Below are 111,092 nucleotides of genomic sequence, written 5' to 3'. Positions count from 1 at the left end.
GAATCCAACCAGTCACAACATGATTTCCATGCTCACACGTGTGTTGAATAGACAAAAAGGAGTTCTGAAACTTAGTGTTTTCTAGGAGTCAGTGTCATTTCATAAGTTGTTCCTAAAAGTCAATGCACTGATATCTATTTGTGTGCACAAATTGTGGTAATTACAAGAGCAATATTCAACCTCATAGCAAATCAGTCCAACCTTAGAATATCATTCTGTCCTAAACCCCCGATGAATGAAACATCCCATCAGTTTTCAGTATGAAAATGTTGACAGCACAGATTGAAAACAAGTGTCCTTGTTTTTTTGCAAACTGGGCAATTCTGCTGTAGTTTATCACTCAGATCAGAGAGACAGCTTTCCAAGACGAATTGCTGGCTGAATGGATGTGGAGGAGAGCTGCAGCCAGCCTCGCTGTACTGAGAAGAGATGATGGGTGTGCATGAGGGAGTAGGACCAAACTGGCAGTGGTTTATGCTGACTCTCCACACATCCATCTACTACAATCTGTAGCTAATCAATCTAAAGTTAGAGACAACAAGAATAGAGAATACAGCAAACCTAAACAGTAATTGTTGTTTGCATGTGCATATAAGAGGCTGCAAGTTACATTTCACGTTTTCATGGTTGTTTATGCAAGCAGTGGATTTTAACCCCTTAAAATGTTATACCGGCAACAACCAAACCTCCAATCATATAAACATTGGACGGTTAAGTAAAAAAACAACATGTTCATATATATCATTTTAAAAAGGAGGGTGGGGCGCAGTGGAGAGCGAGGATCGGCGGTTTGATACCCGGCTTCGGCAGTCGATGTGTCCTTGGGCAAGACACTTAACCCCAAGTTGCTCCCGAAGGGACATCGAGTCCAACATCGGTGTGGACTGGATGTTGCATGAATGTTAGTTAGAGTCTGATGGGCAGCTGGCACCTTGCATGGTAGCCCTGTCATCAGTGTGTGAATGGGTGAATGATATGTAATGATATGTAATATAAGCTTTGAGCTACTGATTGTAAGTCGCTTTGGATAAAAGCGTCTGCTAAATGACTGTAATGTAACATAATGTAATGTAATAAGAGTCTACAAACAAGGAACCCAGAGAGCCTGGTCACACACAAGGCTCCTTTATCCAAATATAGTCTGCATCCAAATCAAACATGAATCACTCCTAACATGACATTTACTTGGGTCATTGAGGTTGTTTAAAACCGACTGTTTATCATACAATTGTGAAGTGAGGAGCTGCAGGGGTTATCGTCAAAACCCAAAGTCAGTCTCACTGTCAAGAGAGACTATCCCTTGAAAGTAAAAAGAACAGTGTCAGTGGCTTTGTAAACCTCTTTATATACCTTTAATTGTTGGTGATTCATTTAAGGATCGTCTCTGTGAAACTTCTATTCATTTAGATGCTAAAGCTGCCCTCCTCTCACCCCACAAGCATCAAGCCTCATTTTCATCTAAATAAGAATCGATCTTTCCTGCTGTGCACCATCCTCCCTTACTCACATCTCTCACGGTCACAACCCCACTTGTCTTCTCTGTGCATGTCCCCGTGCTCTCTAGTCTCTGCCTTGAATACAATCACAAGGAGAATTCAACATGCTCCCTGTTGGAGACCATAGCTGCAAAAGCACAGAAAGTCATTCAATCCTATTTATTGTTGGCAATGGGCAAGAAGGGTATTCTTCTTTCTGCAATCACCAGAGAAACAATATGTATGAACATTAATGAGTGAATGGTGTCCAAGAGATAGGAGTGATAGCGAACAAAGCTTTGACTGACTGGTACAATGTCAAAGCTTCGTTCTGCATCAGTGACCCAGCCAAATGCAAGAGATGGGGGTGAGTCACTGTGGGGGAGGGGCCTCCTCCTGAATGGTCAGGGGACACCACTGAAGTGAAATAGATGCAGCACCAAGAGAGTATATGTGCTGAAGATGCGCATGTAAAAAGGAATGTATAAATAAACCCGACTATAGGCAAACTGTAGCGCATAATGCTTCTGTATTCTACCATACTTAAAGTTAATGATTTCCTGTTGTACATGTCAATTTAAATTGAAAAAATGGCAGATTAATTCACAGGTTACATGATACTTTTTTGAAAATAGCACCATGTATACCAACATGGTTCTTTGCATTGTCACTTTTAAAGGTTATTTATAAAATAGTATTAATCAGACCACTTAACATTGTCCCTATATCCAATGACTTCAAATTTAAAACATTTTTTAAAAGACAAAATCCATTTGGTTTCCAAAACAATCATTATATTTGAATATTTCTGTTTATTATATGAACGAGGACCAATAACCTTGTTTTGCAAAGTTTTATGCAATGTTTTTCTGTTCCTTAACCCCTAACAGCTTGCATTCAGGTCTTAACAGTTTCAGGTTTTACAGGTAGGAATATATTTAAATAAGGCCTAACAGAAAAATCCACTCTGGCCTTTCACTAAGCTTCTCATAATATTGTATATCCAGCTACTGCCACCTGCTGGTCAAGCACACAGATTACCTGAACTAGCTTTCTTACCAGTCCTGCTTCAGATGAAGTTGTTTTATTTGACACAGAAATTATAACATTAGAGCCTATTTTATCCAATAAGAGTTGACTAAAAATACATAGCAGGGTATCATAAACAAGTCATAAAGAGTCATGGTCCATTAGATGATTGATAGCTTGTGCTTGCCTCCTGACAGAGTGACTAAGTAGTTGCAGAGGATAAAGGTGCTCCAATGAGGTTCCTGATGAGGTCAGGTGAAAGATCCTTGAATCCTGCCTCTGCCGCTGTTAGAAAAAAAAAAAAAAAAAAAAAAAATGTACCAAGATTAATGAATTTTAAATTGCCACATATTTGTTTATTCTATATCATTTTTCAAGAAAAGACATGAAAGGCAAATAAAGTAATTACCCAATCGGCCACTAGTCTCTTTCACCAATAGCTGTGACTGCTCCTTGATGGACAGAAGCTCTCTTACCATCTTACTCTGAGTGTCCATCTACACATGAAAAGGTATAACTGATTACACAACATGTTAAAGTACAGAAAAAAAAAATTCAGTACAGCTGTTAATTGTTTTTCAACAGGTCTGATGCCTTGGTAATTGAGGGGTGGTCAGTGTACTTCAAGTCCTTTAAAAGATGCTATTTACAATAGCAATAAATATTCAAAAACATTTTAATTATTAATTAATTGAATGACAGTGCTGGCAACTTAAGCAAACAAACCCACAACTGTACTGTAGTATTTTTGATTCAAAGGTTGATAAACTTTGATTGTGGGACAGAATTATGTGACATGAACTTTGTGCTGTCCACAAGGAAGCTGCCTAAAAATGAGTATCTGCTTTGTTTTATCACACTCACCAACCCCAGCTTTTATGTTTTACCACACACCACCATACACATGGTATATAGGATCAATGTAGTAATTATAAAACTTAACAGATTTCACCTTTGGCTAAAATAGCAAATTTAAACTATTGATAAGTTTATGATTTTTATATACCGCTTACAATCATTGCCATAGTGTGAAGCATGGGCTGTTGTCTACAGAGGAGACCGTGGTAGTCAGGTTTACTCTGTATGAAACGGTACTGTGAGGACTGGGCCAGGGACGTAGAGTCTAATGATACTCCTCCTTTCTGGCCCTGCTCCACTTTCCTGCAACCAATAGAGATAACATAGTTGATACACAATTGAGAGGATGATATTGACAGACACTTGCTACAGTATTCCTCAATGACAGTACACATGTTCACCTTTCCAATTCCTCTGCTTTACTCCGGTGTTTGTTCAACAGGGCCTCCCAAGACTCACTTTCAGCCTGAAGCCTAAAACACAACACGGGCTGGTAAACTAAAGAACCTCATGTGGTAGGTCACACCATCTGTGTTTTTAAGTTTGAATGTATGGTTTGCATAAATACTTTGAATGTGCTACAGTTATAGTAAGAACAACTTGCCTATTGATGCTGTTCTGGACCTTTTCCATGGCTTTTTGCACAACGGGATCACAAGAACTGTAAGCAAATAAGAGAGGGAAAATCCAGTATAAAATATTAATTTGTAGGTAAAACAAACAATCTATATAATGCATGCAGAGTATAGAATACATAAAACATCTAAAATACCTGGCTGCTCTAGCAGTGGGTTGATGACCCCCTGGTTCATCACATATGCTTTTGGCCAGGAAACCCCACTCTTTCTGCATGTGCTCAACTGCACCAAGGAAGACAGAAGAACATGGATGAAGAAATAACTTGCACTTCATATTTATATTCCAGCAATGCAGCTTAAATACAAAGCTCTGTGAAATATGGACCAAATGCAATAGTGCAAGCACTTACCTTGTTTTTGAAAAGACTCTAGCGAGGTGTTTGGCACTGACTGCAGAGAATTTTGAGTTCTTTCTAAAGCCAGCTAGAGACAAATAAGAGGCGATTAGACAGAGAAGTCTTTCATTTTGGTTCATGAGTACGTCATTAGGACATCTTAATTACAGTAGCTGGGTACTTGGGATTAAAACCATAACATCAGATACATTTCTATGCTGTGAATTTAAATGAAAGTGAATCTCATATTTGTGCTGTTATAACACAACTTTAATACGATGAATAAACAGCAGTTATTACTTGCAATCTGATAAATGTGCTTTTTTTGGTTAAGTTAAGGGAAAAAGATATTCATTTTAAAAAGTCAATACCAGAGAGATGAAAAGTCGCCTGTTGTACCTGCTTCTTTATTGATTCACATTTTGTCACAACTAATTTAACCCCTTAACTTATGACTCACCTTCATTGAAGCCTCCATCAATTTCTCAAGCCTCTCCTGCTGTGATAAGGAGGCACTTATGCTTCTGCATAAAACTACAATAGACACATAAATAGGGATTAATATTACAAAACACGCAACAATAAGTATATATAATATTTTTCAGTTACTGTGAATTCTTTACTGTTTGTTTTTTTATTGCTCATTTGCTTATTTTGAGCTTGTTTTTTTGTTTTACCATGTTTTACAATGTGTCTTGTTTGCACTATCCTCTATGCTGCTGTAACCCTGTAAATTTCCCCACTGCGGGACTATTAAAGGATTATCTTATTTTATCTTATCTTATCTTAACAACAACAACAACAACAACAACAAAACCAATGACAGTTTTTTCCTGATTATAAGGTACACAAGAAAACCAGACATCTCACCCTGGTATGGGTTGGGGAGGGCGGGGAGGGAGCGTCGGGTTATAGTGGCTCTCCTCCAGGACTTCCTCCGTGTGGTGGGGGGGACGGTGGGACTTGAAGGTCCCTCCTTGTTGTCTGTCTGCATTTCTAGTTTGTCCGTTTCTGACTGTCCTTCCGCTGCATCTGGAGCGTGTGTGGTGGTCGATGGGATGCCGGTACGGGGAGATTTGTTTGGGGGAGGCGTGCAGGGGGTGGAGGAGGAGGAGCATCTTTTCGCCTGTTTCACTGAGTCGGACTAGATGAATTGAAGAAACATAACATAACATAGAGCATGAGTAGTTCATGGGTGTACTTTAAATGTCAGTTAAAATATCTTACCTCATTCTGGGTAACGTTTACGTCATCAGCAACGGCGACACTTCCGCAACTGCAACAACATTTTGTGAATGAAAAAGCCAAATCAAGTTACTACGTAGTTTGGCTGATAGGTTCATGTTAGTAACTGTTCATCTCTGCAGTCCATAACAATAATTTGCTTAAATTCATACAGAAGTTTCGCTTCACTGCATTTTCTCAACACACTTGAACACACTTTGGTTTTAATCGGTTGTCGCAATGGTAAAATAAAAATAGGATACAAACCCTTCTTGAGCAGCTTCAGGATGTTTTTCCGCCATTTTTTTCTTTCAAATAGTTTTTCTTCACAGCGCGCGCCCAACAAGCCAAACCCCTCTGACCTAAGCACCATGGGAAATGTAGTGTGGTTGTATGACGAGCGACCGCAAACAAGGTATAAAGCTTCAGGCAAAGATCATCTGTGGGAGCTGTAGTCGCTATGTTATACATTTATACAAATATTTTCCAATGGAAAACGAATTATGCTTAAAATATGGATCGAAAATCTTCGAATTGTGTTTATGCTTTCTTGAAAACAAATGAAAGAAACCCTCAATCAGATGTTCAGTAAAACTTTATGTGACTGTCCACTATTAAGTGTAGGTCATATGACTTTTCAGGAGTTACAGGGGATTTGTATGGCAGCATGTGCAGCTTATCATTAGAAACACAAACATTTCATTTTAAGATTTTATCAATTAAAGACTGTTAAGTGGAAAATACTTCGAGTAGGAATATAATTGTATATATTTAAAAGACAATCATTCATTGAGGAAACCAAAATGCAGATTGCAATTAGTTATTTCTGTATGTGGCCTTGGGGGTTGATCCTGGCCCCAGTCCTCTATGTAGTTAATGGTTGGATTCCTAATATCTAGCTGAAGAGTTCATAAGCTGGTTCTTCAGAATTTTCCAACTGCTGTCTATTTGCCTGAATTGTTTAGTGTATCTGCAGATAGTGTAGCTCTGACATGAATACTACCTCAAATGAACCTTCTCTCACACTACTTGTCATTCATGTGTGTTTCCCTCATCAAGTCGTAATTAACCAAAGCTCACCCAAGCTTTTCAGGGAACCACACACCTTCCGTATTTTGGTATATTACATGCCATTTTCTCTTTTCTTGGGTTTTTATCATTTCAGTTGCTGTGCTTACTCTGTACATCCCCTGCTCTCCAAATTGCAGCACCAGCATTCAACTTAGAGTCATCTTACATCCAGTATGGGTATTTCCCAACCTATATACAGTATATATATTTATACACTAATCCATTTTGGTGTTTACCAAAGCTTCTTTTTGTAATCTTTCGACAGTCACTTTGAGCATATACTCCAGTTCATTGTATCCATTCCTGTAACTACGTGTTCTCGATTTAGAAAAAAAAAATAGTATACAACTGTGTGCAATATCTACAAATCATATCATGTAACTTTCGAATTTAAGGAAAAAAGGTAAAAACTGTTTCAGAGATATGTGTTGTTGAAAATATGCTCATTGATTCAGACACTTTTAGCCATGCATTAATCTTCCTATTTTTCCATTTTTAACTGCAAATCGACTTTGATGCGTCAAACTTTTGACTGTATGTATAGTTTTGTTTAGCTTTTTTCTTAATTCAAGATTGTGTTCAATAAATCATGAGGAGTCCAGTGATACGTGGTATTATATTACTAAAAGGAAGCTGGAATTATTGACATTTTGGATTTTGACACCCTTTAACAGCTCTATAGTTGTTGAATGTTTGGTACAGTCTGTGATTTAAAATGCAATGTATTGAATTTCTATTCATTGATAAAAAAAAAGCATTTTGTTTAAGATACTCTAGTTTGATCATCAAACAGAAGTTTAAGTAAGTTCATATCAAAGACTAATAGCAAACAGTTATCTGCTCTCACAACCTTTTCTTTATGTTAAATGAGACGGCCTGTTTGTTTTCGCCAGTGTCATCTATCCAATGATAAAATATGTCATTAGAAATGTCTTTCTTCTTGCAGTTACACTAAACTTCCTGATTCTTCTTTACTTACCTATGTATGGGAACAGGGTAGTTCGTGACCAGCTGAACATGCTCATCCTGTCCTTGTGCAGACACATCAGTACTTGTACTTGACAAAACACTTGGCAGACTTCATAATTTGTATCTGTAAGTCTTTATAAGTCTGTTAGAGATGTTTTTTCACTTTTTACAAAATCAAGGAGAGGAATCAAGAAAAATCAAAAACACTTTTGCAATTCTCTTGGAGAATGCCCTTCCTGTGTTCCTGTATGTTTCACTCCGGCTCGCACACAGTCTCGCATTCCACTCAATACTGCTGTCTTCATGGCCTTGTGTAGCAGCGGGGAGGGACAGATGAAGAAAGAGAGAGTAATGTAGAAAAGAAGAGTTATGAAAAAAACAGACAGAGTATTGAAAAAAAAGGGCTGATGAAAATGCAGAAGCACAGATGGTTAAGGAGGGGCGGAGCAGGACGAACGAAGGGACACACAGAGTGTTCAGTACTGCACGCCATGACTGTCTCGGCTGAGTTGTGTAAGTCACAACAGCTTTAATTCTCCTCCTCCTCCAAAGTCTTCTCTCCCTTTACAGTTTGGTTGGTAAGGGCAGCGGTCGCTGTTGGCACTGAGTTCAAGAAGGCAGCCTGAGAGTTCCTTTGCCCAGCAGGAACTGCAAGATCCGATCCACTAGCAGAGCGGCGACAAAGTCAACAACCAGAACCTGGGCAATGATTAATTTGAACTGCAAGAAAGCAAACAGGAAGCAGGTTAGATTATAGAGTACAAAATGATTAATAGGTGATTTCAATAAACAATTCATGGTAAAATAATGTCAGCTCACCTCGGTTGGAATATCTACAAGAGCAAACTGTTCGTTGAATTCTGGTGAGGAACCAGAAAGAAGTCCCACAATCGCTAAACCCGACAGAGCGATGCTCCATAGTAGGGGTCGATTCTCGCTGAGAGACTCCATGAACGGGTGACCCTTTAGGACACAACAAGACACGCTGTGAGTTCATGTATAAAGAACGCAGAGACAACAAACACTCACGGTATTAAGAATAAGTACCTTGTAGTTAATGGCAAAGGTGGCCATCTGCATGGCCATGGACATTATATACACGGTGCTGTTAATGAGGCTGGGTTCAAACTCTTTATATAGATCTGCAAACTGCTCCGCTCTGTAAAAGAGAAAGAAAAAGTAGAATGTTATTATAATGTATTAATGTAAGGTTATTAGTGTAAATATTAAACTTGTAAAGCAGAACTGCCATCTGCTTTCTCTCTCTCTGTCTTAAAGTGATTTACCTGGGCGGACTTCTAGTTTGTGCCTCTTTGTAAAGATACACCAGACTACAGAAGTGAACAGCAAACTGTAGCAGCACAGTCAACACCGTATAAAGGTTGAAGATGTTTGGTAAGGGCCGCTCTCGAGACAACGTTTTCAGTGGCTGTGTAAACAGAGGGAAAAAACATATATATATATTTAGAAAAATATTTTTCATCAAGCAAAGTAGACATGTGTCCTAGTAGAAGATAAACATCCACTAGAGATTTACATTGCTAGAAGAACAATCGATCAAAAACATGACATAAATCCTCACCTTTGATCTGGAGATGAATAGGAAGCATCCGGCCAACAGCAGGCCCTGCAGTGTCGCCTGGAAATCGCTGAACTTGACCCCCTCGAGGTAAAGTACAGACTGGCTGTAGGCGAGCACCAGGGCGTTGAGAGCGAGGATCTTGAACATCTGGAGTGTTGTCACCAGAGTGCAACGGCCTTGCTTTATTACATGGCAGACTATGGGGGGGGACCAAGAGTTTCAGTGGAGGGCAGCAGCTTCACGTCCATACCATAATTTTGACAACAGTGTCAATAGTCTGAAATCATAAACATGCGGCACTCACTGCACTGTATGGAGGAGAGTTTGGAGGTGAAGGGTGCAGCGATGGAGGCGTCACCCAGTTTCACGACTTGGACCTGATCCTCTTCAAGTTCCCGTAAGACTTGATTGATTCTCTCCTATTACAGAATGAACCCCGATGTTTAGACCAATGCACTACAACTTATTTCAACCAAAGGCCCATTTATTCTTGTTTTTGAACTGATTTTATTAACGTTTATAACTAGGGAGGAGGTAAACATGGGACTGCAGGCTAGTACGCTGCATACGTTTCACTCACTGTAAGTCCGTGGTAAACTATTCCTATAAGAATAAGGAAGTAGGCCCTTCTTGAAGATACGCACCTTTTGTGCTGCAAGCTGCTCTTCTCTCTGGGTCATCACTCTCTGCCTGGCTGCTCTAGAGCTCTGTTTTCCCCCTGAGCTGACCGGTGGTAGAGGTCGGGATTCGAATGTGGGCGCCTCTTTTTCTCTCCCCCGTTTCTTTCTTTCCGGCATGCGCTCAGGGGCGTTGGCTAACAAAGCAACACCTGAGGAAAAAAATGATCATCACTACACACTGTTGGGGTCATACATAGGTACACAAACTTTCAGTCTTTGTCATTGATGATTCTTACCTATGTGGGCGTGTTTGAGAGCTCCAACATCGTTTGTGCCATCACCACACATCAGTGTCACATAACCCAGCCCCTTTAGACTTGTGATGACAAATTCCTGAAACATAACAGGAATTGTTAGAGCTAATAGTTTTAAGTTCACCCTTAGATATTCTCCATTCTTCCATACAGTACCATCAATCTGTCATACTCAGAATAATGATTCCCTATATTTCCCAAAATGCCTTTCAACAAATCATAAAGAAATTTCCATTTGTTTGTTCCAATTATCTGCCAAAATTAGTGCTGTTCCCTAGTTCAAATACATGACTTCTGCTGTTGATTATTAGACCACTGACACTAACATCTGTCTACCTGTACTTTGTTTGTGATGGATATGACTGTATCATTTGTGAACAAAGAAGCCTTTGCACCTTGATTAAAACCACAACATCTAACACTGACTATGGATGTGTGAGATAGCTAAACATATTCTGATATCCAAATGCATTGAAGCTGTGATTCATACACCTCAACACAATGCCATGTATGTTTTATTTTTTTTGGGACCTACCTTCTGTTTTGGACTGACACGAGCAAACACCTGTATGTAAGGCAGGAGGCTGTTGAGAAGCTGGGTGTCACAGGTCAGCCTGGCTAGCCCCTCCCCTGTTACACACAAGTCAAACTGACTGACAAATGAGGAAACGGAGGGAGGGGGCAGTGGCACCCTCACACTGCCATCAATGGACTCCCACTGCCACTCAGCTGGAAAACAAAACAACATCAGAGGTAAGTGATTCTGTACTTTGGCTATGTCCTTGGTCACAACAACAACAACTGCAGATTAGATTACTAAAAGAATATTTATGTCCTTTAACTACAACCTTTATAAGGACACCGTTCTCCACTGGCAAACTTGAGTAATGCATGTAATTCTGTAAAGTGATGACTTGTCTTACCCTGACCAGGGCTTGGTTGTAATACAAGTGTGTGTTCTTTCTGGATGAAGTGAAGCTCTCTGGCTACATGGCAGGCCGTTAGAGGGTTGTCGCCTGTGATCATCACCACCTGAGAGCAAAGGGAGACGATTTAGCTCTCTTTAAACCTGTGCTGTTATGCACTAATGTATCTTGTCAGCATATTTACATGATGGGACGCCTCCTGGATCTCTCTGATGACTGCCTTGCTGTCGCTCTTGAGGGGGCAGAACACAACCATGAACCCAGCGAAATGCAGGTCACACTCCAGCGCATCGCGACTCATCTCCCGGACCTATGGGACCCAAAATGATTCATCTCAGTTTGTAACTATAACTATTCCCATCAGACCAGACTAATCAGACAGACAATCTATGATAGTTTTGAGTAAAATGAAATAATAACCTGCTGATGACTGAGGTGTCCAATCTCTTTGTAACCCAAGGCCAGCACTCTAGACCCTTCCCGAGACATTTCCTTGTGGACTTCGTCATAATTATCCGGACATTCTGCAAACTATGATCGCAGACACATTAGTGCACCATAGGATAAAAACAGATTAGGCTAGACTAGAGCATGTCTGTATTAAGGATATGTACCATTCCTCTGAGTGTCTCTGGAGCTCCCTTGACAGCTGAGATGTAGCAGAGTTCAGTGGAGCCGAGTTTCTCATAGGAGGCCAACACTGACATCCTCTTCAGGGCGCTGGCAAAGTGGAAACGCTGGTGGATCTTAAGTCCCTGGGTTTTGATGCCTCGTGCGAACACCTTTTCATCTGGTCAAAGGGACAAGAGTCAATGAGACGCACGCACGCACAAGTATTGTGCTATTTTAGAGCAAAGGTACCAAAACACTAACATCTGCCTTAAAACGCAATGCACCTTAATAACAGCATTACTTTTAGATGAACCGGTCAAATTACACCACCAAGCTGAACAGAGCAGGTTTAGAGCAACCTCAAAGATTATACTGACATTTTTAAATAAATGCTAATTTGTGGCTGTAAGTAGCACAACACATACACGAGCAAACACATTTTCTCTCACACACCTGCCACTGCACTGTGCGTTTAGCGGAAGTAATCTCCCTTTACCTTTAGTGAGGGTCCAGTCAGCAGCAGTCAGCATGGCCTTCTCCAGTGGATCTCCGACCAGCTGTCCATCATCCAGAGTGACCAGTGAGTGACAGGTGGCCACCACCCGATGTGTCTCCACTGGGATCTCAGATACAGGCATCACCTCCTTTCCCTCTCTGTCATAATTGCAAACACTAGCTGATAACCTCCACTCGAGGCAAATGTATGTAAACATTTACTAACCTTGACCATAGCAGAGTATACAGTGTGTGTGTACTTCACAAATTAGGATGTTTAAATTAGGACACTAAGGATCGTGAGCAATGTTTACCTGAGGCCTGCTACTCCTCGTACCACCAGGCTGTCACTGGTCAGTGTTCCTGTTTTGTCAAAACAGCAAACCTCCACCTTTCCTGCAAATGGTATCCTGAAGGGCTCTGTGCAGAATACATCTAAGCAGGCGGTAGAAAAAGAAGATTCAAATGAACCACTGCTGTTACAAGCTATGTATTGTAACAGTCTCTTAATATCTATTCTACACACATGCAAAGGGAGAACACACAAACATACACAGTTTAGCCAGGGCAATAAGAGACGTGTTGACTGCCAGCGAAAGCTCTATGGGGAGTTCTGGTGGAACAACCGAAGTGAGGATTAGCGTGCACTCCAGAAACAGCTTGTAGCGGTTCCTGCTGGCATCCTTGGTCCCTGAGGGAGTAAAACAAAGCACATATATAGCATTTAGATACTATACTTGTGTCCTCACCTCCAGCCATTAGCTATCACTTTGACTATAATAACGTCTGTGTAAAATAGGAATTACATCTTAATTGATTTTAAGTGCACCTCACCTTCTAACCACACATAAAGAGCTGCAGCAATGGCGAACACCAGGAGGAAGAGGATAAAGATGAAAGTCTCAAGGTTGTTTGCCGTCACTCTCTTCACACCGAAGAGGATGGTTCTTAGCAGTTTACCCTGTAGGCAAGATTACACACACAATCAGTACACTTTCAAAGCTGAGTGAACATGTTGTCAAAACTTAAGTTAAAATGCATGATTAGAAAAAAGGGAGAGTAGTAATAAAGACAAATTGAGCAACGTCCTTACCTGTGAGGTGTAGAATCCTGTTCTCAGTACGTAGGCAACACATCCATTGTCTACAGCTGCACATTAACGAGAAGATTAATGGGCTTGCATCTTGATTTGATGATGAAGATTGACAATAGATGCACTATGGAATTCATTAATTCAACTGCCAGTATATGTTATTGCTAAGTGATAAATGAAGTGAGGAATTACGGCTTACGTTTGAGTCCGGCACTGGCCTTCAAAGGGGGGCTATGTTGGACCACTTTTGTCCCTCCGGAGATGACGTGAAGTCGAGAGTCTAACTGAACGTCCAAGATCCGCTCTGGGTCCAAGTCCTCCACCGGCTCCTGCACACTCCATATTGTCAGCAGTCATTTTGACAACCCACAATAATACCATGCCTTTTAGAATAGTTAAGATTAACATTCGTAGGCCTTTAGCTCTGTAAAATATTTTGTTTTTTTATCTATTAGTTTGCCTCTAACCTTCATCTGGGGCACAGACTCTCCAGTCAGCATGGCCTCGTCCACAATGCAACGACCTCTGAGTAGCAGCACATCACAGGGTACCAAGTTGTCCTGAGGCGAACGTCCTGTGATTTTAAGAATAAACATTTTAAACACACACTGAGAGAGAAAAATCTGATGTTTGCGATGAGAAGTCATAAAAATGTTGATGGGACATTCACCTATAGAGACGATGTCACCAGGGACGAGCTCATCACTTGAAATAGGTCTCCACTTCCTGTTGCGATAAACCTGGAACAAAATTCACCAAACAAATTAGGAATGCTTTAAAAACATAGGAAATATGTTAACATTTTTTTATACCAAATTAAAAACTTGATCAAGCCTACCTGGATCATGTAGGGCTTGTTTCCCATTCGCCGGATCTCGGACATATTCCTCATTTGCTGCTGGACCAGGGAGGCTTCGAACGCCACCAGCATGAACAGTGTGAAAACACTGTAGTACCAGTACTCGTCCAGACACCACAGCCCCACACAGAACACCTGATGGAAGGAAGTCATGATTACAAGGTCAACAATATCATAACTAAAGCCACAAGAGCAGAAGAATAAAGTCATTTTTTATAGCAAAACATTCACACACACACACACACACACACATACCTGGAATACGAAAAAGGGAGCTGTGGCCCTCTCTTTGAAGAGCTCTAGGAAATCCGGCACCATCATCTCAGCACGATTGGTGCCGTAGCGCTTTTCTGCAGCTCTGAGTTCGGCCTCCTCCTGGTAGCCGCGCCAGGACTGAAAGTTGCCCATTGGGTTATTTATGGGATAAGCTATTGGAAGAAAACATTTCTTCTCTTTGTGGTCAAAAATGTAGCGGATCTTCTGAAACTCAAAAGATAAAATTCCCTCCCCATTCTCATCCTGTTGATCAGAAAAAAATGAAACAAAAGTTAAATGACGGCATTCATTCAATCAAGATAAACATTTTTCTTTGATTTTTCCTTGAACACAAGAGATTGTGTCAGGGATTGTGTCTTTAAACAAGTTCAATCATCAATGAAATGCCTTCACTGCAGGCAACCCAAACCAATAACAGGACAGGCTTGACTAGCAAGCTCAAATGGCATGTGTCAAAATATGATTTCCAGACAGAGAATGTGAGATCTGGGACATGTTTTCAGTTAAGACAACTTGAAGCATATTGAGAGAATATATGTGAACTGACCTGGTCCCTCTGTAGTGCCACAAGCTCGGCAGAACCGTTGTTTGGAGTGGGTACGACCTTGGCCAGCGTAGCCTTGTTTGGGTCTTGTTCCTGTGAATACAAATGATTGGGGACAGGGTCACACTTTGTGGCAGGTCATTGTTATTTTGGTATCACTGTGAGACTCTGGGGCCTTGTCACTCTCAAATAAGACATGCCCTAACATACAGCTGCTTGATAAAATATGAGGTTTAAGCACATTCTTAAAGAATCCTAAACATTTACTTTTGACTCTCTTATACAACTGCTGAGCAACATTTCAATTATCATCTATCACTGTAACATTACTGTGGTATCGTTTTTAATATTATGTCATGAAGCAAAAGTGAGTCTTCTAAGTTGGTGTTAAAAGCTATTACTAGTAATAAGGTTGTCTCATGAAATACTATGGAAGGCTAGTTGAAAATGACACTTTCACTTTACATTCCAATCATCAGGCAATTAATAGACACTGAATATGTGATCATATCTGTCAATATGTCTGCATGATACATATTGTTCCTCTAGTAAAACTTGCTAGAAGGAAGTGTAATGTAAATGAAAACCACAAAGGCTTATAAACACTTAAAGGCAGAATTAAAACATAGCAATGTTTTAATATGTATGAAAGTGTTTAACACAAAATAATTATGGTATCATGTCCACAAATCCCAGAGATAGTTTCAAAACTAAAAAAAATGTTGAAATCCCTGCTGATGCAGAGCTCCTGGGTTCATGCTGACCCTACCTCTTGATCTCTGTATACAAGCACTATGGAAAAACAGGGGGGCCTCTTTAGAAACATCGGTACACTCTCGCACTATTATGGTGGTTAAAACGTATGTTTACCTTAGAACAAGTGAGCCAACAGTGCGCGTGCACGGACCAATAACCAGAAAGCGCTGTGAGAACGTGCGCGATCCCGATAGCGGCTAGCGACAGGAGGCCTGCCTCCGGATACTCTGAGGCACCGTACACTCCTAACCACACGTACATCCAGCCCGGGTAGAGAACAGCCAAAAACGGGAGGACTGTGCCGTGTAGTAGCCGGGGCCTGCGCCTGTACAGCGTCACCGAGCTCACCAGCTCGTCGCCGGCGCCGCTGTCATGCTGGTTGTGGTTCTCAGAGGGGGCCATTTGCAGCTCACCCGGTCCCTGGATCCCGTCTGAATCCAGACCCCCATCTTTCTTGACGTCGTTCATTATGTTTCACGCACACCTCTGCCCCCCTCCCCTCGGTAGTCCACCGCCACCCCGTCGTGCCGTAGCCGGTAAAAATACGATCCTACACACGGAAAACGGTGCTCAGTCGAGCCTTCAGAGCCCGTTCACTGAATCGCTCGTTTTCTGACCGGAGCTTCCGCATACGTCAGCACGCAAAGAGACGCAATGGTGGCCTGGCACAGCGTGTTTAAACCAGAAAAAAACAAACATTTATTATCTGCCACGCAGTTGAATTGTGTTGTTTAGGTTGAAGTCCATGTAACACGCGAATAGAAGGGTTAATCTGATACAATTTCGTCTGCATTTATCATTTAATTCTTCAATTACACGATAAAGGGGCTACCCCTTTAATACATACTACGTCATCATAGGGGCGGAGCCAGAATGAACGATTGACACAAATCTGAACCAATACAATCAAAGAACTATTGTGGAATTTTTGTTTCCATCCAATCAGGTAGCAAAATGTGCGTATCGTGTAGTGGCCGCACAGACATGGCTCCACATGCAGAAGTGCTATAACCTTGATTGATCAGCTTCTTCGCTTGAGACAACCCAAAAGAGCAACATGTAAGACATTTAAATATTAGTTATTATCGACACTACATTAACTTATTTCTCTAGTCTAGGAAATGAGTTGTAGAATGTAGATAGGTAGATCCAGACTGTAAATAAAGACAGTCTTCTACTTTGTGAATCAGCCTGCATCCTCCACAAAACTGTTCCTGATAGACTAAGGTTGTTAGGTTAATGATCGATGGCTTATTGGACTTGTCTATAATCACTGATCGATTCACATATATCTCTCACCTCTCAGGCAGGCTGCTATGGACATCACGGCAAAGTATTGCCACAAAGAAATGGAGGCATATGGGTCATGTGTGGCCTCCAACCCATCAACATGGCAATCAAAGTGTCACGAAATGAAGATGAAGGTTGCACAGTGCACATCATCACAGTTAGGCAACATACTTGTACATTCCCTTCACATTTACCTCAGCATTTTACACCCACATTTTCAAAGCATGTATCTAACTGCTACATATCATATTTTTTTTTGCAGCCCAGTGATCCAGAAGATCAGACAGGATTGCTCTGCAGAGTTTGTGGAGTTTGAGCGCTGCCTGAGAGAAAACCAGGACAAACCTACCTCCTGCTCATTACATGTGGCTCGCTTTCTGGGCTGTGCGGAGACAGTAGACCTCAGTGGAGTGGGTAAGTCCTTGCTGGAATTGAACATACACAACTTAAGGTCCCATTAAAATGGAATACACTGAATGGTCTTTGCATGCTGTTTTTTCAGACTTGCAGCTGTTAATTCTCGACTAGTCATCTTAAAAAAGACACACTTGTTTGCATGTCTAAACAAAAGACTATTACGGCACTGTCTTTGAGAAGTATTATTTTAACACACTGATAAATTCCTTTTCTTTTTCCACTCATAGATCCGGTACCTCAGCCATCGTAGCACTCAGACATCTTCCATCATCTTCAGATTACTGATGTTTTAACAGCAGGGCAAATGGGCTGGTTTTACATTTGTCCCACCCATTTTAATGTATGAACATTGACTGTTGGGATATCTGTCTTCCTCTGTGTGAATTATTTTGTCTTTCTTTGACAAAGATAAATATGAATACAACAGTGCAACTGTGAGTGAGGCAGGTTCAATTACTGCATTGTTGTTCTCGTACTCCTCATGTAAATTTTGTGTTCATGTAAAGATAACATCTATATTTGCCTGTATGCAAGAAGTCTGTTTTTTTACAGATTTTTATTGAACCACCTCATTAAAATGTACATCAGAGTTGTATTACTCATCCGGTGTGGTCATCCTCTGTTGTTTTCTGTCGGTAATGTCTGTCCCTCCCACCGTTGCCCTCTCCAGGTCTGGGTCGGAGTCAAATATTAAACGGGAATGTACCGCTCCCACACACACTCACATGACTACTCAATGACTGAGAAATGGGGAGTCTGGGAAGAAAGGAGAAGTAGGAGGTTGTCCACTTCTAATCAGCGGGACTACTGAGAAATACAGAGGGAGGATATTGAGTTATGAGGCCTGTGACCACTAAGCAGAACGGACCTTTTCTGGTTCAATTATTAAAGCTTTGAAGGGGAGGGGGGAAATGGGTTCATTTCTTTTCAAGTGTAATACCTGCTGCTTTTACATGATTAAAGAGTAATCAGTGCATCATCATTTATTATATTAAGGACAATAAGGCAATCGCACTTCAAAGATGAAACCGCAGATTGTATTGAAGATACGGCAACATTACATTCAAAGCACATCACCTGGCAGTCACTGAACAACAAAGTAAGATAGGAACTCGCCTAATACCGCACAAATAAGTTACATTCACAAAAATATCACTGTAAAAATACCATGAGTCAGCGATCAGAGTCAAACATATAATGTCATGAAAAAATGTCACAAGCTATGGCCGATCACTGGCACCCTAACCCTAATCCTATTTTATTCTGCACCACATTGTGAGTCTGATCCTGGTGCTGCCTGCACTTGCTTTCCAACTTCGGTTTGGAGGCTATTTCTTTAGACCTACTTTGTGACACATAAATATCATGCTACAATTTAAATATTTGCTGATTATCACAGAAGAAGGTACAAAATATCTACCTAACAACATCTAATTTGAGATGTTTGAGAAACGAAATTATTACAGAAATTGACTACAACAATTAAATGAAACACAGTCAAACTCACATTTACATTTGAGAGCACATCATCATGTGCCCAGTGTTCTAACTTTTGGGCGTTGTAGTTCTATTGGTTGTCATTTACTGCACTGTTTCTAAGTGATTACATTATAAAAGAGAAGGGAAAGCAAAACAAATAATCACTTATACAACCCTGTTTCCGCATAAGGCTCTTCAAATGACCCTGTAGTGTTGTCTAAATGCAAAAAAAGATGGGTTTTTTTGGTCCATATTATACTTATCATGCATTATCAAAAACTAAGAATGTAGTATGAAAACACCATTTTACATGGTAAGTTTCTTCCTCTTTTCAATCTGCGTCCTTGAAGTCACTGGGCAAGTTCAATTGTAATACCTATCTAGCTCAATATCCTGAGTTATAGCTCAGGTCACATAAACATACACACTAACCTGAGAGCAAAAATTGTACTCCAATCCATATACAGTATTGCATACGCTGCAGTCTTCCACACACAATAACTAATCACTAGTCCTGTCGAAAAAAAAAGTTATGCAATATACTAATCTAATTAAGACTCTCAGCTGCTCATAAGGCCTGCCAAGATTCTTTATGCACCTAACATGATTGATGAATTAAATTTCAACAACCAATTTTTCATCTGCAAATGATGATATACATATTAATATGTCTGATAGGTATCTTTTGTTTGTCATTTTTTTGTCGGAAAGTGCCATGAAACGTGTTTCATTGAACATTACATAAATACAACAGGAGAAATTGAGGTCTTTTTACATATCTTGGACATTTACAGTGTTTGAATTTCCAGCATGTGATTCTTATCAAGAAAAGAGGGTTGGAACATGAAGCTAATATGCTGCAACGTTATATTATGACTACGTTTGGCTTTGTGATGATTTTTAGCCTGTGATAAAAGCTCAGAAATGTGTTTGGGTGTAGGCTGTTTCATGGAGAGCGGTCCCACAGGCATGTTGATGGACAGACTCCATTAGCTGCATCTCTGAGGTGAAATGTGGAACAGGAGTGGGAAGGGCGAGAGTTTATAAGGGTCAGGAGGTGAAGTAGGAGTTCTGCATGGAGTAGAGGCGGTCAATGGGGTTTCCCACTCGCCCTGCCAGGAGACTGCCGTCCCCTGTTGCCAAGAGGCAGTCTCCAAGGTGACCGAGGCTCCCATCGCTGTCCAGGTCATGGAACACCGTCTCTGAGTCTGTGGTGAAAAAAAGAGTGCGCGCAGCTGAAGTGGAACGGCCTTTAATTACCACCAGAGAGCACAGAAGAGTATATGAAAAAAGAAGAAAATAGGCAATAATTTCTGTCAGTCTCTGTAGTTTTATCTCACATCCCCACAACCTTTACATTTAAAAACCTCCTTCAAACATCCTATACGACTAACAATTACTGTTACTACTGACACTAACATCCTGAGTGGCCCTGTGCCCTTTAATTGTGGTTTTGATTGTAGGGAAAATAAAATAATAACAACATTTTCATTCTGAGGGGGCAGTTTCTTTTAAATTTGCAGCTTTGCCCTCCCGTCTTACCATAGGAGTGGAGCTGCTCGTTGCTCAGCTGAGGCGGTGTAAGCCCATGTCGAAATGGCTCTCCGCCGTAGATGTTTGGGTCCAGAGCGAGTAGCTGCTGACGTGGCAGAGAGGGATATCCCAGCATCCCATCCATGCCATGGGTACTAGAGCCATCTGTGTAGAGACGAGCATCCCTTTAGTCATACCATGTCATATGTTGTTCTTCTATTTTTCTCCATCGAGTGCATTCCAGTGCATTGGTACTTTAAGCTCTTACCCTCGCTGTCGTCATTGCTCTGGCGGCCTCCTCTACTCGGCCCCCGTCTGGTCCCTCCCAGCTGCTCTTGTTCCTGCTGCTGCTGCTGCTGTTGCTGCTGTCTGCGAGCTATCTTTTTCATCTGAGGCACAAAAACACTGTATAAATATTCTCTTCGTGTTGATCTTTGAGACAAAACATGTCCTTAGAAAAGGTAACAGTCTAACCTTGGCTCTCTGGTTTTGAAACCACACCTGCACAACGCGCACTGTCAGGCCAGTCTCAGCAGCCAGTGTCTCTCTCACCTGCAGAATGGAGTTTTTCAATTATAATACTTTCTTTACAGTGTCAAGCACAAGTAGGGATTAATTGATATATAGACTGACAAAGATGCCCAAAAACAATAAAGTCAAGGGAGTATTTTCTGGCACACATTTTCATTGATAAAACAAGCAGGTCCGCCCACCTTGCGGCAAGGCTTAGCAGACACTTCAAAGGAGGCCTTGAAAGCGCGGCGCTGCTGTGTGGTCAAGATGGTGCGGGGTCGTTTTGAGCGCTTGTGCTCCTTGCTATCATCACCACCTTTCCCCCCGCCGGAGCCTCCTCCACCGTCCTCATCCTCACTTTTTACTGAGCAAGGTAAGAAGACAACAAAATAGTCAGATCAGCCTGTAGGAGAAGGTTTCCTTTCATTCTTCCTTAAATGAAAAATGTGTATTTAGAACTGAGGTGACTGAGGGTTTATTCAACTGGTCCCTAGATCTGTAGGTATTGAATCTCTGAAGAACATTTATATGTCCAGAATGCACTGTAAAAAACAGTGAGTGCCTTTGCACACTATCCTCCCTGATCAGAAGACAAGACATCTCTACTAACGGTAGTACATTACATGAAAAATTAAGGATTGACATAGCAGACTTTATTTTTTCAAATAGATTCATTTGTAACAGTTTGTAAAGTGATCCAGGCAAAGCAGCCTTATAATCTACTATACCTGATTCAGTTGGTGTGGGACTAATAGCGGCCAACATTTCTCTCTCCTTCTCATAGTCCATACGGCAGAGCAGCTGGCCTTCCTTCAGTACAAACTCATCACCTCTTTGCAGCCGGCGTTCACACTCACAGCAGGTGAAGCAGCCCAGGTGGTACACCTGGCCTAGCACACGCATTATCAGCTCTGAACGTCCAATCACCTGCAGGCATGCGCTGCACTTCCTTACAAACAGCCTGGAGGAGCACAGAGAGACACATGGGCTTGTATATGAGTAATACTGACATAAACAGTAAAATATGGCATTATGGGAATTAAGGAGTGCAGAAAAAGAAAGGTGAGGTAATTAAAGATAGGGGCACAGTGAAGGAGCTCTGATACATTTACCCTGAGCGTAAATTATTCTGGAGATTAGCATAGTCTCTTAATTAAAGGTCCTATAGGCATCACACAATTCACAGAGCAACAAGGTGAACATCTGCTGAGATGTATAACAGTTGTCGGCAACCTTATATTGTGTTTTCTTTTCTCCCTCATTACAGTAGGTGGCAGTAGTTAGCTTATGATAAGAGCTGCCTGTTGAGAGTCTTTCCCTTTTAAATCCTTAAATGTGGAGATCTGTTTGATGAGGTAAACTCCCGTCTGTCCATATCCCACCCACAATCTTGAAGTACTTATTTAAACTCTATATTACACAGTCTTTCTCAGGTCTATTGCTTTTTCCCCCATGACCCCTTTCCTCCTTTTGTCCCTCCGTCTCTCCTCCTGTGAGATGTTATAACCCTTCAATTTCTGTCCTGCCTCACCATCTCCTCACATCCCCATTTCCATTCACAGGGCCTAAGTCTCTGCCATTGAATTCCTCTCAAATCCCTGCTCTTGCATGCACTTGGTTTCCTCCCCCTCCCTCCCCAGTTTCTTTTTTTTTTCTGCCAGCATTCCCAGTTCTCCCTCCCGCCCTCCCAGCCTGCCTCCCCAGTTCACTGAAACTAATAAAGACAGGATTAATTAGATTGTTGTTTAAACAGTGCGATGGCCAGACAGACGCTGTAAACTCATAACCAGGGATTGGGGATAGCATGGGGTTAATCTCTCTCCTCTCACTTATGCACACTAAAACACACTTACACACACAAACATAGACACTCACACACACACACACACACACACACACACACACACACACACACACACACACACACACACACACACACACACACACACAAATACACATGCATGCACACACACACACACATGCATGCACACGCACAGGCATGCACACAGACATACCCACCAACTGAGTATCAGTATACCTCGTCTGACATTGACTAGTAACCCACGTTCACCACAGCACCACTACCCATGATCATGCTGATGGTGTAACCTGCGATCTGGAAAAAGTACTGATATGCTTGATCACCAGAATATCTCTTTAACAGCCAGAGTTAGCAGGCAGTCAGAGCACAGGTGTAAGAAAGAGAAAGGTCAGCTGATGCAGAAATAGCACCAAGAACAAAACACAAACCTGGAGGGAAGGGAGGATGAGAGGGGAGTGAACAGGGGGAGGAAGGGACAAAGGCAGAAGTGTTGACGGTCCCTGACTGAGTGATAGGAAGGTGTTGCTGCCCAAATCTGGAGTGTAAAGAAGGAGCCAGGTCTGCACATTAGAGCTCCTAATCTGTGATTCTGTCCCAAACGCAGCTGCTACGGCTAATCTCTCTCAAATCCATCTGCCAAACGCTCCCCAAATTCCCCAAATGACAGTGTCGCTAGTTTAACATCATAACACAAACACAAGTGTCCCTATGAACAGCCCTTCACGGCTCTATTGTGACAGGACCTTGTGTTTAACTCAAGATCGCTCCACCTATTTTCTTATAGAAGCAGGGCATTGCATCTTACAGAGCTGCTTCTGCCGTAAAATATCAGCAAAAACCTAAATAACCGTAATATTTGGCATCTAATATATTCTACAAAGGAGAGCTATCCCCACCTTGCTTTGTAGCCTCACTCTCCATCCAAACAGACACTTCAACACTTCCTTTCACTGTGAAAAATCAACTGAACTGAATTGTCACAGGATTGCTTGACATAAGACCGATGATGTTGGTGGTTTAGTCCCACACTCCCTAATCGGGGTGTACACAGCACGGCAGGAATTTACTCAACATGGCAAATGAAGGCAACTTGGGGTAACTGCCACAGAGGGGGGTCTGTAAGTAGATCAGTCTAATCCCTCTAATAGAAGTATCATTCACACTGGCCCTGACCAGGGTGTAGTTTCCAATATATCACTATCATCACGTGATGGTTAAACAGACACGTGAATTAGGTAAATTTAGGTCCCACAACAAGTTTATACAAATTCACTTTTTCATGTTTTGAGCTAAATTTTATGTATGTGAATGGGTTCTTTGCACATTCGCTAAACCTTCTATTCAGATATTTTATTAAACAGATTGTCACATTTTATGCCATCTGGTTACATTTTTGTTATCTCTTTTTTTAATTTGCCATACTTGCCATACAAACAGGCATGTGTTTTTTTATTATATCTTGTGTTTACAGCAGAATACATGTAGGGTAAAATACCCCAAAAATGATTTAAGACAATCCAGTTTTTATATGCTATGCAACTACAATAAAAACCTGATTTTACAAGTGTGATTATCACTTATATAGCAGTCATATTTTGCAATAGGAATCAGTGGAAAAAATTATATTTGCATGACAATGATAGTAAAGAGAGTTTTTTTTTCATGCATTTCAATATCCGCTACAAAACGTGGAAATGAAAAATTAGAATTTAAACAGCTGAGGTGTAGAATTAAGACCAGCTGTGAACAAATCTATCAGAAAAGATATTTGGAAGAGGACTTTGCTTTGGATTTAGCATGCTTTTCTTTAATGAAGTGATGTGAGTAATATTCATGATATGTACAGAATTACAGAGAAGAGAAGTGTAAGCGCAGACAGAAGACTGTCTGATTATGAGCTTGTGATGTACTCAACATCAAGAACTTTGGCTGCGGGCACCTTTATGTTCAGCACTGTGGATTTCTGAGGGGTTACGGGGCACAACTAATTACAAGCTCACTGATTATGAGATCAAATATAGAGAGGCAGAAAAAAGGTGATGTGCTGTGACTATACTGAGTGGTTATAATCACCCTTTCCCTTCTTGCTTTATTGTAGATCCTAGGCATACAAACAGAATAACAGAATCTTCATCGTCTCCCTAAGCTGTGTCATGTGGCATTGTTTTGCCTGTGAGCTCTGACAAGCATGACATTGTGTGGACCGCAACACAATCATTCCATAAATATGTATGTGTCTTAGAGCGATTACAGTTGTTGTGCTTGCTTTCATAACTGATGAATATTTATATAGGTACCGGTTTGCTTATACTAACTCTAGGTTTGGAGTATTGCACTAGGTTTGGATTAGTAGTATGTAAGCGAGCAAATAAGAACCTTACTTTGGGCAGATTAAGGCCTCACCAAAGAGCTACCATTCTCACTCATTTTGATTCATAACCTGTAGTTTAAGATGCATTTTGGTCCCTAAACAAGGTATCCATGTACCAGCTTGTGATTCCAACATACGCTATGTGCTTAGACTGACCATGTGTGTCACACAAATGGGGGTTTATACATTCTCTTAAAAATGAAAGTACATTCAGAGATTCATGTGAGCTATGCAGAAAGAACAAATGATATGCAACAATCTTACTTTTAAGTTGCATTCTGTTTTGTATCCATTTCTTCAATGTGCGTGTAAGGGTGTTTGTGTGCGTGTGTGTGTGCGTGTGATTGTGTGGATGTGTGTGTGTGCGCACTTTCGGCGGATATTGCTCTGTGAAGCAAAATGGCTCAGAGCCAGGGTTCAGTAATCACATCATCTCCTTTTATTAAATCTCCCTGCACTGCTTCTGTGTTATTAAAATCTCCCAGCATTCCCCACGATACTCGCTACCCCTGCCACCACTCACTCACACTCACTCGCACAAATACACACATGTATATAAATATATATTTATATATATGCAGTACAGTCACAAACTCACACACACACACACACACACATACACATACATATACATACGCTCACATGCACACATAAACACAAATATGCACAGTTTGTGTAAACACAGATAAGATGCCTGGGTACAAACATCAATAAAACACTGACAGATGCTCTCATGTGTGCACCCTATCCATCCGTGCATCAATAAAGTAACATCATAAGCAGTCCTCTTGCTCTTCAAGATTTGTTAAAGCTATGTAATAGTTGTTATCTAATGGCCATGAGGGTCTGCAGAGTATGAGTACATCTTTAGAGGCAATCTGCCCAAACTTTCAGCCAATCTCACAGTTATACAGTTACATGTCATGACTCTCACTGTAAACCATTCACGCTGGTAATAAGACAAGCTCTACATGAGAGCAGCACTGACGCCTGTAATATTCAAGACCTAATATAATGTACCTGTGTAAAGTAACAACTAAAAAACCTGCATGACGTGCATGGTCTGCATGATATGTGTCTCTGGGTGTGTGCGAGCTACACCTGATGCTACCAAAAATGAATGCTATGTGTGAGGATATAAGATGTGTGTTTGTGTGCGTGAGTGAGGGGGCGTGTGTGTGTGTGTGTGTGTGTGTGTGTGTGTGTGTGTGTGTGTGTGTGTGTGTGTGTGTGTGTGTGTGTGTGTGTGTGTGTGTGTGTTAGTTTAGATAAAACAGTTAATCCCCAGGCCACCAGAACGCAATATCCTGTCTGCCCGTTTCTCATTTCCTGTCTGTCTCTGGCGGAGTGGGAAGCAGCGGGGAGGGGGTGGCGGGGGACAGCGGGACCCGTTGCCCCAGAAACAGGAGATACAGCCGCTCGATTTGAGAAAAAAAGTCTACGCCGATCTCCCTATCTCTCCCTCTCTGGTGCGACCCCCTATTCTTTCTCTCCTTTCTCCTCTCCCTCTCTGCTTTTATTATCTCAGATTTAATAAAGCCAAGGCGAGCAGCTTGTTCTGCCATGAAACATTTATTAGCTGTCTGTTATGAAATTGTTGTGGGGGAGGAAAGATGATGGGGTCTCATCTCTCATTATGCAAAAACAGTGGCAATATCACCCCCACCTTACACACATGCACCCGGACAAAAATCTGATGCTGCATTTCTTCTTAAAAAATCTCAGCCACCTTGTTTTTACCTTCTTTATCCCATTTCAAACCCTTTTTCAATCTTTGAGATTTCTCCCTGATAGTCTTTCATTTATACCATAGAATCTTGCTCTTGCTCTGCAACAGCAAAACACAAAAACTCCCCCATCACCACTTTCCTTCTTCTGGCACTCCTCCAGTCATCAACTGTTGAGCTGCAGGTTTATCCTGTGTAAGGTTCCTGGGTAGAGGGGGTGTGTGAACATTTCAGGACTACATGCATGTATCATGCGTATCTTCTCACTGGGATGTAAACGTACAGTACAGTCCTGTCAGTAAGGCAACCACAAACTTTCCTTCCACTTACAGAAAAAACTAATATTTTCCCACTTGCCTCAGATGATTCCTAGCGATGCAGATTAGTTCCGGTGTCATTTGCTCAGGTTTTGAGAATTCCTGAGATTTCTGCTGCCGCCCAAAACACTTTTACTTTTTAAAACATATAATACCATTTTTAAATGTTACAAATTCATAGCTGTGCAGGCCACAAAAGAGTAATTTGTCTTCTCTGAAAACATGGTTAAATCAAAAGTATCTGCATTGTCTGATACAACAAGAATAAGGGAGAAGGTTTTTTGTTTTTTATTTTGTTGAACTGACCTCTTAATACTGAGATAGTTTCCATATTTGGAGCTAATATTTTAAAAGTAACTCATTAATGCGGCAATTACTCATTAACCAGAGTTGAGGTTGTAGCTGGTGGGGATAAGGGCTTGTTGTTCTTCTGACTTGTCATTGCATAATTCTCTCTAATAGTATTTCCCTGCAGTCTAGTGTCAGGCCTGTCATCACAGGACAGCCACAGAATGCTGGGTAATTAGCACTGTACCCAATCAGCCTCCCCACCACCTCCTCCTCCCATTCCTATCCCGAGACACAAAGGGGCGCTGAGGGAGGGGAGGCGATTAAGAGAAAACAAGGGATAAACGGGGAGATAAACTGTTTGGTGTCATCGCTGCCATCAATCTCAACGAGAAGGAAATGAGGTTTGGAATAGAGAAATATTATTACAAAGCAGACAGTGATGAACGAGGCAGCGGATAGAGAGACAGGGAGAGAAACGGTTTGGAGGTGTTTGGAGGAGGTTTGGAGGAGAGAACGGGGGCAGAAGATGCTGTTTCTATCCTAAGTCTCTGAGCTTTAATGCCGCAAGTCTCAGAAGTTCACTCACATAAATGTACAGAAACTTGAGAGGATGCTCTGTCAGGCTGTCAGAGTTAGATTCACATATCGCTACCTGGTCAGCAGAGGGAGATTCCATTACTTTGGTGGCAGGGCCTGCCTCTCTCTGTCTGCAAAGGCAGGGTTTGTAGACTTAGATGTAGTCTCAGTGCCCTCCACCCCACAGAGTGAGCTATTAAACCCAAGGTTTACTGAATATCCACCCTGGTGACCTGTTTTTCACAGGGTTGAAGCTGCCTTTATGGGGTTTACAAGGGAGCTTGCGGGCTCCGCACAGCCAGACTACCCTCCATTCTGTCTGGGTGCAGCACTATTGACCAGGAACCACTGGCCTTATACTGCTCTGTTTGGCAAGGAACCATAATGTCGAGCCGGTGTGTAAAAGACAACGAATTTGACAAAGTGTGTGTAGGGCACGGAGGTTGATAGACAATATTCATGCTTGTCCGTCTGCTAATCAAGTGCTTTAATTATCTTATCTTCAATCAGACTGATATCCAGTCATTTTTTACTTTTTTTCCCAAATAAACATATTTTGACTTTTACGTAAACAGAATTAAATACACTAATTTAGGTCTTAATATAAAAGTTACTTATAATACTCAGACTTCCTAATGTATTAAATGTTTTCCAGCAACATTTGCACTACCCATCTTGCCGGTAAAAATGATGCATTGCACAAGCGCGTAAAAACATCCTGATGGGAATTTAGCCACAAAATGATTCCAAAGCCTAATGCTGAACATCTGGTCCATGACAGGATGGAGTTCCAGAGAATTTCTTCAGGTTTCAAAACAAAAAATAAATCCACAAGAAAAATCCACAAGATGCACTTGAGTTTATTGTGCCTTAATCCCCTCATTTCCATAACAGATTGAACCAGGGAATCTTTCAATTGAAGGCATACCTCCTGTTTTATTACATAGATAAGTGGCAGTAGAGTTAGCACTAATTTATCACAAGAAGTTTCAGGGACTGAATTTGAATTTGACTCTCAGCTGAACTTTTATTCTATAGTTAGGGTGTACTGGAATATTTGGATTAAGATGAATTATTTCCCCCTAAAAAGTTGAATGTTATGTTGAAACCTGATATTGAGCATTGCAGTCAATGAATTTAAAATAATTTTGAAGGAAAATGTCCTTTGAACACATTAAACATGCAAACGTTGAATGAACATTTTTGCCTCGAAGGCAGTTTAGTCCAGATGAATCCGGTGGGGGATGGGTCACATTTCAAAATTAGATTTGTCTTCTCATTTGAATTGATAGAAATCAACTTGCATTTATTTGTTTTACCTCAGCCGAATAGATTGATTATTTTAAAAAAATGTATTCCCGGAAACACATTTTGCATTCATTTATATTTCAACACTGTCTTTTAGGAAAACTAACTATAGTGTGGCTTTTAGCTTAAGTTGATGGAGAGTCCGGGAGAAGAGTTCTGGAGGGTGATGTAATCAAAGCAAAGGATAAATTAAAAAATATTTGGACAAGCCAGAGATACTGCATGAGGGCGAGATGGAAAATAACCCAGTATGAGCAAGAAAAGCCTGCAAGACGTTATCTTAACTGTTTCATCCACACATGCTTTAAAAGTGTACCTGACCATCAATGTGTCTCGACATCAGGCAGCTCACCTGCTTTTCCCTCTTTCAACCAGCTGGTACTAAAATGCAACCAAACTTCAAGTAGAGGGTTAAAAGAAAAATAAGCATTCCTTAATAATTGTATGAATTCCCCCCAAAAAATGTTGCTTACTGTAACAATGCACACACCTGCTCTAGATGTAAGGCGCTGATGGACAGACTGCAGGGAAAACAAGGAGACATTGTTGCTGATCCGCTGAAGGTCACAGACTGCACCGTGTGCCAAGTCTGGCACCGACTCACACAACAAGGCAACTATCCATATGCAATGTATATAGGAGACTAAATCAACACCATAGTGAATGAATGGCTGACTATTAATCTGGATCTACAATTACATCATTACACGAGGGGAGCAAATACGCGTTTTCATTCCATCAGTGAAAATTGAAAACGTTCGTGATAAGCTATTGCCTCCACGTTTCTCATTCATTTCTCCAGATAAACGTCACACAATGGGACTTTCATCAGCCAGTTCACCCATCTCTCTCTATCTCTCTCTCTCTCTTTCTCCTCCAGATGTCAGGTACAGTGGGAGAGTCTGTGCTGCTGGATGCCGTCTGACACTTTTCAAAACAATGATAACAAGCCTCAGGCTCGTCCTTCAGCTGTCTACCCCTGGAGCTCCCACTGCAGGCACACCCACTGGCCGCGGCACACACCAAACTACGAAAACACACACACACACACACACACACACACACATACATATGATATGGCCTCAAAGGTTGAATCATCAAACAAAAAACTGGATATTTTGTATTTTACGAGACAAGTATTAAATATGTAATATTGTTTTACATTATGTCCAGACAGTGTTCATTGCATATCTCTGGAGCATGAAATAGCAGAATTAAATGCTGTTCATTCAAAGGAGATTGTGGACATAAATACAATAAGAATTGTCCCATAAATCCAGGTCCATAAATATATATCTACGACACAAACTGATCTGCAAAACAAGTCATGAATTACTACAATTCTTAGCAGGGGAAATGGGGCTCATATGTTTCTCCATATAGGAACTCTGCAAAATGTGCCGAGGACCTCCAGTTAATCATTTGAAACCTTAATAGTGCCTAAAATCCCCTTAAAAGGCCTTACAGATGGATAAAACATTTCGACACACGCTCTGTCAACATCATTTAATCTATATCATTCTGTTATAGAACTTTTAACAATATCTGACATACTTTAACATCAATCCTTAAAATGTCTATCAATTGTTGACACACTGTATACTTACTTCAGCTTGACATTATTTTTTTTAAACTTTTGGGATCTTGATTCTAAATGATCTGTATGGGTTTGAGGAAAGTTTTGGCCCGTTTGTAATGCCAGACTCTCAGGGTTGCATTTTGTTAGATAAAACTGGAGGAAGCTTATTGTCATTTTCTTAAAACTTTCTGAAAGTTTGACTTAACAAGCATTAGCAGAACACTCATAAAGCCTACTTTATCATTTCCAGCTAAAGCAGTTAAAGATGCATTGATGTTTTTTGTGTGAAATGTATGTTTATTTGATCAGACTTGTGCAATTTAACAACTGACTTAGGATCATTTATAAATCTGCACTACACACTAAACCTTTCTTGACACCTACATTCATTTGCTCAGTTCTGTCAAATGCTTACTTGTTTGGTGAAGAACAGCTGTTCAGCCTGAAGAATGTACCACTGTATGATACGTGGTCAAACGTGGTTTTCTTATAGTGGGTTTCAGTTTCTTTGTGCTTTAACACGTTTAACCACATAAGCATGTAACCTTGTAAATTATGATCATATACACAGGAAATTGCTACTTTTTCAATCTCCCATACAATCAATGGAGCAAAAACAATAGTGAACCCTAGGTCAAGGTGTGTGTGTGTGTGTGTGTGTGTGTGTGTGTGTGTGTGTGTGTGTGTGTGTGTGTGTGTGTGTGTGTGTGTGTGTGTGTGTGTCTTACTTTTCATAGTCGTGCTTGCAGTACAGCAGGCGGTCCCTGCAGTAACAGGTTCCGGTGAGCGCGCTTAAACACACTGCGCACTTGACGCAGGTCTCGTGCCAGGAGCGCTCGTTCACGCGCAGCAGGAAGCGGTCGGCGATGGGAGACTCGCAGCCCGCGCACACCTCTCCCCCTCCCCTGTATTCCTGACCTACAGGGAGTATATCAGTGCGAGGATAGAGAGACAGATCCAGGGTCGAAGTTTTAAAAAAAATAACTTGGGTCATGATTCCAGGTCTCCACGATGCAAACACTCCCCATGAGGAAACGTTGACTCCCCCCCAAAAAATGTCCCTCATAGTCATCTGTAAAACGCTGTAAGGGCATATTCCTACAATATATCATATTTTGATAATACGACACAAATGTGAATGCATCATTTGGCACCGTCAGACACTACATTATCAGAGTAAACAAGTCTATGCCGAGTGTTATTACTAAATAGATAACAAAATGACCAAAAACCTAACTTTGTGAAACTATTCATCTAATCTCGTGTTTTAAAAAGTCCTTAGAGCATACATTTTATTTATCCCTAAATAGAGTTGATATGTAGCCTGCTAGAGTTGTTTATTGTATCTATTTTTTATGTTGTTTCTTTCATTCCTAATGGACTTGAAAAATGTTCTATGAGAAACATCTTACATTATATTGCGTGTGTGTGTGTGTGTGTGTGTGTGTGTGTGTGTGTGTGTGTGTGTGTGTGTGTGTGTGTGTGTAATTATATTTTAATTCATAGTTAACGCAGGAAACGGAACTTTTGTTAATTTTTTTTTTCTCCCATGGTGTCATTAAAATTATCATAATAATTTTGCCCTAATTTTGCCCCTGTGAATTCACGTAATCAACAGGGATTTTATTATACTTGGTGGATATTTTCTCCAACACACACACACACACACACACACACACACACACATTACTATAGGGATTTATATTGTGTCAATACTCAATAGCGAGGTTACAGTGAGCTTGATGATTATGGGATTTCTTCCTCGTGGTCTTCATTATATTCATACATTTTACGTTTTCGACGATGCTTAATATCCTGATAATATTTTTCTATGGTGATAATAGTTCATGTTTCAATGTGAGTTTATTTCGTTTGGGCCTGATGCAGAGAATTGTCGGTGAACTCACCAAAAGGCGTTGAGGATGGAGGCTGCTGCTGACAGGGCTGCGGGCTTTCCTCTGTTTTCATCCCTTCTCTCCTTCCCTCAGTGTGATCGCTGCAGAAAAACAAACAAAAAAATGTACATTATTTCTATATCACCAGAAATCCTGCAGTAAATCTATTTAAAAAATAAGGGAAATAATGAGGGAAAATGTAGGCCGATTCGCAGACTTGGAAAATATGTTACTATTTTTAAGTCGACATTTAAGTTACCACACTATATATCCTGAATTAGATTGAATTCGCATACACACACACACACACACACACACACACACACACACACACACACACACACACACACACACACACACACACACACACACACACACACACACACAATGATAAAAAAGGGAAATATAAAAACGAGACATGGATTTCTGATGATTTGAACAAATATCAAAATAAAAGGAATTACAAATGAGCATAAAGTTTAGCCCATTACGGAAGCATATTTTTTGTTGATATTATGTTACACTTCAGGACCCTAAATCTAGTCATCTGATTATGGAAAAAGTCAGCCTTTAAATAGAACTCAACATAGCCTATTAAACTAAAAATAAAATAAATAAATAACAAGTTTAAAAGGCAATAAAATTGTGAAAATATCAAAGCATAGTAGTCCACGTTCTAACATTTATCTATTTCTATATCTATATATATTATTTCATTTTAAATAGTCCCAGTATAATTTTGAATATTAGGATTTTGTTTGAAAATATGTATATTTACTTATATGTTTAAATTTTTCTCAAAAATTACGGTCAATAATTGAATCATTAGTTTCTGTTTGTTATTCTAATTTGTACATCTTTGTCATTAATGTGACAAATTTAAGAATTGCATAAGAGGCATTAAAAGACGACAACGGCATTTTGTTTCATAACGTTTGACACTTTGATGTAGATTATTTACTGTGGCCTTATCAGACCCCGTGGTATTTATTATATTTGGCTGGTTAAATTAATATGTACATCATAATACTTTTAGTCTATGTTCCAATTAAATTATGTTAAGATTTTTTGTTATGAAATTTGTTAAGAATCCAAATTTTAATAATACGGTTACTTTTAGGAAGCTTGGACAGTTAGCCTGTCAAATCCACTAAATAAAGAATAGTCTATTGAATATCGGGTAATTGCCCCATTGCCACAGACAATTAAGAAATGAAATAAAACAAATGAATTATGTAAATACAGCTAATCTGATTTGATGTTTTTGCCTAATTGCGGTTTGAATACATTACTGACATATTTGTGTAATGCATCGATAATTACATGTTGAGATTAACAGCCTGACACGCTCATAATGATAACCGAAATAAAAATCTTGAAAAAAATGTCATTAACTTTGCTGCAGGTCACCTGGAGCTTTAATTAAAGCAAACATGATTGCCATATCATATGAGGACCAGTAGGATCAATAAATCGGTCTATAAAGTTGACGTCAAAGCGCACTGTGAAGACTGACATTCAAAGAAACGGTGAGAAGGTTTTCTCGAGCAGAAGATCTCTGTTAGTTATGACGCTTAAGTTTAAACGGCTGTGGAAATGGCAGGACTACCGTGGTGCAATACAAAGAAAAAAAGACAGTGTTGAGTTGTTGAAGAGTCTGTTTTGGTTCAACACCTGGATGTGATTACTGATAAAACAGCTGTAAACGAATGTCATAATGCAATATTATCCACGAGGAGCACCAGACAATCCACAAAGCAACGAATCTCATACTGAGCCCCAACTTGTAATACAATCGGATCACTTCTGTTTGTTTTGATTAACAAACCAAATGAAAGATCATAATTTAACAGATAAAAAGGTCACCGTGGCTTCATTTTTTTCTTGAATTTTTAACCTGAGCATTTTTTTAAAAACACAAAATAATGTTGGATGTCCGCCAGCGGTGCTGTAGGAAAAAGAGCCACATATGAAATTCAAGCAACAACATTTAAAAAAAAAAAAAAAAAAATCACAAGTCTGTCTTCAGTGACAACCTGTTCTGGAGTTACGGAGTCCTTACCTTGAGGTGAAACACACTCCTCCTGAAATCTCGGTCGGCAACATTAAAGCCTGGAGAAACTTTCGGCCAGTGGATGAACGGACGCGTTCACAGATCGTGCACCTGTATCTCACAGTCCCGCGCGCATGTTACCTACGGTAAAAATCCAAAGACCATGATGACCCAAACTATTGTCTATTGTCTCCCCCGTTTTCTCCGCCAGTCGTGTGTGCGCTCTGACTTGTTTTGTGCGTAAAAAGGCGCAGAGGGAGGAGATGGACAGACAGGGAGGGAGGGAGGGAGAAGGTGCGGGAGATGATGAGGGGAAGATGAGCGATGATGCAGCCCTATTGATAAGGATGATCTTTTGCATTTTTTTTTTTGTTCAAGGTTGGACGGAGACTTTAAAGGGTGCAGATGATACCCATGGCATGAATATCTCTCCACATGGAAAACGGGAATCTATTGTTACCCAAATGTTTTACTATATGCTTAAAACTGCCTGATTCTGGTGAAGTATTATGAAAAGGACAAAGACAAATGAAGAGGAGAACAGTTACAGTGAACCACAATTCCATCTGGACATCAGAAAATGTTGCCCCAGTTTATATTCCCTTACAGTGAAACAGGCCTATGGATGAAAAAGGCTGATGTAGAAGGAGGAAAAGTGACATCTCAAAACATGCAATTAAAAATAAGCGGTTTATTGCCCTTCCTCTATTGTGTCTGGCATGTTTTCCACCCACACTGGGAGAACACCGCCCTCCTGTGTCAAAACAGAAAAGGTGCATGAAACATGATAACATTATATCAGTGTTAAGATGACTTCACTGTGACTCCAACAAAAGCATGTCTTTTCCATCTGGAGCATATAAAACATTAAAAAAACACAACAAATATATCAATCTTATCAATCATAGATCAACAATATTATCTTAAAAATACAACACTTGATGGCATTTGTATTTAGCTGCATCTCTTTGTAGTTTGTTGAGCACAAAAACTTAAACTTGATACTTATATGCTAGTTTGCAACGCTTAACCTGCAACTTCAAACCACCTGGTTGTTACATTCAAATACATAATATATACATTAAAAAACGAACTGCTGAACACCTCTCTCGCCTGTTGTGGATATTAGAAAGCTAAATGGTCAATGGATCATAATCTTAAAGAACATTAATAATAAGTAAGCGTCAAGTCTAAACTTTTCAAACGTGTGTCTTTAAAGAGTGACTCAAATATGAGGTTGAAGCATTTAATTTGAAGGTAACTGAACTTTCACCAGTCCTTTTTTGAAGACAGTTACATTTTTGGGCATAGATATGTGTGTGTAAAATATGAAAGCATTTCATTAATAAAAAATGGCATTTATCTTGATAGTCTTTACACACAATAAAGGAGATATAAACTATTCTACATCTTCCAGCGTGTGTGAATGTATTTCAGTGAACTGTCTGGAGATTTCTATCTCTCCTCAGACAAACAGCTGCTCGTCTTTCTCTGAGTGGCTGCGTCTCAGCTTCAGGCCAGACAGGATCTTCTGTGATGGTGAGGTCAGCTTGCGCTCAACAGGAAGTGTATTTGATGATTGACCGAGAATCTGTCCAGCACGCTGTCTGTTATTGGACGGATTTATGCTTTGACTCCCAGATGCCCCCTCCTGAGGAGACTCCTGTGTTGTACTGGAGGATGTCGTAGTTAAAGATGATGTAAACATTGAGTCCAGTCCCAGCATGTACTGTACAACCTCGCGTGGACTCAGTGGGACGTCCGCTGTATTCTCTGCAGTGGCCTGGTGCGGCTGGAGGGTGTTCTCAAAGTGGACGCCTACGTTTTGGGAAAGTCTCTGTGTCCCTGGTTCTGGAGAAGAGCTGCGGCTGCTGTCTGCGCTCCCTGGACATCCTGTTGCTGGGGCCTCGGGCTGTCTGGCTGCACAACCTGGGTTGGGGGGTCGGATTCCTGGGTTTTGATGCCGGTAATACTTCACAGGCTGTCTGGTGAAGCGATAGTGTGGCTGGGTCCCCAAATCGGAGTCTGGTTCCCCCATCGGCTCACCCTGAGGACCGCTTGATGCCCCTCTCATAGCCAGGACTGAGGCAGAAGAGGGAGAGCAAGCATGTGATTCATAAACATTATACAAAAGGCTTATTGATGAAGATACATTTAGCTTTCCCAGCATATTGTTTTCAAGGGTTCAAACAAAAAACCTTAACTTGGCAATATTTAGCGAAACCTTCAAGGGAAAGTTCACCCTAAATTCAAAAACTCATATATTTCCTTTTACCTGTAGTGCTTATTATAAATCTTGATTTTTTTTCTTTTTTGGCTTCATGGCTCTCAAAGCGCCAAAAAAAGATATGTTTGAAAAACTCAACAGCAATGTCTCTTTCAAGTAATCATGACCCGGTTACTGAAGATAATCCACAGTCTTCCTAAATCCTCGAGAAGTTTAATTTAGGAACTATGGTTAAAAAAAATAATCATGATTTCTAAGTTAAAAACTAATTCTACTATTCTGCATTTGAGGTTGATATATTCAAGTGTTCGGTTGTGAATAGAAGCTCTGCTTAGTTTTGTAACCACAGAAAAGAAAGCACCTAATAGCTACAGAGAGAGCAAAGCAAGCGAAGAAGAGATAAAACAACAACACACCCTTGAAGTACTCAGCACCCACTTTATCTGGTGCTAAGGAAGATACTGAGTAACCATAAGCTAGAAAAAACCAGCTGTCTGTGAGGAATAAAGTAAACAACAAGATCTCCAGAAGGATTAATTAAAACATGTCCTCAAGCAGCAAACATACAAGACGACACGATGATCTATAACTCATTACACCAACAACTAAAAAAGAAGCCCAACATCTACAAACTACATACGACATCAACACAAATACTTAAACTCTATCATGTTGTTGTTCACCTGTTCCTGTCAGGCGTAGCTGCTCTATCACTACGTCCCGCCTACCTGCTCTCTCATTGGCCTCAGGGCTGAGCTGGTCCACTGCCTCATTGGATGAAGACTTGTCAGATACATAACCCTCGCTTGACTCTCTCTTGATTGTTCGACTCTGTTGGAATGACACAAGTTGAGTGGTTGATTTCTGCAAGTGTTTACAGACCACGTCTAAACCTCAAATACTGCAGCATTACAGTATGTGAAAATGATTATTACTGGGGAATGCCATTTATTACTGGAAGATTCTGAACCTTTATATATTAGGAATAATTTTAAACAATGTCAAGGACATTTTAAATTATGAGATTAAGAAGCCCCCAGTATTTTACACCTTTTTAACCCACCTACCAACTGAAGGATAGCTGATTTTATGTTTGTGTCTCTAATCTGGTACGGCCACTGTAAATGTCCACTTTTAGTAAACTATTTTCTGTTTATAAGCAATAGTAGTGAAATGTCCAGATAGTATAGCTTGACAGAAGGTTATGCAGGAGACCAGAGAGCAAGATAAATTCAGCACCAGCAGCAGCAGCAGAGTGTTAATCCTGACAGAATTAACATGAGGTTAAGGTGCCAGGTGCTAATGCTCTTAAAACAACAAGTAAACTAATCACGAAAAGTAGCTCATGACCAAACTCAGTCTAACCTATGTGTATGCCAAGCAACAACTTCTCATCCTTTATAAACTGCAGTAGCAGTCAAATGTTTCTATAAAGAGATTTTGCATTTATGAGGCCAGTCAAAATCCTGCACCCTCGAACACAGCATCAAACACTAAGTCTGTGTCTGATCTGAATGTTTTTGCCACTGCGGTACTTACTTCTAGTGAGCGTGGCCGCTCTCTGGAGGAGGTTTCATGTTCCGAGCTGGTGTAAACTTCCCCATCGAGGGCACTGGAAGCTTTGGGAGGGGTTTCTGGGAGAGGTGCAGTGGGGGCTGGGGGAGGGGGCGTACTGGGCCTCCGCTGAAGGCCGAAAACCTTGTCGTGGTGTGTGATGAGGAACTCCACAAGTACAGCCTGGTAGCTGGTTTCCAGCAGGGCGACCATGGACATGTCCGTGGACACAAGAGGGCGCAATAGTGTCGGCCCAAACACAATACCCAAGTTGCTCGCTGACATTTTGTTCTCGTAGTTCTCTGAAACTCTGTAAAGACAGACAGCAGACGCATTCAGCATTTTTTTGTTTTAAACTCCTTGATTAATTTAACGGGAGGGTCTGTTAATCTGCAGCATGCTCACTTTTGCAGGTGAGATATCATGTGCCGCAAGGTGATGTAGTAATATGGAGGGAGTTTATGTAGTAGCTTTTGCAGGCTGAGAATGATGTCCATTGTCTCGTTAGTGTCTGGCTCCCTTTCGTTCATGTGCTGAATGGTCTTCCCCATCGTGATGAAGTTATTGTACAGGTCAAAGGTTAGTAAGGGCTCTGGGAGCTGGAAGAGAGTCAGGAATAAAAAAAGTTACTGACACAGGTCTGACACTAACGTCTCTTATAAAAAGCCTTGTTTATTCAGTGTCGTTCACTTGGCAATGACTCCTGTACCTCCTTGAAGAAGTGCTTAAGGATGGAGGTGATGTCATGCGGGGAATGTTCAGAGAGGTCCACCTGCTCTTTATGTATCTCAAAGGACTGACAGAGCTTCTGGATGCGGGGTTTGGACCCGCTCACACGATACACCCCCTTTAGAGGAAAACAAAAAGCAGAAAACTGTTATCAAACCGCAACTCCTACTTGTCTTTATTCTACATTTCTTGCGTTGTGATGGTTTATAATACCTGGACCGAGAGAGCCCGGCTCTCTATCTCAGACGTGCAGAGCAGAACCACAAAGGGCGCATCGCCCAGCCCGTCATGAGGCAGCAGAGAGAGGTCCACTCCGAACACAGTCCCCTTCCTGTTCTCACACTCCAGCTGATACACCTCCATGCACTTCCTGTGCAAAGCCAGCCCACACTGAAGGTGGGACAGGAACAGAACAGAGGACTTTAATGATCTGGCTCAGCACCATTCACATTCTGCTGTTCTTCTTAAAAAATACCGTTACTTTAAATATCTCCTATTTCATACCTCCTCACATTCGACCCCATTGACAACAATGTAGTTCTCACACTGCTTGCATTTGACCATCTTGCTCTTCAACTTCTTGAGTCGGTGTGTCAGCGCAGCTCGTGAAATCGTGCGCACCTTGACGGGCTGACTATCAATGCATTCTGTAGGTAAAAGGAGAGGATAAAATGATGTTTTTCAATTCTCATGGCATAGATTGGGGTTATAGAGGTATAAAAAAAGGGAATAACAAACCTGATTCTGACGCCATATCCCGTTCGTCCATGTCGTCTGATGACACTGTCAAAGTGGATGCGGTTTTAGGCAGCCTCCAATTAGTGTGAGCTTCAATTATGCAGGGCAGAGACACAGTAGACGGGTAAGCAAACTTGTTTATAATTTGAATATTTTCATATGCATGTGAGAATAAAGTTGCAGAAAACAAATGCAGGGTTGTTCTTACCAGGGCTGGACAGAGATTCCAAACTGCCTCCAAAACTCTCACTGTCACTGTACCCTGTTCTTCCTGAAGTGCACCAAAACACATAAGAAAACAAAAATGTAATCAAAGCGCATGATTGTTCTAATAATGGTATAATTATGGGGAGTCCTTACTGCCATCGCTGTGTTGTCTTAAGATATCATCTGTCGGTGAAGAGTCCGGCAGAGAGCCGAGAGGGAAGCTGGTTTTTCGCTTGTTTCTTACGAATACAAAGGATTGTGACAATCATTTTAATGAATAAAGTAGAAGTAGAAGTGTATACAAAGTGTACACATAGTGGATATGAAGCTATTTTAATTAAGGTAAGGTTTTAAGTGAGGTAAGTTTGGCATACCCTTTGGACTGAGGAACATACTCCTGGAAGGTAAAGGTCTGGAGAGGTTGTTCGGGGCGACGCTTGCTGAGGACGTAGAGCAGGTAGGGCTCGCCGGGCTCCAGTGACCTGCATGTCAACTCCAGGTTGTGATAGCCGAGGGGGACGGTCTCTGTCTGCTGCCGCTGGTAGTAAAACATGTTGACTGTGGCCTGATGCAGGAAGGAGACATGCTAATTTATCAACAAATAGTTGCACGAGTGTAATAAATATGTTCAGAGTACTGCTTTGCCTATGGATTTCCTTTCAAATCTTCATCAAGGCTAGAAGTGGTAACCTCAACACAAAATAAAAATGTTGTTTTTAATGTAGTAAAACATGACTGATGTGTAGAAAGTCTACACATCACTTTTTATTCCATTATAGAGGAAAAGTGAGAAACAATAATGCACTGCTTGGAATAGATATATATTCAAACAAATTAACGCACTTATTGGTGCAGAATTGGATGTGGAGACATGGTTTACTTTCATCTTATAACAAATGTGCAAATATGTGTCATTTTATTTAACTTTATTTAACTAGGTTTACACAGTGGCCAAATTCATTACAGTTTACTTTGTGACTAAAACAAATGCATGACATCACGTTTACATGTTCAATGTTTGTACCATAACCACATTTAACTATTTATACTTAGGAACCGCTGCAGTGGTTACCAAATCTAGAAACAAGATGACAGGAAGATGGATGCTTAGCTTCCTGGATTTCATACCAACCTCTTTGAGCACAGTGTCTCCCTGACAGATGAGCTTGCGAATGTGGGAAATAATTTTCTCTTTGACCTTTACTAGTTCACCCTGGTGGAACTTGGCGTCAGTCATACACTGTCTGTACAGAAGCTCTGCCTCCATCACCTGGATGAGACAGAGAGAAAATATGAGATTTGCTAAATTACCAAAAATCTATATCATGTATCTTCAATTGTATAGCTTAATGTCATTGACACACTATGAGCCAAATTATAATATCCAGTATTTTTTCTGTGGTAAAATGTACTAGAACTAAATGTCTACATATTTTATTAATGTAGTGCATGAAGGAGAGCTTCACCTTAGTCTTGGCATCATCCTTGGACTTCCGCCTCTTATCCAGTGTTTTGGTTCCAGCTGTGTCGTCTACAGCTTTAGCAGAGACTGCTTTAGCCTTTTCCAGCTCATCACAGCGCTGGAAGTACTGCTGACGAGCCTTTTTAAAAGCCGTCACTACTTCGTTCTGTGAACACGCGAGGGGGACACACGGAGGAAAAAAGAATCAGATGATTTTGTTCTTATCGTGCGAGCCATGTGCAGTCTAATATCTTTTAAAGCATAAACCAACACAGTCATAACAGACTGATACATTTCTCACGGAGGGAAATATCTTTGCTTTAGATGCTTGCTCAGGCATCCAGGCTGTTGGAATGTGTTAAATTTGAGTAAATTAGTTTTGACAGTGTAATAACCTGAGCACATCTTCAGACATAAACAAGACTCCTGATTCACTTACCATCCTCCTTTGTTCTCTTGCCCACTGCTCCTTAAACTCTCTGCGCCACTTGTCGATCTCATTCTTCTTGGCAGCCAAGGCCTTTGGGACAGAGATACTGAATTAAACACAACGTCACGGCTACATACCTGCCTCTAAAAGACAGAGGGAATTTACTAAAACTCCTTTTATACGTGTGTGTGTGTGCGTACTTCCATACCTGGTGACAGCGGTGGTGTATCTGTTCTGACGTCTTTCTAGAAGCCACACTGTTCTTGATGTCTTGCTCTAGCGCCATTGTGTAGATGTACTGCAGGGGCATCATTTCCTACAAAGGCAAGGATAACTTTAGACAGCTTTCCGATAGTAAATATAGCTAAGAGAGGTAAAATGTTACAAAAGCATTTTCTTTGGTACACATTCAATAAACACGGCTGTACCTGCTGCCCCACGTTGGCTTTTGCTCCTTCAGCTGTCTTAATTACATTTTTTGAAAATTCTTGTTCTGTCAACAAAAAACAAGTATTTCATCAGTTTAAATTACTCACAAGATACAATACATCAAGACAAGACAAGTATAATTATTGCTATTAGTGTGTAGCCTCAATATTATGCTTTAAGTGATATAAAATAGCTTAATAACAGTTTAATAAAATAATAACAGCTTTGGTCTCTTTTGATAGCAGCAAGAACTACAGAAGGAAATTTGTTTTCAATGTTTACGTCTGGATCTGTGAAATGGTCTCTAGATAACCAGAGTGCTCTGAAACCAGCTCCTAATCTGATTCTAGCAGATCTCTGAACGGTTCTTGTAATTGCCTGCTCTTTTTTTTTTTTTTTTTTTTTTAAATGGACAGCTTTCTGTTGCTATTAGGGATCTCACAGTGTTGTTCTAATATGTGTAATCCACAGTAGTTTGGCCTGAGCTCCACCCAACATTACTCATCTGTGGTTATTGCCTAACAAGGTGCTCACACAGCTGAGCAAGACTCTCCTGTTTTGTTTTGTTGCCAGTAGACTTTCATGCTAAGCACCTCAGTTTGGACACTGGGCACCTGCGCAGGCAGATATGAGGATAATCAGTGTCTATGGACTCCACATGCACCCCGTCACCTTTATTACCCTGCTTTGCCCTGTTAATCTGCCCTCTAATCCTGTCTCTCTCTCTGTGCACAGTGTGTAGTTCACCGAGGTTACTTCACCTCCCGTAGATGCCCTCACAAAGTGAAGTAATACAGACGGACCATGTTATTGCAGGGTACAACATGGTGTTTTTACCACACAAATCAGCCCTTTAAACCCTCTCACAAGCATCAACCATTGGTTCTTTATTGATGTACAGTATAACGCTCTGCTCTGCTCTACTGAGGACTGCTGACTACTGTCGCAGTGTCTATATATATCTGACTTTTCCATGAATATGTGGGTGTCTTGAGCCCATGCTGGTGCTTATTATAGTTTCAAATTGAATCAATCCACAACACCTCTTACTCATAAGATATCATTTGAAAAAAGCTGCAGGTACTTATACAAAATGAAAAATCCCACACTTAAAATAAATGTATGGTGATATTTTTCTTAAACAAGTGACAGCATAGTGAATAAGAGGAATTCCCATGCACTGGATTCTCTGTTGTACAGGCAGTCTATTTGCATTTTATAAGCACTGCATCAAATTTGTTTTTGTGTGCAGTATATATTCAGATGCATTAACATGATAGGCGCAGATGCCTCGATAGAGACACCACAGGCATGTTATGACAATCATTTGCATGTCACGCTACTGTTTCCTTATATCAGCAGCATGCGCACTTACCCAAGCCGATTCTCTTCTCCATCCAGGCCAGGAGGTCTTTGGCGTAGCGGCACCACATCTTGGTGTACTGCAGCGCCGTCTCCACTCCATTGTCACACCGACAAAGAGCCAGGTCTGCGTCCTGGGCTGAGAGGGAGTACATCAGCATCACTTCAGGCTGCGCACACTTGGGGCTGGACCCAGGGATCACACAGTGTCCATTGGGTTACACACCACGGTTTGTCAGTCCTGGAGGACTCAAACAGCCACCAGCTTCAAAGAAACACCTGTCTACTCTAAGGTGAAAGCCCCCGGGCTACTAGACCTTCTCAGACAATAAAAAAGATTATAAAAAAAACAGATGTCCCTTAAAAAAAGGTATTCACAAACCCAAAACAGGAAGCAATGACTGGGTTCCAGTAGGTTTCAGCACATTTAGCATGAAAGCACATGTTGGCAGAATCTCATAAATCAAGCTCAAGTCTTCCAGTAGACACATATGTGTTGTGACCTGAGAGAGGAAGCTTTCTATGAACCAAAGACAAACGGCTTTAGCAAAATAACTTCCCTCCTCTCCCCCTCTTCCTCTCTCTGCCTGGCCCCTCCCTCTCACACCTGTTCACTTCTAGTCAGCTACAAAGAGTTGAGCCTAGCGGTGAGGACAAAGTCACCAACACCACTCAGTACCAGTCTGCAGTATCAGACATCGTCATGTCACCGCTCTACTGTGGTCAGGCGGGCAGGGCGTTGATATGACAACCACTGCGGTTCTTCCTCCCTGACGCACACCAACACAGGGCAGACTATCTATGCCTGACAATCACATGGCCTCTCGCCTCACGCAGCTTTCTCTTTTCCTCTTTCTCTCTGTGTTCCACTTCAAAACATTTGCGAATGAATGTCAAAATCTTTTAGAACACATCTTGATTTTCTTGTGTAGCCAAAAAGGTTAGAGCAACAGATGCCCCTCAGGAACTTCTTCCTACGATCCACATTGCAGTTCCAAGTATTTAGCTATGTTTTTTAATTGAGCAAGCCTGCACTGCCAGGAACTTTGCACGAATGCCAAATCCAGTAAGAGTGGAGTAAAATTCCAAGCAGGGTTATCTTTTTCTTCCCTGTCTTCAAGCTAAATCTACAAGGAAGTACAGGCAATTCCTGGAGAATGGTGGAATCGCAGCCAGATTGCGTGCCAAGGTTGACCTCTCTTAGCCTTTCCTCTCTGTATTTTGTTTCAGGAAGAGCTCCGAGTAGATTCCGTGCTGCGCAATGGCTATGGCCTCCTACATTTGGATTGGGGATTATCCACGTCAGGTCCAGATTGCAGAGTGACAGGCTTTAGAGGAGCATCGAGTGAGGTTTACCTCCTGGTGTGTGACCCAGGAGGAGGGGGGGATCCAATCCCAACCAATGGAAACACATGAAACCAGATTGCCAAAGAGCATGTTCCAGTAATGTGCTTAGTGAGAATTGATTATTGTTTGATTCAATTATATCAAATGAACCCATAAACAAATTACCTGGTATTTTTGTAGATTGATAGCAGTAATTACATTTAACAGGATACAGCATTAGTGACTGCATTCGACAGGGTCAGACAGAGTTGGACTTGAAGCCAAAAGAAGATCTTAAAGAGACATTTACGGTGAGAAATGAGAATAAATGTTTCTACTTTTTTTTTTTTTTTTATGTGTGCTTTAAACACCATCTGTCGCTGTACTTCCTAATCTCTTACTTTGTGCTGTGACCTGTAGTTGGAGTCAATCTGAGGTTGGAGTGTTTGGCAGAGACAGTCTAGTCCTTTTCCTCTGTCTCCCCTGTATTTACTGCAATAGCCTGCTTAATACGGAAACTTCCTTCTTTCGGTAGATCCCTCTGTCTTCTGCTTGTGTCTGAGGTTAAAAACTGAGAGCAGCTGTCTCCTACTATAATCCCGTCACTTCATCCTAATCTTGTTATAGCGAGACAATTACAACTAACTGCTATTTTAAGAAAAACAAGTAAAGATTAATGAAAATAATCTATTAATGGTCACAACTGACATCATCACATGTGATCTGCTGTTGAGATAAGCTGGTAAACAAACCAGTGACCTTAACCACAACAGTCACTCTTTAATTCACTGACTGGTGATTAAATACAATATAGATAGTGATTCCAAGTTAATAGAGCTTTACAGTTTATATCCACTCCACACTGTTTTCATTCTCTCTCCCTATCACACAAATCATACCTGGTTGGTTTCCATCCTCGTCATTGGCCTCAGCACGAATCTGTTGACAAAAAGCATTTTCACAAAGGCTCTTACTCTTTTATGGCATCACTGATTCCCCCTCCCCTCAGCCTAAACACAGCTACAGTATTCTGTAAGTGGTTGTCTAAAAAAAACACTGTTTCTGGTGTAAGTGAGATCAGTAATTTTAACAAGAAAACCTATATTAGTAACAGACAGAAGAATTTCTTGTGTATTGAGTATTGGTTCCTTACAGACACTTCCTGTGGCTCTGTGAGATCTCCGCTTCCTGTGAAGGTGGACTCTGTGATGGACTGTGAGTCAATGTCTGCCAGCAGATCCTCCCCTGCACTGAATATAGGAATATTGTATTAGGAGACAAACATGCACAGCCTCGCAAAAAAAAGCTCAGGATTCGTTGAGGAACATACTACATGCAAACACTTCCTGCAGCTATCTGCTAGACAGATGAAGGAGACACACAAATGCCTTATGTCAATTTAAGGTACATATATTAGTACACTTTTGCCAATTTACTTTACTGCACTTGTACTTTAGTAGTCAATGCCACTTCACAGCAAGGGTGATGAGGTTTGGGCAGATGTGCAACAAAAGGAGGAGTTTACAGTGGTTTCAGTGGTTGTCACAAAACTGGATTAAGATAGACATGACATTACAAAAATCTTGTTGCCAGTGCATGGAATAATCATTGTGTCTTTGAATTGACAAAAGGATCAGAACAGTTTCATCCTACATGGTTTCCTATGAGCAACCAAGCATATAGCATCCTCGAATGACGCCTCACTAACCGCTGTGCTTTTTTCCGTCACAGTATTCAGATCAAAGAGAACAAGCTGCAGCAAGACAAGACCAACGCACGTGGAGCACCATTTTCATTTGTAAATGTATAATACTTACAAAGATAAATCAAGATTATCAAAGTCTCTGAAGATCTCACTGTATCGCTTGGTTTCAGATTTATGAGGCACCTTCTTCACATCTGAAATGAGAAATTGGAAACGCTTAGATTCATGAAGTAATAACATCTTTTAAGTCATACATAACACCATTGTGGATTTGAAGTCCTGAAATGTGATCTTCCCCACCAAACACAGGCTACACAGACATGCTGGAACCATCTCTAAACCGAAGCAAATATTATATTTCTATAAACAGAAGTTTGAGAATTTTAAGGCCAAACAAGAGACTTTAAAAGCTTGTATGTAGAAACTAAATTAGCATTTAGTTCTGCATATGCGAACAGACTGCACATCCCCAAAATTATCTTTTCATTCTTTTACAACGCGACAAAAAACAACAACAGATAAACGAAGGTTGGAATGATGAATAAGACACGTAGCTCTGACCTCCTTTCTCCTGATGCCTTGACATGTTGGTGATGTGGTTATTGAGGTATACATTATTGTACCTTTGCACTATTTCCTAGCTGCTCAACATTAGGCATCAGCTAAACGTCTAATGTACAACCAAACAATATACTTTGAGAGAAAAACATAAGAAAACATGCAATAAGAAATCAGACTTAGTTCCTCTCCCAAAGTTATATCTTACTGCATTTCCTTTACATTTCTGAGAAACACAGCTCTTGGACTGAATGTGAGCTAAATTATAATGCAGAACAACATGGTACGTTTTGATTATGAAGCCCCAACCTTTTGGACTCCAACTTTGTAACTGACGTGTCACCTTTGGGCTTACCAAAAGTTAAAAACTGATGATTTACAACAAATGAAACAAACGAGAAAAAGCAGTCTTGCTCTCTCACACGTCTCCATTTTGGTAACCACATCCTGCTTGCAATTTGTGTCATGTCCCATAATGAACAGAGTCCTTGTTTTTCACACCAGCAATGTTTCAGTGTTAGAGTGACACTTTAGCGCTTCGTTTTCAGTAAAACCAGAATACAGCATCAAATTCTTCTTAATCCGAGACACATTTTTGAACGTTTTTGTTTGCTGCAATATATTGTTTTTACATTCATGAATTTAAGTTGCATTGTGAAAAGTTCTAGGAACTTACGAGCATAAAGCAAAACTTTCTACTTAGATGAGAAGTTTCACCAACCATCAAATCAGTCTCAATGATGATCTTAAATTAATATTTTAATCAGATTTTTTTTTTGCAAAGATTAAAGACAGCCGTGTCATGTCAAATAAAAATACAGAAGTCACACAAAAAAGACAGAACAAGAAATGTGTCAAAACAGCGAGAGTTCAGGAAGTCACCATTCCTCCTCTTACTAGGAGGATGCTACACAGCATTAACAAAGGCGTATCTAGGCACATTGTGCATACAACCACATGCAACACCCATGTCAAAATGGCACTACAGCAATGTCAGCAAATTTCAAATCAGCGCACAGCAGGAGAATATTCATCCATCTAAAAAACAATCCTAACAAGTGAAGAAACTAAAAAAAAATGTAAGTACATATAGCATGATGAGTAACGTCTCCTATGTATGAGGTGAAAGGCGACACTTTCGCCAAAATAAAATCACATTCTTTGTACTCACCTGTGACTTGAGATAAATCCTTGTTTGGCACTTGATCTTCTTCCATTTCTACACTATCACCACAGGAGCTGAACCCTATCAACACCACTCACACATCATCTGCCTGTAAGGTCACACGGCAATGCACAATAAAGAACAGTTCAGTTCAGTTGAGGAGAGGGGTGGGGAGCAGGAAATCTGCACTGCAATGTCTACACACACACACACACACACACACACACACACACTGACACACAGATTATTAGCATGCAGCTCTGAGCCTGCTGCCTTTTTTGCTCACAAAATGATCTTCCTCTGGTAGAGTGGAGGTTGGCCAATCTTCACCACCATGGGAAGAGGAAGTGTATCTTGCTGTCACTGTAGGCCCCACCTACGCTCTCACACCACAACGTAGTGAGAAGGTGCCACTGTGCTACTTGATTCTGTTGTTTTAGTAAAAAAACAGTATAAAAAAGTATTGCCTATTGAAGTTGAAGTGCAAACAGGTTGGATATCATGTATGTATTGACAGATTACAGATGTGTGACATTCATAACAGACATTTCACCTTGATAGGTATTAATGTAACAAAACAGCTAATACTTCATCTGTAATACATCAGAATACATAATAAAATCAAGTTTGTCTTCACATAATCAACAGAGGAGTTCATACTCCACAATTAAATTGTTCTGTATTGGGTTGTTTGTTGTTGCCTCATAGCTTCACAGTTGAAGCAGAGTGTTAGTAAAACGATGACACCTTGAGGGTTAAGAAAGTAAAAACAAGTGAGAGAGGGATGAACATGCTCACAGTTGTAAAAGATCAGTAACTGTAACAGAAGCATCCTATTTAAAATACCAAACCTCTTTTCTGTGACAAAATGCTAATTTCTTCTTAAGAACAAAGTTATGAGTGAAGTGGGCCCTCCTGTCTTTTGTCTGTTCAAACTATTTGGGCAAATTGCTAACCGTGAAGTTAAAGTTGCAAAGACGTTAACAGAGAACATTTGGTTACACCAGCATGATAATATGCAAGTCACAGTAATCACAAATTCAACTTTTTTATTTTTTTAAATATATATTTTTATTTTTTGGTGGCACAATGGGCCACTATCATTTTCGTGCAAGATCCATGGGTTACCGGCTCCCATTAATACTAAAAAATAAACTTCCATTGGCAAATAAGTGTAGCAATGTCAATCAAAACCAAAACAGAATAAATACGTGCTCTGTAAAAAGTACCTTTATACAGATTTTATGTTGTTTATATCTTCTTTTGCAGGGGCCTTTTATCAGGTCTTAGTCACCTAATTTTCTTAGATTCAGGTTTAACTGAAAGTGATTAAGGGGTGGAGACTAATGTGTGTTTGGATGTGGTTGGGTGGGTTCTTTTCGAGGGAACTTAAAGGGCATTTATGACCATGTTACTCCCAAGCCACCAAGTTTGAGGCGTGTACGGTGGTTTTTCCCATCTATAACCATGTCAACAGCGGGTTTGGCGGCATTACCGTAGTCTGGAAACATTCCCAAAGTGGCTACAAGGGTCACGGGTATAATGAACAGCATTGGTATATACTCTACAGCAGTCTGTAAATCTGTAATTCTGAGTTTACTTCAACTGTTTTTTGTTGCTTTGGTAAAGCTCTACTGCAAGCGTCTGTGAGTGTTGGCTAATGATTATTCAAAACACAGCAATATGAAGTACAAAAGGACAAAATACTAAAGATCAAAGCAAAAGACATGCAGATGTTTCTCCTCTTGGACAAACAAATTAACAATGATTATGGTTTGATTCAAGACATGAATGTCTGCGAAAGTCTTGATTTTGCATTTGTCATATTGAGATATTAAGAGAGAAAAAAGCATTTCACAGTGTAAACTCAAATAAGGACAAAGTTAACTGCTCGATGACTGAAATGTTACAGTCCAATTGCATTCTTTGCTAATAGGATCATTTCTGTATGACAGACAGAAGTTGGGTACTGCAAATGCCACTCAAAATGGCAAGTCTAGTGCCTTTATAAAGTAAAAACTACAAAACAGATAACACAACAGAAAACTCGAGACGCCTGACCTGTTCCCTTTTTAACTCGTCATATCTGGTTAAATTAAATCCTTCTACAAACTCTGATGTCACATCCCCTCGATGTGATGCAAAATCAAAAGTATCGAAGATGAAGCATGATTGTAAAAAAAACAAAAAAAAAACAAACAAAAAAAAACTAAGGTGGTTTGTAAAATATTGAGAGGCTCTCATTCAGTTCCTCTCATAGCTCTTCCCGTGCTGCGCTGTCCAAAGGCGACTGGAGCACATCTGAGTTCTGGGCCTCAGTGCTGATCTCAGCCTGCTCTCCAGTTTTTCCCGAGCGCTCTCTGTCCCAGTCTGTACGGACCTTTTCGTTGTCCCACACTGTGGAGGTCTCAGTGTCGCTGATGTAGCCATGATCGCCCGTGTAGTGAGTCGGATACACAAGAAGAGGCTCGGCTGAGAATGCCTTCAGGTCCCTGGTTTCAAACTGATCCATATAATCGGACCTGTGGAACAGATGATAATGTCACGACAAAACAAAGAAAAAACTAAACTCCTGGGCAGAAATTCATGCAATGAGCGTGTACTTACACAGGGTGTTTATTGTACATGATCGGAAGAAACTCGTCCACCGGCAAAATCCTCTTAAGTGGTTCTGCTTTCAAAAGCTTCTCTGCACCTTGTAAGGATATCATATAACCCAGTGTCCAATATGAATAGTCTGCTTCCACTAAGTTGTGTATATTAGGCACAGCTTTCTCAGGATGATCCACTTGCATTCTCTTCCGACCGATGTAACTGGAAGAGAGAAATAGAACGGGGGAGTGAGAAGCAATTGCAAACTTTCAAATCAAGGACTTGAGCAGGAAAGCACAAACTCACATGAGATCCCAGTCCAGGCCTTCATCCTCCACCTCCCTCATCAAGTTCATCAAGCGTCGTTTGAAGAAGATCTCGAAGCGCAGGTCGTCCTCAATCACCAGGGAGGTTTTCAGGCGTCGCTCTGCAACCTAAGGGCCAGACACGGATTTATCAAACACTCACGCATCTGTGTGGTTCACAAACATTTAAAAATGCTTGGCTTCTGGGGTTCACCTCTTTCCAGATGTTATAGTGGGAAAGGAAGCATCCCAGCTCTCCCTTCGTCAGTGGGCGACCGTGATAGGGGTCATTATATCCGGGGAGCATGTGGATGCCCATAGCATGAATTTCACTGATATTTGTTGCTCTGAAATGGAGAGATATAACTAATGTGACCAAATGGTAACGAAAAAAGGGCAAATATGCGATAGGACCAAGTACTTAATAAATGCGAAGAATATTTAGACAGAGTGAACGTACTTTCCGTCTACAGCTGCAGTGACCTTACAAGTGATCCCCTGCTCGTATAGTGCCCTCATCATACGTTCTCTGCGGTCGGTCCGCCTCTGCAGGTTTATCATGAACACCTGCACACAGTGGTCAGCCGGTCAATGGGATTTCAATTACAGGTTTCTAACAGCAGCGGTAGGATTTCAGCACACAAGTGGATAGAGGGCCATTTTTGCAGAATCCATCTTCACATCACTCGATACTCACCTCATCAAAGCCCAGTTTGTCGGGTTGTTTTTTAGGTACAGGTACGTATTTGGAAGGCATCACTGGGGGTTTTCGCACTACACGGTGAGAGGGAAGATGGATGCACAAATGGTGTAAATGATATATAGAGAACCCATGCTGATAGTTATCATTCGATGAAGAAGCAGGAAGTAGAATAAAGACTTCAAGCTCATGAAAAAAAAAGAGAGTCAGATGCAGAAGTAAAGCAGTCAGTCCGCATGCAAGCTACTCACCATTAACCTCCAGCAAGGAGTGCAAGAAGCTGTCAGCTTCGTCTTGCAAAGTATTGTGGGATCGCAGCGGCACAGGGAAGTAACCATAGTTCTCCTTATTACATACAAACATTTGAACATCTGTAGAGAGCAGAGGGTGCAGATGTTTTGTCAATGTGCCGTCACTACATTTAGGTCGTAAACGTTAAAAAAGAAATGTCTAGATTTAAGAATTGAATTGTAAAATACCTGCCATCCGAGCGGAGTACGCAAACACAATGATGTCATCAAAAGCCCAGCTGTATTCTGGGTGTGGCGGGTGAAAGGCCAGCTCCCTGGACGCCTCTTTCCTGAGGTCTATCAGGAAAGTGGAGTGGACCATGGGAACTGCAAAACAGCCCTTGCGCAAATGCTTTCTTATGGGCATGTAGGCAGCAGTGCGCTTATAGTAACCCTGAAGAAGCCGAGAGGATTTAAGAGTATTCAATAATAAACTTTTAGAAAACACTCAATACACACAAGCATGTACAGCCAATGATCAAACACAATACCTGGGAGGTCATTCCACACCAGAAGTTTGAATAGGCTGCACGGGATTCAAGCATCGGTGCGATGATGGTCTTGTTCTCGTTCATGAGCTTCCAGACCACATCGGGGTTGGTGAGGAGGTTATCACAGTCCGCCAACTACACAAGGAGAAGGAGAATAAACTGTAAAATATGTTTGTGGATAGTCAAAGAAGGGTTGCAAACCATAAAGTGACTCTTCAAAAGAAATGCTGAGCTGGTCATAAAGGGTTAAATGGAGCACTGAAACTGAGAGGTTAAACAAAACCTACAGACTAATCCTTTCATTTCTGTTTTCAGGGGTGACTGCTGAGAGAGTTTCCAAACTTTGCAGCACAAAATTACTGCAATTCTGGATGCACTTTGCTTCAAAATTATACCCCACTGAAGTTCGACAATGTGGGCTGTGGAATACTAACACTGCAGTTTAAAATATGGTTGGTGTTGAGTCAAGCTTAGTCTCAGTGTAAGAATCCAAACGAACCAGAGCAGATAAACTTTAACCATAAGAAGCCAACAAATGTAACTGTGTTCATTTTTTTTGGGGGGGGGTCAACCCCCTTCCTGGTGCTTAAATTACCAATGTGCTACTTCATTTAACTTGACTCTATACTTATCCCATACTTCTCAAATAGAACAATTAAGATCTGGGCAGAAGCATTGGCTCGGTGTTTAAAATGGAAAATCTTTCAGTCATTGTGCTTTCTTTTTGTGCCAGTAAAGAGTAGTTTAGCTGACCTACCATATAGTAGTCTGCCCACATCTCACGAGCTGACTCCAGCGATACTTGCCGCAGCTTCATAATGTGCTCATAACGGAGGTCCGTCCATTGCTTCGGACCGTCTTCATTCTGATAACGTCTACAAAAGACAGTTGGATACGAATCAGACTGATTTTAATCAGCTTTGTGAGCCCTTTAAGCAAACACAAAATTTCACCAGAAACTCTAGTAAGTAACCAACTCGGGTTTCTCTTGTGGCCTCCACTCCACATAATGGTAAAGGCTCTGCATCTTGACAAGCCAGTCCCGCAGAATGGCTGTGGTGTTGTCCTTGTTGTGATCAGTCGCTACCCTGTCAATAAACAACACGTGTAAATGATTAGAATGATTTCACATCGATGGGGTTGAACATTATCAACAAGTGAAACCAGTGATATTGGCTGAACGGGGGAATAAGTGTCAGACTGGATCCGAACTGAGACAAGAGTTGAAAGACAATACCATGAGTCAAATGACAAAAGCCCAGTGTTCACTTTGTGTAAGCTCATTGTCTGCAGCTGTGGGAACTGACACGAGTGTTAATGATACCAACATCACGGTAGGTGACATAATTCAGGGTAGAATATCACCCTTTAAGGAAAAAGGGATATAATAGCATATTAAATACCAGCATTACAGAAGTGAAACTCTTGTCTGCAATAGCTTAAACAGAAGGAAATGATTCAAACTGGCTGAGGCCATGTGCAAGACAACTGTATGAGAGTTAGATAACTTGCATGCTTGATCTAATTCTGGAGAGGAATGAATTCATGCCACATGTAAATCTTAGAGTCAACACTTCCGCCTGAATCTCTCTATCAGGAGAGAGAAAAACAAAGCTGGAAAACGACATCCACTGCCTTCCTTTCTTTAGGTCGACAGTCTTTGCTGTAATGCAGATTTTTTTTTATGCAGCTAAGCTGGGGTTCTGTTGACGGATTTCACATGGATACGTGAGAACACAGCAGCTCCTTGTTAAACCTTTCCATCCCTCACTCCTGGCGTCCATCCGTACAAATTCTCAAACTTTGCATTACACCGACTCTTCCTCCTCATGTTTAGTTAAAATAAACATTTGTGAAAAGCACGTACCTTTGATGTTTTAAACATACATCTACAAGCGATGTTTCCCTTACATCTAGTCTGTCGTTGCTCTTTTAGAGCAGAAATGCAGGGCTAATTGCAGGCGCCAAAGATTTTAAATGACACTTTAGCTGATTCGGATCCTGAGGCTTTGGCATACTTACAAGCTGCTGCAAAATGAGTAGAAGTTTACAGCCTCTCGCAGCTGTTTGCATTTCACAGATGTAGTTTAAACAGAACATTTCAAAACAAAACTGTCCTTATTTACCATATTTACAGTGGAGTATTTATGACGACCAAACAAAAAAAAAGGGAGCAATCCAACTATTCCACTTGTATAAAGCCCCAAAATAAGGGGGCGTGAAGAACATACCTCTCTGAGCCCTCCAGGCAGTCATGCAAACTGCTCTGAGCTGAGGGTATAAGCACGGGTGGGCTGTTGGAGCATGTCATTATGTGAGAAACAACCTCCTTTCACTTTGCCTGAGTGTGGCAGACAGACGTTTAATGATCTATGAAGCCCTTTGCACTCCCCACAAGAAAGCTACCTATGAATGTTAAGTTTGTCACAAATAACAGATTGGGTGGAACTGCTTTAGCCCTGGAAAAATGGTCGACAGGAAAAAGCTACAAGTGGGGCCACAACAGAGCATGACAGTGCTATGAAACTATCTTTTAGTCTCCATAATTAACACTCGGCACACAGAGTGAATATTCAAGATGCCATTTCCCACCCTGCACACAGCTACGTGGGCAAATTGTCCCATTTAATTATTTTCTCAACACAACCTTCAAAAAGGATGAACATGAATTACACAGACTGTCCTTAAGAGGGCTAGAACAGAATGCAGGAAGGGGCTGGAACCTAATAAGATGGAGATCCGTGGCCTATGAGATGAATGTGGTCACTGACATGATGATCATGCAGTCAATCAGTCAACTAGCAAATCAGGAAAGGGATGCGTGCTGGAGGCGAAGAAAAACACAGAAGTAGCCTGAAGGTATGCGCGTGTGTTAATGGAAAGTGCATGCACAACAAAAAGACACTTTGTGAAGAATTTCTGTGAAATCATACAGCTCCCCTCGCGGCCAGATCAGTCCCCTCCCCATCCACGTATACAGATCAATGCATGGCCCCTCTGATGAGCAGAGGGGCCAGATGTGCTCACCTCTGTCCAAACTGGCAACCTAGAAGCTGTTATAACGGTAGAAATGTTCACGCGTGGGTCTGAAGTCGGCGTCGGCTCCTCCTTGTTGTTTTTTCCTGCTTGTTTTAGATTTGACACTTTTTTGAACCAGCAACGCAACATTGTAACCATTAGTACCCCGTCATGCCCTGCAGGTCCACCCCCCATTTTGACTCAGCACAGTAGTCAGGAATGCACCGTTTCACTTTAAAGAAGAAACCTTCGTGAAATATATATATATATATATTTTTTTTTAAATCTTAGCAAGCAACATAGACGTTCATTTCACCTTATTAGCTGCTTACTAGCATGCGGCAAAACAAACACGTCCTTGTATTAACTTACCATAAAGCCATTCGGTCCTTGGGATAGTTGAGGCGTTCAATGGTACCGAGGAAATACGGTAAAGAGTGCTCCGAGTTTCGGCAGATGAGAGCGAGGAAGACCCGGGGTGCGAGGAGCGGAGACTCGGGGCTCCAGCGCTCCTCCGCAAAGTATGCCCGAGCAGGAGGAGCGCAGCCGGACAGCAGCAGGGCAAGCAGGGCGGCGGGGAGCCAGGCGAGCCCGTGCATGGCCACAATATATTAATGAAATAATTCAAAATGAAAAAAAAATAGGTAGGTGGCTCGTGATGAGACAGTGAAATGGAAAAGTTGGTCTCTCTCTACTTCGCGCGGTCAGCACCGCCGAGCGAAATCTGTGTGACAACACCGCAAAGTTGTGCTTTAAAGGGGTGAGATGGGATCTTAAAGGGGATGGACTTGTGAGCAAGACGGCACAGTGACCACAAAAGGCAAATGTTCAATTAACATTTTATTTTTCTACATTTCTAATAAATAAAAGTGTTAAAGATGGTTCCAAAATAAGTGCTGATTTTCAGCGTCAAAGCTGAGACTTTATTGGATATTTTAATAAACGATGTGAAGGCAACTCAGAGCTGAGAATCAGAACAAAGACTTTTACAGTATATTGATATAACAGCTTTGTCAAATTGGCCGACTGTGTTGTGTTTTCAGAATATATATATATATATATATATATATATATATATATGATGGAGATAGCAAGATGTCTCCCACCTCACTATAAAGTATATTCTCAGTTTATGTTGCTGCACATTTCAACCTTCCTCATCACACTTTTGTATGCTGCAAACATGACTCTCTTCTAATGTCAAACTCTGCACATACTGTACATTATTCTGAACAGTGAAGGTCAGATATCCAACTGAACTAACAATAAGCAAAACACATTTTTGAGTTAAGAGGGACTTTACTTGAATAAAGCTAAACCTCACCTGACACTTTCACAGTAACCAGAATCCAATAAGTGTTAAATCTTATACTGGTAATTACACCTGTTTCCTCAATTTTTTTCTTGTTCATCTCCCTATCCTATATCTCATGATCTTACCTACGTAAACCAATCACACTTTCATGTAAAAGTAGGAATGTTCTGCACTATTTTCCAGTTTCTTCAACCAGTTTTTCCACACCTTTGTTGACTTCCTGCCCTCGTTTGGCAGATGGAAAGCTCTAGAGTTTGGCCCCTGAGTCTAGCCTCTCTACCTGGATCGTTAGGGAGGCAGCTGCGGGGTCATCAACAAGCCAGAACAGCTCGCCGTTGGTCGGGGCAACACGGGCCGCTGGAAACGCCGGACCCTCTCTGCCCTCCAGCACTTCCTGTAAGAAAATGGTAACTGTGTTACGATATAACAACATTGTTACATAACACAGTAGTATGACCATATTTCTACTGGGTCAGTGGGTCATAAAACTGCTGATTTTTTTGTTCATTTTAAATCCTGACATGGTTTTCTACTAGTCCCTGAGAATCTGAGTGATGTAATTGGACCTGCAGAGCCTATGTGAATTTCTGTGATATAGTGCATAGTTTTTTTTTCTCTATCTCATATTCTGTGGGCTTTGTGTATAAACATGTCTTCTTCTGAAATTAAATATTATTGCCATGGAAACAGGAGAGTTTTAAGATTATGAATGTGTGATGTATTCAGTAAAAGACTCTAAATTTTACCTTCAAAACTGGTGCTTTGCTTCCTCCCGTTGATACAAAAGCCACACAGCGTGCAGAGTTCACCACTGGGAAGGTCATAGTTACGCGCTGTGGCGGTGGTTTGGGAGAGTTGCTGATGGGGGCCACAATCTTCTCGGTTTCCTGAATATAGGGTACCAAAAACCCAATCATCTATCATGTGGAATGTATATAGTCGCCGAAAAAAGTACGAAAGTGAGAACCACAATCAAATACTACAGTGAGACTGCAAGACACGATATAATACGATGGAGAATGTCGCAAAGATGTGTAACATGAGATAAGCTTGCAGACCACAAGATTGAAGTTGTGCTAACCAAAACCTATCATTGATCTATACATGGTCATGGGAGTGTCTTGAAAGTATAAAAAAACACACATTGTTCTTCTAGACTAGCAAAATCAGGCACCACATCAAAGATTAAACCCCAAAATGCCTCCAGACCTAACTTAGCAAGGCTGACTGGATAAAATTAAAATAATGTGTTTCACTGTGTAAATAATATATTTCCATAACTAAGGGGTATGATTTACAGAAACATTTGCAGATTGCCTAGAACCTTGGATTTGAATAACCAGTGTCAAATTGAAAGACATTCCTAAAATAGAGTTACACTGTACATCACGGTTCATTAATTTATCACCTATTATAAATGTATTCCAAACGAAACTTTGATCCCAGATTGGTTTAATAAACATAATATTCTCAAGTCTGAGAATCAGAGAAGGGGTCACTCAAAAAATGACTTTGACAGATATACAGGCAGGCATTAAAAATGTTCCCCGTATAATGTCTGTCAGACTCACTAAAGTATGGCCCTCACCTCAAGGAGAGGGTGGTCTGGGAAGAGGGAACAGGTGTGTCCATCGGGCCCCATGCCCAGCAGTAACAGGTCAAACACTGGGAAGCTGTCACCTGGGAAGGCCTGAGTGTTTTACAAGAAGCAAAATATTAAAATCTCAAAGAAGATACATGGGCAACTTTAGGGCCAGAGCTGATCACAGAACAGTAAAGATGTCTGCACCTCCTTCAGTTTACGGGTATAATCCTCTGCACACTCGTTGACTGGCAGAGAGGAATCGATGGTTAAGACCCCGCTGTCAGGGAGGTTGACCTTGGAAAAGAACTGACTCTGGAAAAGAAGCATAGGGTCATATTTGAAGTTTAATAGATTACCATACATTCATGACACCAGGACACTCCTGAACGGGTACCTTGTACAGCCCGTAGGTGCTCTCGGGGTCATCGAAGGGAACCAGTCGCTCGTCACAGAAACCAACCACCCACTTGCTGCAGTCCAGCTCTGGCAGAGCGAGCAGCTCTTTGCTGAGCATGGACGCAAGGCTTCCTCCAGAGAGGCCCAGGGTGAACCTGCCACGAGAGGTGATGGCCTTCTCAGCCCGAGAGGTCACCAGTTGGGCCAGCACGGGGCCGAGCTCCCCTGAGGAGGGGAAGACCACCACTCTTCTGCCAGCCATGAGCGAGCCGTCTGACTTAAGGAGTTACTGGGTTGTGCAAAAGACAGAAAAACAGGTTTGAGCAATATACGAGGAAGTCCATTACAACACTGTTTTGCAAGTCATCATGATGTGTCTGTCACAATGATCCATATGAACTTGTTTTATTTATTAAGGCCCTACTTTTAGTAATATTTTGACTAATGTTAGCTTCATAATGTAATGTAATGTAACTAGACTGGGACTGTGCAAGGACTAGATCCTAAAGCTATAAACTAAAAGCTAAAAGCTGAGTCTACATGACAGTGTATTGGCTGATATCGGTAATATGCATGAGAATCGATGCTCGTTTCTTAAACAGATTTAACATTTAAACTCTTAAACTACAGCTTTCCGAAAAAAAAAGAAGTGTCCTTACTTCGTGCTGAATCCAAACAGCGGATTGTCATGAGGAGGATTTTCAGTCGGCAAATGTAATTCGGCGCACTAACCCACTTCCTGGTGGTCGAATTCTAACCAGCCAATCAGATTCAGTTTTTAGGCCGCACTGCATTCTGGTCAGTGTGGTCTTTGGCTACGAAGCTACAGCGAACTAGACATTCAGTTTATAACACGCGATTAACCAAAGATTTTAGGGGATTAAACACAACACCAAAGTGTGCTGTATAAGTCAATAAATAGGCTGTGTCATTAATATTGATAGATATTTAAGTTTTTCAAACGGCTGCTGTGCGTCCTCCCAGCCGCTAGGTGGCGGTACTGTATCCCTTTCAACCACTTGAGTTTTGAAGAAACACTCGCCTATCTTGGGGGCATGCACGCACAGCCCTTCTCTTGCATTACGCTGTAACTATATTTAACAGTGAAGATAAGCCCTCTTGACTGCATCAACTTGCCTGTGTGCATCTCGCTCCCTAAAGAAAGAACAAAACATGTCGACAGTCTTCTCTTTCCAGACGCAGCTCGTCTCCATCATGGACGCGTTGTCCAAAACAGCTGTAATGGAAATAAGCAAACTGGTCGAGATCGAGTCGAAGATGCTGAAAATTGAGATAACTCGAGGGAGGAACGAGAATGCATCGCTCACAGAAAAACTGCAGCTGATGGAGAAATTGCTGTACATGGCACAGGGGCAGACAGCAGGACGCGGCAGCAGCCAGCTCGGTGGTGAGGGACGGACCAGAGGACGGGATACTGGACCCTGACAGGACAAGACCTGCCATTAAAGGGTAGGCAGTGTGTTTGTGTTTTTGAAAGCACCATAAATAGAAAGCGACACGCTGCCTGGTGTGTTTAATCTGAGTCTATCGCATTGCAGTGAAAGTCCATGGGAAAGCACGAGTATCTCCACTGAGATGAGCAAATGGCATCATCTTCAAGGTGAAGAGCATGCCATAGCTGAAGTGAGTCCTGCACTGATCACGTTATTTCACCACATTAGTGCTGTGTCCTTTCATTTGTAACAGGTGTTATTCGTATACTGTTCTCCCACTAGCTCCCAAACCCACTGAAAGACCAGGCAGAACTCATAGTGGTAAAAGAAGAGCCGTCAGAGGTGGACAACAGTGACTGTGAACCACATAGAACAAGTGAAAACAGTGAGTGTCAAATTAAGGTTTGGTGTCGCAGCAATGAATACAACTCAGACAATTCAGAACAATAACTTTCTGTGTTTATTTTTTTGTTGAACTGCTATTGCCAAGGTACTTTGATATGTGGTGTAGGGATAATGATCTTAAAGATTTGAAACTCCAGTAACACTTGTAGTTAACTTTCAGACTGTTGTGGCCTTCATCAGGTTAGTTATTAGGATCAATAATGTTTATAATTCTAACATGTTCATATGCTGTCAACAGGAAGGGAAGCATTTACGGACACCCAGAACAGTTCAGAAGTGATGCAGTGTCCCAAACCCGTCGCAGAGCACCTGCAGCCTCTGTTTACTGGTGACTTTTTGACCACGAGCAGCCAGTTGTCTCTCGCTGGGCCAGGGAGGAGGGAAACACAGTGGAATCCACAGCTCGCACCTGCACACACAAACCAAGCGGCCGGGAAAAGCCTGGTTCAAAACGTTACCTCCCAAAGCTTGAGCGTGCTCAGGAATATGAAGCTTCACAACTTGAGGAACTCAGCTGCTAAGAGGTTCGGCTGCTTGCAGTGTGGCAAGAGCTTCAGATGCTTCAGCCAGCTGGAAATACACCAGAGGAGTCACACGGGAGAGAAACCATTCAGGTGCACGCTGTGTGGGAAGAGATACGCTCAAAAAGGACATTTGTACACACACCAGCGCACACACACCGGGGAGAAGCCCTACCGCTGTCCTATTTGTGGAAAGGGCTTTATTCAGAAATGCACTCTCGATATGCATCAGCGCACACACACCGGAGAAAAACCTTTTGTTTGCATCAAATGTGGCAAGGGCTTTACCAAGAACTGCAACCTGAAGAAACACCTCGCCGTACATATGGACCCTAGTTTTAACATGTATGGTAGTGAATCCAGTGTGCCGACATTTAGTGGGACGTTCATAAACGGAACAACCTGAAACAGTTGGTCAAATGTAACTTCTACTGCTGTTCTACTGCTGAAGTATTTTGTGCACAATAAAATTATCTTTGCTCCAGATTTGAGTGTGTATCACCTGCTTCTGATGTTCAAATGGGATGAAATCTATGTCGATATATATTTTATGCTGCTTACCTTTTATTTACCAGTATCTAAGTACCAGCCAATCCCCTTGATATTCTGCTATAATAATAATAATAATAATAATAATAATAATAATACATAGGTTACAGTATAAAAACACAACACTGTGAACTGACCCTGATGACTGCACTTAAACAATAAAACGTGTTTCATTGATAGCTGTTGAAACCTAATAAGTAGAAAACAGCCCAAGTTGCAGTAATCTAGAGGGCAGAAAATGGGTTGACAATCAACTACCAACATAACAAAAATCTCATTGAGCAAGGCACTACTCCAGATGAGCCGCCCATGAGTCAGAGCAGAAATCTTCCTCACTGGGATCACTGACACAAAGGAGAAATCTTTGACTTTATTAGGACGCATGAGTAAATCTCAGCCACAGGCATTGTGTGATAAAGAGGAAACAAGCTTTGATTCACTGTTTAGAACTTGGGATTGGTCTTTAGACTAGCCTTACTTGATTTGATCACTTGAAACTTGTAGCCTGAAAAACACAATGGTTTGTTTCCATACATCCCTGATTACTAAGATCAAGCTCTTGTGACATGATATGGTTGATAACTACTTAAGATATATTTATTTTGATAAAATTGTTGTGGTATTCAACAGAATTCCTTGTATTATATATTTTCTGCATCAACAATTGTGTGCATAACATCAGGAGATACGACTTGTCTGCTATATTGTTAATAATAATAATAATAATGCTAATTGTGATGATGTGTACGTATTGATCAATAACCATTAAACTGCAATCAAGAGGTGAAAGTAAAGGGTGTTACAGTTCCACAATGTGACCACTGCAGGGCAGTTAACACAAAACGACATAACTGATATTTAATAAGCTCTATTAATAAAAAATTTCAGAACTGGGGATGGTTATAATGTATAATAACGACACTAACAATGAGTTTTACATGTTGATTTTAATAATAGTAATGCTGATACAGTTGTTATTGTGTGTTACCCACCAATTGCATAGACTATGAAGTTCCTCCTTGTGTCCACTGGAGGGCAGTAAAGATTCCTAAACAGTCACTGGTAAATACACTTCAGCATTGGGGCGTGTCAACAGATGGTCTCATTTATTATTAAAGATACACAATAGACGTAACATTAATTAAAACATATCCCTTTATTTCCCATTGAAGAAATAAATCGTTTTTAATGTCTCACACGGTCAAAAATCGACTTTTCATTCCGTGCTGCATTCAGGTGCCCTTCCCAAACGTCGGTACGCGAGCATCCCGTTTTCCCACAATCCCTTGCGGCACAGCAATACCGAACTGTCTCCAGCCGTATCACGTATTTCATCGAGGAGCACACCGCTGCTACGTTGATAATCTTGCCACAATTTCCCCCCCAAAAAAACATCCAGCCTCCCCCCGTCGAGATGATGTGCGACACCACGAACCGAAGTTTCCGGGCGCAGCTGGCCGCCGTGCTGGATAACCTGACGAAGGCGGCTCTGGTGGAAATAAGCAACCTCGCCGACGAGTGCTCCTCCGTCCTTCACACCGAGATATCGCTGCACAAAACGGAGAACGAGGCGCTGAAGAAGAGGTGCTACTTGCTGGAGGTCCAGCTGAGAGCGGCGAGGGAGGTGCAGACGTCGTATTCGGCTCACGTCAACAGTGTGAGCCGCCGACACCCCGCAGGTCAGGACTGTCCAAAATCTGTGGTTATCCCAACTGGTTATATGTGTCAGTGTCATAGCAGGCTATTAGCTTTAGTCCAGACAACAGCCACCTCACCCCATCTTTATTTTTAGATGATGACCATATTTAGGAAGTCCCTATTTCACATTTACTTCTTCTTCCAGAGCAGCAGCAGCTCGCTCCGGCCATCGAGGGAGTGTTTGGGAAGGACTGGTGCATGGATCTGTGGAGAGAAGACAAACCCCCCTCTCAAAGGAAGGAGACAGTGGAGCCAGCTGCTATGACGAGCATGGAGGCACAGGTCAGTCAATCAACTTGTTTTTTTTATTTAGGTTTTTCTCCATTTATCTCCCACAACCACAAGGTTGGTGGTTCGAACCCCTCTGCAGTCATCATACCGAGACACCTAACCCCAAGTTGCTCCCCGGGCGCTTTTTAGCAGCCCACTGGGGTTATATGCAGAGAACTGTAATTTCCCCATTGTGGGACTAATAAAGGATTGATTATTATTATTATTATTATGCAATCTGACAGATCCTTTGTCACGTGTCTTGTTTACAGGCGATAGACTTGATAGAGAGCGAGCCTGATCTCATCTTTGTCAAGGAGGAGATTTATGATGATCATCCCATTGGCCAGCAGTTGAGGCTCACAGATAATAGAAAAAGTAAGTTTGGATGGATTCAAAAAAAAGAAACAAGATTAAATCACTGTGATCCAGATGGTTTTTGCGATTTAACCGCATTTATTGTCTTTTGACAGTTGTGGGGATTTTTGACGAGGACAGCATGCTTCATAGATCTGTTGACGAGCTGCAGCTTCACTCCGGGGAGTTAAACAGCTTCCCCATGGCGGCTGACAGTCAAACCCAACAACGCGCACATCCATCAATCATGGACAAGTTGATAGATGACGCCACGATGAGCACTCTGGTCGACAACACGAATCTTCCCTTGGCCACAGCTGGATACTCAGACTACACGAACAACATCCACGTGGACGCAAACAAAGATCTCAGCATTCAGTCGAAGCCCAACAAACGGTTTGAGTGCTTGTTCTGCGGGAAAATATTCAACTATCTGAGCAGTTTAAAAGTGCACATCAGGCGACACTCAGGCGAGAAACCGTTCAGCTGCTCAGTTTGCGGGAAGAGGTTTGCGCAGAAAACCTACCTGAAGCTGCACCAGCGCGTGCACTCCGGAGAGAAGCCGTACAGCTGCACGGACTGCGGCAAAAGTTTCTCCCAGAAAAGCTCTCTGAACATACATCTGCGAACACACACGGGCGAAAAGCCTTATAGCTGCGTGGATTGTGGGAAATGTTACGCATACAAGTACGGTTTAAACCACCACCAGTGTTTTAATTGAGAAGAAACTGATCACAAATACTACTTCAAACGCACTCTTTATTGCTCAAAGGGGCTCAAAATGCCAATATGTCCATGCGAAACTCAAATGTGGATGGAAAATGTAGATTTAAAATACTCCTATTTATATGAAAGAAAATTATGGTTAATGGTGCTGCTGTAAAATCTAGTTTGATGTGTTTTTTTGTTTTATTGTTGAGAGAAATGCTGCAGCAGCCTAACAAGGGTACAGAGAACATCTGTCCTCTCTAGTGTACCATTTTAATTATTTGATTTCTTAGCATTTAAAATGAGTTTCACATTATTATTGACAAGTGTCATAGATCAGATGAGATATATCTGCTGCCTACATTAAATGTGAGGCGCTCATCCAAACTATGACAGAAAAACTTTTATTTTATTATGTATTTTATACATTGCATGTTGTCATAAGGTTGGGGTAACATATTATATACCTCAGTGTCAGATTATGCCAAAATAATTACAAGTGCTCCATTGTTTGCACACATGTAGCAAAAACCTTCAAAACTACCTCTTCACAACAATGTAGAAGTAAAGCGACTCGCTCGTTTGCTTCACTGACCGAGTCTCACTGCTGTCTCACATTTCACACGTCATGCCTCATTCTTTGATATTTAAAGAAGGAAAGATCTCTTTGAAAACACACGACTGTCTGAAGTGTTGATGTGTGTTCGTTAGATAATATTCAAATGAGTTCCGCAAGTGTTACTGTTTTAAATAAATGTAATTGTCAGAGTGCATCACATTTGTAGAATGGTATGTTGTCAATGTACAGTCAAGCCAAATTTCTTTTTTTCTCTAAATGTGAACCATTTCTGTTTGAGGAATTATATTTTATTCTGTACTGAACTGTCATACTAACACCTGTCCTATGACCCATCTGAACAGACCCACTGAGTGAGTTATCCCTGCCCAAGAAAGAAATCTGTTAGAAGTTCTCCTCCCTCTTCACTCAGAGCTGCATGCCCCTTACAGAGCCCCATCAAATAATGCATTGTTCAGATTGTCAAAGTTGAATATGTAAAGGCTCGACTGACAAAAACAGATTTAAGTTTCAGGTTAGATCAGACACAAAAATAATACAAAAAAAAAAAAAAAAAAAAAAAAGATTTCTATCAAATAAAAGTTTAATCGATAAACATTCATGTGTTTTATTGTAAGGACAGATTATGATATTAAAACTACACTTCACTACCGTGCGGACTACAAGTCTTTGAAAACATAAAATTAACTGCCCTTACACTAATAGATGAAGTAGCACATGGTGCATTCAAATAAAGAAAGCTATTTTCAGACGAGTTTTAAGCCCTGAATATGTCTCTTGGCTACGGGATCTCACTATTTCTGTGTGCCATCAAATGATGGTTGAGGTTGACCTTTTGCGTGAATGTCTTCCCACATTTAACACAGCGGAACGGTCTCTCTCCAGTATGGATACGGAGGTGACATTTCAGATTGCCTTTCTGGGTGAACCCTTTCCCACATAAGCTGCACCGGTGTGGTTTCTCTCCTGTGTGGACGACAGAGTGAATCCTCAGAGCCGATGAATTCGCAAAGGTCTTCCCGCACAGCCGACATGATTGACTGACACTCGGAGAGGAAACTCGAGACAAGCAGGTGTGCGAGTTGAACCTGTACCTGTAATGGAATTGTCGCTTACAAATGTTGCAAAAGTTGGACTTGTGGCACTTCATGTGGTGTGTTAGAGTGCCCTTGTGGTAGAATGTCATGCCACATATTTGACATGGGAACTTGTCTTTGTTTGGGTCTCTTTCTGTTTCTACATTAAGCGTATTAAAGTCGTCATGGGAATCCAGAGCAGTGCTGCTTTCAGAGCTGTTAGCAGGTAACGTCTGCTGTTTGTTGTGGCTGGGCCCATCTTCAGCGTTCACTGTTGGCTCTTGTTGACTTACTTCAACAAATTCTACAACATCACCATCATCATCCTCATCTTCAATGGGAATGGTATGAGTGCTGAAGCCCTCCTCTGTGTCACTGATGGATATGGTCGGTTCCTCATTACCACCAACCTGTTCTCCTTCCTGAGCAACTGACAGGCTGCAGCCGGCCGAGTGACCGACTGACAGCTGCTCTGGATCCTCAGCAATGCTTTCTTCATGTTCTATTGCATAAAAAAAAAAAAAAAAAAAAAAGTCAAACAATCAAAATGCATCTAAAGCTGATTAATCTGTGTTGTGTAAACTCTTTCCATATTCCAACCGTCCTCCGTTGTCTAACCTTCTGTACTAAGCGTTTCCTGCTGGCAGCTGCTGGCGGCATCCTCCACATACTCCTCCTCTTTGATCTGAGACACAGTATTCTGGTTGATCAGGGTCGTCACAGACTGCTAAAATAGAAAAAAGTCCAAATGTTACAAGGCCATTAATCAGGGCAACATTTTCTATGAGAGCAATTCTTTACCAGACTAGAGCTGATATGATTAGTGGAGAAGACGATGGGTGGAAAATGAATGGGCAGTGATTTTGATAATTGATTATTTCTTTATTTCAATGAAAAATGTAAAACCTCTCTGGTTTATGTTCCTCGATTATTGTGATTGGCTGCCCCTATCTTTATTAGTTTAAATATCTTTAGCTTTTGGACTGGTGGTTGGACAAAATCTTGAAAACATCATGTTTGGATTTGGGATATTGTGAGGGGCTTTTAACTTTTAGACATAAATCAAAGTTGTAGGATTTCTCCACTTTTATAATATAAATAATTGTTGGATGCAACCCTTGATGTGTTTACTAGCACATTCATATTCCATTTTGAACTTTAACAACATGGTTCAGACATTTATCAGGACATCTACACACTCCCTCCCTCATCACGTTTTTTTTATTGCAATATTATGAACATAGATATGTATTTATAATAATAACACATTTTATTTGTATAGTTCTTTAAAAAAGGTACTCAAAGGCATTTTAAAGGGTAAGAAACAATAAAATAAATAATAGAAACAGAAATAAACAAACCAAAAAAAGACACAAATAACTATGTATGTATGTTAATGTATTCTGAAGTGTGTATAATTCACATTTATCCTGCTCTGCTGTATGATGGCCTCCTGTTAACACAGCTGTGTATTGCCATACAGATGGTGCTTAATAGCTCTGTAAACAATCCTCTAACCTCCTCAGAGGACTGTGCTGGTGGTGCTGGTGGTGCTGAGTGTCTCTCGTGATCGTACGGGTCTCTGTCTTTCCACAGATCAATACACCAATCTTTTCCAAAGATCCCCTCTATGGAGGGCGACCCCGTCTTCACTGAGGAGAAGTCAAACAATAAAAAAAATACATATATATTAGCAAACACAAAAAAACAAAACAACGCAGACAACTTTTTCAAATCAGCCGCTGCTGTCACCGTGAAACACCAGTACCGTGAGCGTCCCCGTCTCTGTGGCGGACAGTTTCAACACCTACGCTGCGATAACTTTTACACAAACCGGGGGCGTCGCTCCTCTCGCCCTCCAGACTCTTGACTTTCTCCACCAGGGCGGAATTCGCCGCCAGGAGCTGAGACAAACCCCGCCGGAGCTCAGCCACGTCCCCGTCCACCAGCTCGCAGACCTGGCTCAGGGCGGACCTGGCCATTGTCTCCATGATGGAGGACAGCTTTGCGTGAAACGAGCGGCGGTCCGCCATTGTTAGTTCTGGTCGTCACAACCCTCCTCACCAGCTAGTTGGTATGAATACAATACAAGAGGCTTCACTGTGACGTCCTTTTGAAGCGGGACCTAAATAAACGCTGCACCCGTGACGCGTTTCCGGCGGAAGCATCCGGTCAGCTGCTCGGCATTACAAGGCTTCCTGGTTCGCCGGTGAAACAGATGTGTTTTCCGCGAATACATGATCATAAATGCAGACTGCTGCTTTTTTATTTTTATTTTTTTTAATTTATTAAATAGAGAATCGACGCAGATTTCATTAGACCGGTGATCCGGTGCAGAAGCAGCTCCGACCATGAACAACGAAAAGGACTTCTCGCCCCTGACGCCCAACATCGTCCGGGCTCTGAATGACAAACTGTACGAGAAGAGGAAAGTCGCAGCTCTGGAAATAGAGAAACTGGTGCGAGAGTTTGTGGCTCAGAACAACTCGACTCAGATCAGACACGTCATCCAGATCCTGGCCTCGGAGTTTGCCCTCTCCCAGCACCCCCACAGCCGCAAGGGGGTCTCATCGGGCTGGCAGCTTGCTCCATCGCCCTCGGCAAGGACTCCGGTCTGTATCTGAAGGAGCTTATTGAGCCTGTGCTCACGTGCTTCAATGACTCAGACAGCCGTTTGCGCTACTATGCCTGTGAGGCCCTGTATAATATAGTGAAGGTGGCCAGGGGAGCCGTGCTGCCCCACTTCAACCTGCTCTTCGATGGTCTCAGCAAGCTTGCAGCAGACCCGGACCCCAATGTGAAAAGCGGATCGGAACTCCTGGACAGACTGCTGAAAGACATTGTGACAGAAAGTAACAAGTTTGACCTGGTGGCGTTTGTCCCCCTGCTCAGAGAGAGAATATACTCCAATAATCAGTATGCTCGGCAGTTTATCATTTCCTGGATCCACGTTCTGGAGTCTGTGCCGGACATCAACCTGTTGGACTACCTCCCCGAGATCCTGGACGGGCTCTTCCAGATCCTGGGAGACAACAGCAAGGAGATCCGTAGAACGTGTGAGGTGGTGCTCGGAGAGTTTCTGAAGGAGATCAAGAAGACCCCCTCCAGCGTGAAATTTGCCGAGATGGCCAACATCCTGGTCATCCACTGCCAGGTCGCAGACGAAACAAAGCTCACAAACGACCTGATCCAGCTGACGGCCATGACCTGGATGAGAGAGTTCATCCAGCTTGCGGGCAGAGTGGTTCTCCCTTACTCCTCTGGCATCCTGACTGCGGTGCTGCCTTGCCTTTCCTACGATGACCGGAAGAAGAACACCAAAGAAGCAGCCAGTGCCTGCAATCACAGTCTGATGAAGCTGGTGACTCCCGAGGATGATGAGGAAGAGGAAGAGGAGAAAAGCGGAAGTACGGGGTCGCCGTCCCGGGAAGACGGCCAGCCTAAGACGGAGGTAGACGGCAATGACATGCTGAACGCATCACAGGAATCTGTTGGTTTCAGCAATATCAGCTTCTTCACTCCAGCCAGTGCCGAAAGGCCTCAGGTAAATCTGGACCTTGACGGCATCGTCCAGGTGTTGGACCGGCACCTCCACGACTCCTCCACTGGCATGATGACCCGTATAGCTGTGCTGAAATGGCTCTACCACCTGTACATCAAGACGCCACGCAAAATGTTCCGCCACACGGACAGCCTGTTTCCTATGCTGCTGAAAACGCTGTCCGACGAGTCGGATGAGGTGATACTGAAAGATCTGGAGGTGTTGGCCGAGATAGCGTCGTCTCCCGCCGGCCAAACAGACCAAGGCGGCTCCTGCGACAGCACAGACCACAAACTGGAGCTAAAGGTCCCAGAGAGCGCCAAGACAGGACAGCAGCCCAGCACGGGCTCCAAAACGGCGGACTCGTCCCCGTCAACACCAAGTATGAACTCCTATTTCTACAAGTTCATGATCAACCTGCTGAAACGCTTCAGTCTGGAGAGGAAACTCCTGGAGAACAGGGGGGCTTTCATCATCAGGCAGCTCTGTCTGCTGCTTCACGCAGAGAACATCTTCCACTCCATGGCCGACATCCTGCTGAAGGAGGAGGACCTCAAGTTTGGCTCCACCATGGTTCAGACGCTCAACACCATCCTGCTCACCTCGGCGGAGCTCTTCCAGCTACGCAACCAGCTGAAGGACCTGCGCACTCAGGAGAGCTGTGCTCTGTTCTGCTGCCTGTACCGTTCCTGGTGCCACAATCCCGTCGCCACCGTGTCGCTCTGCTTCCTCACGCAGAACTACAAACACGCCTACGATCTCATCCAGAAGTTCGGAGATCTGGAGGTGACGGTGGACTTCCTGATGGAGGTGGACAAGCTGGTGCAGCTCATCGAAAGCCCCATTTTCACCTACCTGCGCCTGCAGCTCCTAGACGTGGAGAACAACCCCTACCTGATAAAGGCCCTGTATGGGCTGCTGATGCTGCTGCCACAGAGCCAGGCCTTCCAGCTGCTCTCCCACCGCCTGCGGTGTGTCCCCAACCCGGAGCTCATGAGGACTGTGGACGAGTCCAAGTACATGGACTCGAAACAGCAAGTCTCCAAACGTGCCTCTCACTCTCAGGTGGATTACAACGAGCTGCTGCAGCATTTTGACCGCGTTCAGAGCAAACACCTGGAGGTCCGACACCAGCGCTCGGGACGGGCCTCCGATCACCCCGACAGGAAGCTGATGTGAAGTCAATGTGCCATAGTGACCTCTGATCCTTGAGGACAGCGAGAGAAGGGTGAAAGACAAATGTTAAGGACAAGAACTATATATATAGATATAGTTGTTATGTAAAAGATTATTAAGTTAATGTTGAAACCAAAAAGTATTAAGTATGATTAAAAACTTAACAGAGCACTGAATATGAATGGACAAGAAACAATGATTCGTTTGTAAATTGAGAATTTTATGTAACATACAGTGGAAAAACATTTTAATACAGAAAACACAGATTATACACATCCTAATTAATAGTTTCTGTGAAGATTTGGAGAATGTACATACAATCTCCTACATCAGAACTGTTTGTGTTGATAATATAGCCATATCCTAAATTTCCATCATGCCCTGTGAACAGCTGAGATTATTATTTAGTTCACAATGTTTCAAGTGAATCTGACACTCATTTCACGTCCATGTGAACCACAGTATTTTCACGATGTATCATGTGGAGCAGTGTGAATAGAGCGTGCGTTCGGGGTTGCCTTAATCTCTTGTCAGTCAGAAAGTAAATCTCACATGTAGCGTATTGAGCCGGCTCAGCTGAGACTCTAAACTTTGGAAGCCATGGATGATTGAACTATTATGTTAATTCTGGGTAGGACCATGTTGTTATGTTTTATTTCTTTGTTAAGAGATCAGAAATGTCACCTTACACACCTTCATCTTTTAATTATACTTCTTTCTTCAGTAAATATATATTTTTCATTGTACAGTTCCTCTCTGCATTCTTGAAAAGATGCACACTTGTTATTGCTGTGTGGAAATCAATAAAGTGGAACCGTGTGATTAAAAGGTGTGTTTTATTTCCCTCAATGATATACAAAACTTGTCATTAGAAGTACTGGTTAAACATGTGTGAGGGCAGAAGAAAAGTAGCAGACACATAACTGCTAATGGTCTTTAGCCCAGTCTGTGTTACATTCTGCAGCCTTTTGAAAACTCAAATGTCCATTTTTAAAATCAATTTTTACTTTCAAAATTGTGTAAATGCACTCTTAACTTTGCCTTAAGGTTTCTATTGGGATCATGAGCATGTAACACAGACAGGACTATATTGAAAATGAAGGGGATCTGCTTTAGAATATGCAACAGTTCTAATTATTTTTAAACCATACAGTAGGCCATGCACATTTTGAATGGTACAGACAAATACATACAGTAGATATTATGTAAATTAAAAGTAATTGTATTAAAAAAAAGCAGTTATAGTAACTGAAAATAATCCTTTCCCTTAAGGACACAGCATAAAAAAAATAAAAAAAGTTAAAATCTAATTTTAAGATATAAATAATTCAACTTTACAAGAGTTCCTGCTTTGTTATCCAGATTTTTAGCAGCATGGTTTGACACATGGGTGAGTTGAAAGCCTGCCTTTAATGTGTGTGCTGATTTATGATGAAACTGGAGGAGCCGGGTCTCTCTTTCTCTCCTGCAGCAGGGCCGTATGCAGATGAACACCAATGGTACATAATGTACTTTCAGAGGGAATATAGGTTTAAGGGTGGAGATCCCCATCAGTGCTGCATTGAATTTCACAGATGGAGGTCGACAACTCGAGTCAGGCTGTGGAAGACTTCTGCTGCGCTGTGTGTGGGGTTATCTTCCTGGATTCAGTGGTCCTCTGCTGCATCGCTTGTGATCACAGCTTTTGCAACTGTTGTTTGGAGCACTTCTGGATACAACATGGGACTAAAGAGTGTCCCCTCTGCTTTAAAGAGAGCCCCAGACTTCCACATAAAACATGTGGAGCCCACGGAGAGAGACCGTTTCTCCTCTGTGTGGCTGATCTGGAGCCTGTATGCTCTATGTGCCACACAACAGGCCTGCATATGACTCACATAGTATATCCCATAAAGGAGGCATTCAAAGATCGTAAGGTAAGCTGGGAAAAATAATCTATTCTGTTTAAAAAGGAGTTAAGAATACATTTGATAGGTACATCTTCACTATGCATTAACTACTTAAACAAAAAATGATCATAAGCATACACAATGATTATTCCCAGTCAGATGGGAAATTGAATATAGAACTAGAAAACCTGTACAGTCTTGCAAAGAAAAAAATGTGACAGAAGATTTCAGTTTCACAGCTAAGGACTCCCTGCTGCTACTCCCAATGGGCTCAGTAGACTGTGCACTGTAGTAAAATGTCTGTCAGCCTCATTATTTATGTGTTTGTCTCTGGATCTCACACGCACGCGTGTGTGCGCATGTGTGTGTGTGTGTGTGAACCCACACAGCCAAAAAGATCCATCTGTCTTTTCCCCCAATTAGTTTAGTCGCTATTTAGAAACTGTTTTCTGTTTAATAAAACTGTTCAACAAATGACTAATTTAAAGATTAAAACAGCTGAATAATTTAACCAAATTAAAACAGCTACAAATTCATCTACTTTAACCAGAACAGCTTTTCAACCATAACTTTAAATTACATTATTGAACTTGTTATAAAATATTAAAACACATGAACTGACCTTAAATAAGAGAAGAAATAGCTGTCATCTGTCCAGTGACCAAATGCAAAGCCACTCTGGCAGCTTCAAGTAGCTAATGCATGTTAATTAGGAGGTTCACAACTCACAATCGTTGGCAATCGGATCAGAAAGCAAAGTATTTTCTCCAAAACTCAATTTATAAACTTCAGCGAGCACAAGACACACATGGGCTGTTATATCTGAAACAAACAAATACAAGAACCTAACATAATTAGTTAAATTAATCTCATATGTTTATCTTAAGGATAAATAAAGTTCTCAGTTAACTACCATGGACGTAGGACAAGAATTAAAGAGTAAGTAACTCCTCTTACCAGAACTGACGCTCCATGTGAAGGTGAAAAAGAGTGAGAGGGAGTGTAACCTTTGAAAAAGGAGAGATCAGGTGAACTTAATTGGCTGAATGAGGTGTGACAAAGGGTGAAAACAAGAGCCAATCAGTGATGAGGAAAGGAGAAGAAATTCAGTGAGGCAGGTGAGGAGAGGAAGTGGAAAAAAATTAAAGAAAATAGGGATCTTTGCTACAGTTTGCTTGCTACAGATACAGTACACACTCTAACAACTGTCCTACCTAAAGCTGACTGAATACTAACGTAGAATGTGTGAGATTCAAATGCTAAGATACAGTGAATTTAATGCAAGAGCTGGAGCAGCACTGGTCTACACAGCATTTTGTAATGAGGGGAGTATTCACTTTCTTTTTCTACGTATATACACACACACTCTTGCCCTATTTTTGGCACTGTGGCACTCATTCAAGTAAACTAATAACAAAATACTTGAATACAGTCCACCCAAGGTCAACTTACTGTTACATTCTTTTGAAATTAACAAAATAACCTTTTAGACCATGCTACTGAGTAAACACCTTTTGAAATATACCCTCCATTTCCCCTTAAACAACTCTGACAAATGAATGGTGTTGTGTTTTATACCAGAAGAGGGGTTTGCCTCTGGGGTGTTATAGAAATAACCATGTGTTAATTTTAAAAAGCTGCTGCCAGAAGCTAAACTTAATATTCCAATGGTCAGCAGGAGAAAATGTCTTTACCCACATAGCTTCAGTCCAAATCAGTTACTTCTGTCTATTTATATCCTCACCCAGTCTTTTTTGGGACGTTGTTTCTCTGCAAACTCTTCCATTACTATGTGACAGGTTGTTTCAACGGACTCCTCAAATACCTTAGTGCTGATCACAGCATACCATACTCTTCTGTCATCATTGGGTTAGTCCGGGTTACTCTTTGCTCTGATCTGCACTGGTGCAGTCTAAGCCGATTCATTTTACTTTTTAATCTTTTGAGGTGTGTGGTGTTTATTTGAGAAGGCGGGATGTGCATGCTCAACACAGCACAGCATTACACTGGATATGCCTTTAGGAGCCGAGGTATCAACACTTATTTCTGAGGTCAAGATGAGGTAACCTTCCTGGGAGGAGCCTCCAATCCTGCTGCTTCATCAAATCCCTGTGGAGAAGAATGGCCACCAGACGTGCTCATCTCGAGGATGACCTTTCCTGTCCAATTTGTGGACATATTCTCTGTCAGCCAGTGGTGCTCAATTGCAGACACCGATTCTGTAAAGCTTGTCTTAAAGACAGCTGGGAGACACAAGGCGGTGGGGATTCACATAGCTGTCCTCTGTGCTGGCGCCCTGCCTCCATGGATCAAATCGTGGTGAGCACTGTGCTGGAGAAGTCCTGTGAGTCCTTCAAGGCGGACAGGAGCAAGAATGACCCAGGGGCTTGTAAGGAGCACGGGGAGAAGCTCACCTTGTTCTGTTTGGAGGACTTGGAGCCAATATGTGGCGTTTGTGGGAAGACGGCTGCCCACACCGGCCACAGGCTCTATCCCATTGGGGAAGGTGCTCATGACTGTAAGGTAGGTTAACGTTACAGGGCTGGTCACCCCAGTATTTAACAGAGGTGACACATTTTTCAATGTTGGAACTGAATATCTTCAGAATCAGCTACTTGTGAAATCTTGAATTTCCTTAATCGTCTTCTTCTGTTTTATGAAGAAAGCAGCTGTAATCAATGATGATGAAACATCTATTGAAATACCTGTCGCATTGTTTGGATGCCGAATTTTATGTCTGTCTTTATAGACTAGTATCTAAAGTCAACAATATAACAATACCCACAATATTGTCTCTGAGCCGTCAATAAAAATAGGAAGACGATTCACTTAATTTGACAATCACAATTGTTTAGCTTGACTGGTTATTTTGCTCATTAATTCTCAAGGGCTATCTGTCATTGACCAAATAGAAGAAGTGGTACTTTACCTGGACATTATTTTAATTTAAAGCTTTTCAACATTTTGGCAAGACATTATAATATATTGTGTTTTTTACTTGACATTATAATATATTGTGTTTTTTACTTTTTTTGTTTTTGTTTTTTGATTCTACCTCTCTGCTTCTCTAAGCCTGATATGTTAAGTGTGAAGGTGTTTGGCTGAGTTCATTCACTTTCTAATAATAGATGTATATTTATGGTGTGCCGTTGCCACAGGGGGTCTGGAGAGGACTGAAACTTGATTCCCACATGGTTTCTGTGACACTCCATTCATTCTATTCATGCCCTCCTCGACCCTCTCCTGATAACAAAAAAATCGGCATTACTAATGTAAAATAAATCTATTGTTGCCATATTGTGTCTTTGTCTTTATCCTAAATTTCCTGGGCTCAATTTTTCTACTGTTACCAGGAAATTGGATCCTTTTCTTTGGATCTGCACCTTTAACTTGAGTGCTGCATTGTGCAGCTTTGTGTTTAATGCTGCCATTGAAGAGCATGTGGCAGCTGAAAGCCCCACATTGTACTGACAGCTGGGCCGACTGCCAGACTGACCTTGTATTTAAGTTGATGCCCTGTCACTGACCTTTTCAGGAGGAACTGAAGAGCGCACTGCTGCCTTTAAAAGAGAAGTTGCAGTGGTACAAGAAGGCAAAAAAATCCTGTGAGGAAATGGCAGAACATGTCAAGGTACTGTCAGTTCCATCAGTACATCATGTTTCTTGGAACGTTCTGAAAGGGCCAAGGTGTGGAGGCAATTATTACCCATCAATCATGCCTCTCTCTCCAGAACCAGGCTGAACACACCGAAACACAGATCAGAGATGAATTCGAAGCCCTTCACCTTTTCCTGAAGGAGCAGGAGGCTGCCAGACTTTCAGCTTTAAAGGCCGAAGAGGATCTGAAGAATCAGATGGTCAACCAGAGGTTTGAAGAGATAAGCAATGAGATTACATCTCTCTCAAACACCATCAGATTGGTGGAACAGGAGATGCAATCTCAAGACATCCCATTTCTTAAGGTAGATAAGAACGTTGCTTCAGACAGTTTGAATAGCAAATTGTAACCAGAAGTGGTTTCAAGTTGTTTTTCTTCAATGTTGTTTTCAGAATTACAAAGAAACAATCAGGAGGTAAGTGTTAACTCAACATCTTGGAATCCATCTCAGAATATTTTAGGATAATATAGCTCTACAGACACAATTCTCAACAACTAACTGCTTAAGTATCTTTTCAGAACGTGGCGGTCTTCTGTTGAACCACAAATGATTTATGGTGCTCTGATCGATGTGGCCAAGCACTTGGGCTCTCTGAAATATAAAGTGTGGGAGAAGATGAAGAGCATAGTTAAATACAGTGAGTTCAAACAATAACAAGCCATGTTTTATCGACCAGCTATTTTTCTCACCACATAAGTAACCTCTTCCGTGTTGTTTTTTTCTCTCAAGATCCTGTGATTCTGGATCCAAACACAGCAGCCAGCTGCTTCATCCTCTCAGAGGATCTCACAGTCGTGCAGAACTCCACCCAGATTTTCAAGCTGCCAGACAACCCAGAGCGCTTTGACATAAGCGCTGAGATGCTGGCCGCTGAGGGCTATACATCTGGACGCCACAGCTGGGATGTGGAGGTAAAGGACAACACATACTGGGTGGTGGGAGTGGCCAAAGAGTCCATCAACAGGAAGGGCAAGCACGTGCTGACACCAGCTGAGGGATTCTGGACTATAAGGTTTCGCAACAAAGAGCACAAGGCCTGCACGGCACCATGGGAGCCGCTGAACATGACTAAGACACCAGAAGTGATAAGAGTAGTTTTAGACATGGACAGAGGCAAGGTGACCTTTTACGACCCCGGAGAGAGAAAGCCTCTCTACACCTTCACACAGATCATCACACCCAGGGCCTTTCCCTACTTTTGCTCTGCCTGCAAAGAGCACCCACTGAAAGTCCTACCCAACAGGATATCCTTGTCAACGGAATAGTTCACATTGAAGACATATTGCCGAACATTGTTTCTATAAAAATATGAATAATGAAAGAAATGAAGGGCTGCTCAAGCTTGTGATGGTTTGATGCTTTTTTCTTTTGCGATTGACGACTGTTGTGAATTACAGCACTACACTGCAAATACAGAAAAAAAAAAAAGAAAAACAGCTACTTTATTTATGAATGACATGAAACACACACAGAAATGTTTTAAAATATTTTATTTGAGCTACAACAAAAAAAAAAAAGTAGTCTGTGAGATCTGAAATTGTAAATAGCTTAAACACCAATATATTACTACACTGATAAGATTTGTTACATATAATGACAGCCACCTCAGGTGACTCAGCTTTGCATGACACAAAAATCACTACAGTGATTTAACAATGAGCTCCTCTCTAGGAAAAGCATTAAAAAAATGAAACACAGATCAGTTTCATATAAGGCACATACAGTAACAGCTTTTGTTTGTTTGCAAAACGTGTGCCGCTGTTGTTCTGAGGTTCAAACATGAAAAGTGAGATTAGTTTTCCATTGCATTAAAAAAAACCAAAGACTACGGTTAGTGTTTTATCTAGTAGCCATATGTACTGCATGTTGAAGTCTGGTCTTTTCAGCCTCATCCAACCACACGTAACTCACAGTAACGCCATAGCTTCACTCTCAATTATTGCTTAAACCTACACAGACTTAGTCTTGTAACATATCTCATAAATGGGAATATACCCTGTAACAGCTTTTCACTTGATGCTACATCTTTCTGTCCCAAGCTCATTATTGTAATCATTATTGTATCCTATTTTAAACGAGTTGTTGTGGGAGTTACCCACTCTATGTGCGGTGATGCTCAAGAACGTTTTGAGGTGTTCATTTAATAATTGAAAACAAGTTATTAAAAAGGAATAAATGTCCTCTTATTATGTCCTGGTGTGTTACTCATACAGTGTTAAAACAACATCTGTAACAATTCTCTATGTAATTCTATGCTAGAAGTCCTCTCAACTCTGTTCCCTGAAAGGTTCAAATCCTGACAGGTGGTGCACCAACACTGACTAATCCTGACACCAGCGTTTGAATATGTTATCCTCCCTCTACAGGATCTCTTTAACTGAGGCAGCATGGCCGACCTGCTACGGCCTCCATGTCATAGAGACATCCTTCCCTCCGCTATAGCGTTGTATAGCTCCTCGTCTACTGCCTCATAACATGCAGCTCTAGTGTTCAAAAAGTAGATCTGGTCGGCGGTGAGACGTGGGTCGTATCCCTCCCTCTGCAGCCGGGTTTTCTGGATTTTAAATGTACCTAAGCAGGAATGTGGAAATACAAAAAATAGATTAAAATGTTTGTCTCAGTGATGGTTAACATTTTTATGAAAACAAGAGGAATATCAAGTAAGTGCACCTGTCGCTGTGCTCTCTAAAAAAAAAAAAAAAAAAAGCCTTGCCAGCCCGGTTTCAGACAATCCAATAGAAATATATGATTTACAAGAGAAACACTCTGATGTCGGAATGCTAGTTAATGCAGCAAAAGATGACACCCCCAGACTCCACAGTTCGGTGCCAGGAACCGCGGAAGGACACAGGGTTACAGCCATAGACTGTACAGAAGAATTGGATGTGGTCACAGAGACGTCACCCATTGATTGTAGCTTTTCTGTGCCGCTTCTCCCGGTCTTGGCACACAACTGCTGATGATCTTTTTCCTGCTAAAAGGATTGCCAACTTCCACTAGAAGCAGATAACTAATCAAAAACATTGGAGCATGTTTTGATTAGTATGTCCTGTTTGATTGTATGAGGGTCGGATTAAACCCGACCAAATATTCACTGCCGCTTACGAGTGTCTGCTGATAGGCATGCAGCTAAAAGCCAAATCACAGAAACTGCTCATTCTGCAGGTAAACATGTCCACATTTATGAGCAAAGCAACATACAAAAGCACCCAGTTTAAAACCCCTTCATGAAATAGGCGTTTGTTCAATGAAAAATATCTGAAATTTAATAAATATAACGAGTAATGATTTCTAATGCTCTAATTCTTGTATCTCTATTCAATGCTTCACTCTTTTGACACAATCAGTTAATGTTTTGAGTTAAGCTCTCCTCATTCAGGGACTTTTCTTTTGAATATGATTCTCAAAACATTAACGGATTGTGGCAAAAGAGTGAGGCAGTGAATTGAAATACAAGAGGGCATTACAAATCATTACTTGTTTCATATATATGTATGTATGTATGTATGTATGTATGTATGTATGTATGTATGTATGTATGTATGTATGTATGTATGTACAATATGAATGTGTATGTCTATTTATTTATATGTATGTATACCATGTATATGTATTTATGTATGTATGTTTATGTATGTGTATTTATGTATGTATGTATGTGTATTTATGTATGTATGTATGTTTATGTATGTTTATGTATGTGTATTTATTCATGCATGCACTTGCTACCCCATGAATATTTATCTAGATCTGCCACTGACCTGTGGTGTCCACATGTGGGGAGATTCTTAGGAACACGGGGCGCGCATACGAAGGAAGAGCTTGCTGGACTTTATGCAGGAAACTGTTGTAGTCAAAACTCCCTGTGGTGTCAGCAATGGCGGCCATGCCCGCCTTACCCTCCACACCTGGTATGACATATGATGGAAATAAATGCTTGTCAAGTAGTGAGTAGAGTCAAATGCAAGAAAAAATAAATAATACAGTTACGGCCCAAAAGCGATGTGGGAAGCAGTAAGCACACAAAGTCATTGTGCCATTACCTGGAACTACCACGCCGTACACAGCCACGTCGGTCTGACCCAGAAGACTGCTGAGTACGCCTTCCACCTCGGTGGTGGAGACATTTTCTCCTCGCCAGCGGAAGGTGTCTCCACTGCGGTCACGGAAGTACATGTAGCCCATGTCATCCATCACCAGCACGTCACCTAGGGTAGAGAAAATAATTACCAACATTGGGTCAAAAACCCCTATGTCTAATCAAAGTATGGCTACACCGTCAGAAAAAAAACAACCTTTCTGAGCACTGACAAAGAAAGATTGGCAATCCGACATTGCCCTTATTATGAGCTTTCTTTATTTTGAACACTTACAAGACTCATTGCACATTTTTTTAACTGAGCATGGTAAGCTGTGTTGAATGTTGTGTACAATATAAAAGCAATAAAAAAAGAAATTTATGGGACATAAAAAGGATTGGTAACCTGATAGATATGCAGAATCATCCTTCTTGAAGACATTGTGAGCTATCTTCTTCTTTGTAGCATCTTGGTTAGCGTAGCCATCAAAACGCCGTAATGGGTCCTGTTGGTTGATACGACCCACCAGAAGTCCTGGCTCCCCTGCAAGACATGGAGTTAACTCAGTTAACACAGTTAACAATCACACATGACATGTTGAAAACGCATTATTGTAATCAGTATCAGTTACCAGGGCGGCAGGGCACACAGAGCCCCCGGCTGTCACGAACCAGCTCCATGCTGTCCTCGTCCACCCTCACCAGACGGATTGGGTACACGTTGGGGAGAATGCGACTGTTGAATCCACAGGCTCCCACCTGCCAGGACAGAGTTCTGATAAACTCATATTCACATTTCATCCAGTGAAGACACACAAGTGACAGTGAATGCTGACCTTGCCGTCCATGTTGGCAATGCTGCAGTTGCACTCGGTTGCTCCGTAGAACTCGCCGATCTGCTTCACCCCGAAACGCTCGGTGAAGGCCTCCCACACACTGGGGCGCAACCCGTTTCCCACCGCCAGACGAACTTTGTGGCCTTTTTCTGACGGCCGAACTGGCTGAGACAGCAGGTAGCGGCAGATTTCCCCGATATACTGCACTATCTACAGCAGGAGAGCAGTGTTGTTATTGACGCTGGTTCAGGATTTATGCTTTATAGTTATTGATTTCCTCGAATATGGCACATGGTCAGTGTTTTCCGAGAATAAGCTCTTACAGTGCAGTTGTACTTAATGCAGTCTTCCCAGAAGCGGCTGGCAGAGAATTTCTTCTTCACTACCACGGTGAGGCCATGGATCAGACACTGACCGACGCCCATGATATTACCTGGCAGGAAGAGAAAGCTAACACTTTGGTTATGCAAACTTAAAAAGAGGGAAACTGTATTCATCAAGCTTGAGCCTGCAGTTGTATACCTGCTGAGTGATAGAGCGGCAGGCAGTCATAGACGATGTCAACGGGACTCATGCGAAAGGCAAAATACCCGAAAGCAGCAATTCTGTAGTAGCTGTTGTGGGAACAAAGGAGAGGATCTCAGACATCTATCATTAGCTGTGCAGCAACTGTAACAACTCTGGAAAGCTGTGCTTTGTTTTGTAAATGTCATACCGACTATGTACCACAATGGCAGCCTTGGGCAGTCCTGTGGTGCCGGAGGTGTAAATATAAAATAGGCGGTCTGCAGGAGAAAATACAATAGAGCATTACAGATGCACACCGAAAGTTTAAGAAGCATGCAGCCACCAGTGAACCCAAATAATGACAGAACTGAAAATACAGGCATTGTTTTTGATGTGCCTCATGTTTTCCTTGGCAACAAACACCCCTGGAATGTAAGGTAGGGCATATGTTGAGCTCACACCTTTAAGGCCGACTTTTATATCCATTCATCAAAAACAGATTTACAATAGTTGAGGATTATGGTTTTATATTCAGACAGACAGCTGACTAGAGAAAAATGTCAATATCTGTCTCGAATACAAAATGACTCATAACTCTAAAGGTTCTGCAAAACCAAGTATTCACCTCATCACACTTGAGTCACATAATTACAAAAGAGCAATTTCAGTTCAGAAACTAGAACCCAGACTGAGATAAATGAATTACCGTGAACACACACTCTGTGAATTCAGAATAGAGGAATAAGGAAAATGATTTAAAGAGAAATTAATAATTAACATACATATTAAGTCAGCATACATCTAATTCGGTGATACTCACCGTTCATGCCTTTGTGGGGAACACAAGGTGAAGGGGGATGTCTGGGTGAAGACGCTAAAATTGGGTCCAGAGGTTGAGCACCCAGCCGGGCCAGATGTTCCGCATTGATGTCCCCTGTACTAAACCTCTGCATGGACTGGGTGTTGGAAGAACTGACCTCCAACATGGCTGACATTCAGAGGGAGATGGGAGGAGAGGAAACCAGTTTGGTTAGTTCAAACTGTTTAGCTTAGATAGGAACACACTTTAAATACATTTGTATTATTGTGAGTGAAAGTAATGTAATTATATACTGTAACAATGCCAGGTAATTGAATGATCCTTTTTTGTATAAGGTCAATCTAATTATTATTTCTTCTTTGAAGCCATGATGCCTATATAACGAATATCTTAAACACCACAGACCTGTTTGACAACATTAAGACAAAAGCAGAGAAAACAGACATCTAAAGAACAAATGGAGTGCTGATCAAATACTTATAACACTCACAGTAAATATAGTAATGTCACACACACACAGAAACCACAGAGACAAATGAAACAAATTTTTGTATTGTAACAGAGAACTAACAGAATCAAATGTTAACCAACTTTAAAGAGAGATTAACTAGGAGGAGTTTAACTTGGAATGTGATCACTGGCAGCATGTCCTCCTGACCACATGACAAGCTGGACAAACAGTCATTATCACAATGTGCTCCTCACAAAAAATGAATCATAAAGTGTGACACCACAGGACAAAACGTTGACCACTTCACATGATGTTACACATAAATGTTAACTAAACTTGTTGCTTAGTTAAGCAGCCTAATCCTATGCCTGTTTAAATAATGTGCTGGATAAGAGTGAAGATATTATCCTGTGAAACAGTATTTTTATAATGTTACCCTCCATTAATACAGATTTAAAACATAATTTCTTGATCAAACACATTCTTACCCTCAGCAAGCTCAGCTCCGAACACAACAGCGCGTGAACCTGAAACCCCGATACAGTGCATGAGGGAATCATGGCGGAGGTTGAAGTTGATGAGCGCCGCTTCCACCCCGACCTTGGCAAAGCCCAGCCAAAGCGCCACCTGCAGCGGTCTGCTTTCCATGAAGAGGGCCACCACATCGCCAGAGATCCACCCCTGACCTCTCGCCCAGTGGGCCACTGCATTAGACATCTCGTCCAGCTGGTTGAAAGTCCACGTCTCCCCTGTGGCCTCATAGATGAGTGCCGGTTTGTTTGGATGTCTTTTCACTGTCTGGGCGAATATGGAAGGAATGTTACTTCCATTGCGCATGTAGCGCCACAAAGCCATCTTCACTCTCAACAGCACGTAGAGGCCACTGGTGAGGGTCCATGGAGGGAGACAAAGAGTAAAGAAATGAGTGAGGATGTAAAGGGTTGGGCAATATGGCCCAAATCTTCTATCGCAATAAAGGTCATTATATATCTCGATAACAATATATATATATATATATATATATATATATATATATATATATATATATATACCATGATATAAAATGCTTTATGGTGGTTCAATAAATAAATAGTCCAATATGACATAACCATATGGTAAACCCTATTTTTTGCATATTCCTGTGTGAATTAAATACTTGACAAAGAAAAAAGTACTGAGTAGTTTCTCATTAAGTGTAAGAACCGAATAAATGTTCCCAGCTATATTCTGACAATGTTTACATACATGCACACAAAAATACAGAGTAATCAGATTAATACAATCGTTTTTTTATTTAACTACACTTGGGTAATCCCATATCATTTCAGATTTTTGCAATTAATTTGCAATTCATTTTATTTATTAATTTGAAATAGTATGCACTTGTTATCACTACGTTCCTCTTACTCGATTAGTTGACTAATCTGCCTTTTTGGTTTAAGTCGACGAAGATATCTTGAATTCTTTTTATGCTTTTCGGATGTATGATTTCCTCCCTATATGGTTCAATTGAATAATGGCACATTATCATATTGATTCATCAATCAGAATCAGAACTATACTTGGATGTATCTAACTCACTTGATGTCTCTCTTGGCCGTTCGTGCTGCAATGTAGAAGTACTTCCAGCTTTTTGTGCCCAGATAAACCCCGAGGCCTGCTGCCAGGCTCCAGGACCAGGACACCCCGAAGAGACGCAGCAGTCCCATGGACCCCAGAGAGGCTGAGACACTCGCCGCATTGTGCATTCTTGTCATGGAGGAACACACATAGAGAGAGAGAGAGAGAGAGAGAGAGAGAGATGGGGGGTTTTAAGGGTAGAGCTGGCATGGGGCTGGGTCCTCTGGCCTACATGGGTTTCAATCAGGCTGGTACACACAAGTAGCCTGACGTCACAAACGAACTTTATTATAAAAGCTAAAACAATTAGAAAAAAAAAAAAAAAAAAAAAAAGCCCCGAGCAGGGATAAAGTTATTACACATTAACTAGGTCACACGTAAGTAGTTACACGTAAACCGAGGTCACCCAGGGTGTCATCGTCCACTCACATATATATACATATATACATATATGTATATATATATATGTATATAAGCACGTGACCTCAGTGCGTCCATGCTCTACTTACCTACGAGTCGACAGACTGAAGCGATGTCACCTTTCACCCCGCAGCTCGACACAACTTGGTAATTGTTTACGTGGAAACTATCGAGCATTCAAATCGTCCTCCGGATGCCGAGAGCGCAGAGGATATTGTAGTTTTTAAAGGAAACCAGTAGTTTTAAGTGTCACAACAGTTTTACAGTTTTAGCTACGTCAGTGCTGTTGTGACTGACGTGAAGTGGGCGAGTAACAATTTACATGCAGACGGTATTTGGATAAATGTCAAACGTACGTGAGCGAGTCCTGTACCTTGAAAACTAGTTCATATTTTTTATGTCCGAAAGGCGAAAGTGACCGAGACCTGAGTGGGAGCAGCGAAACGCAGAGCGAGCCAGACTATCTTCTGTTCTCCATATTGAATGGAGTCACTGCCAAAGAAGCCCCGCCCACCCCGGGTGTTAGGCTTTCAAAAGCAGCTCAGCCATTCGTCGAACCCACCGCCCGTCATTGCCTCTCTCGATTTTGATTGGGCATCACTCACCCAGCCTGATTGCCCGACCAACGGTTTTGCAGGTGGCTGCTTTTGATAGTAGCACCGGCACAGACTACTAACTAAATGTTGTGAAATGTTGTGAAAGTCGCACTCCATCCTTTATTCACACTGCTCGCATGCTGACTATTGGGCCCCATCGAGCCTCGTTTAAAATAACACAGCAAAGTTTACATTTTATTTTCAAACCACACCGCAAAAGTAATAATTTATTTTCATCCATAACAGAAAAAGTCTAAGTCCAACATAGTCATTGCAGAATTGAAGCCTGCCTGTGTGTCTCTGCAAAGGATCTATTTTCTCTCACTATGGGCCTGTGTGCATGGAAAGCACAACAAACTCTGAAAATAACTGCCTTCCTCAGTAAAATGTAAACCCAAGGGTCCAGTATCTGATTCCAGGAGGCCATGCGTAAACCCAGGAGAATGAACCCATCTTTCTCTTGGGTTGAAGTTCTTTGGTTGAACTGCAGCACAAGAATATGGATCTATATTGAAGGAGACACACAGAATCACTCATGAGGTACAGCTGTTACTTTATCATCAAAACAAATCTTTAAATACCTGAACACTAAAGGTGGTATCTTTCTAGAAAATAATCTGCAATCTAAAAAAGGAGTACTCACAAGAAAGGGGCTCCAGCATACACAGGAAACCACAGTGAGCACTGCCAGTTGTGCCATCATCTCCACATCCAATGAACAAAACAAGGAGGAAGAAGTGGACGAAGTACGACGAGTGGAGCGAGCTGCTGATTTTGCATTAACGTTGTGGGACTTCCATCTGGCCCGCAGCAACGCCAGACCACTCAGGATGTTGCAGAGGAGGGAAAAAGTGAGTGCAGTGAGGCCCAGACAGGAGAAGGCCAGAGCCAGGTTGGTGTCAGCTGTAGACTGTGGATCATGGATAGGTAAGAAACACCAAGTCCCAGGAAATTGGGTAGTGTAACTTCCCACAGAAAATAAAGGTAGAACTGCCAGCACAAGTGCAGCAGAAGACAGAAATAACACAACTCGCCACACGTGACCCAATGTGATCATAGCTGCGTGGAAAAAGGGCTGAGTGATGGCCACGCAGCGCTCCACTGCCATGGCACAACCCAGCAGCAAAGAGCACAAGCCAAAAAACACCATACTTGCCCCAAAAATCTGACAGAATTCTTTGGTGGGCTTCCCAGCCTGCGTTTTATACCTATGATCTACATGCAGATACAAAGCAAATGCCCCTGGGATCACATGACCTGCAAGGTCGGCCAAAAGCAACGCAACCGTCAGCAGCAGAAACGGTGCTTTGGATTGGCGGCGGAATCGCAGGCGGGACTTAGCTAGGATGGCCAGAGCCGTGAGGTTGGAGATGGCGCCAAATGTCATAGTGAAGCAGGACATCCCCAAATTTGAAGATTTGACAGGTGGCCAGGTGCTGTTGTTCGGCCAGGGACTGGGCTGCTCGGAGGAGTTGATCCTCAGGTTCTGGTGCATGATGGATGGCGTAGAAGAGGTAGAAAATGAAGTCATGAGTAAAGATGTGTCCTCATCTTCAGTGTCATCTACAGAGAATCACAGGCAAAGTTACAATACTTCCATTTGCTCAGACAAACCACTGAGTGATGTGTTTTAGCTTGTGTTTTTATGTCATCCTGTTCTGCTGTGTAAAAGGTGTCTCCATTAATTAATAGACAGCAGGATAACAGAAAGGTTTAAGAAGTCCTAAATGCAAAATTATGCACTAATGAATGCTATGATACATATTTCTCATCACCACTCAAAGACTGATTACAACAACGGAGCTTAATTAAAAGAGCTTCCGCTGCCCTGACAATAATATAGAGGAGTGGATGAAACCCTGTCAGTCAGAAAATGTCCACTTCAAAAAGGATGACTGTTCATGGAAAATGCATATGAAGCATCAGTCTCCAGCAGTGGTTTTAATGCTGTGTGTCATATTTGCAGGATATTTTTATTCTGCTGACAGTCACAGAGGGGTGGAAAGATTTGTAGCAAGACACATGACAACTTGCTCAGACCAGATTTTTAAATACAGAACAAACTGTGTAGCCAACTGGAGGCCCTGAAGAGATGATTACCACACTTTTAACTAACTTTACTGCATCTTGTGGTGTTGAAATGAAAGGAACGTTTCTGATCTTCGTTTGTTTGCACAACAGGCTGTTTCTGTTTCACAAAATATTCTTCTTTTTAACACATTTCTTTCCACTTCTCAGATCTCTCACCTGCCATAAACCTACCTTTGCTTATTTATATTTTGCTCCTGCTCCACAACTCCTCGCTTGGCTGGTTCCCTAACTCATTATGCCATTTCAGATACCAGTATTTTGGTTTTGGCTGAACTGTCATGATACCATCAGTGTGCACCTGTTTGTCTGTGTTTGAAAGAGAGCTTGGGTTTTTAAGTGAATCAATCAAGTTAATCATAATAAATTTGAACCACTAATCTCCATTTAAGATGCTTGGAACCTGAAGAGAAACTAAACTTGTAGATGATTTTAAACAGCAAACTTTGGTTTAATACAGTCCTGTATTTGTTTCGCTACTTGATAATTGATACCATTAAGCTTTAACTAGCAGGACGTGCCGATGTGCATTAGCAATTTTCATCCTCTGGTCATACATCATGCATCAGACACTAGGCTTGTTATTTGTTCCAGGTTAATTGATTCTCCCTCTCCAGACGCAGCCTTTTCACAGGGTCACTGCAATAATGTGCACAGACTTTTTTAGTAGGTGCGTAGATAGAAATCTTAGCAGAGTCCTCCAGTGGCAAAAGGTTCCAGGAGGAGGCATGTTTTTTTTTAAATAAGAAAACAAGAAGGAAGACAAAACTGCAGCTAAAATGTATCTGGCTCGTTTCCATTTTCTGGTAAGACAGCAACAGAATCCTTTGAATGTCGAAACATGTCTGCTTTGTTAGCACCAGTCTACATCAGTAACTCACAGCTGATCAAGCTGTCAATTTATTTTATCATCTTTCTTAAAAAAAAGAAAAAAGGACAAATTATTTTGTTTTTGCATCTCTTTTTCTGGTACCTCTCTCTTACTTCATCAGTTGCCCGTTAACCTACTGAGAGAAGTGTTTACCCCGGAGAGTGTGAGGAAATGACAGAAGAACTTGATTCAAAGGAATCCAGGGGTCATATTGAGGATTGGGAGGATGTTATAACAAAAGAAATTTGTCTTGTCAACCGTGATATAGTTTACCATGCAAATTCTTCAGACAGATACTGGATGCTGTATCTTATTCCAAACACCCAGACTGCAGCTCTTGTTAAATTCTTCTTTTACTGTGTTCTTTAAACAGAACAAAACATTTATCAACAACTCAGGCAGAACAAAGAAATGCCCAGCTGACCTCGGGGTAGTGCTCCTTCTGCATCATCCATGTCTCAAATATAGCTCTCAAGATGTCTAAATCTCTCTTGAAATCCTTGAAAAGTGGATTAAATAGATGAAATAAAGGATGAATCTATAGCTTTCCTAGGGATTTCATTTGCTACCAGATAATAATGTGCTTAGGATCATATCTATGAAGTAAGTGACCATGAAATGATTATGAATTATAAATTGGACTTACCTTCAGAGTACTCCGGATGAACACTGGATAATTTGGGTCGGCTCAGAGTAAATGAGAGAGGACATGTATGTCTCTCTTGTCTGCAGAGCTGCCTGACTTGCCAGGTTCAGTACTAATCACTATTGTTCACAACCATTTCCTCTCGTTCTCCTCCCTTTCTTTGCCCCCTGCCTCTCTGACAGATTCTCTTTCTCCCTGGTCCGGCTTTCTCTCTCTCTCTCCAGAGGTTTGGAAGCTATTTTATCTTTACATGCCGGATCTGCATTTTCCATCCTCTTTCCCCCCCCTCTGGAAGTGGTCCTTCCATCTATTTATCTTCTCTACTGAATCGTAATTGTACCTGAGGTGATCTCAGCAATCACTTTCCTTTTGTTGTATCGATCCAGTGCTAGCTGAATAATTCAACAGTGAAAAAAAAAAAAAAAAAGTCAGGTATTGCGAACATTTTCTGATTTACTTTCTCAAATTCTCAATGATAATTCTATTTCCCTCAAAGCAGAAAGAGTTTGTTATTCCGCTGGTACTTATCACCCTCTGTTGGTGACATAAACATACAGTAAGCACAGAGACGGACATGAAAGGAGTTTGAGAGGGCATGATGGTGATTAGGTGCCCCAAGGGCTTCTGGTATACTTAAACAAATGCACTGAAGATGCATCAGGAGCGCCTCTATCAAGGTTTGCAAATGTTAAAGAGGGAATAGTACATATATTATATTATACAGTACAATGGGTTTTCAGGACTACTTAAGGCTTGTTTACTCCTTTAGATTCAAGTACCATTTTTCAGACTACAGAGTTGTTTTTGATACCATCATGTCTGTATCACGCACAAACAGGAAGGAAAAGGAGATAATCTTCCATTTCCTCTGTAAGTAAAATATCTTTTGCTTTTGCGTCAAACAGCCAGATAAGCGTTCCCACAGTGAGCAAATGCAAGAGAGTGACAGACATGGGGTCGAAATGAAGTTAACATCATTGCATGTTTGGCAATGACTTTCTGTTTGTTGTTGATGCAGTAAAATATGTTTTTTTCCTTCAGATGCTCAAAACTAATTTATCCTATATTTTAAATAAATTAATTCAAGGCCAGTGGAGGATATCCAGTAAGTGGAGCAAAATAAAAATATTTATTCAATTTAAAGCTTCCAGGAGAGGCAACACAATTTTAAATAATGTAAATTGGAAATTCAGAAGCTAAGATACATATTTTGACCAAGAATCAAACAGAAAGCTCAAAATTGAGCTAAAACCAGTGCTTACAACAGTATTCATTTTCTAACAGACAATAATAACAAAAGTTATCTTTAGAACATTCAAGTTCAAAATTTCCGTTTTTTAAAATAATTCGATATAATACATTTAACATATTACAGCATGCCGATTGGCGCGGGAATGCAGTGACTTACTGTATTCATACTAAATTGCCCAGCAATATATACACAAATATACTTTATATTTAAAAAAATATTTCAGTGGCATAATTGTCCTTTTTTTCGTTGGTCATATTAAGATAATATCGTTTTAAATACAAGTTCTACAGAAAAAAGTGCTTGGCTAACAAATGTCTTTCAGATTGTCTTTGCTGGTTCAATCAAGTACCTGGATGACATGACAAGCCGTATTACAGGAACCTGATAAACATCACAACATTACACAACATTATCTATCACTCTGATATTTTGGCCCAAACCATTTTTTTAAATACTCAAATAAAACAAATGTGGGGATGAATGTAAAGCACACTTTGTGCAGCTTAACAACTGTTGAATGGCATTTCTCGTTTCTCATTTCTCAATTATAACAGTCAACTGTTACGTTTTAGATAGCTTTAAATACAAAGACCAACTTATTAACCCAAAAGGAAAATGAAAAAAAAAGAAAACAAAAAGAAGGATACTATTTACAACATTTTGCAGTGAGGCAAACCGGTGCATTCACCAAAAATTGCATGGCAGTAGTTTGCCGTCTGTCTTAAACAGATGGCAGACGGCAAATAAATCAGAATTTGCTCCAGTGTCACTTTGTAGAGGCTCAGATTCGAGACTCTCCCGTGTCCTGGGTGCTCTTTGATGCCTGAGGACCACAGAGAGAGAAACAAGCCCATCAGTCATGACAGACACATTCAGTACTCTTACATTATCAGGAAAGGCTGTACTCTGACACACTATAGTAGCTCATCACTATTATTATATACCTCAGAATGATGTGTTTGCTTTTGGAAGCTTTCCAAATTAAACTTCCAATGAATTCTCTTAAGCAATCTAATTACAGATAAAATGTTAAACTATGCTGTCAACATGCATAGTTGATGTTGGATTTGCTTTGTCGGTGAATAATTAAGGCATCTGTTATCGGGCAAAAAGTAAATACAATTATTTTCCTTTAGATAAGATGTTTTATGAAAATATATATGGTGGCTAAAAAATGGTATCACAATGTATCTCAACTGATTCATCACATTGCTATGTTGCATTCCCATGAAATGAGTGAGTAATATTGGATAAAACAGATTAACAATGTTATTCCACTTGAATCAGAGACACTGCAGTCAAATATGAATAACTGCTTACTTGAGCTTTGCTGGTTTGTGAGTAACTGAAGTTTGAGTAGCTCTTTTTCTGAGGAGCACAGCATCTGGACAGGATGTTTCCATATTCTTCCCTCACCTAAGTACAAGAACAAGAATTGAGTTTTGACACCAGAGAAAAAAAAGCAGCAGAGCTTGTTCTTTTGTTTTTGAGAGGAGCTTGACCAACCTGTTTGGAAAACAGACAGTGCATGACAAAGAGCATAACCCCCTGAAAGCTGCCAAAGATGGTGAACAGGTAAGACATGATTATGGTGCCTTCCTCAAACTGGAAGCATCCAAAGATCCACATGGTGCCCAACAAACACAGCTGAGCCACTGCAGTGATGGTGAACGCCCTGCAGGAGGCAACAAAGACACACACAGGTCTTAACTGAAGCACTTTAACCGGAAGTAACTTTTAACTTTTATTTTGTATTTATTTATCTTTTGTTGGAGAAGCAGAAATATAGAAAATGTGCAGTTCCATATGTCAAATGAATGCTTTCATATTTACACATATACAGTGTATTGTATGCAGTTTGTGCTGACTCACTTTATTTTCTGCAGATTGTCAAGTTCAGGGTTTAAACTTGAGAACTTCTGTGCCAACTTCCACACAGTGATGAGAAAGAAGAAAACGTTTACCTGAAAGGCAACATAGGATGAGTTGTTTTTTTATTTTCAAAGAACTGTAGTCAGTTTTGGGGATTATTTTCAAATCAATAATTTCTTACTCACAATGATAATGACGCAGGCAGGGCCAAAGAAACTCCAAATGGAGTCCAGGTTTAACCAACAACTGCAATTCACATTGAGAGTTTATTGAGCAGACTATATGTCAACATAACCTGGGAATCAGGAATAAATTAAAGATAAAAACAAGATCAACATCAGTGGGGGGAACTTACTGTCTCTTGGTGCCGTATCCCTTGGCGTTAGCTAAGGCAGAGATAGCGACAATAACAGCTGGGACTCCGTAGCCGCCTGCCATCATGTAGAGGGTTTTGAAGTTGGTGTTGAAGACCAGGACTACCATCCTGAAGAGTTGTATGCCCTCCAGACACATCCAGCAAAATGCTGCCAGGAAGAAGAAATGCAGCAGCCCTGCTATCACTGCACAGCCAACCTGATGCAGTAGGGAGAGAGATGAGGATCACGATGACAACAGTGAAAAAGGGGACAAAGGATGCTGCGACATGGGGAGAAGGAAATAGGGAGGAACTATGTGCTGAATAGTTGTTTATAAATCTTCAGGAACCACATAAATCATTCAGTAGCTCTGCTCTTTCTTAGAAACCATCCCTCTGCTGTATTTGACTGTATTTTGACTGTGCAAGCTGTTACAGAAGTATTTACCCGGCTCTCCGTACGAGAGATGCCTGCGAGGAAGATAACGGTGGCTATGAAGAGACTGATGCAGAGGTGCAGGTGGATGGTGGTTCTCGGGCTTTTGATGGATCGGATCAACGAGAAGGTCAGGATGCAGATGAACAGGCAAATTAGTGAAAGGGACAGACCAACCCAGGTGATCAGCTGCAATTCAAACTTGTCCTTTTGAGAGAGACAGAGAGATGGGTTTACATAACAGTAGACAGAAACAGGCTGTAGTTTCATCTAGAGACTCTGACTTATAAGCGTCATGATTTGCTGTGTATCATCATGTTTTAACCTCTATCTCGTAGAGCGCCATGAGCACAGCAAAGCTGCTCAGATGGTTGCAGGAACACACAGTGTGTTCAGGCTTGGACTCCACCACTTTGCAGCCACGAGCAGACCATGACCCCCCTTCCTGCGAGGCATCCCAGAACACACAGGTGTGATTGGATTCATTTGTCTGTGAAAAAAAAAAGAAAAAAATTACCATTACACGAGTAATATTTTTCCACAGAGACAGATTATTATCCTTAATGGCAAACTAGAAGCTACCTGTTGGAGGTGTCTGAAAGTCAGTTTGACTGGCTCTTTGAGGTGGCTTGTGTTTCTGTTACTGACGGAGACCGTCACGACTTTAGAGTTGAGCTCAAAGCGTTGGTTCACTTGTGGTTTCATCCCACCAAAGAAGCCGTCTGCAGAGTCCTCCAGGTTTGCATAGCTCAGCAGGGACACTGTTGTAAAGCCTTTAATAATCACAGCAGGATAACACTGGATTAAGTGGACATTCATCACATTCACCTACATCCTAATGAACGTTGTCACCAATGTGTTACTCATAGGCGTGATCATTACCAGGGTAATATGAAAGATCTCCAGCAGCGGTCTCCAACTGGATGTCCACCTGAGCTTGCTTAGACGATAAAGTCACAGCTCCCGTTGGTAATTTGGCCCCTTTCTCTACCAGCAGCTCCAGCTCTGGACCAAGGTAGACACGTGTTTATCAATATACTGTACATGACTTCAGAAGCAGATCAATCTACCAGCTTTTGCAACAATCATTCCATCAGAGGACATCTCAACGTGAACAGATTGCCTTTGTACCTGTGTGAGTGGAGGATCTTGTTGTCCCAGGGGGCTTAATGAAAGCTCCTATGAGCCTCAGAGCGTTCTCCACCAAGTTCAGAAAGGTGGAGACTTTCCTGTTATCATTGAAGGCTCCACTGGACAAGAGCTTGTCGATCACAGACAACAGTTTCTACAGCCGCAGGAGAGGAGGGGGGAGAGGGAGCAGAATAGGGAAAACAGGAGACAGAGTCAGTGAGAGGCAGACATTCAGGCTGCATACCTCCTCAGGTCAACATAAACAGTCTGCAGAGCTGTGCACAGACATCTGAACTCCATGTAAAAAGATGGAATAGGGCAACACTTCCTATTTCTGATGAACTGAAGGCTTTTTCTGCATAATCAAACTCCATTTCAATTAATTTATGTACAGCAATACCTTCAGTATGTCCTCTCCATCCAGCTCTGTTGGATTCTCACTTTCTGTAAGGTTCAGACAGCTTTCTTCCAACTGCATCATGAGATCATGTGCGACTGGAAATTTCTAGGAAAGCAATTTGGGGAGAATGAAACAAAAGTATGAGGCAGAGGACATTTTTAAATAGCTGTGATTTGTTGCCGGTGTGGTGTTACCTCTTGCGGATTGTTCATGACTCTGAATACATCACAGTTTAACGCTGAGGAAACAGGAAGTGTTGTTTTGTTAAATGTGCTCGCTGATGAACGTGACATTCATATTATGAGGACACCTACGCTCATGAAATCGTTTTGTTTATATATTTACAGAGCAAACACCGGTTCAGTGATGGATGTTGGGAAAAAAAATGTAGTGTTGCAGTGTTCCTACCAGAGCAGCTAGACCCTTTGTTGCCATAGTTAGTGAACCCTGCGTGGCATGCACAGTAATGGCCGCTGGCTCCACGGTGGCAGGTTCCATTTCCGCAGATTGCCTTATCAATCATACATATGTCTAAAATGGAAACAAATCAGGGAGAGGAAAAAGTGTGTTTCAGCCCCTGCTAATGGAATAACAAATACCCTGGTCCACCTGAAAGTTCATATCCAAAATAGTGCTTGATAGGTTCAAAGATAATGCCTAGAAAACATAAAGCAGCCCAGACAGAACCAAAACATAGAACAGCTAATCATTAAATCAACTTAGAAGTCAGTTCTGTTTGTCTTTTGTGGGTCACTGTTCTTGAAAGACAACTGTGCAAACATAATTTAATGTAAAACAAGTAGAGTTACATCTAGATCAAATTAACTTCTCTATTTGTTTTTTTAAAACAATGTGAGACTCGTTATTGTATTTTGCAGTATCACGTCATAGCCCTCACCTTCACATTGCTCCTGACTGCCGGTGAAATTAGATCTGCCAGATTTCAGTCCAAAGCCGGCGTTACAGACACAGTGATAACTGCCTGGTGTGTTGACGCATTCTGCATTTTCTCCACAAACACTTTCTTGACATTCATCAAAATCTACGTGAGCAGGAAGAGGACATCTTAGAATAACTGAGTAAGGAAACCACCATTGAACCACCAAATATTTTCATCTTAAACACATAGAAACCCTCATGTCACTGCAGCCACATAAAAAGAGAACAATTATACAAATACATTATCATTCAAATAGCATACCACAGAATTATCTCATAGGTTACTGATAAGAATCTCACCTCTGCATGTTACGTTGTCACCGTGGCGAAAGCTTTCCATTCCAGTAGTGGACATGAATCCATCGTCACAAATGCAGGAATAATTTGGGATTGAGTTAAAACATCTGGCATTAAGTCCACAGATGTCTTTGTCTTCCAAGCACTCATTGATGTCTTAAAGCAAAAGATCAGGACAGGACTTTTTAATACTTAGATGACAACTGCAGCAGTCAAACTTTTCTCTGCTTGCATTGATTCAATGTACAAAATGACTTACCTTGACATTCTGTCGATGTGTCAGCTGAAAAATTCAAAGCCCCTGTCGATGATTTGTAACCATTAGCACACTGGCAGTAGAAGCTGCCAATCGTGTTGAGACAGAGCGCGTCCTCTCCACATGGCCCGATTTCATCAGACTCATCAACTTCACATTCATCAAAATCTTAATTAAGGAAGCATGAATGTGAGAAAAATGGAATTAGGTAAAGTAATAATACATTTCAAATGCAATTTGTGAGCGTTATTTGATTTCCCATGGATCATTTAGCAAACCATTTCATATATTTTCAGTTATTAACTTCTAAATGCAAAGATGAGAAAAACACACACATGCCACAACATGGCTGTTTTTCTATGATGGGTTATGTGTTAAAACAAGTTTGTTTTTCATACCAACGCAAACTTGCTTCACAGATTTACGTCCATTAGGGCAGAGTGACAGGACCATGACGAGGGAGAGGTACAGAGCTGAAAAGCAAGCAGGCCACTGTCATTCTACAAGTTCAAAAAGTATTCAACATTAATGCAACATCTGCATGACACCCATGCTTAATCTACACTAACCACTTTTTAAGAAATAATTCAAAGATGTTTCTGTGTAGCTACAGCAGCATTAAGGTCCAGTTTGAACACATAAATTAACATCAGAAACGTTCTGAGTTTTAAAAAAATGCTCTGCAGAAAAGGTAAATGCCCTCATTTTCGACCCTCATTTCCTCAGATTGTTCTAATAGCATCTGCACCACATTTCGACACGGGTGTCTGCAGAACTCTGCTTCCTATGTACGAGGAAACATCAGCTGGCGTGGAACCAGCACAAAAAAAGCATTACATCCTCAGACTGTACGAGTGCACAGTCAGTCTTCTGCGGTTGCCTAAATGATGCCAGATGGGTTTAATGTACACTCAGCATATGGAAACAGGAAGAAAGAGTCCAGTTATTTTTTTCCCCATTATCAGTTTAAACAATTAATTCAGTATAATTATCAAAATAAACAGTTATTAGTTGTTAATTAAAGGGTCAGTTCATTCAAATCACAAAGAGGCACATTCCCATAGGTATCTTTGTGTATTATTTATTGAAGATTACTGAAACATATGTTTTTTTGTACTTGAAAAAACTCTCTGTGGACATTTTCACTATTTGTTTTTACATCTTAAAGAAAATGGTTCACAGAAAGGTGTTGGAAAGATACAGTGATGTGTTTCAATGGTTTGCACAAGTTGCAATCTCTCAATGTTTTGTTGTCTCATGGCAACGCAACAAGTTTTTTCCTGTGTGACTGTCGGCACTGTAAGGTGACAAATAACGTAGGCGCTGTGCGATGAGCTCATAGTGTATAAATATCACTATAAAAGCAAAAGAACAGAGGTCCTCTGTGCAGTGGGACCCAGATAGAGAGTTGTTTGAAGAAAAGCTGCTGTGTTCAGCATCACTTCTCCTAATTCATTCAGGCTCTTTCCCACACTCAGGCTTCAGGCTCTGACTGCTGCAGAGAGGCTCACATTTAATGAAGAACTGTGGCAGTTTCTCACTATTATAATTTCTGCCAGGGAGACTTGCCGGCAGATTTTATCCCAGCGGAAAGTTGTTAAACAAAGTAAAAACACATGGAATTTAGAAATAGACATTACTGTATAAAATTGATATTTTTTTTGGGATCATGTGATTATTTTTGACTTGACTAATATCATACAATCATTTACTTGATCAACTCAGCCTTTTGAAATCTATACGTGTAATTAGTGTTTACAGTGTGTTAAAAAGTCTCATACGACATCAGTTCTTCTATTTCATTTGAACAGGAAGCATACACAGATATACAGATAAACCTATTCTTAAAGGTTTACAGGCATCTGCAAACAGTTAGTTTCCTGCTTTAGACCCCAGAACATTTTCAAACTTCCTCAACAGATGATTTTCCATCACAACTACTGTGCAAATGGTTGACAAATGTGACTCACCCAGTATCACGAGGTTCCACCTGCCCGCCATGGTGAAGAGGAAAACACTGTCCAGATATGTAGAAGGAAAGTAAAAACAACCAAAACTGGGAACTCTCAACACCCCACTTGTTTCTGTAACTTACAAAATGTAAAGGGGGGAAAAAAGCATCCACCAGTCAAGTTAACGGACTTAGGGAAAGTATGTGCTGATACCACCATATAAATATTATAAAAACACTGGAATCAGTAGTCTCCCATCTCAAACAATGACCTCTCCTGTCTCTTTCTCCACTTTGAATCGTCATCTGTTCTCAGTAATGAGGTGACATGCTGAGATGACTAGTTTAGGGGAGGGGATTCTCTCTCTCTCTCTCTCTCTCTCTCTCTCTCTCTCTCTGACATAGAGATTGGTAGTTGAGTTTAGTCAGAAGTTCCTGAAAAGTAACTCCTACTCTTGTTAGGGTGGGGTGATAGTGAGGAAATAGAAATGTCAGTCTCTACTCTTCTTCCATGACAGCGATGAGTTACTTAACAGTGTTTTTGCAAAGGTAATTTCTCTCTTTCTCTCTGTCTCTCTGTCTCCCCTCTGTTGGATGCTGTGGTTGGGGGAGAGACAGGGGGTCAAGAGGAGTTTATGAGAGTGGTCATTGTCCTGCTGGTGGGTATAAACTCCCATGAGTTTAAGCACACAGCCTGCGAACTATGGCGATGACATATATATAGCTTTAGCCTCTGAGTGCGTCTGTTTGAGACAATGTAACAATGGTAACAATGTTGAGCTTCATTTGGAAAATAAGTGAACAAAGAACAGTGAATTTATATATTTATATGTAATTCCCCCACTCCCTGAGGGCAGACATACTGCACTTATTTTCAATAAAAGGGAAGAAGCAGCAAATTTAGGTCATAGTTAAATATTAACTGAAGTACAACATAAAATAAATCAAACTGCTTTAAAAAAAACAGGATCTTTATCATAAGTTTCAGAAGGTGTCGGTCGAAAGAAAGTATTGTCAGTAAGAGGAAATACAACTCTGAGAAACCTGCAAGAAGGGACATAATGTTCTTTCGTTCATCGCATTCTTTGATGTTCATACGTCTGTGTCACAAGGTGCCAACCCTGTTGCACACAACTTAACTTATGCAGACTTGTCTGAGCTGGACTAGCTTGAGTATGAACAAAAAAAAACAAAACAGAGGAAATGATTTTAGCGTTCATAAAAGCACCCTAATGGGACAAATTGTTGAATTTTCAGCAACTTTTCTTGTTTCCAGCTCACAGCGGCGAGGTCATTTTCAGGTCTGAACACACTGTCCCGAGACTCACTGACAGGCAGGGTGATTATTGCTTTATTTCACACTCCTAAACAATGAGGTGGGCTTTGTGGGCCTGGAAAAATGGAGGTGACAGACAGCAGGTCTTTGGGGACTGGCGGTGTACAGCTGTGTAACAGAGCATACTTGCAGTTGGACCTTGAAATGTTCTGACATTAGCATGACCTAGAAAAACTCCCCCTGCCTTTAAATAGGCCGATAGTGTATGTGTTCTTAAACTGAATCTATTTTTACAAAAATCTGGTCCACTGGTGACACATTTCTGGTGCCCACTCCACTTCATCTGTATGAATGATCTATTAAACAGCAGTAAATCTAGTATCTAATTAAGCTCACATTCGGCACATAAAACAACATAGGTGACCATGTGGTTATAGCCCACAATATGTGATACACTTTGATGAAGTAATTCAGCTTTTTGTCGGCCTCTGTGTGCATTGGAGCTCTATGGTTGGGTACTGGTGGATGAGTCTTTTACTAGGAGTAAATACAAAATAAAACACTTACAAGTAACCAAAACAATTAAAAAGCAGATTTTTAAAGGATAACATGAAATACACTGTAACTCTAAATTAATAGGACAAAGAGCACGACTCAAATAAAGACAATATTAATCTACTGCACAACTAACGAATAGTATAACTCGAGTTGACTCACCACATGGGGACTTTTTTTTTTTTTTTTTTTTTTTTCTTCTTTCTTTTTTAAATGGTACATCATGTGCTATGTGAGTTGTGTTTTCTTTGGTGACAGTGCGAGCCTACAGCACACGCTGTGCAGCGCTGATCGGAATGGTAATAAATGATCCAGGAGTGTCACACACACACACTTTATCATAATCAAGTACACAGTTTACAATCAAGTATGCAAGCCGTATAAAAGGCAAGAAAATGCAGTTTATTTACAGTGCAATTAGAAGAGATTTACTCTCGTCAGTGCCACATATGAATGCATTCTTTACAATGAGGGGGCCTGTTTGAACTGAGCAATAACTGATGCCCAAACATACAATCTACAGTATACTCTTTCTCAGGCTCTGTGTAATGAATTTCGGGGGAGGATGTTGTGATCACTCCCCAAACCAAGCGGCGCTGAGCATGATGAGACCTTGCAAGGAGGTCAGAGCCCGACATCACCTCTGTACATGCTCTGTATTCAAATGATGGATCGGTTCCACTTGAGTTGGCAGATTGAACCATGATGTCTTGCTACAGTTTAATCCCAGCTCCTTGTTTTCAAAGAGCGATTTCCAGCCAATATGATCGTGGCAAGCATCCAGGGCTTATCCTGTTATATCACGACCTTCTTCCTGTCCGTACCAAGATAGTGTGCATATACAGTTTTTGGATGTTTTGTGTTGGCTCTGTTTGTTTTCCTTTTTTTTTTTCCATTCTGAACTGTCAAACAATGAGGAGGGACCTCAATGTAGTCCAGCTGTCTCAACAACTTCCTGACAAACCCTGACCAAAAAGGTCAGAGTGGAGACTGAGTAGTCTGGTCAAAAACGTTATGAATAAGTGCATTTTCAAAAGAAAAGGTTTCAGTATCCAAAGCTACTACACTGATATGATGTAATCCTTGTGGCTGTGGAAGTGTGGAATAACATTAAATTCCTTCCACATGCAAATTTACCTTGTCAGTAAAAGTGACTCGTAATAATAATAATTTTATAATTGAAATACACTTTGAAAAGCCTGTGCCAATCTGTTGGAAATGACCGCATGGTGTCACGGTTGGTGTGTGGACCCAAGAGCAGTACGACGAGGAGACAGATAAAGTTCTGGAGCTTTATTTGAAGCTGAGAACACAGCAGACAGACAGGCAGGATATGACTCACAGTGGGAAACAGGCAAGGGATCAGGCAGACAGAAACCAGAGGAAGCGCAGGCTAATCTCGTGGTCTGGGACAGAAGGCTGAGATGGTTAACCGGGGCAGAGGCAAGGTAGGAATACCGTGGTCTGGGACAGAAGGCTGAGACGGTTAACCGGGGCAGAGGCAAGGTAGGAATACCGTGGTCTGGGACAGAAGGCTGAGACGTTGACCGGGGCACAGGCAAGGCAGGGAAGTCCAGACAGGCAGGGTCGGTAACGGGAAATCAGTCCAGGGGAAATTGCTGGAAAGTGTAGCATGAAAACAACGAACGATCTGGCAGCGAGTGTGTGAATGAGTGGGGCATTTATACTGCAGGGTGTAGGTGCAGCAGAGTGAGCAGGTGAGAGGGATTGTGCTGATGAGGTGGGTGTGGCAGACAGGTGCACTGCATGAGGCTGATTAGATGAGTGAGGGAGAGTGTGGTGAGAGAGAGAGGGCTGGGCTGTGAGCTGGAAGTGGAACTGGGAGTGGCCGGAGTGAACTGAGAGAGAGTGACAGGCAGGTGAACAGAGTGAGCCAATTAGGTGAGTGAGACAGAGTGACAGCGAGTATGGAACTACTGACAGTATGGAGGAAGAACTGTGACACATGGCACACAGTGGATAGTTTTGCAAAACCAAACCATGTGTGAAATATTTACTATACATACGTGGCTGGTGGTTAAGAAAAAAGTTGGCCTATTAATTTATGAACCACATAAGGGAACTACATCGTTAAGTTCTTGTTTGGATTTGGAAGTAGAGAGAGAAACACAGAATAAATAGTGGAATAACAAAAGAATGTCAAACTTTCCTCTTTCCTTCTTGTGCCTGTGTAACTTTTGGAAACTAAGAAGTCGATAAACCCATAAAAGCGAGTTTTACTGTCCAAATTCCATTTCCCTTTTTTCCCCCCAGACAGAGTGACAGAGAGTATGGAACTACTGACAGTATGGAGGAAGAACTGTGACACATGGCACACAGTGGATAGTTTTGCAAAACCAAACCATGTGTGAAATATTTACTATACATACGTGGCTGGTGGTTAAGAAAAAAGTTGGCCTATTAATTTATGAACCACATAAGGGAACTACATCGTTAAGTTCTTGTTTGGATTTGGAAGTAGAGAGAGAAACACAGAATAAATAGTGGAATAACAAAAGAATGTCAAACTTTCCTCTTTCCTTCTTGTGCCTGTGTAACTTTTGGAAACTAAGAAGTCGATAAACCCATAAAAGCGAGTTTTACTGTCCAAATTCCATTTCCCTTTTTTCCCCCATCTGCTTCCTCTTTTTTAAAAGGGGCCCAAAGAATGAAGGCTAAATTAAATAGTTAAACTTTTAACCCCAGTTTTAGCAACTCAACATATAATAGTACTTTTGGACGATGATAGTTATGATCACTTTCATGGCTCGTATGGAGTCAGCTCCTTAAAATCCCAGAGTAGGGCTCCTTTTATTCTTTTAAGTGTCTTTTTAAAACACATAATTTTATTGTTATTTTTGTTAAAATGACATTAAGTTTTATTGTTATTTTTGTTAAAATGACATTAAGTTTTATTGAATTTACTGTGTTGTGTAAGTTACAAGCATCTGGAATGTTTCCATGTGGCTGAATAATGAATGTTGAAAGAACGTACCAATAACCCTAAACATGCTTTATAATGCAGAGGCTGTACTAAATGCCACAGTACTTGCACAATGACATTTCCTTTATATAGCTGTGAAAAAATAGGTCACAGGCTTTTCACTCTTTCACACCTTCAAGCTGGGCCTATAAGAGCAAAGTTCACAGATTACAGATGAGGAAGTGGTGACCAAAACAATACACCAGAGTGAATGTTCTGTTTCGTTGTTGGAGTTGTGCAACTTGATCATTTATCCCTCGACTTGTCATCCCAGTTGCCAAAATCTTAATTAAGGAAGTGCTGTGTCACCTAAAACAAAAAACATTGGGGTAAAAAGAGGATATAACATTAAGGGTGGAGGACGATGGTGGCTTTGAAAGTTTGAAAATAATTAATTTGCATTATACCCTCTTTCTTTTTTCCATGTGATGGCTGGTGTGAAAAAAAAAGCTCAAGTGTAACACAGCAGAAACAGACCAAGAAGCTTACTGACTGACTGACATTTTATGACCATATAGTTACAGGTATATATTGGCATGGGCTGTTAAATTGAAGACTTTGACTAATTGATTAAACACTGACTAATTAAACAAGTCATAAAACAAATGATCAATTATGAAAACAAACTTTTACAAAGTGAGGCTACATTAAACCATCAGGTTTATTGGTGGAGTGGCTTTTGCAAATTATATAAAGATTTTCAATCCATTTGGGGCTGATATCAAGCTCCACTCCTGTTACTCTCTTAAAAAAAAAAATGGACTTAAAGGCTTCACTATGTTATGGTAAGGCTTGCAAAGCTCTAGCTAGTGCCAAAACAAAACAGGGTGTTGCTGCTCACTGTGAAGGTTCTGTCAAAGTGAAATAGCACAGTCCAGTGGAGTAAAGTGGGTATTACATCATCAGCCAATGAGATCCTCCTGTGAATTACACTGTGAATTTCCAGTAGATGCAATTATCTCAACTGTTTGATTTAATTCTCACAATCTATAGGTGTAGATACAATAGTGATTCCATTGCATTGAGGGCAGTTTTTTAGGTTTGTTTACCTAAAAAAATAAAAAATAATTTGTGAAAAGTCTTCTTGGCGTTGCAGATTAGGCCCATAATAGGTGCAAGATAACATTCAGTGTAGAGAATCAGTCTTATCTAGTGCCATGTGGAACAACAATTTACCTTTGTGTTATTGGGTTGAAAATTAAGGTGGAGCCACTAACTCAGCAAGTTTAAAGAAAACTCTGAAAGATGCTGACTTTAGCATTTTCAACATGAGGCTGGTTTACATGTAGAGTACCAAAGCCAGAGGGCCGCTCCAGGGTAAATGATCAAACCATGTTTTATGTTAACAGAGAAATACTTGCATTGCAATACCCTCTCTAACCTCCCAGGTCCAAAACTGAATATTTTAAACTGTTCTAGTTTTATTGGACTGGATTATTGGATGGTACGCACTGAGTGTACACGACTGGTTTGCTGACTGCTGCCGCTCTGCACTGCACATATACTATAAAAAAAACATGTTTAACAAGAAATAAATGCATATAAACTTTTAAAAATTCTAATCCCAACATACAAATTGCATATCTGAAGGATTGGTTTTGTATCCAATAAAAAAAGGGTGTGGCATTGGACGTTTTGTGAAGTACAATACCTTATGTGCTAGTCTGGTCACATCTGCTTATTTAATAGGCTACCCGGGAGTCCCACTAAGTAACCCAAATCAAACACACCCTCAACAATGTCACATGACCAACAGTTGCATCCTGGACGGAGCTAAAATCCTCATGATAGATGCCGCAGCAGTGACTTACACATTCACTTGTAAGCTCTTTTAAGTGTGTATGATTCTGACAATAAACTCTGTCACAGCTGCTCATTCAGTTTTAAATGTGAGGAGTGTGTTGGGACCTGAGAGGCTGAGTGGGCTGGTTATATTTTGCACTGAAAACAAACAAGCAAAGAGGTTGAACCTATAGAGCAGACTGTGGAGGAGTTTGCGGTGCACATGGCTGACAGAGTGCCGCTCAGACGGATGAGTACAACAATCCTACTGATAGATTAGTCACTCTTTATAAGAGAACGCCAACAACCACTGAATTGCATAGCGACATAGGTAATGTGGTTGTGTGTGCACAAGAGGCTACGTGATGAAATTTGGAGCTGCTGTGGAGTTTTTATTGACATGCCATGTCTATAATGCTTTATTTTTCTGTTAATTCTCTAACAAGGTCATTCAATTTATGTAGCTTTATTAATGCTTGTTGCACCGGCCGCTGTGTCCATACCCCTTATTTATTTATTATTGATTTTGTTGAATATTCAGACTTTTGTTCTTTATTCTGGTTTAAGTCTTGTAAGGCTTCACTGACCAACGATTCAAGTACAGTTTTTACTAACATTAACTTATTGTATTTTTACAGAACTACTTAGTTATGAGTCCCCAACAACCACTAGCATCTGAAAAATAGATCTCTGACCTTTTCAACAGTCTTTTTGACATAACTCCCGCATGTCAAGATTCTACATGAAAGACTGCCATTTTACTGCTAATAGAGAGAGTTGTACAGAGTGGCAGATGCCCTTTTAATTCCCCACAGAGGGATTGAACTGGACCCGTCTAATTTGCTCCGAGGCTCACGGCCACCCTCTTGGAAATGGATGTGGATGAATTTTTGAATCATCTTCCAATGCAATCTGGTCTGCATAATAAGTTCAGTCCGACCTCTTATTAGAGACACGACGCAGATATTATCCCGTCCCACGCTGTCATTATCAGGGCAGCCGAGGAGAGACTTGTCTTTTGTCACTCACAAAAAAATTGAAAAGTCTGCTGGATCACTTGCAGATGGAGAGTAAAAGGCAAGAAAAAGTAGTGCACTGTAAGAATGTGGATCCATATTCACACCTACAGAGTTCCCCAGGTTTGTGAATACAGAGTGGCAGTGCCTGGTTGCAAAAAAATCTATACTTGGCCTTTGTGAACTCCAACCACAAAGACTTTTGAATATCACAGAGAGGCTGCACAGGCCTCTGAGGTTACACTGTGTCCCCAAGGTGCTCAGGCCTCCACGAGAAAACTGTGTTATCCACATGGACTACCTCTCCTTGCCTCAGGCTCTGGTCAAACACCTTGTATGCTTGGACCTGGATGGGGACATGCAGGAATACATAGCCAGCACTGCTCTCTCATCATTCATCACAGCTCGAAGCACACACATTTTAAAAAGCATTCCTGACCAGAAACTGTCTAAACAAAGTCTTTACCTTCTTACCCACAGGATCTGTTGATGTATGCTATTCATAAAAAAGTCAATGTATATCAGTAAGTCTCAATGCACTTTGCAGATTTTAGGTAAGAGTACACTAGTTTAGACTAGTGCATCATGTTTGGGTATATCAGTAATCATGTTAATGGGCACATTCTAGACATTATAACACCAACATTAAAGCTGTCACATCCACATGTGTATTGCATAGTTTATTTATTATTTATGGTTTATTTTTATATATCTAATAAAACACTGTTTACTAACATCTTTGAGGCTATTAGCCAGATTAACTTTTTAATGGTTAATAATGAGGATATTTATGTTCTTAGTGAGCCAACTGAACACAGTAATGTGTTAGTGAAATAGTGCTTCTCAGTAGAGGACAGTGCTTTTTAAGATATTATTGTTGGAGTTGTGAGATTCAGTCCAAAGTATGAAGTAAATTACCACAAATGAATTACATTAATGTGGTGATTACATTATTATGGTCATGATATCAGGGATCCTTGCGAATAAGTAGTGTGTTTAAAACCAGACTGAACCGCTAACAGCTCAGCAGTTGCACACTACAGAGCGCTGATGTCTGTGGCTAATGTGGATTTAAGCATTCGCTACTGTCAGCAACAAGCTCGAGATAGCCCATTTGTCTTGAAGCGAGCCCCTCCAGACCCATTCAACATCTCTAAGTTAATAATCACAGACGGATGTACTTCATATTGCATGAAACGCATTCGAACTTGATTATGCCTTCGTTTGATTGTGAGCGTTTACAGCATAAATGTAAATGTGTTTTTCGCTTTTTGAAAAGCGTGAATAAACAAGAGGCTGCGGGGCTGCTCAAGGGATAAATGATCAAACCCTTATACATGATAACATTAGGATAATTGCATTGCAGTATCCTCAGTAGTGTAGTGTAGAGTTCGTACCATTATTTGTGTCCATGCATGCACGTGTAAATATCACAGAGTTGCACCCATAGGTCTTCTAGGAGTCCTGAGTGCAAAAGTGTTTCCACTGGAGTGCTTAGGCAAAAAAAATTCAGCTTACTCTGTAAAAATTGAAGTACTTTGGAAATACTGTTGAGTAGGAAAGTTAAAATAGTGCTAAAATGTGGAATCTAACAGAACTCAATGCTAGAGACTTATAACCAGCATTGTCTGTGTTTTAATTATTGCAAAACAACAAAAACTTTTCAGGATGTGTAATCTTTCTCCTTTGTATATTTTCTTCTATTCTGACATTAAACATTACTTAACATTACACTGTACAGCAAAGGAGTGACAATTCCTGTGAGCAGACACTACTGTAGGCATATGATTTGCACTCCCAAACCCCATACCTCAGTTTGGAAGCTGCGTATGTGCATCTGTTTGCCTTGGCATTTTGAAATTCCTTTGAGCTCACATCTGAGACATAAAGATTTGTCGATGTTCTTATGCTTTGCACATTTGTCACTCTATTTTTTCCAACTGCTATTCAAGCGCTGGATGCACAAGCACTTGTCCGTGTAGGATTATTAGAGAATAATTCATTTGGACGTCAACGCTTGTCAAAAGCAATTGCTTTAGGAGTTGCCTCGAGAACAACAATAGCACAGTTCTAAGTCTCATCAGTGAGTTTTCTCTGAGCACAGTGCAGTGGTGGGTTAGTCATGTGATCACAACCGACATGTTTGCCAACTCCGAAATAATTCAAAGGCTGTCAATTCTACAAGTCAAAGATCCAATTCAGTCTCTGAGCTGGAGGAAAAAAAAGTAATAGAGCTTCAGAGTTTTATCCGTCCTGCTCAAAATGAGTGAATTCCAGTTTAGCTTCAGTCAGGGCTGAGTTTGCAGAGAGCTCCTGCAGTAAATGACAAACTGTAGATAAAGCAGGAAGTTGGTCAAGTGGCCACAAACAGTAGGGGAGGGTGAGAGGCTTGTTGTGCTTGTGCTCAGCCAGCAGGATGCACTGCAGCCCCATCACGCACCAGCTTTAATGTCAGGAAACCTATCAAGCTGAAAAAACACTATTTCAGCGAGTCTGAGATGAATATTTATGCGTGTGGGAAAATGAATACCATTCTTCACATAAATGAATATCTGCGCTCGAATTAGAGGTTGGAGAAATGGCGGAGATTATCTTGTTGCTGAAAAGCTTAATTGAAGTCAGCTTCTAATTAGCTTGGCTATTATCATCCAACTTGGCAACAATTCACGATTTCTTAAACTTTTCAACATGGTGAGAATAGAATTTGGCTCCCTCGAAATAAATGTTAAAGCTACTGCATTATGAAGAATTGTAATCTGTGCCCTCTTGTCACAGCTTCACCCACCGTGACCTCTTTTTTAATTCTCATCCTGCTCAACATTAATTTAGCTAAGAGCAAAATCTCTGAATTAATGTCCCTTCATTCCTTTTTTTCTTACGGTGTCACCCTCATTACATGCTATGCTAGTCCTGGGTGTTTTTTACCTTTCACAAGGCAAATGGAAGTGCTATATCTGCAGCACATTTTCTTCACTTTCATTCAGAGCACTGTGCCGGCTGAGACAAATTACATAGTGTTTGCAATACAGAATGGAGTTGTGCATTGAGCTTTGGGGCTCTGAATGGACTCCCCGTGGTTTTCATAAGAGTATAATTCCTCTGCTTGTGTCTGCTCTGCAGGCTGGTGGCAGCGCTGATTGTGGCCATGCCGCGTGGCTGCCAGTGGGAATTAATTGTTCCAGAGTGATGTCCTGCACAAATAGTATACCTGGGAACAAAGCGCGACAGATTTTCGCTGCCCTGCAACCGCGCCAGGATATTCTGGACCACCAGCACTGGCTCACCTGCAAGGTGTTTTTCTGGCACGTCTGACGTCCGCGTGCAGCAGAAGTGGCGCTGGTGCTGATTGATGAATTCTAACCCGTGGTCGATCAACACTCACCCTCTCACCCTCCAACCCTGTAAATACAGTATATTCTAAACACCTGTCAGCCAGCAGCTCCCATTCTGGCACCTCATTCTCCTCCACCCTCTTTTTCCCCCCCACCTCCCTTTGAATTATTGAGCTCTTTCTGGGGACCAGTTCCTCTCATCAAATGTGTAGGCCATCAAGCTTGCTTCACCGCTCCTTCACCCGTGGCTGCAGCCGCCCCCATGTTGCTTCATGACATTGAGGAAATCACTCACATGTCCCTCACTTACTTCTCAGTCACTCCACCGCTTGCTCCCTCTCAATCTTTTCCCAAGCTCCCGCCCTCCTAACCCCCTTTCTTTAAATCTCTCCCATTTGCCCTCACGATTTCTTTTTACCTCTTTTTTTTCCTGAAGTGTTCCTCCCCTCCTTTCTCCCCACATTCTCCCTCGTTCCTTTACTCTGTTTTTTCCTGTAATGACACGGCCCACTGCTGGGTGTCACTGAGTTGATGGAGGGAAAAAATGGAGGACTGAGGCAAGGGAGGGGCTGACAGAAGTGTGTGTGTGTGTGTGTGTGTGTGTGTGTGTGTGTGTGTGTGTGTGTGTGTGTGTGTGTGTGTGTGTGTGTGTGTGTGTGTGTGTGTGTGTGTGTGTGTGTGTGTGTGTGTGTGTGTGTGGACATGTCGGTATGAGCGACAGGGAGGGAGAGACAGACAGACAGACCGATTCAGAGCGACAGACATTACGCCTGCGGGTGTGTCTTGTTTAAAATGCTCCATCCTGGTGAAAACACACTCGGCAGTTAGTGCGCCACCGCTTGCAATAAAGCCATACAGCCTGGTGCTTGTGACTGCGCTAATGGTGTTCCATTACAGTCTCCCAAAGGACCTCTTTCTGTACATACGCACAGACTGTCTGTCAGTTTCCACTGCCTCGCGCAATCTTGTGCCACCTGAAGCAAAGTGCATTGTCTGACACTGTATGGAAAAGCTGTAG

The 111,092-nt window shown here is 41.3% G+C and overlaps 14 protein-coding genes across 15 annotated transcripts; 4 read left to right on the top strand and 10 right to left on the bottom strand.

The window, feature by feature from the left end:
* Positions 1-2,041: 2,041 nt before the first annotated feature.
* Positions 2,042-5,907, bottom strand: LOC129098876 (uncharacterized). Its single transcript, XM_054608002.1, has 11 exons — positions 5,827-5,907; positions 5,563-5,611; positions 5,206-5,479; positions 4,796-4,869; positions 4,351-4,423; positions 4,135-4,222; positions 3,967-4,023; positions 3,764-3,835; positions 3,518-3,665; positions 2,914-3,001; positions 2,042-2,789 (listed from the first exon to the last, which is right to left on the bottom strand). Exons 1-11 carry the CDS (start codon positions 5,859-5,861, stop codon positions 2,707-2,709), a joined length of 1,041 nt encoding a protein of 346 aa, XP_054463977.1. The 5' UTR covers positions 5,862-5,907; the 3' UTR covers positions 2,042-2,706.
* A 1,806-nt stretch (positions 5,908-7,713) lies between these two features.
* Positions 7,714-16,490, bottom strand: atp13a1 (ATPase 13A1). Its single transcript, XM_054607976.1, has 25 exons — positions 15,791-16,490; positions 14,924-15,013; positions 14,356-14,619; positions 14,080-14,235; positions 13,912-13,981; positions 13,709-13,815; positions 13,441-13,570; positions 13,242-13,297; positions 12,983-13,109; positions 12,702-12,839; positions 12,463-12,583; positions 12,150-12,307; positions 11,656-11,831; positions 11,462-11,572; positions 11,226-11,351; positions 11,039-11,147; positions 10,651-10,844; positions 10,098-10,194; positions 9,826-10,010; positions 9,486-9,600; positions 9,182-9,378; positions 8,886-9,028; positions 8,647-8,758; positions 8,419-8,562; positions 7,714-8,319 (listed from the first exon to the last, which is right to left on the bottom strand). Exons 1-25 carry the CDS (start codon positions 16,142-16,144, stop codon positions 8,209-8,211), a joined length of 3,591 nt encoding a protein of 1,196 aa, XP_054463951.1. The 5' UTR covers positions 16,145-16,490; the 3' UTR covers positions 7,714-8,208.
* A 142-nt stretch (positions 16,491-16,632) lies between these two features.
* LOC129098892 (coiled-coil-helix-coiled-coil-helix domain-containing protein 5) lies at positions 16,633-18,144 on the top strand. Its single transcript, XM_054608021.1, has 4 exons — positions 16,633-16,735; positions 16,983-17,123; positions 17,229-17,380; positions 17,611-18,144. Coding segments are annotated over exons 1-4 (318 nt in total). The 5' UTR covers positions 16,633-16,733; the 3' UTR covers positions 17,634-18,144.
* Positions 18,145-18,962: 818 nt separating this feature from the next.
* Positions 18,963-35,055, bottom strand: lmx1al (LIM homeobox transcription factor 1, alpha-like). The gene is made up of 9 exons (XM_054608025.1): positions 34,857-35,055; positions 32,807-32,895; positions 31,628-31,817; positions 21,637-21,869; positions 21,109-21,272; positions 20,870-20,947; positions 20,664-20,784; positions 20,405-20,560; positions 18,963-20,070 (listed from the first exon to the last, which is right to left on the bottom strand). The coding sequence occupies exons 1-9, from the start codon at positions 34,898-34,900 to the stop codon at positions 19,913-19,915; spliced, it is 1,233 nt and encodes a 410-aa protein (XP_054464000.1). The 5' UTR covers positions 34,901-35,055; the 3' UTR covers positions 18,963-19,912.
* Positions 35,056-35,518: 463 nt separating this feature from the next.
* On the bottom strand, positions 35,519-48,988 carry gmip (GEM interacting protein). Its single transcript, XM_054607977.1, has 21 exons — positions 48,746-48,988; positions 47,129-47,210; positions 46,465-46,561; positions 46,211-46,250; positions 43,999-44,124; positions 42,623-42,687; positions 42,403-42,510; positions 42,204-42,284; positions 41,769-41,930; positions 41,435-41,572; positions 40,677-40,867; positions 40,456-40,541; positions 40,304-40,366; positions 40,096-40,185; positions 39,862-40,004; positions 39,571-39,747; positions 39,338-39,475; positions 39,034-39,227; positions 38,614-38,938; positions 37,803-37,905; positions 35,519-36,929 (listed from the first exon to the last, which is right to left on the bottom strand). The coding sequence occupies exons 1-21, from the start codon at positions 48,789-48,791 to the stop codon at positions 36,313-36,315; spliced, it is 3,072 nt and encodes a 1,023-aa protein (XP_054463952.1). The 5' UTR covers positions 48,792-48,988; the 3' UTR covers positions 35,519-36,312.
* A 285-nt stretch (positions 48,989-49,273) lies between these two features.
* colgalt1a (collagen beta(1-O)galactosyltransferase 1a) lies at positions 49,274-56,838 on the bottom strand. The gene is made up of 12 exons (XM_054607984.1): positions 56,508-56,838; positions 54,095-54,205; positions 53,875-53,992; positions 53,118-53,252; positions 52,816-53,020; positions 52,588-52,707; positions 52,334-52,410; positions 52,097-52,203; positions 51,851-51,983; positions 51,638-51,765; positions 51,347-51,553; positions 49,274-51,261 (listed from the first exon to the last, which is right to left on the bottom strand). The coding sequence occupies exons 1-12, from the start codon at positions 56,732-56,734 to the stop codon at positions 50,994-50,996; spliced, it is 1,836 nt and encodes a 611-aa protein (XP_054463959.1). The 5' UTR covers positions 56,735-56,838; the 3' UTR covers positions 49,274-50,993.
* A 152-nt stretch (positions 56,839-56,990) lies between these two features.
* pgls (6-phosphogluconolactonase) lies at positions 56,991-60,171 on the bottom strand. The gene is made up of 6 exons (XM_054608013.1): positions 60,091-60,171; positions 59,430-59,720; positions 59,240-59,347; positions 59,039-59,140; positions 58,197-58,337; positions 56,991-57,844 (listed from the first exon to the last, which is right to left on the bottom strand). Exons 2-6 carry the CDS (start codon positions 59,691-59,693, stop codon positions 57,698-57,700), a joined length of 762 nt encoding a protein of 253 aa, XP_054463988.1. The 5' UTR covers positions 59,694-59,720; positions 60,091-60,171; the 3' UTR covers positions 56,991-57,697.
* A 316-nt stretch (positions 60,172-60,487) lies between these two features.
* On the top strand, positions 60,488-66,522 carry LOC129098333 (zinc finger protein 813). The gene is made up of 8 exons (XM_054607331.1): positions 60,488-60,901; positions 60,991-61,075; positions 61,168-61,270; positions 61,529-62,209; positions 63,590-64,039; positions 64,204-64,340; positions 64,601-64,706; positions 64,802-66,522. Exons 2-8 carry the CDS (start codon positions 61,028-61,030, stop codon positions 65,404-65,406), a joined length of 2,130 nt encoding a protein of 709 aa, XP_054463306.1. The 5' UTR covers positions 60,488-60,901; positions 60,991-61,027; the 3' UTR covers positions 65,407-66,522.
* Positions 66,516-69,177, bottom strand: LOC129098870 (zinc finger protein 354B). 2 transcript variants are annotated; one of them, XM_054607993.1, is made up of 4 exons: positions 68,815-69,177; positions 68,565-68,698; positions 67,665-67,773; positions 66,516-67,548 (listed from the first exon to the last, which is right to left on the bottom strand). In XM_054607993.1, exons 1-4 carry the CDS (start codon positions 69,077-69,079, stop codon positions 66,752-66,754), a joined length of 1,305 nt encoding a protein of 434 aa, XP_054463968.1. In that variant the 5' UTR covers positions 69,080-69,177; the 3' UTR covers positions 66,516-66,751. The 2 variants fall into 2 exon arrangements, with proteins under 2 accessions (XP_054463968.1, XP_054463969.1); XM_054607994.1 differs by having other exon boundaries at positions 68,881-69,177.
* Positions 69,178-69,220: 43 nt separating this feature from the next.
* vac14 (vac14 homolog (S. cerevisiae)) lies at positions 69,221-72,884 on the top strand. Its single transcript, XM_054607980.1, is given in 2 exon segments — positions 69,221-69,602; positions 69,605-72,884. Coding segments are annotated over 2 exon segments (2,367 nt in total). The 5' UTR covers positions 69,221-69,397; the 3' UTR covers positions 71,767-72,884.
* A 2,886-nt stretch (positions 72,885-75,770) lies between these two features.
* trim35-13 (tripartite motif containing 35-13) lies at positions 75,771-78,573 on the top strand. Its single transcript, XM_054607992.1, has 6 exons — positions 75,771-76,172; positions 77,185-77,280; positions 77,381-77,611; positions 77,700-77,722; positions 77,827-77,945; positions 78,038-78,573. The coding sequence occupies exons 1-6, from the start codon at positions 75,771-75,773 to the stop codon at positions 78,571-78,573; spliced, it is 1,407 nt and encodes a 468-aa protein (XP_054463967.1).
* A 265-nt stretch (positions 78,574-78,838) lies between these two features.
* On the bottom strand, positions 78,839-86,532 carry slc27a1a (solute carrier family 27 member 1a). The gene is made up of 13 exons (XM_054607983.1): positions 86,130-86,532; positions 85,582-85,749; positions 84,489-84,883; positions 83,550-83,717; positions 82,938-83,007; positions 82,745-82,836; positions 82,546-82,655; positions 82,223-82,432; positions 82,019-82,145; positions 81,793-81,930; positions 81,352-81,516; positions 81,070-81,216; positions 78,839-79,879 (listed from the first exon to the last, which is right to left on the bottom strand). Exons 2-13 carry the CDS (start codon positions 85,746-85,748, stop codon positions 79,722-79,724), a joined length of 1,947 nt encoding a protein of 648 aa, XP_054463958.1. The 5' UTR covers position 85,749; positions 86,130-86,532; the 3' UTR covers positions 78,839-79,721.
* ptger1c (prostaglandin E receptor 1c (subtype EP1)) lies at positions 86,436-88,131 on the bottom strand. Its single transcript, XM_054607330.1, has 3 exons — positions 87,280-88,131; positions 86,995-87,141; positions 86,436-86,465 (listed from the first exon to the last, which is right to left on the bottom strand). Exons 1-3 carry the CDS (start codon positions 88,129-88,131, stop codon positions 86,436-86,438), a joined length of 1,029 nt encoding a protein of 342 aa, XP_054463305.1.
* Positions 88,132-91,347: 3,216 nt separating this feature from the next.
* On the bottom strand, positions 91,348-99,423 carry LOC129098861 (adhesion G protein-coupled receptor E2). The gene is made up of 19 exons (XM_054607982.1): positions 99,150-99,423; positions 97,578-97,652; positions 97,183-97,347; positions 96,927-97,079; positions 96,586-96,729; positions 96,096-96,218; positions 95,882-95,925; positions 95,688-95,792; positions 95,288-95,441; positions 95,039-95,161; positions 94,739-94,929; positions 94,482-94,646; positions 94,169-94,363; positions 93,721-93,938; positions 93,551-93,611; positions 93,366-93,457; positions 93,000-93,168; positions 92,814-92,909; positions 91,348-92,316 (listed from the first exon to the last, which is right to left on the bottom strand). Exons 1-19 carry the CDS (start codon positions 99,178-99,180, stop codon positions 92,275-92,277), a joined length of 2,346 nt encoding a protein of 781 aa, XP_054463957.1. The 5' UTR covers positions 99,181-99,423; the 3' UTR covers positions 91,348-92,274.
* Between the last annotated feature and the right edge of the window lie 11,669 nt (positions 99,424-111,092).

This window comes from Anoplopoma fimbria, chromosome 11 (assembly GCF_027596085.1).
Source record: "Anoplopoma fimbria isolate UVic2021 breed Golden Eagle Sablefish chromosome 11, Afim_UVic_2022, whole genome shotgun sequence".
NCBI lineage: Eukaryota > Metazoa > Chordata > Actinopteri > Perciformes > Anoplopomatidae > Anoplopoma > Anoplopoma fimbria.
This window is presented reverse-complemented; position numbering and strand designations above follow the sequence as displayed.

What these genes read in the sequence shown, in the direction of transcription:
- LOC129098876 (XM_054608002.1), bottom strand. Translation starts at nt 5,861, where the DNA reads ATGGCGGAAAAACATCCTGAAGCTGCTCAAGAAGG. An exon ending in AAAGCAGAGGAATTGGAAAG is followed by an intron (nt 3,666 to 3,763) that starts GTGAACATGTGT and finishes TATTGGTTGCAG; the next exon opens with GAAAGTGGAGCAGGGCCAGA. An exon ending in AGAGACTAGTGGCCGATTGG is followed by an intron (nt 2,790 to 2,913) that starts GTAATTACTTTA and finishes TTTTTCTAACAG; the next exon opens with CGGCAGAGGCAGGATTCAAG.
- colgalt1a (XM_054607984.1), bottom strand. Translation starts at nt 56,734, where the DNA reads ATGCACGGGCTCGCCTGGCTCCCCGCCGCCCTGCTTGCCCTGCTGCTG. An exon ending in GTACTCCGCTCGGATGGCAG is followed by an intron (nt 52,708 to 52,815) that starts GTATTTTACAAT and finishes TGCTCTCTACAG; the next exon opens with ATGTTCAAATGTTTGTATGT. An exon ending in GGCCTGGACTGGGATCTCAT is followed by an intron (nt 51,554 to 51,637) that starts GTGAGTTTGTGC and finishes TCTCTCTTCCAG; the next exon opens with TTACATCGGTCGGAAGAGAA.
- gmip (XM_054607977.1), bottom strand. Translation starts at nt 48,791, where the DNA reads ATGGAAGAAGATCAAGTGCCAAACAAGGATTTATCTCAAGTCACAG. An exon ending in CGAGGATGGAAACCAACCAG is followed by an intron (nt 44,125 to 46,210) that starts GTATGATTTGTG and finishes ACTCCCTCTCAG; the next exon opens with CCCAGGACGCAGACCTGGCT. An exon ending in GGATATGGCGTCAGAATCAG is followed by an intron (nt 40,005 to 40,095) that starts GTTTGTTATTCC and finishes TTTTACCTACAG; the next exon opens with AATGCATTGATAGTCAGCCC.
- trim35-13 (XM_054607992.1), top strand. Translation starts at nt 75,771, where the DNA reads ATGGCCACCAGACGTGCTCATCTCGAGGATGACCTTTCCTGTCCAATT. An exon ending in AAGACATCCCATTTCTTAAG is followed by an intron (nt 77,612 to 77,699) that starts GTAGATAAGAAC and finishes TGTTGTTTTCAG; the next exon opens with AATTACAAAGAAACAATCAG. An exon ending in GAAGAGCATAGTTAAATACA is followed by an intron (nt 77,946 to 78,037) that starts GTGAGTTCAAAC and finishes TTTTCTCTCAAG; the next exon opens with ATCCTGTGATTCTGGATCCA.
- pgls (XM_054608013.1), bottom strand. Translation starts at nt 59,693, where the DNA reads ATGGCTGGCAGAAGAGTGGTGGTCTTCCCCTCCTCAGGGGAGCTCGGC. An exon ending in CAGACCACCCTCTCCTTGAG is followed by an intron (nt 58,338 to 59,038) that starts GTGAGGGCCATA and finishes CCCTATATTCAG; the next exon opens with GAAACCGAGAAGATTGTGGC. An exon ending in GCAAAGCACCAGTTTTGAAG is followed by an intron (nt 57,845 to 58,196) that starts GTAAAATTTAGA and finishes ATTTTCTTACAG; the next exon opens with GAAGTGCTGGAGGGCAGAGA.
- LOC129098892 (XM_054608021.1), top strand. An exon ending in GCACAGTGCACATCATCACA is followed by an intron (nt 17,124 to 17,228) that starts GTTAGGCAACAT and finishes TTTTTTTTGCAG; the next exon opens with CCCAGTGATCCAGAAGATCA. An exon ending in AGTAGACCTCAGTGGAGTGG is followed by an intron (nt 17,381 to 17,610) that starts GTAAGTCCTTGC and finishes TTCCACTCATAG; the next exon opens with ATCCGGTACCTCAGCCATCG.
- LOC129098861 (XM_054607982.1), bottom strand. Translation starts at nt 99,180, where the DNA reads ATGGCGGGCAGGTGGAACCTCGTGATACTGG. An exon ending in AGATCTTTCATATTACCCTG is followed by an intron (nt 94,930 to 95,038) that starts GTAATGATCACG and finishes TGATTATTAAAG; the next exon opens with GCTTTACAACAGTGTCCCTG. An exon ending in GACAATCTGCAGAAAATAAA is followed by an intron (nt 93,169 to 93,365) that starts GTGAGTCAGCAC and finishes TGCCTCCTGCAG; the next exon opens with GGCGTTCACCATCACTGCAG.
- ptger1c (XM_054607330.1), bottom strand. Translation starts at nt 88,131, where the DNA reads ATGCACCAGAACCTGAGGATCAACTCCTCCGAGCAGCCCAGTCCCTGG. An exon ending in TATGCTGGAGCCCCTTTCTT is followed by an intron (nt 87,142 to 87,279) that starts GTGAGTACTCCT and finishes CCTTCAATATAG; the next exon opens with ATCCATATTCTTGTGCTGCA. An exon ending in GGAAGGCAGTTATTTTCAGA is followed by an intron (nt 86,466 to 86,994) that starts GTTTGTTGTGCT and finishes GCTCCCACTCAG; the next exon opens with GTCTCGGTCACTTTCGCCTT.
- LOC129098333 (XM_054607331.1), top strand. Translation starts at nt 61,028, where the DNA reads ATGAGCAAATGGCATCATCTTCAAGGTGAAGAGCATGCCATAGCTGAA. An exon ending in AAGAGCATGCCATAGCTGAA is followed by an intron (nt 61,076 to 61,167) that starts GTGAGTCCTGCA and finishes TTCTCCCACTAG; the next exon opens with CTCCCAAACCCACTGAAAGA. An exon ending in GAGCCGCCGACACCCCGCAG is followed by an intron (nt 64,040 to 64,203) that starts GTCAGGACTGTC and finishes TTCTTCTTCCAG; the next exon opens with AGCAGCAGCAGCTCGCTCCG.
- LOC129098870 (XM_054607993.1), bottom strand. Translation starts at nt 69,079, where the DNA reads ATGGCGGACCGCCGCTCGTTTCACGCAAAGCTGTCCTCCATCATGGAG. An exon ending in CAGCACAGTCCTCTGAGGAG is followed by an intron (nt 67,774 to 68,564) that starts GTTAGAGGATTG and finishes TTTCTATTTTAG; the next exon opens with CAGTCTGTGACGACCCTGAT. An exon ending in GGAAACGCTTAGTACAGAAG is followed by an intron (nt 67,549 to 67,664) that starts GTTAGACAACGG and finishes TTTATGCAATAG; the next exon opens with AACATGAAGAAAGCATTGCT.
- atp13a1 (XM_054607976.1), bottom strand. Translation starts at nt 16,144, where the DNA reads ATGAACGACGTCAAGAAAGATGGGGGTCTGGATTCAGACGGGATCCAG. An exon ending in TGGCACTACAGAGGGACCAG is followed by an intron (nt 14,620 to 14,923) that starts GTCAGTTCACAT and finishes TCTGATCAACAG; the next exon opens with GATGAGAATGGGGAGGGAAT. An exon ending in CGAGGAGTAGCAGGCCTCAG is followed by an intron (nt 12,308 to 12,462) that starts GTAAACATTGCT and finishes CAATTATGACAG; the next exon opens with AGAGGGAAAGGAGGTGATGC.
- lmx1al (XM_054608025.1), bottom strand. Translation starts at nt 34,900, where the DNA reads ATGTTGCCGACCGAGATTTCAGGAGGAGTGTGTTTCACCTCAAG. An exon ending in TGCAAGCACGACTATGAAAA is followed by an intron (nt 21,870 to 31,627) that starts GTAAGACACACA and finishes GTGCTCCTCCAG; the next exon opens with GCTGTTTGTAAGGAAGTGCA. An exon ending in TTCAAAACCAGAGAGCCAAG is followed by an intron (nt 20,785 to 20,869) that starts GTTAGACTGTTA and finishes TTTGTGCCTCAG; the next exon opens with ATGAAAAAGATAGCTCGCAG.
- slc27a1a (XM_054607983.1), bottom strand. Translation starts at nt 85,748, where the DNA reads ATGCACAATGCGGCGAGTGTCTCAGCCTCTCTGGGGTCCATGGGACTG. An exon ending in ACGGCCAAGAGAGACATCAA is followed by an intron (nt 84,884 to 85,581) that starts GTGAGTTAGATA and finishes GACCCTCACCAG; the next exon opens with TGGCCTCTACGTGCTGTTGA. An exon ending in TGATTCTGCATATCTATCAG is followed by an intron (nt 81,517 to 81,792) that starts GTTACCAATCCT and finishes TCTCTACCCTAG; the next exon opens with GTGACGTGCTGGTGATGGAT.